Here is a 144,179-nt window from a genome sequence, read left to right as displayed (position 1 = left end):
CTTAATGCCAGTCTTTGAAAATTCGCTATTTTACCCTGTTGTGTACAATTGACAATATACATACATACATACAAATAATAACATGCATAGTAATTTGAAATGGGACTTAACATCCCACTTTCAAATCAAATATGAAATATTAGTACAACATAATAAAAAAAAATTAAAACTTACATTAAAGTATCACAATATTATATGTTTTAAACATAAGTAAATAAAAATATTAAAAGATAAAAATCACCAACGGGAACTATATCAATCTGGATAGGGGTTCCAGTTCATGTCGTCGGGCGGGTTCCACGGTTGGTTATAGGTGTACTGATAGGCCTGGTTGGGGTCATAGAGAGTAAATGGTGGTCGCATATCGGGCTGGTGTGGAGGATAGTAAGCAGGTCGGGTCGGTATGTAGTTATTTGGTACCTGAGGTGATAGCTGGCTCATGATCTGATGCTGATGATAGTGCCATCTATCATGCTGTCGTTGCCTGGAATGCTAGTACACATTCTCGGCGTGCCACTGCTCGAAATGACTATGTCTAGCCTTGTTTGTCATTTCTACCTCATCTATATGCTGGTAAACGTCAGTAATAGCCTCCCTAATGACATCCCTAATGTAATCCGGTTCCTCCATTTCCTCATCTGAACCTCTCTCTACGTGTGGATGACGACCCTCATATGGTACTGCCTGATTGCGTCTGCTCTTTAATACCTTTACACCCTGATAGACCCGCAATCCTAAAGTCTCAACCTATTCCCTACATACCATCAGTGGACCCCCTTGATCCCTATCTATACCCAAATACTCTCCAATGAGAGTAACAAAAATACCCCCTCCTATTATTCCCCCGTCCTGTATTCCTGTCACCATGTTGGACAGATAAAAACCAACACAGTAGGGGAAATTAACAAAGCTTCTAGTGTTTCGAATACACTTAAGGTAAAATAAATCGTGTAGAGTCCTTTTTTCCTTGTTGTTACCTCTTTGTGTAATCGAATTAGCTAAAAATCTATGTATAATACGTAGCTCTGCTTTGTTAATATCTAAATAAGAGTGTCTTCTTCCTAGCGTAAAAACATTATAATTTGACATACGCCTCCAGACGGCGTCAGCGTTAAAATTCCTATCTACCCTTTCACCATGATAAATCAAATTTGTACAATCAGGTAGTAGTAATTCACCAGGAGTGTAAATCTGTAAAGCCCTGGCCATGTCCAGCATGGACATCCTATACATCCTACGGCCAAGTAAAAATCTAAGAAAATTTCTATCGTCTAACCTAACTACATCTGCATTAAGTGATATAGTACTCATAAGCTCAACACACCACTCTTTATATATAGGCCTACGAATGGTGAATAAACGTTCCCAATCGGGAAAAGAAGAGTTCCCATACCTTTGGATCAGATGCTGCCTAACTGAGTTAGCTAGTTGGACCCTTTCCAAAGGCTCCCAATCGATTCCCCTTGGTACTTCTACATTTTTCGTTACCAGTTTAAATTTTTTACTTTGATACGTCGGGTAATCTCTACAACTTCGATCAAATCTCAAATTGGGATGCAACTGTTCTTCATGAATCGTTGGGTGTTCTATTATTGGATGAATCGGAAATTGTACGTAGGCATTAACATATTCTTGTTGTGGAACATAATATGGTACGAGTTGATCAGGTTGTTGTTGTTCCTGTTGGTGCTCCGGTTGGTGATATTGCATCTCTGGCTTTGGTTCCAGAGCAGGTTGCCTAGATGATGATGATACACCATCAGTATCGGTATATCTCTGCAAAACAAATTAAACACAAAATTTGTGCATCCAAATATACATTAGTGTTAGCAAAATAACAACTTGAAACAATTACAATAACATGTTCAATCAAAATTAAACTTATACACATTTTCACAATTTTAACAATTCTACACTTTTTCAAGTAAGCATATATGAAAATGTTTACAAAGTTCATAAGCATTTAACTCAAATAACATGTTAAAATAACCATTACTAGAAATTAAACAAGTTTCAAATGACATTTACATCAATTTAATCAAGTTCATGAATTTTAGACTTAAAAAGTCCACTTTAATTCTCAAAAATCATGTTTAGGATCAAAGTTTGGATCATTTAGCTACCTAAACATGTTACACTACTTAATTTAGCAGTAATTCATGACAAAAATCGGCCATAACCTGTTTATATCAAAAAGCTCCAAATTGCTCAAGAACACAAACCCTAGATTTCTAAAAATTTGAAGTTTTTGGCTTCAAATTGAAATATCCCGTTCTTATTGATTAAAAACGTTCCATATTAATTGATTTCATTGCGAGGTTTTGACCTCTATATGAGGCGTTTTTTCAAAGACTGCATTCATTTTTAAAACAAACCATAACCTTTATTTCATAAATAAAGGTTTAAAAAGCTTTACGTAGATTATCAAATAATGATAATCTAAAATATCCTGTTTACACACGACCATTACATAATGGTTTACAATACAAATATGTTACATCGAAATCAGTTTCTTGAATGTAGTTTTTACACAATATCATACAAACATGGACTCTAAATCTTGTCCTTATTTTAGTATGCAACAGCGGAAGCTCTTAGTATTCACCTGAGAATAAACATGCTTTAAACGTCAACAAAAATGTTGGTGAGTTATAGGTTTAACCTATATATATCAAATCGTAACAATAGACCACAAGATTTCATATTTCAATACACATCCCATACATAGAGATAAAAATCATTCATTTGGTGAATACCTGGTAACCAACATTAAAAAGATGCATATATAAGAATATCCCCATCATTCCGGGACACCCTTCGGATATGATATAAATTTCGAAGTACTAAAGCATCCGGTACTTTGGATGGGGTTTGTTAGGCCCAATAGATCTATCTTTAGGATTCGCGTCAATTAGGGTGTCTGTTCCCTAATAAAAAGGGGCATATTCGATTTCGATAATTCAACCATAGAATGTAGTTTCACGAACTTGTGTCTATTTTGTAAATCATTTATAAAACCTGCATGTATTCTCATCCCAAAAATATTAGATTTTAAAAGTGGGACTATAACTCACTTTCACATATTTTTACTTCGTCGGGAAGTAAGACTTGGCCACTGGTTGATTCACGAACCTATAACAATATATACATATATATCAAAGTATGTTCAAAATATATTTACAATACTTTTAATAAATTTTGATGTTTTAGGTTTATTAAGTCATCTGTCCTCGTTAGTAACCTACAACTAGTTGTCCACAGGTAGATGTACAGAAATAAATCGATAAATATTATCTTGAATCAATCCACGACCCAGTGTATACGTATCTCAGTATTGATCACAACTCAAACTATATATATATTTTGGAATCAACCTCAACCCTGTATAGCTAACTCCAAGATTCACATATAGAGTGTCTATGGTTGTTCCGCAATATATATATATATATATATATATATATATATATATATATATATATATATATATATATATATATATATATATATATATATATATATATATATATATATATATATATATATAGATGGGTCGACATGATAGGTCGAAACATTGTATACGTGTCTATGGTATCTGGAGATTACATAATATACAATATAAGTTGATTAGGTTATGGTTGGAATAGATTTATTACTAACTTTCACACAGGTAAAATGAGTAGTTTTTATCAATCTTGTTTTACTCGCAATTTCTTCGTTTCTAATCCGTTTTGAGTGATTCCAGTGGCCACGGTTTCGTATTGAACTTAACTTTATGAATCTAAATAGAAAAATTATAAGTTTATAGTCGTAAATACAAGTTACAAGTCGTTTTTGAAAGAGGTAGTCATTTTCGTCGAAAGAACGACATCTTGATGACCATTTTGAAAAACATACTTTCACTTTGAGTTTAACCATGATTTTTCGATATAGTTTCATGATCATAAGAAAAATCATTTTTCCAGAAGTATAGCTTTTAAATCAAATTTCTTCTTAGCTTTTAATTATCCCAACCAAAACAGCCCCCGGTTTTACTACGACGGCGTATATCCAGTTTTATGGTGTTTATAGTATTTCTGGGTTTTAAATCATTAATTTAGCATATCATATAGATATAGAACATGTGTTTAGTTGATTTTAAAAGTCTAGTTAGAAGGATTAACTTTATTTGCGAACAAGTTTAGAATTAACTAAACTATGTTCTAGTGATTAGAAGTTTATAACGTTGAATAAGACAGCTTTTTATGTATGAATCGAATGATGTTATGAACATCATTACTACCTCAAGTTCCTTGGATAAACCTACTGGAAATGAAAAAAATGGATCTAGCTTCAAAGGACCCTTGGATGGCTTGAAAGTTCTTGAAGCAGAATCATTACACGAAAACAATTTCAAGTAAGATTTCCACTCGAAATAAGATTGTTATAGTTATAGAAATTGAACTAAAGTTTGAATATGATTATTACCTTGTATTAGATAGATAATCTACTATAAGTAACAAAGGTTTCTTGATCTTGGATGATTACTTGGAATGGATTTAGAAAACTTGGAAGTAAACTTGCAATCTTGGAAGTATTCTTGATTTTATGAAACTAGAACTTTTGGAATTTATGAAGAACACTTAGAACTTGAAGATAGAACTTGAGAGAGATCAATTAGATGAAGAAAATTGAAGAATGAAAGTGTTTGTAGGTGTTTTTGGTCATTGGTGTATGGATTAGATATAAAGGATATGTAATTTTGTTTTCATGTAAATAAGTCATGAATGATTACTTATATTTTTGTAATTTTATGAGATATTTCATGTTGGTTGCCAAATGATGGTTCCAACATGTGTTAGGCGACTCACATGGGCTGCTAAGAGCTGATCATTGGAGTATATATACTAATAGTACATACATCTAAAAGCTGTGTATTGTACGAGTACGAATACGGGTGCATATGAGTAGATTTGTTGATGAAACTGAACAAGGATGTAATTGTAAGCATTTTTGTTAAGTAGAAGTATTTTGATAAGTGTCTTGAAGTCTTTCAAAAGTGTATGAATACATATTAAGACACTACATGTATATACATTTTAACTGAGTCGTTAGGTCATCGTTAGTCGTTACATGTAAATGTTGTTTTGAAACCTTTAGGTTAACGATCTTGTTAAATGTTGTTAACCCAATGTTTATAATATAAAATGAGATTTTAAATTATTATATTATCATGATATTATGATGTACAAATATCTCTTAATATGATCTATATACATTAAATGTCGTTACAACGATAATCGTTACATATATGTCTCGTTTCAAAATCATTAAGTTAGTAGTCTTATTTTTACATATGTAGTCCATTTTTAATACACTTAATGATATATTTACTTATATTTTAACATAATTAACCAAGTGTATCAATATCTTAATATGATTCATATGTACCTAGTAAGACGTTATAACGATAATCGTTATATATATCGTTTTCGAGTTTCTTACTTTAATAGTCTCATTTTTATGTATATAACTCATTGTTAAAATACCTAATGAGATACATACTTATAATAAAATCATGTTAACTATATATATAACCATATATATGTTATCGTATAGTTTTTACAAGTTTTAACGTTCGTGAATCACCGGTCAACTTGGGTGGTCATTTGTCTATATGAAACCTATTCCAATTAATAAAGTCTTAATAAGTTTGATTGCTTAACATGTTGGAAACACTTAATCATGTAAATATCAATTTCATTTAATATATATAAACATTAAAAAGTTCGGGTCACTACAGTACCTACCCGTTAAATAAATTTCGTCCCGAAATTTTAAGTTGTTGAAAGTGTTGACGAATCTTCTAGAAATAGATGCGGGTATTTCTTCTTCATCTGATCTTCACGCTCCCAGGTGAACTCGGGTCCTCTACAAGCATTCCATCGAACCTTAATAATCAGTATCTTGTTTTGTTTAAGTCTCTTAACCTCACGATCCATTATTTCGACGGGTTCTTCAATGAATTGAAGTTTTTCATTGATTTGGATTTCGTCCAACGGAATAGTGAGATCTTCTTTAGCAAAAAATTTCTTCAAATTTGAGACGTGGAAAGTGTTATGTACAGCCGCGAGTTGTTGAGGTAGCTCCAGTTGGTAAGCTACTGGTCTGACACGATCTATAATCTTGAATGGTCCAATGTACCTTGGATTTAGTTTCCCCCGTTTACCAAATCGAACAACGCCTTTCCAAGGTGAAACCTTAAGCATGACCATTTCTCCAATTTCAAACTCTATATCTTTTCTTTTACTGTCCGCGCAGCTCTTTTGTCGACTCTGGGCGGTTTTCAATCTTTGTTGAATTTGGATGATTTTCTCGGTAGTTTCTTGTATTATCTCCGGACCCGTAATCTGTCTATCCCCCACTTCATTCCAACAAATCAGAGACCTGCACTTTCTACCATAAAGTGCCTCAAATGGCGCCATCTCAATACTAGAATGATAACTGTTGTTGTAGGAAAATTCTGCTAACGGTAGGTGTCGATCCCAACTGTTTCCGAAATCAATAACACATGCTCGTAGCATGTCTTCAAGCGTTTGTATCGTCTTTTCGCTCTGCCCATCAGTTTGTGGATGATTGGCAGTACTCATGTATAGACGAGTTCCTAATGCTTGCTGTAATGTCTGCCAGAATCTTGAAATAAATCTGCCATCCCTATCAGAGATAATAGAGATTGGTATTCCATGTCTGGAGACGACTTCCTTCAAATACAGTCGTGCTAACTTCTCCATCTTGTCATCTTCTCTTATTGGCAGGAAGTGTGCTGATTTGGTGAGACGATCAACTATTACCCAAATAGTATCAAAACCACTTGCAGTCCTTGGCAATTTAGTGATGAAATCCATGGTAATGTTTTCCCATTTCCATTCCGAGATTTCGGGTTGTTGAAGTAGACCTGATGGTTACTGATGCTCAGCTTTGACCTTAGAACACGTCAAACATTCTCCTACGTATTTAGCAACATCGGCTTTCATACCCGGCCACCAAAAATGTTTCTTAAGATCCTTGTACATCTTCCCCGTTCTAGGATGTATTGAGTATCTGGTTTTATGAGCTTCTCTAAGTACCATTTCTCTCATATCTCCAAATTTTGGTACCCAAATCCTTTCAGCCCTATACTGGGTTCCGTCTTCTCAAATATTAAGATGCTTCTCCGATCCTTTGGGTATTTCATCCTTTAAATTTCCCTCTTTTAAAACTCCTTGTTGCGCCTCCTTTATTTGAGTAGTAAGGTTATTGTGAATCATTATATTCATAGATTTTACTCGAATGGGTTCTCTGTCCTTCCTGCTCAAGGCGTCGGCTACCACATTTGCCTTCCCCGGGTGGTAACGAATCTCAAAGTCGTAATCATTCAATAATTCAATCCACCTACGATGCCTCATATTCAGTTGTTTCTGATTAAATATGTGTTGAAGACTTTTGTGGTCGGTATATATAATACTTTTGACCCCATATAAGTAGTGCCTCCAAGTCTTTAATGCAAAAACAACCGCGCCTAATTCCAAATCATGTGTCATATAATTTTGTTCGTGAATCTTCAATTGTCTAGACGCATAAGCAATCACCTTCGTTCGTTGCATTAATACACAACCGAGACCTTGCTTTGATGCGTCACAATAAATCACAAAATCATCATTCCCTTCAGGCAATGACAATATAGGTGCCGTAGTTAGCTTTTTCTTCAATAACTGAAACGCTTTCTCTTGTTCATCCTTCCATTCAAATTTCTTCCCTTTATGCGTTAATGCAGTCAAGGGTTTTGCTATTCTGGAAAAGTCTTGGATGAACCTTCTGTAGTAACCAGCTAGTCCTAAAAACTGGCGTATGTGTTTCGGAGTTTTCGGGGTTTCCCACTTTTCAACAGTTTCTATCTTTGCCGGATCCACCTTAATACCTTCTTTGTTCACTATGTGACCGAGGAATTGAACTTCTTCCAACCAAAATGCACACTTTGAAAATTTAGCGTACAATTCTTCTTCCTCAATACTTCTAACACCTTTCTCAAATGTTCACCGTGTTCTTGGTCATTCTTTGAGTAAATAAGTATGTCATCAATGAAAACAATGACAAACTTGTCAAGGTATGGTCCACACACTCGGTTCATAAGGTCCATGAACACAGCTGGTACATTAGTTAAACTAAACGGCATGACCATAAACTCGTAATGACCATAACGTGTTCTGAAAGCAGTCTTTGGAATATCATCTTCTTTCACCAGCATTTGATGATACCCGAAACGTAAGTCAATCTTTGAATAAACAGACGAGCCTTGTAGTCGATCAAATAAGTCGTCGATTCTCGATAGTGGGTAGCGGTTCTTGATGGTAAGTTTGTTCAACTCTCGGTAGTCGATACACAACCTGAATGTACCATCTTTCTTCTTGACAAACAAAACAGGAGCTCCCCACGGTGATGTGCTTGGTCGAATGAAACCACGTTCTAAAAGTTCTTGTAATTGACTTTGCATTTCTTTCATCTCGCTGGGTGCGAGTCTGTTAGGAGCACGAGCTATTGGTGCAGCTCCTGGTACAAGATCTATTTAAAATGCAACGGATCGATGTGGGGGTAATCCCGGTAATTCTTTCGGAAATATATCGGGAAATTCTTTTGCGACGGGAACATCATTGATGCTCTTTTTTCAGTTTGTACTTTCTCGACGTGTGCTAGAACAGCATAGCAACCTTTTCTTATTAGTTTTTGTTCCTTCAAATTACTAATAAGATGTTGCTTCGTGTTGCCCTTTTCTTCGTACACCATTAAGGGTTTTTCTTTTTCTCGTATAATGCGAATTGCATTTTTGTAACAAACGATCTCTGCTTTCACTTCTTTCAACCAGTCCATACCGATTATCACATCAAAACTCCCTAACTCTACTGGTATCAAGTCAATCTTAAATGTTTCGCTAACCAGTTTAATTTCTCGATTCCGACATATATTATCTGCTGAAATTAATTTACCATTTGCTAATTCGAGTAAAAATTTACTATCCAACAACGTCAATGGACAACTTAATTTAGCACAAAAATCTCTACTCATATAGCTTCTATCCGCACCCGAATCAAATAAAACGTAAGCAGATTTATTGTCTATAAGAAACGTACCCGTAACAAGCTCCGGGTCTTCCTGTGCCTCTGCCGCATTAATATTGAAAACTCTTCCGCGGCCTTGTCCATTCTTGTTCTCCTGGTTCGGGCAATTTCTAATAATGTGGCCCGGTTTTCCACATTTATAACAAACTACATTGGCATAACTTGCTCCGACACTACTTGCTCCGCCATTTCTCGTTCCAACACCATTTGTTCCTTTCGTTTTATTAACCCCTGGTCCGTAGACCTCACACTTCGCCGTGCTATGACCATTTCTTTTACACTTGTTGCAAAATTTGGTGCAGAACCCCGAGTGATGCTTTTCACACCTTTGGCATAGCTGCTTCTGATTGTTGTTGTTGTTGAGGTTATTATTGTTGTTAAGATGATTGTTGTAGTTGCTGTTGTTGTTGTTGTTGTTGTTGTTGGGCCGTTTGTTGTAGTTGCGATTGATGTTGCGATTGTTAGGATAGTTGTTGCGATTATTGTTGTAATTGCTGTTGTTGTTGTATTGGTGATTCTTATCACCGTTTTCCTCCCACTTTCTTTTGACTTGCTTCATATTGGCCTCTTCAGCAGTCTGTTCTTTAATTCTTTCTTCAATCTGGTTCACTAGTTTGTGATCCATTCTACATGCCTGTTGTATGGAGGCGGGCTCGTGTGAACTTATATCTTCTTGGATTCTTTCCGGTAATCCTTTCACAAACGCGTCGATCTTCTCTTCCTCATCTTCGAACGCTCCAGGACACAATAGGCATAATTCTGTGAATCGTCTTTCGTACGTGGTAATATAAAATCCTTGGGTTCGTAACCCTCTAAGTTCTGTCTTGAGCTTATTGACCTTGGTTCTGGGACGGTACTTCTCGTTCATCAAGTGCTTGAATGCTGACCACGATAGTGCGTAAGCATCATCTTATCCCACTTGCTCTAGATAGGTATTCCACCATGTTAACGCAGAACCTGTGAAGGTATGCGTAGCGTACTTCACTTTGTCCTCTTCAGTACACTTACTTATGGCAAACACCGATTCGACCTTCTCGGTCCACCATTTCAATCCGATCGGTCCTTCGGTTCCATCAAATTCTAAAGGTTTGCAGGCAGTGAATTCTTTGTAGGTGCATCCTACACGATTTCCTGTACTGCTAGATCCAAGGTTATTGTTGGTATGTAGCGCGACCTGTACTGCGGCTATGTTTGAAGCAAGAAAGCCACGAAATTCCTCTTCACTCATATTCAAGGTGTGTCGAGTAGTCGGTACCATTTCCTTCAAAATAGTCAAATGAAACGAGTTAATCATATAGAATATCAAGAGTAGTCAATAGTATTTCGTAGCATAATATGAAATTATTTATAAAAGCTCTTTCTTCATATTTGCGTTTTATACTCTTTAATTCGGGTAGTCCCTACCCGTTAAGTTCATACTTAGTAGCTAACACACCATTTCAACTACTACAATTCTATATGAAAAACTAATCACAAAAATATATATATCATATTCAAACCTTTATACAATAACTTGCAAACTTACAATACCGCAATTTTACATATAGCATGAAATATAGCACATAAAACTTTGATACAAAGTAGTTGCGAAGATAATTCTAGTTAATAAATAAGGCGTTCAGCAAAGGCAACAAAGACACATAATTCATACGTCCAGAAACAAGTCATGCATTATGGTTTTACTAATACCACTTCCCATCCTTGGTCTTGTGGAACGTAACCATTGTGACCGATAGTATGACAACGTGTTGTAACGTCGTCAAAAGGATGAAGGTTACGTAATGACCAACAGTCTCGTAATAACCTAAAAACCTCATTTCTTACCCCAATTACCGACTCCGTCACTTGTGGGAACGTTTTGTTTAATAGTTGTAGCCCGATGTTCTTTTTCTCACTTTGGTGAGAAGCGAACATTACTAACCCGTAAGCATAACATGCTTCTTTATGTTGCATGTTAGCCGCTTTTTCTAAATCATGAAGTCCTATATTCGGATACATCGAGTCAAAATAATTTCTTAACCCGTTGCGTAAAATAGCATTTGGGTTCCCCGCAATATATGCGCCAAAGTAAACACATCGTAACTTATGGGTTTCCCAATGTGATATCCCCCATCTTTCAAACGAAAGCCTTTTATAAACCAAGGCATTCTTGGAACGTTCTTCGAATGTCTTACAAACTGATTTTGCCATAAATAGTTGTGCCGAGGAATTCTGACCGACTCTAGACAAGATTTCATCAATCATGTCTCCGGGTAAGTCTTCTAAAATATTGGGTTGTCTATCCATTTTGGTTTTTTATACTGTAAAATAGACAAGAGTTAGATTCATAAAAGATACTTATTAATACAAGCAATTTTTACATATATCGTAAAGCATAAGCACACTATATTACATATATTACACCGCACAAATACAACTATCTTATTCCAACTCACTCGTTTCTTCTTTTTCGAACTTGGTTCTTTTTGCTAAGTTTTTAGGGATATATGATGTTCACCTAATACGAGCCGTCGTTTTCCACATTGGTCTAGAAAAACCTGGTGGTTTAGAGGTTCCCGGGTTATTGTTACAACTTAAGAAATACGGGTGTTGACTATACATATAAAGTTCATCGGGGTTGGAATCAGATTTCTCTATTTTTATGCCCTTTCCCTTATTGTTCTCTTTTGCCTTTTTAAATTCAGTTGGGGTAATTTCTATAACATCATCGGAATCCTCGTCGGGATCCGATTCATCGGAGAATTGGTAATCCTCCCAATATTTTGCTTCTTTGGCGGAAACACCGTTGACCATAATTAACCTTGGTCGGTTGGTTGAGGATTTTCTTTTACTTAACCGTTTTATTATTTCCCCCACCGGTTCTATTTCTTCTTCCGGTTCCTCCTCCTCCGGTTCCGATTCTTCTTCCGGTTCCGATTCTTATTCCGGTTCCTCTTCGGGAACTTGTGAATCAGTCCACGAATCATTCCAAATTACATTTGACTCTTCATTATTATTAGGTGAGTCAATGGGACTTGTATTAGAGGTAGACATCTATCATGTAACGACCCGGAATTTTCCGATCGTTCTATACTTATGAGATTAATATTTACACAAATTAAACCTTACCAACATGATAAGCAATTCAAACTGTTGAGACTTATATTTTTTGAAAAGAGTTTTACACAACGTTTGACCGTCCAATTTGACCGATGATATCACGAACTATATAACACACGATAATTATACGATTATGTATATGTACATATCTATACATATTTAACATGATTTAAGGATGGTTTAACATTTCATTGTGAACTAACAACAATGAGTTATAAGTATACTTTGAGACCACTAACTTAAGTTTTCAAAACGATAACTATATGTAACGTTCTTTGACATATATACTTACAATCTATAATGTGTTGTGATTTATGTCACCAATATGATTTTAAGTGTAATGGGATTAATTTGTAACCAAAATAATCTTGATAAATATCGAACAAGTTTGGGGAAGTGTGGAGTGCACACTTGTTTGAACTTATCTTGATTATGACGGGGGTTCGGGGGCAGCGCCCCCGATAAGCGGGGTCCAAAGGGTGGCAACCCCTGGCGGGGTCCAAGGGGCAGAGCCCCTGGCTGGGGTCGAGCTGCCCTAGATAAGAGGGAATCTTATTTGTAAGCTAGCATACATTATTACTCAAAAATTCAACACAATAATTTGTCCTTATTCCCTCAACAACCAGACTGTCCTATAAGTATCACCATCACCTTGGTTTTTCATTTCATTCTTACAACCATCTTTCTATAACCAAAAACACACTCTTAGGAACTCTAAGTGTTCTACACAATCTCAGCAAATGCTCATGAAGAACTAGCTTCATGAACAACCTATAATCATCATAAGAAAGTTTGATCAAGATTATTTTCTATCTTTTCCAGTAGCTTTATCCAAGTAACTTGAGGTAGTAACCTTATTCATAATCTTATTCAATTCATATTTATATAGCTATCTTATTTTGTGTTATAAAATTTTTAACAACAAGAACATAGTTTGAATGATTTCAAACCTGTTCGCAAACTAAATAGATCCTTCTAATTTGATTTTTAAAACACTTCAAAACCTGTAATATATCATATTATGACAAGAGTGAGCAAGAGCATGAGCAGCATTTAAGATTGGTATTAGAATTGTTAAGAAAAGAATAATTATACGCCAAATTTTCTAAGTGTGCATTTTGGTTGAAAGAAGTGCAATTTCTTGGCCATGTTGTTAGTAGCAAAGGAATTCAGGTTGACCCAGCTAAAATTAAGGCCATTGAAAAATGGGAGACTCCTAAGACACCAACGCAGATACGCCAATTTTTGGGTTTAGCTGGTTTTTATAGAAGGTTTATTCAAGATTTTTCTCGAATAGCTAAACCATTAACAGCGTTAACACAAAAAGGGAAGAAGTACGAATGGACTTCTGAGCAGGAGAGTGCATTTCAATTACTGAAGAAGAAGTTGACTACAGCACCTATTTTATCGTTACCTGAAGGGAACGATGATTTTGAGATATATTGTGACGCTTCGCGACAAGGTTTTGGTTGCGCCCTTATGCAACGGAAGAAAGTTATAGCATACGCATCCCGACAATTGAAGATTCATGAGCGGAATTATACGACGCATGATTTAGAATTGGGAGCAGTAGTGTTTGCATTGAAGATATGGAGACACTACTTATATGGGGTTAAATGCACTGTGTTTACCGATCATAAAAGCCTTCAACATATCTTCGATCAAAAACAGCTGAACATGAGGCAACGTAGGTGGGTCGAGCTGATAAACGACTATGATTGTGAGATTCGCTATCATCCTGGGAAAGCGAATGTAGTGGCCGACGCTCTAAGCAGAAAGGAACGGGAACCAATTCGAGTACGAGCAATGAACATAAAAATTCGCATGAATCTCGACTCACAAATCAAAGAGGCTCAACGAGAAGCTCTTACTAAAGAAAACATAGGAAATGAAATAATGAAGAAGTATGGGAAACAACTCGTTATACGGGAAGACGGAATTCGATATTTTGCAAACCGAATTTGGGCACCAAAGTTGGGTGGATTAAGGAAGTTGATATTGAATGAGGCACATAAGACAAGATACTCGATACATCCTGGAGTTGGAAAGATGTATCAAGATCTTAAGACGCATTATTGGTGGCCTAATTTGAAGACAGACGTTGCAACATATGTTGGGGAATGTTTAACTTGTTCCAAAGTCAAAGCAGAACACCAGAAGCCGTCAGGGTTACTTCAACAACCAGAAATCCCAGAATGGAAATGGGACGGTATTACCATGGATTTCATCACAAAGTTACCTAAGACTGCTTGGGGTTATGACACCATTTGGGTAATAGTTGATCATCTCACCAAATCTGCACATTTCTTGCCTATAAAGGAAATGGATAGAATGGAGAAACTATTACGATTATACATAAAGGAAATTGTTTCAAGGCATGGAATACCTATTTCCATTATATCCGATCGTGATAGTAGATTTACATCAAAGTTTTGGCAATCACTACAGGAGGCCCTGGGAACTCGTTTGGATATGAGCACTGCATATCATCCACAAACTGATGGGCAGAGTGAAAGAACAATTCAGACTCTTGAAGACATGCTCAGGGCATGTGTGATCGATTTTGGAAACGGATGGGATAAATATCTACCATTAGCAGAATTCTCGTATAATAACAGTTATCATGCGAGCATTAAAGCTGCACCATTCGAAGCACTGTATGGAAGGAAGTGTAGATCCCCTATCTGTTGGAATGAAGTAGGGGATCGACATTTAACTGGTCCCGAGATCATACACGAAACAACTGAGAAGATAGTACAAATCAAGGAGAGATTGAAAACAGCCCGTAGTCGCCAAAAGAGCTACGCCGATGTCCGAAGGAAACCATTAGAGTTTCAGATCGGTGACATGGTTATGTTAAAGGTGTCACCTTGGAAAGGTGTAATACGTTTTGGAAAAAGAGGTAAACTGAACGCAAGGTATGTAGGCCCGTTCAAGATCATCGAACGCATTGGATCGGTAGCTTATCGACTCGAATTACCACAACAACTCGCCGGAGTACATAATACATTTCACGTTTCAAACCTAAGAAGTGTCTTGCAAAAGAAGACCTCACCATTCCTCTTGAAGAAATCCAAGTCGACGAGAAACTACAATTCATAGAAGAACCAGTCGAAATCATGGACCGTGAAGTTAAACAACTCAAGCAGAGCAACATACCAATCGTTAAGGTTCGTTGGAATGCTCGAAGGGGTCCCGAGTTTACTTGGGAACGAGAGGATCAGATGAAACAAAAGTACCCACATTTGTTTCCCGAGAACGCAAAATAGGTACAATTTTAAAATTTCGGGACGAAATTTATTTAACGGGTAGGTACTGTAACGACCCGGAATTTTCCGATCGTTCTATACTTATGAGATTAATATTTACACAAATTAAACCTTACCAACATGATAAGCAATTCAAACTATTGAGACTTATATTTTTTGAAAAGAGTTTTACACAACGTTTGACCGTCCAATTTGACCGATGATATCACGAACTATATAACACACGATAATTATACGATTATGTATATCTATACATATTTAACATGATTTAAGGATGGTTTAACATTTCATTGTGAACTAACAATAATGAGTTATAAGTATACTTTGAGACCACTAACTTAAGTTTTCAAAACGATAACTATATGTAACGTTCTTTGACATATATACTTACAATCTATAATGTGTTGTGATTTATGTCACCAATATGATTTTAAGTGTAATGGGATTAATTTGTAACCAAAATAATCTTGATAAATATCGAACAAGTTTGGGGAAGTGTGGAGTGCACACTTGTTTGAACTTATCTTGATTATGACGGGGGTTCGGGGGCAGCACCCCCGATAAGCGGGGTCCAAGGGGTGGCAACCCCTGGCGGGGTCCAAGGGGCAGAGCCCCTGGCTGGGGTCGAGCTGCCCTAGATAAGAGGGAATCTTATTTGTAAGCTAGCATACATTATTACTCAAAAATTCAACACAATAATTTGTCCTTGTTCCCTCAACAACCAGACTGTCCTATAAGTATCACCATCACCTTGGTTTTTCATTTCATTCTTACAACCATCTTTCTATAACCAAAAACACACTCTTAGGAACTCTAAGTGTTCTTCACAATCTCAGCAAATGCTCATGAAGAACTAGCTTCATGAACAACCTATAATCATCATAAGAAAGTTTGATCAAGATTATTTTCTATCTTTTCCAGTAGCTTTATCCAAGTAACTTGAGGTAGTAACCTTATTCATAATCTTATTCAATTCATATTTATATAGCTATCTTATTTTGTGTTATAAAATTTTTAACAACAAGAACATAGTTTGAATGATTTCAAACCTGTTCACAAACTAAATAGATCCTTCTAATTTGATTTTTAAAACACTTCAAAACCTGTAATATATCATATTATGACAAAATCGGATTAATCATATCTTGGCTAATTAACATAATATTTAATATATATTTACTTATGATTTTATTTTATATATTCCAGGACCACCCGTAAACAACACGAGAAAATTAATCATAAGACCTCATGATTGTACGCAACACGTCATCTGACAACACGGTACTTTATGTACGCAACACGTCATTTGACAACATGGTACCATGGGTCGAGATTAATTCTGATCAATACGAATACGATGGGGTCTTTATTTATTTTATTGAGCAACTAATTGTGGACCATTAACAACAGACTGCTAACTACGGACTAAGAAAATATTAAAAGTATTATAAGTATATATATATATATGTAACGATTACTTGAAAAGAAAATATGTTGACATATTATATATATGGTTAGGTTCGTGATATCTATCGGAGACCAAGTCGAGTTAAATACCTTCAAGGAAAAGGTGAGTATATAGTCCCACTTTTAAACTCTAAATATTTCGGGATGAGAATACATGCATTTTATGATTTACGTTATGGACACAAGTGATTAAAAATATATATTCTACGTTGAGTTGTACCACTGGCATACTTCCCTGTAACTTGGTAACTATTATTTACATGAGGTATTGTAAACGCGAATCCTGTTGATAGATCTATCGGGCCTGACAACCCCAACCGGACTGGACGACCAGTATTCAACGGTTGCACAGTACTTCGTTTCGGTGACTACACTTGGTACGGTGTAGTAAGATTTCATAATAAAGGGAATATGCGACGTTTATTAAATGTTAAGTATGGTTATCAAGTGCTCAACAACTTAGAATATTTTTATTAAAACGTTTATATATGAAATCTTGTGGTCTATATTTATAACGCTGCTGGCATTAAACCTATATCTCACCAACTTTATGTTGACGTTTTAAGCATGTTTATTCTCAGGTGATAACTAAAAGCTTCTGCTGCAACATGTTGAATTTAAGCAAGATCTTGAGTATGCATATTTGTGTCAAAAATAAAACTGCATATCGGAGGATTTGTAATGTAAAATATGTTGGAGGTCGTATTGTTATTATCACATGTAAAGTTTGTAAGTCTAAGATTATCGCTAAACGATAATCATTATTAAGTTGTTTAAACCTTGTATTTGTAATAAAAGCTATGGTTTGTATTGTAAAAACGAATGCAGTTTTTGAAAAATGTCGCATATAGAGGTCAATACCTCGCGATGAAATCATATGTTATTGTATCCGTCCTTATGGTTAAGGTCGGGTTATGACATGTGGTATCAGAGCGTTGGTCTTAGAGAACCAGAGAATTCGCATTAGTGTGTCTTATCGAGTTTGTTAGGATGCATTAGTGAGTCTGGACTTTGACCGTGTTTGATTTCGAAAACTATTGCTTATCCTTGTTGGTTAAAAATTAATATGTAAATATTATGTGGTATTAACGTGCTAGTTGTTATGTGATAGATGTCTGGCTTAGAACTTATTATCACATTCAGCGACTCCGAACCAGACTCTTCAGATGGTGTTCCAGTCATTAATCTATCCGATGATGAAAACGACACCTTTGGGGAAGACTCACAAGTTCCGGATGAATCAATTGAAGAGGAACCGGAAAGTGATCCTGAGGAGGAAGAAATACAGGAAATTACGAAAGACAAGTTCGAACGAGGAAAGAAACGAAAGGCTACTGAAATGGAAAATCTAAATCCCGAGTCTAGAGAGGATGTTGTGGCACCAACTCCACCAGATACTTCCACACCTATTCCCGCTATTCCTATTAGTTCTATCCTGACATCCAGTTCTTCGATTCCTCAGCCAAAACGCAGGGAGACAACCAGGATAACCTTTAAGCGATTTCTTTGAACACAAACGCTTTGGGTTAAATGATGCGCTGTTGTTTAAAACCATGGGATCATATAATGTTTTGTATAATATTACTAGTGTGGGTTGCTTAATGTTTGATGTAAGATAAGCATATGTAAAATAGTGAAGTGTGAAATGCAATAATTTTCCATGGTTAAGTATTATTTGGGTGGTAGTAATTGATTTTCGTACTAAGCTATTAAGTATGAACTTTAACGGGTAGGTACTACCCTAGATATAATTATAAAACGCTAATAAGAAGAAAAGGCTTTTATAATAATAACTGGTTCATATTATTAATAAGCTACGATGTACTGTAAATACATACTACATCTATAATATTCCATGTGAATAATTATTTTTTCATTCTTATTGAAGATTATGGCGCGATTGAACCGAATGACGGAACAAGAAATCCAGGAACTCATCAATCAGCGAGTGAACGACAAAATGTTATGGGTTGAGGCTGCAATAGGTGCTGCAGTTAACCCAAATCCTCGTGTGGGGTGCACTTACAAAACTTTTCAAGGTTGCAAGCCCTCATCATTCAGTGGAACAGAAGGACCGGTCGGTTTAACCCGGTGGATCGAAAAGATTGAGTCTGTGTTTAAAATCAGTGGTTGTATTGAGAAGGACATGACCAAGTATGCATCGTGCACCCTACAAGATAGTGCACTCACGTGGTGGAAAAACTATGTGAAGGCCGTAGGAGGAGATGTAGCTTATGATACTCCTTGGGAAGAATTCAAAACAATGCTAATCAACGAATATTGTCCAAGGAACGAGGTTAGGAAGTTGGAAGCTGAATTACGAAGCCTGAAAGCTGTTGGTACTGAACTCACCAACTACAATCAGCGATTCTTGGAATTAGCTTTGCTATGTCCCGAATTGGTACCAACCGAAGAACGGAAGATTGAACTGTACAAAGACGGTTTGCCTAAAAAGGTCAAGGCAAATGTTACAGCATCCAAACCCAAGACTATTCATGAAGCTATCACCATGGCGAACGAATTGATGGACCAGATTATTCTGGATAAGAACACCGATGTCAAGACATTGGGAAACAAAAGAAAGTGGGAAGGTAATCATCAACAATCCAACAAGAAACAAGAAACCACGCAAGGTGCGGGTAGCGGTTCAAACTCAGGTTACAAAGGACGAAATCCTTTATGTAACAGATGCCACAAACATCACTCTTGTTATTGTAATGTGGTGTGCAACAATTGTAATCGAAAAGGTCATCTTGCTGAAGATTGTAGGGTTCCTGCTACAAATACAAACGGTACCAAGACTCCTGCCACCAATGCAAATAGAACTGCCTTGGCCACTGTTACTTGTTATGGGTGTGGGAAACTGGGTCATTATAAGAGCCAGTGTCCGAATCCAGAGAAGAATAATGGATCTGCACGTGGAAGAGCATTTGTTATTAATGCTAGAGAGGCGTGTGAAGACCCGGAGCTTGTTACGGGTACGTTTACCATTAATAACTTATCCGCATCTATTATATTTGATACTGGTGCCGATAGAAGTTACGTGAGTAGAGACTTTTACGCTAAATTGAATTGTTCATCATTACCTCTAGATGCTAAGTACATGATTGAGTTAGCTAATGATAAACTAATTAAAGACGATAAAATTTGCCGTGATTGTAAAATAAATTTAGCCGGAGAAACATTTAAGATTGATTTGATACCCGTAGAATTAGGAAGTTTTGATGTAATAGTCGGCATGGACTGGATGTCCAAAATAGGAACTGAAGTTGTGTGCGCCAAGAAGGCAATTCGCATTCCTCGTAAGGATAAAACGCCAGTAATGATTTATGGAGAGAAGGGTAACTCAAAGCTAAAACTCATTAGTTATTTAAAAGCTCAAAAGTGCTTGAAGAAAGGGTGCTATGATATCTTAGCATATGTTAATAAAGTCGAAACGAAGGAAAAAGTGAAGATCATCAACGACGTGCCTGTGGCAAGAGATTTTCCTGAAGTATTTCCGGAAGAGTTACCAGGATTACCTCTATTTAGATCTGTAGAATTTCAAATAGATCTAGTACCGGGAGCTGCACCAGTGGCTCGTGCTCCATATAGACTTGCACCATCTGAGATGAAAGAGTTACAAAGCCAGTTACAAGAATTACTGGACCGTGGTTTCATTCGATCGAGCACTTCACCGTGGGGAGCTCCGATTTTATTCGTCAAGAAGAAAGACGGATCTTTCCGAATGTGTATAGATTATCGTGAATTAAATAAGTTAACTATCAAGAATCGGTATCTACTACCGAGAATTGATGACTTATTTGATCAATTGCAAGGATCATGTGTTTACTCGAAAATCGACCTAAGGTCGGGCTATCATCAACTACGCGTCAAAGAAGAAGATATTCTGAAAACTGCTTTTCGGACACGCTACGGTCATTATGAATTTTTGGTCATGCCGTTTGGGTTAACGAATGCGCCAGCTGTATTCATGGACCTCATGAATCGAGTTTGTAGTCCGTATTTAGATAAGTTTGTTATCGTTTTCATTGACGATATTCTTATCTATTCCAAGAGTGAGCAAGAGCATGAGCAGCATTTAAGATTGGTATTAGAATTGTTAAGAAAAGAACAATTATACGCCAAATTTTCTAAGTGTGCATTTTGGTTGAAAGAAGTGCAATTTCTTGGCCATGTTGTTAGTAGCAAAGGAATTCAGGTTGACCCAGCTAAAATTAAGGCCATTGAAAAATGGGAGACTCCTAAGACACCAACGCAGATACGCCAATTTTTGGGTTTAGCTGGTTATTATAGAAGGTTTATTCAAGATTTTTCTCGAATAGCTAAACCATTAACAGCGTTAACACAAAAAGGGAAGAAGTACGAATGGACTTCTGAGCAGGAGAGTGCATTTCAATTACTGAAGAAGAAGTTGACTACAGCACCTATTTTATCGTTACCTGAAGGGAACGATGATTTTGAGATATATTGTGACGCTTCGCGACAAGGTTTTGGTTGCGCCCTTATGCAACGGAAGAAAGTTATAGCATACGCATCCCGACAATTGAAGATTCATGAGCGGAATTATACGACGCATGATTTAGAATTGGGAGCAGTAGTGTTTGCATTGAAGATATGGAGACACTACTTATATGGGGTTAAATGCACTGTGTTTACCGATCATAAAAGCCTTCAACATATCTTCGATCAAAAACAGCTGAACATGAGGCAACGTAGGTGGGTCGAGCTGATAAACGACTATGATTGTGAGATTTGCTATCATCCTGGGAAAGCGAATGTAGTGGCCGACGCTCTAAGCAGAAAGGAACGGGAACCAATTCGAGTACGAGCAATGAACATAAAAATTCGCATGAATCTCGACTCACAAATCAAAGAGGCTCAACGAGAAGCTCTTACTAAAGAAAACATAGGAAATGAAATAATGAAGAAGTATGGGAAACAACTCGTTATACGGGAAGACGGAATTCGATATTTTGCAAACCGTATTTGGGCACCAAAGTTGGGTGGATTAAGGAAGTTGATATTGAATGAGGCACATAAGACAAGATACTCGATACATCCTGGAGTTGGAAAGATGTATCAAGATCTTAAGACGCATTATTGGTGGCCTAATTTGAAGACAGATGTTGCAACATATGTTGGGGAATGTTTAACTTGTTCCAAAGTCAAAGCAGAACACCAGAAGCCGTCAGGGTTACTTCAACAACCAGAAATCCCAGAATGGAAATGGGACGGTATTACCATGGATTTCATCACAAAGTTACCTAAGACTGCCTGGGGTTATGACACCATTTGGGTAATAGTTGATCATCTCACCAAATCTGCACATTTCTTGCCTATAAAGGAAATGGATAGAATGGAGAAACTATTACGATTATACATAAAGGAAATTGTTTCAAGGCATGGAATACCTATTTCCATTATATCCGATCGTGATAGTAGATTTACATCAAAGTTTTGGCAATCGCTACAGGAGGCCCTGGGAACTCGTTTGGATATGAGCACCGCATATCATCCACAAATTGACGGGCAGAGTGAAAGAACAATTTAGACTCTTGAAGACATGCTCAGGGCATGTGTGATCGATTTTGGAAACGGATGGGATAAATATCTACCATTAGCAGAATTCTCGTATAATAACAGTTATCATGCGAGCATTAAAGCTGCACCATTCGAAGCACTGTATGGAAGGAAGTGTAGATCCCCTATCTGTTGGAATGAAGTAGGGGATCGACATTTAACTGGTCCCGAGATCATACACGAAACGACTGAGAAGATAGTACAAATCAAGGAGAGATTGAAAACAGCCCGTAGTCGCCAAAAGAGCTACGCCGATGTCCGAAGGAAACCATTAGAGTTTCAGATCGGTGACATGGTTATGTTAAAGGTGTCACCTTGGAAAGGTGTAATACGTTTTGGAAAAAGAGGTAAACTGAACGCAAGGTATGTAGGCCCGTTCAAGATCATCGAACGCATTGGATCGGTAGCTTATCGACTCGAATTACCACAACAACTCGCCGAAGTACATAATACATTTCACGTTTCAAACCTTAAGAAGTGTCTTGCAAAGGAAGACCTCACCATTCCTCTTGAAGAAATCCAAGTCGACGAGAAACTACAATTCATAGAAGAACCAGTCGAAATCATGGACCGTGAAGTTAAACAACTCAAGCAGAGCAACATACCAATCGTTAAGGTTCGTTGGAATGCTCGAAGGGGTCCCGAGTTTACTTGGGAACGAGAGGATCAGATGAAACAAAAGTACCCACATTTGTTTCCCGAGAACGCAAAATAGGTACAATTTTAAAATTTCGGGACGAAATTTATTTAACGGGTAGGTACTGTAACGACCCGGAATTTTCCGATCGTTCTATACTTATGAGATTAATATTTACACAAATTAAACCTTACCAACATGATAAGCAATTCAAACTGTTGAGACTTATATTTTTTGAAAAGAGTTTTACACAACGTTTGACCGTCCAATTTGACCGATGATATCACGAACTATATAACACACGATAATTATACGATTATGTATATGTACATATCTATACATATTTAACATGATTTAAGGATGGTTTAACATTTCATTGTGAACTAACAACAATGAGTTATAAGTATACTTTGAGACCACTAACTTAAGTTTTCAAAACGATAACTATATGTAACGTTCTTTGACATATATACTTACAATCTATAATGTGTTGTGATTTATGTCACCAATATGATTTTAAGTGTAATGGGATTAATTTGTAATCAAAATAATCTTGATAAATATCGAACAAGTTTGGGGAAGTGTGGAGTGCACACTTGTTTGAACTTATCTTGATTATGACGGGGGTTCGAGGGTAGCGCCCCCGATAAGCGGGGTCCAAGGGGTGGCAACCCCTGGCGGGGTCCAAGGGGCAGAGCCCCTGGCTGGGGTCGAGCTGCCCTAGATAAGAGGGAATCTTATTTGTAAGCTAGCATACATTATTACTCAAAAATTCAACACAATAATTTGTCCTTGTTCCCTCAACAACCAGACTGTCCTATAAGTATCACCATCACCTTGGTTTTTCATTTCATTCTTACAACCATCTTTCTATAACCAAAAACACACTCTTAGGAACTCTAAGTGTTCTTCACAATCTCAGCAAATGCTCATGAAGAACTAGCTTCATGAACAACCTATAATCATCATAAGAAAGTTTGATCAAGATTATTTTCTATCTTTTCCAGTAGCTTTATCCAAGTAACTTGAGGTAGTAACCTTATTCATAATCTTATTCAATTCATATTTATATAGCTATCTTATTTTGTGTTATAAAATTTTTAACAACAAGAACATAGTTTGAATGATTTCAAACCTGTTCGCAAACTAAATAGATCCTTCTAATTTGATTTTTAAAACACTTCAAAACCTGTAATATATCATATTATGACAAAATTGGATTAATCATATCTTGGCTAATTAACATAATATTTAATATATATTTACTTATGATTTTATTTTATATATTCCAGGACCACCCGTAAACAACACGAGAAAATTAATCATAAGACCTCATGATTGTACGCAACACGTCATCTGACAACACGGTACTTTATGTACGCAACACGTCATTTGACAACATGGTACCATGGGTCGAGATTAATTCTGATCAATACGAATACGATGGGGTCTTTATTTATTTTATTGAGCAACTAATTGTGGACCATTAACAACAGACTGCTAACTACGGACTAAGAAAATATTAAAAGTATTATAAGTATATATATATATATGTAACGATTACTTGAAAAGAAAATATGTTGACATATTATATATATGGTTAGGTTCGTGATATCTATCGGAGACCAAGTCGAGTTAAATACCTTCAAGGAAAAGGTGAGTATATAGTCCCACTTTTAAACTCTAAATATTTCGGGATGAGAATACATGCATTTTATGATTTACGTTATGGACACAAGTGATTAAAAATATATATTCTACGTTGAGTTGTACCACTGGCATACTTCCCTGTAACTTGGTAACTATAATTTACATGAGGTATTGTAAACGCGAATCCTGTTGATAGATCTATCGGGCCTGACAACCCCAACCGGACTGGACGACCAGTATTCAACGGTTGCACAGTACTTCGATTCGGTGACTACACTTGGTACGGTGTAGTAAGATTTCATAATAAAGGGAATATGCGACGTTGATTAAATGTTAAGTATGGTTATCAAGTGCTCAACAACTTAGAATATTTTTATTAAAACGTTTATATATGAAATCTTGTGGTCTATATTTATAACGCTGCTGGCATTAAACCTATATCTCACCAACTTTATGTTGACATTTTAAGCATGTTTATTCTCAGGTGATAACTAAAAGCTTCCGCTGCAACATGTTGAATTTAAGCAAGATCTTGAGTATGCATATTTGTGTCAAAAATAAAACTGCATATCGGAGGATTTGTAATGTAAAATATGTTGGAGGTCGTATTGTTATTATCACATGTAAAGTTTGTAAGTCTAAGATTATCGCTAAAAGATAATCATTATTAAGTTGTTTAAACCTTGTATTTGTAATAAAAGCTATGGTTTGTATTGTAAAAATGAATGCAGTTTTTGAAAAATGTCGCATATAGAGGTCAATACCTCGCGATGAAATCATATGTTATTGTATTCGTCCTTATGGTTAAGGTCGGGTTATGACATATCACATAATATCAAACACGTTAAGAGATTAATATATCACATAATATTCACATGTTAAAAATATATATTTTCCAACAAAATTTGTTAAGCAATCATTTTTCAAATAAACACGGTCGAAGTCCAGACTCACTAATGCATCCTAACAAACTCGATAAAACACACTAATGAAAAATTCTGGTTCTCTAAGACCAACGCTCGGATACCAACTGAAATGTCCCGTTCTTATTGATTAAAAACGTTCCATATTAATTGATTTCGTTGCGAGGTTTTGACCTCTATATGAGACGTTTTTTCAAAGACTGCATTCATTTTTAAAACAAACCATAACCTTTATTTTATAAATAAAGGTTTAAAAAGCTTTACGTAGATTATCAAATAATGATAATCTAAAATATCTTGTTTACACACGACCATTACATAATGATTTACAATACAAATATGTTACATCGAAATCAGTTTCTTGAATGCAGTTTTTACATAATATCATATAAACATGGACTCCAAATCTTGTCCTTATTTTAGTATGCAGCAGCGGAAGCTCTTAGTATTCACCTGAGAATAAACATGCTTTAAACGTCAACAAAAATGTTGGTGAGTTATAGGTTTAAACTATATATATCAAATCGTAACAATAGACCACAAGATTTCATATTTCAATACACATCCCATACATAGAGATAAAAATCATTCATATGGTGAACACATGGTAACCGACATTAACAAGATGCATATATAAGAATATCCCCATCATTCCGGGACACCCTTCGGATATGATATAAATTTCGAAGTACTAAAGCATTCGGTACTTTGGATGGGGTTTGTTAGGCCCAATAGATCTATCTTTAGGATTCGCGTCAATTAGGGTGTCTGTTCCCTAATTCTTAGATTACCAGACTTAATAAAAAGGGGCATATTCGATTTCAATAATTCAACCATAGAATGTAGTTTCACGTACTTGTGTCTATTTTGTAAATCATTTATAAAACCTGCATGTATTCTCATCCCAAAAATATTAGATTTTAAAAGTGGGACTATAACTCACTTTCACAGATTTTTACTTCGTCGGGAAGTAAGACTTGGCCACTGGTTGATTCACGAACCTATAATAATATATACATATATATCAAAGTATGTTCAAAATATATTTACAATACTTTTAATACATTTTGATGTTTTAAGTTTATTAAGTCAGCTGTCCTCGTTAGTAACCTACAACTAGTTGTCCACAGTTAGATGTACATAAATAAATCGATAAATATTATCTTGAATCAATCCACGACCCAGTGTATACGTATCTCAGTATTGATCACAACTCAAACTATATATATATTTTGGAATCAACCTCAACCCTGTATAGCTAACTCCAACATTCACATATAGAGTGTCTATGGTTGTTCCGCAATATATATATGGATGGGTCGACATGATAGGTCGAAACATTGTATACGTGTCTATGGTATCTGAAGATTACATAATATACAATATAAGTTGATTAGGTTATGGTTGGAATAGATTTATTACTAACTTTCACGTAGGTAAAATGAGTAGTTTTTATCAATCTTGTTTTACTTGCCATTTCTTCGTTTCTAATCCGTTTTGAGTGATTCCAGTGGCCACGGTTTCGTATTGAACTTAAATTTATGAATCTAAATAGAAAAAGTATAAGTTTATAGTCAGAAATACAAGTTACAAGTGATTTTTGAAAGAGGTAGTCATTTCCGTCGAAAGAACGACATCTTGATGACCATTTTGAAAAACATACTTTCACTTTGAATTTAACCATGATTTTTGGATATAGTTTCATGTTCATAAGAAAAATAATTTTTCCAGAATTATAGCTTTTAAATCAAAGTTCTTCTTAGCTTTTAATTATCCCAACCAAAACAGCCCCCGGTTTTACTACGACGGCGTATATCCAGTTTTATGGTGTTTAACGTGTTTCCGGATTTTAAATCATTAAGTTAGCATATCATATAGATATAGAACATATTTTTAGTTGATTTTAAAAGTCTAGTTAGAAGGATTAACTTTATTTGCGAACAAGTGTAGAATTAACTAAACTATGTTCTAGTGATTATAAGTTTATAACGTTGAATAAGACAGCTTTTTATGTATGAATCGAATGATGTTATGAACATCATTACTACCTCAAGTTCCTTGGATAAACCTACTAGAAATGAAAAAAATGGATCTAGCTTCAAAGGATCCTTGGATGGCTTGAAAGTTCTTGAAGCAGAATCATGACACGAAAACAATTTCAAGTAAGATTTCCACTCGAAATAAGATTGTTATAGTTATAGAAATTGAATTAAAGTTTGAATATGATTATTAACTTGTATTAGAAAGATAACCTACTGTATGTAACAAAAGTTTCTTGATCTTGGATGATTACTTGGAATGGATTTAGAAAACTTGGAAGTAAACTTGCAATCTTGGAAGTATTCTTGATTTTATGAAACTAGAACTTTTGGAATTTATGAAGAACACTTAGAACTTGAAGATAGAACTTGAGAGAGATAAATTAGATGAAGAAAATTGAAGAATGAAAGTGTTTGTAGGTGTTTTTGGTCGTTGGTGTATGGATTAGATATAAAGGATATGTAATTTTGTTTTCATGTAAATAAGTCATGAATGATTACTCATATTTTTGTAATTTTATGAGATATTTCATGCTAGTTGCCAAATGATGGTTCCCACATGTGTTAGGTGACTCACATGGGCTGCTAAGAGCTGATCATTGGAGTGTATATACCAATAGTACATACATCTAAAAGCTGTGTATTGTACGAGTACGAATACGGGTGCATACGAGTAGATTTGTTGATGAAACTGAACAAGGATGTAATTGTAAGCATTTTTGTTAAGTAGAAGTATTTTGATAAGTGTCTTGAAGTCTTTCAAAAGTGTATGAATACATATTAAAACACTACATGTATTTACATTTTAACTGAGTCGTTAGGTCATCGTTAGTCGTTACATGTAAATGTTGTTTTGAAACCTTTAGGTTAACGATCTTGTTAAATGTTGTTAACCCAATGTTTATAATATCAAATGAGATTTTAAATTATTATATTATCATGATATTATGATGTACGAATATCTCTTAATATGATCTATATACATTAAATGTCGTTACAACGATAATCGTTACATATATGTCTCGTTTCAAAATCATTAAGTTAGTAGTCTTATTTTTACATATGTAGTTCATTGTTAATACACTTAATGATATATTTAATTATCTTTTAACATAATTAACCAAGTGTATCAATATCTTAATATGATTCATATGTACCTAGTAAGACGTTATAACGATAATCGTTATATATATCGTTTTCGAGTTTCTTACTTTAATAGTCTCATTTTTATGTATATAACTCATTGTTAAAATACCTAATGAGATACATACTTATAATAAAATCATGTTAACTATATATATATAACAATATATATGTCATCGTATAGTTTTTACAAGTTTTAACGTTCGTGAATCACCGGTCAACTTGGGTGGTCATTTGTCTATATGAAACCTATTCTAATTAATCAAGTCTTAATAAGTTTGATTGCTTAACATGTTGGAAACACTTAATCATGTAAATATCAATTTCATTTAATATATATAAACATGGAAAAGTTTGGGTCACTACACAAATCATGTTAAATAGTATCAATCTAGGTTATACATGCATAATATACTAACAATTTAACTCTAATTACACTAGAAATTAACAAAATTAAATTAGGTAAAATTTAGCTCAAGAACACTAAAATTCAATTTTAAAGAGTTTTAGGGGTGAAATATTTACCTTCTTTGAAAAACTTCTGAACAATTTCATGATTGTAGCGGATTATTGTGAGAAATTTGGTTGATTTTGATGAAAATTTGGTGATTTTAGGGTTTAATGTGTGTGTATGCTCGTGTATGTGTGTGTTGAGGTTATGAGACAGAAGCAACTCGTGGAGCTTTTTTTCCTGACCAGTTTTCCGGCCTCATGCGATCGCATGAGGATACAGGGTAAATCCCATGCGATCGCATGAGGTCCCTGCCTTTTTTTTTTTTTTATATAAAAACCTTATACTTTTAAAACAAATAATTAATTAAAAATTAAAATTTTGTTTCTTTTTAGGATGAGGGCGTTTCGGATCGTTGTCCTAGTCCGTCGCTCGACAAAATTTTAAAATTTGTCACTTTTAAGCGTTGTTTTAAAAACAAAGATTTTTGGGTTTTTTTAATGTTTTTGGCATACTTTAATTTAATAAGATTAAAAATAATGATAATAAAATTTCTCGTCCCTCCCTTGGGTAAAGCAATTTTGGTTCAACGACCTAGTCTTCAACTCACGACGAATTTTAGAAATCATATTTTTAACTTAATGAAATAAAGTAATTTTTTTTTAAAATTCACACTAAACTTAAATTTAAAATGCATAATATTAAAAATTCATATTAATATTATTAATATTTTTATACATTAATTTTACAAACTTATATTAAAAATATTAATTTTTAAAATATTTAAAAAAACTTAAATATATTGGTTCTAAAAATTTACAATATTAATTTTAAAAACATTTTAAAAATTAAAATTAAAAATCTTTTTGGTCTTTTATCCCACTTTAATCAATCAAATATTATCAAAAATATACGCCCCTCTTTTCAGTAAAGTAATTTCTGTTACATAACCTAGTTTTACTCCTGACGAATTTTTAAAATATTTTGGGTTGATTGATTAAAGATATTTATACCTTAAGAATAAATGGTAAATTTCGCAGTGATGTAATAAATTTTTGTATGATATCAATAATTTCGATTTCGCATACCTAATTTATTGAATACCAATTTAATACTTTATAGCCAACGATTCAGCGTTTATTATCAAAAGGTTAAAAGCAATAAAAAAAAATAAAAACTGTACATACTTACCTGTGAGATAGAATTCTCAAAGACCTGCTTTAGCCGACTCATAGGAGAGTCGTGTGATTTGGTTTTCCATAGCTACATAAGCGTAACCTCGATTCTTCAATATCTTTTCTTCTAAACATATGAACGGTCCTTCTCTGCATAGAGTAACAAATTCGGTATTTGAATATGTTTGATTGTTTGAACATTTACCTTCGTGTGACCATTTTCCGCATTTATGGCATCTTTCAAGGTGTCGTGATCTTTTTTTTGTTGCGGATTTTGATTTTCCTTTACCAAAATGTGTCTTATGATGGTCTTTCCTGAGTTCTTTCCTTACTTCGTCACATATGCCTCTTATTACTGACACCAGGTCACTCAGGAGTGTGTCATTATTACTTTTAGTAATCAAAGCGTGTAGCATTAGACCATGGTTCAGATCAAAGGAATTCTTCATCTCGTAAAACCTAAAAAAATAAAAATTCAGAATGGAGGGAGAAGACTAGTTCTTTAGGGTCTGCTAGGGAAAGACCATTCGGATTCCATTCTCGGAAACTACATGAAAACAGAATATCTATCTCTAACAGAAATATATATTTTCTTTAAAAAGACTTGATTCTCCCCACACTTAGTTAGCTGTGGTGTCAAAATTGTGATTAACTTCATTGTCAACTTCCATTAGACCATGTATGTAATGTTTAACTCTGTGACCATTAACTTTAAATTCAATCCTATTTGAATTTATTAACTCTATTGTTCCATATGGGAAAACTCTTTTGACTATGAATGGTCCAGACCATCTTGATTTCAATTTTCCAGGAAATAGCTTGAATCGTGAATTGAAAAGAAGAACTCTGTCTCCTTCTTTAAATTCTTTTGAACTTCTGATTCTTTAATCATGCCATTTCTTCGTTCTTTCTTTATAGATTAACTAATTTTCATATGCTTCATGTCTTAATTCTTCTAATTCATTTAACTGACTTAACCGTAGATGTCCGGCTTCATGTAAATCAAGATTACATGTCTTCAAAGCCCAAAATGCTTTGTGCTCAATTTCTACTGGAAGATGACATGCTTTTCCGTAAACGAGTTTAAAAAGTGTGGTGCCAATTGGAGTTTTGTAGGCTGTTCTAAAAGCCCAGAGTGCATCCTCCAATTTCATGGACCATTCCTTTGGATTTGATCCTACGGTTTTCTCTAGAATACGTTTTAAAGCTCGGTTGGTATTTTCAACTTGTCCACTTGTTTGTGTATGATAAGTGGTTGAGATTTTATGAGTCACTCCATATCTTTTGAGAACTTTCTCAAGTTGATTGTTACAAAAATGAGTACCCCGATCACTTATTAAAGCTTTCGGTGTTCCGAACCTTGCAAAAAGACGTTTTAAGAAGTTGACTACAACTCGTGCATCGTTAGTCGGGAGAGCTTGTGCTTCCGCCCATTTAGATACATAATCAATGGCAATGAGAATGTAGAGATTATTATGAGATTTTGGAAATGGACCCATAAAGTCAATACCCCAAACGTCAAATACTTCACATACTTGAATGACATTTTGTGGCATTTCATCACTTTGACTTATTTTTTCGGCCCTTTGACAAGCATCACAGGATTTACAAAGAAGGTGCGCGTCTTTGAAAATTGTTGGCCAATAGAATCCAGCGTCATAGACTTTTCTTGCTGTAAGTTGAGGCCCATAATGCCCTCCTGTTGGTCCTGTGTGACAATGGTTTAAGATTTGACTAGCTTCATCTCCGAATACACATCGGCGTATTATTCCATCGGGACAACTTTAAACAAATGTGGATCTTCCCAGAAATAGTGTCTTATATCACTAAAGAATTTCTTTCATTTTTGGTACGACAACCCTTTTTCAAGGAATCCACATACTAAGTAGTTTGCATAGTCTTCAAACTATGGAATTTCATTATAATCTATCTTCAATAGATATTCATCAGGAAAGTTATCTTGTATGGCCGATTCATTTAGAACTTCTAATTCAGGATTTTCAAGATGAGAAAGATGATCAGCGGCGAGATTTCTGCTCCCTTTTTGCCTCGGATTTCAATATCGAACTATTGTAAGAGTAAGATCCAACGGATTAATCTTGGTTTGGAATCTAGTTTCGAAAATAGGTATCTAAGAGCAGAATGGTCAGTATAGACCACCGTTTTAGCTAGAACGAGATATGAATGAAATTTGTCAAAAGCAAAGACAATAGCAAGGAGTTCTTTTTCAGTAGTTGTGTAATTCTTTTGTGCTCCTTGTAATGTCTTTCTAGCGTAATAAATAGGTTGAAATCATTTTTCAATTTTTTGACCTAAAACGGCTCCCATTGCAAAATCACTTGCATCGCACATGAGTTCAAATGGTAGATTCCAATTTGGAGTTATCATGATCGGTGCATTAGTGAGTTTTTCTTTAAGAATATTAAAAGATTTGATGCATTCATCCGAAAAGATGAATGGAGCATCCTTTTCTAGGAGTTTATTCATAGGAGTGGCAATTTTAGAAAAATCTTTTATGAAACGTCGGTAAAAACCGGCATGCCCTAGAAAACTCCTAACTCCTCTAACATTAGTGGGATGTGGAAGTTTAGCAATTACATCTACTTTAGCTCTATCCACTTCAATTCCTTCCTTTAAAATTTTATGACCAAGAACGATGCCTTCTTTAACCATGAAATGGCATTTCTCCCAATTAAGTACTAGATTTGATTGCTCGCATCTAATAAGCATTCGTTCAAGATTAACTAGACATGATTCAAATGTATCACCAAAGACAGAAAAGTCATCCATGAAAACTTCCATGCATTCTTCTATCATGTCATGAAAAATTGCCATCATGCACCTTTGAAAGGTTGCAGGGGCGTTGCAAAGTCCAAATGGCATGCATTTATAAGCAAAAGTACCATAAGGGCACGTGAACGTGGTTTTTTCTTGGTCCTCGGGTGCGATTTGAATTTGAAAATATCCGGAAAAACCGTCAAGAAAACAATAGTAACTATTTCCGGCTAATCTTTCCAACATTTGATCAATGAAAGGTAAGGGAAAGTGATCTTTTCTGGTGGCGTCATTTAATTTTCTATAATCTATACAAACACGCCATCCTGTTACAGTTGAGATTTTTCATTTTCAGTAACAGAAGACAATATTATTACAGGTAACTCAGATTCACCATGTAAATAAGCATATTCCAAATGGTTTGGAAGTGGCTTTAACTCTAATGTCGGTGGTTCTTCTATCGATGATTTATATCGATATCTGTCTTCTTCTTTTAGCATTTGAATTTCTTCTGTTGTTGGTTCATATCCATTAGCCATGAGTGTAGCTAACATTTCAGCTTCATCAATTGGTCCAGTTCCTTCTCCTAAAGAACATTCTCCTGTTCCTTGTAATTCTGGAAATTCTTCTAACAATTCTGCATGTGAATCTATAGTTTGAATATAATAAAATGTATCATCTGCAGATTGCGGTTGTTGCATGGCTCTATCAACAGAAAATGTAACACTCTCGTCCTCTATACTTAGGGTCAGTTTCTTACCAAACACGTCTATTATTGCTTTAGCCGTGTTTAAGAATGGTCTTCCTAATATGAGAGGAACTCCAGAATCTTCTTCCATGTCCAGAATAACAAAATCTACTGGAAATACTAAAGTACCAACTTTAACTATCACGTTCTCCATTATCCCTCTAGGATATTTTACTGATCGATCGGCTAGTTGTATGATTATTCATGTTGGTTTCAATTCTCCGAGGTCTAGTTTAGCGTATAGTGAATACGGCATTAAATTTATACTAGCACCTAAGTCTGCCAATACTTCTATTGAACTAAAACTACCCAGAAAACATGGAATTGTGAAACTTCCTGGTTCTGATAATTTTTCTGGTATCTTATTCAATAGCACTGCAGAACAATTAGCATTCATTGTAACAGCCGAGAGTTCTTCCATTTTCTTTCTATTTGTAATTAGATCTTTCAAGAATTTAGCATATCTAGGCATTCCTGAAATCACATCAATGAAAGGAAGATTGACATTTATTTGTTTAAACATATCCAAGAATTTGGATTGCTCGGCTTCAAGTCTTTCTTTTCTCATTTTACTCGGGTAAGGAAGTGGTGGTTGGTATGGTTAAACATAAGGTTTAGCCTTAACTGTGTTATCTTCATTAACCTTTTCAACTACCGGTTCTGTTTCCTTATCTTGCTCAGGTTGTGGTGCCTGTGGAGTGGGAATAGCTTCATCAGAAATTACAGGTATTTCAGGTGGTTTAAGTGTAATACCACTTCTCGTGGTAATAGCTTTAGCTGTTTCATTCCGGGGGTTAGCATTTGTATCACTAGGTAGACTTCCCGGTTTTCTTTCACCTATAAACCTTGCTAGGTTACTTACTTCTTGTTCCAAATTTTGGATAGAAGCTTGTTGATTTATAAATGCTTGAGCATTTTGTTCATTGGTTTGTTTCTGAGATGTGAAAAACTGCGTTTGTGATTCAACTAGCTTTGACATCATATCTTCTAAATTTGGCTTTTTATCATCGGTTTGTGGTGGTTTGTTTTGAAAAATAGGTCTTTGCTGATTGTAAGTGTTATTAGATACTTGTTGATTGCTAGGACCTTGTTGGTTGTTGTATGGAAAATTTCGGTTGTAATTCTGATTTTGATTGTAGATAGGTCTTGGCGGTTGATAATTATTTCCAGGCCTTTGGTTTATATATGAAACATTCTCTCTTTGTTCCATTGTTTGTTCAATACTGAGACAATCTTTTGTCAAATGTGGTCCTCCACACTGCTCACAACTAATTCGTATTGAGTGAATATCTTTAGTCATTTTTTCCATTCGTCTCTCAACAACATCTATCTTTGCAGAAATGGAATCAAAGTCATGGCTAGAATCGGCTCTAGCCGCTTTAGATGATCTAACGATATCTTTTTCTTGGTGCCACTCATGTGAGTGGGAAGCAGTGTTATCAATAATTTTGTAAGCTTCAGTTGCGGTTTTCTTCATAATAGAACCACCAGCTGGTATATCGATGTCTCTTTGTGTAGTGATGTCGCATCCTTGGTAGAATATTTGTGCTATTTGATAAGTGTCTAAACCATGTTGCAGACATCCTCTCAATAACTTTCCAAATCTTGTCCACGCTCCATATAGAGTTTCATTTGGCTTTTGTGTAAACGTAACTATTTCTCCTTGTAGTCTTACGGCTTTAGATGCCGAAAAGAATTGTTTAAGAAATTTTTCAACTAAAACATCCCATGTATCAATCTTTGGCTTCTCCCTTTAAAGTCAAGGGAAATAACATGAGATATATCTGTTCATCCTCCACTTCTCGGATTTTGAATAGAGTACAGATCCTATTAAAGGTTCGAAGATGTTCGTTTGGATCTTCTTTTGGCGCACCACTAAATTGGCATTGATTAGTTACCATATGTAGGATTTGTCCTTTGGTTTCATAATCTGGCGCATTAATGTCTGGTTGAGTAATTGCATGACCTTGGCCAGTGCGTTTAGCTCTCATTCGGTCTTCCATACTTAGAGATTCCAGATTTTTCATGATTGAATTTGTTGAATCTGAATCGCTAAAGGATTCTGACTTAATGGTTTCTTCCTCGACAATCTCTGGATGAGTGATTTGTGGTTCAGGAGGAATAATTAGTGGTTCAGGATCTCTGAATTGTCCCTGAATATCCTCCGGATTCTCAATTGTGAGGTCGGGTTCAAAAAATGGATTATCGAAAATTTGAATTAGAGTACTTGGTCGACTAGATGACGATTCTAAAAATAATCAACGGCGACAATATTGGCTAGATGTCTTGATCGAGTTACAGGTGGTGAACGTATAAAAGGTGGTGAACGTTTTGCTCGGTGCATTCACTGAATATCCTATTAGTTATAAAAGATAAAAATTATATAAGTTATCAAATTAATAGACTTTTCTGATTTTGCCCACGTTTCGAATAGCCAATAGATGCAGCAGGTAGCCAGGACCCTTTAAATCGGAAGCCCACAACTCGCCACTAACAAATCCAACTATTACTACGAACCAGAAAATTTTGGATGTCTATCAATTTAACCACTTAAAATAATTTTTCGTTTTGAAATTTTAGAGAAGAAATAGAAAAAAATTCTAAGTCCTAAAAACTAGAGCGTCGAGAAATAAGAAAGAAAAAGAGTGCGTCGAAAAATAAACAGTCGAAAAAATAAAAATAAGAAAATAAGCGTCGAAACTTAGTATTCTAAAAAAAACTAAATATTAAAAGTTGTGTCTAAAGGTATTAAAGCTTAAAGGAATTCTATATCCAAAACGGTAATAACTTAAAAAGGTACTAAAGCCTATTAAATATTAAAGCGATAAGCGACGTCGTAAAATTCTAAAGCACCTAAATCTTAATCTAAAGAAAAAGTACTTAAGGGATTTTACGGCAAAGTCTAAAAATCTAGAAATAAAAATAACTACGGCAAAATACTAGATTAAAAACTAATTACGAACGATAAAAATACAAATATTACGAATAAAAAGATATAAAATATAAAAATAAAACTTAAAGTTGTAAAAAATACAATTTTTATAAAAATATTATTTTTATATTATTTATTTTATAAAAGTATTAATTTATTATATTAATAAAACTAATTAAAACTAAAAATACAAAATAAATAAAACTAAACTAAATATTATTATACTTAACCCTAATTAGAATTAATTAATAATAATAATTATAATAACCGTAACCCTAATTTTGTACGTACTAGGATCAGGCCAGTCAAATCACTCCATGCGATCACATGGAGTGCTAGTTAAATATCCATGCGGTCGCATGAATTAGGAAACCAGGCCAGAAGTTGTGGGCTGCTAGAGTATCGGGCCGTATACTTTTTATATTTATATTTTTGATTTTTAATTTTCCGTTTTATATTTATATAAAGTATTTATATAAAATAAATAAAAACTTATATTTTTACAAACATAAATTAAAACTTAATAAATTTTTTTTTATAGCTTTTCGCTTTCGGCGTTTATGAAGTCCCCGGCAGCGGCGCCAAAAATACTTGATGTGTGCAGCGGTGTATACTAAATAGTTATATTTTTATTGCGAAATACTATTAAATATGATACAATTTTACACAAGTTATTTATTTATTTATAGAGTGGATATACCTAAACCTTGCTACAACACTTATAGGCAGTGTACCTAATCGTACAGTAGTGTAGTTTTTAGTAAGTCCGGTTCATCCACAGGGAACTAGCCAAGTTTAACGCTATATTTTTAAAAACTATATTTGAATATATATATATATATATATATATATATATATATATATATATATATATATATATATATATATATAAGTAGTAGTATTATTATTATAAAAGGGGTTTTTACCGTTTAATGACCGGTTTGTCGATTTTAAAACTTTAGTCAAAATTAAAACCTAATGTAAAATATTAAATATACAAATAACTTAATTTAAAGCGTAAAGTAAATAACGATAATTAAAATGCGATAAATTAAATGACAGTAAATAAAAGTTGCGATAATTAAAAAAGTACAATAATTAAAATGACAGTAAATAAAAGTGCGATGAGATATAAAATAAAGGAATTATGCTTATTTAAACTTCCGTAATCATGATGTTTGACGTGTTGATTTTAATTTATTACCATGGGTTAATTGTCCTTTGTCCTGGATTATTTGATATGTCCATACGGTTTTGTCCATAATAGTCCATCAGTCATAAATATAAAATGCGAGAGTCTTCGTCAAATTATCCTTATACTCGAAGTCAAATATTCCAACTAATTGGGGATTCGAACTGTAACAAGGTCTTAATACTTTGTTTAGTGAATACACCAGGTTATCGACTGCGTGTAATCTAAGGTTTTATTACTTTGTTAACAATTACACCAATTACCCTTGTATGTAATTCACCCCTGTTTCAACAAGTCTATTAATTATTAATCCATCCCCATGTCCGGTCAAATGAATAATTATTGGTATTTATAGATATCCCGCCCACCGTACCCAGTCAAGCATATGTGGTTATATATAAATACGTCAAATTATAAGTCTATATATTAAATTAACGAGGTATCATTTAGTTAATATAAAGCCCATTAATAGCCCATAGTCTAATTTCCACAAGTGTCGTTCTTTTATCCAAACCCCAATTATGGTCCAAAGCCCAATTACCCCGTCTTTAATATTTAGCCCAACATCACGATTACTTTATTTTAAATAAGCATAATAATAACTTAGCTATGAGACATTAATTTAAAAAGGTTGAACATAACTTACAATGATTAATAATAGCGTAGCGTTACACGGACAGAATTTCGACTTACACACTTACAATATTCGCTAACATAACCTTATTATTATTAATCTTAAATTAAAATTAAAATTAAAATTAAAATTAAAATTATATATATATATATATATATATATATATATATATATATATATATATATATATATATATATATATATATATATATCGTGAGAGAGAGAGAGATTGAATTAGGTGTATGAAATTTGGCCAAAACACGCAAAATTTATAGATGTGGCCAGACTTTTGGGGCCATGCAATCGCATGGGTTTTGTTCTTCCAGGCCATGCGATCGCATGGCCATCTGGATCCAGCCCAAATGCTTTGTTTTCTTGTTTGCCGACGGTTTTAATTATATAATATAATATATATATATATATATAATTTTAAGAATTAATTATATATTATATTATATTCATGTGCATAGTTGACCTGTAATTTTTAGTCCATTGCGTCGCGCGTTGAGAGTTGACTCTGGTCCCGGTTCTGGATTTTCGAACGTCCTTGCGTACAATTTAATATATTGTACTTTGCGTTTTGCGGCTCGTACTCTTGTAACTTTTAGACGTTTCTCATCAATAATTTGAACCACTTTGATTGTACTTTGTACTTTTTAGCTTTTTGGTCGTTTGCATCTTTAAATCGTCGAATCTGTCTTTTGTCTTCACCTTTTATTATTTAAACGAATATCACTTGTAAATAGAACAATTGCAACTAAAAGCTTGTCTTTCTTAAGGGATAATGCTATGAAATATATGTTCGTTTTTAGCATTATCATTCACACAAAAGCCAAATGAAACTCTATATGAGGCGTGGACAAGATTCGAAAAGTTGTTAAGAGGATGTCCGCAGCATTGTTTAGACACTTATCAAATAGTACAAATATTCTACCAAGGATGCAACATCACTACACGAAAAGATATCGATATAGCAGCTGGTGGTTCTATTATGAAGAAAACCGCAACTGAAGCTTACAAAATTATTGATAACACTGCTTCCCACTCACATGAGTGGCATCAAGAAAAAGATATCGTTAGATCATCTAAAGCGGCTATAGCCGATTCTAGCCATGACTTTGATTCCATGTCCGCAAAGATAGATGCTTTCGAAAGACGAATGGAAAAGATGACTAAAGATATTCATGCTATACGAATTAGTTGTGAGCAGTGTGGAGGACCACATTTGATAAAAGATTGTCTCAGTATTGAACAAACAATGGAACAGAGAGAGAATGTTTCATACATGAACCAAAGGCCTGGAAATAATTATTAGAATAATTATCAACCGCCAAGACCAAACTACAATCAAAATTAGAATTATAACCGAAATATTCCATACAACAATCAACAAGGTCCTAGCAATCAACGAGTATCTAATAATACTTACAATCAGCAAAGACCTATTTTTCCAAGTAAACCACCACAATCCGATGATAAAAAGCCAAATTTAGAAGACATTATGTCGAAGCTAGTTGAATCTCAAACTCAATTTTTCACATCTCAGAAACAAACTAATGAACAAAATGCTCAAGCATTTAGAAATCAACAAGCTTCTATTCAAAATCTAAAACAAGAAGTAAGTAACCTAGCAAGGTTGATAGGTGAAAGAAAACTGGGAAGTCTACCTAGTGATATAAATGCTAACCCCCGAAATGAAACAGCAAAAGTAATTACCACAAGAAGTGGTATTACACTTAAACCACCTGAAATGCCTATAATTTCTAATGACGCTATTCCTAATACACAGGCACCACAGCCTGAGCAAGATAAGGAATCAGAACCGGTAGTTGAAAAGGTTAATGAAGATAACACAGTTAAGGCTAAACCTTATATTAAACCATACCAACCACCACTTCCTTACCTGAGTAAAATGAGAAAAGAAAGACTTGAAGCCGAGCAATCCTAATTCTTGGATATGTTTAAACAAATAAATGTCAATCTTCCTTTCATTGATGTGATTTCAAGAATGCCTAGGTATGCCAAATTCCTGAAAGATCTAATCACAAATAGAAAGAAAATGGAAGAACTCTCGGCTGTTACAATGAATGCTAATTGTTCTGCAGTGCTGTTGAATAAGCTACCAGAAAAATTATCAGATCCAGGAAGTTTCACAATTCCATGTTTTCTGGGTAGTCTTAGTTCAATAGAAGCATTGGCAGATTTAGGTGCTAGCATAAATTTAATGCCGTATTCATTATACGCTAAACTAGGTCTTGGAGAATTGAAACCAACTAGAATAAGCATACAACTAGCCGATCGATCAGTAAAATATCCTAGAGGGATAATGGAGAACATGCTAGTTAAAGTTGGTACTTTAGTATTTCCAGTAGATTTTGTTATCCTGGACATGGAAGAAGATTCTCGAGTTCCTCTCATATTAGGAAGACCATTCTTAAACACGGCTAAAGCAATAATAGACGTGTTCGGTAAGAAACTGACCCTAAGTATAGAGGACGAGAGTGTTACCTTTTCTGTTGATAGAGCCAAGCAACAACCACAATCTGCAGATGATACATGTTATTATATTCAAACTATAGATTCACATGCAGAATTGTTAGAAGAATTTCCAGAATTACAAGGAATAGGAGAATGTTCTTTAGGAGAAGGAACTGAACCAATTGATGAAGCTGAAATGTTAGCTACACTTATGGCTAATGATTATTAACCAACAAGAGAAGAACTTCAAATGCTAAAAGAGGAAGACAGATATCGATGTAAATCATCGATAGAAGAACCACCGACATTAGAGTTAAAGCCACTTTCAAACCATTTAGAATATGCTTATTTACATGGTGAATCTGAATTACCTGTAATAATATCGTCTTCTCTTACAGAAAATGAAAAATCTCAACTCATTTCTGTGCTAAAAGCTCATAAACCAGCTATTGCATGCAAGATTCATGATATTAAAGGAATAAGACCTTCGTATTGCACACATAAAATCCTTATAGAAGAAGGTCATAAAACGTATGTGCAACGCCAACGAAGACTAAATCCTAATATGCAAGATGTTGTTAAGAAAGAAATTATTAAATTGTAGATGCAGGTTTAATTTATCCAATTTCTGTTAGTCCATGGGTAAGCCCAGTTCAATGTGTACCTAAGAAGGGTGGCATGACTGTCATCACAAATGAAAAAAATGAGCTTATTCCTACTAGGACTGTAACAGGATGGCATGTTTGTATTGATTATAGAAAATTAAAAGACACCACCAGAAAAGATCACTTTCCCTTACCTTTCATTGATCAAATGTTGGAAAGATTAGCCGGGAATAGTTACTATTGTTTTCTTGACAGTTTCTCCGGATACTTTCAAATTCCAATCACACCCGAGGACCAAGATAAAACCACATTCACGTGCCCTTATGGTACTTTTGCTTACAAACGCATGCCATTTGGACTTTGCAACGTCCCTGCAATCTTTCAAAGGTGCATGATGGCGATTTTTCACGACATGATAGAAGAATGCATGGAAGTTTTCATGGATGACTTTTCAGTCTTCGGTGATACTTTTGAATCATGTTTAGTTAATCTTGAACGAATGCTTATTAGATGCGAACAATCAAATTTAGTACTTAATTGGGAGAAATACCATTTCATGGTTAGAGAAGGCATCGTTCTTGGTCATAAAATTTCAAAGGAAGGAATTGAAGTGGATAGAGCTAAAGTAGATGTAATTGCTAAACTTCCACATCCCACCAATGTTAGAGGAGTTAGGAGTTTTCTAGGGCATGCCGATTTTTACCGATGTTTCATAAAAGATTTTTCTAAAATTGCAACTCCTATGAATAAACTCCTAGAAAAGGATGCTCCATTCATCTTATCAGATGAATGCATCAAATCTTTTAAAATTCTTAAAGAAAAACTCACTAATGCGCCGATCATGATAACTCCAAATTGGAATCTACCATTTGAACTCGTGTGCGATGCAAGTGATTTTGCAATGGGAGCCGTTTTAGGACAAAGGATTGAAAAATGATTTCAACATATTTATTATGCTAGTAAGACGTTACAAGGAGCACAAACGAACTACACAACTACTGAAAAAGAACTCCTTGCCATTGTCTTTGCTTTTGACAAATTTCGTTCATATCTCGTTCTAGCTAAAACGGTGGTCTATACTGACCATTCTGCTTTTAGATACTGATAGTGCTCCAAATGAACATATATTTAGTATCAATATCCTTCCAATATGTAAAGTTTTCAGTTGCAATTGTTCTATTTACAAGTGATATTCGTTTAAATAATAAAAGGTGAAGACAAAAGGCAGATTCGACGAATTGAAGACGCAAACGGCCAAGAAGCTCAAAAGTACAAAGTACAATCCAAGAGGTTCAATTTATTGATGAGAAACGTCTAAAAATTACAAGAGTACAAGTTACAAAACGCAAAGTACATGATATAAAATAATACGCAAGGATGTTCGAAAATCCGGAACTGGGACATGAGTCTACTCTCAACGCGCGACGCAACGGTACAAAAATTACAAGTCAACTATGCACATAAATAAAATATAATATTTAAATAATTCTTAAAATTATTTATATATTATATTATTATTTAATAACGTCGACAAGCAAAGATCCAAAATCATGTGAGCTGGAAATTCAAACTCCGCGACTCGCGGAGTTTGAAGGGTAAAAGTGCCGCAACTCGCGGAGTTTGAAATTTCAGAAATGTCCTATAAATATCAACGTTTTCTGCCGAGTTTTAAAGACACCAAAATAATAATAATAATACTCCCTATGTAATAATAATATATTTATATATATATATATATATATATATATATATATATATATATATATATATATATATATATATATATATATATATATATATATATATATATATATATATATAGGTTAGTTTTATATTAGATTAGTTTGGGTTAATGTAAAAGTTATTTTACGGGTTTTAAAGTTGGAGCTCTGTCCGTGTAACACTACGCGATAAATAATCAATGTAAGTTATGTTCTCCTTTTTAAATTAATGTGTCGTACTTAAATTATTATTATGATTATTTAAGATGAAGTAATCATGATGTTGGGCTAAAAATATTAAAATTGGGTAATTGGGCTTTGTACTATAATTGGGGTTTGGACAAAAGAACGACAGTTGTGGAAATTAGACTATGGGCTATTAATGGGCTTTATATTTGTTTAACTAAATGATAGTTTGTTAATTTTAATATAAAGATTTACAATTGGACGTCCCTATAAATAACCACATACACTCGATCGGACACGATGGGCGGGAAATTTATATGTACGAATAATCGTTCATTTAACCGGACACGGGAATGGATTAATAGTCATTAGAATTATTAAAACAGGGGTGAAATTATGTACAAGGACACTTGGCGTAATTGTTAACAAAGTATTAAACCTTGGATTACACTCAGTCGATATCCTGGTGTAATTATTAAACAAAGTATTAAAACCTAGTTATAGTTTAAGTCCCCAATTAGTTGGAATATTTGACTTCGGGTATAAGGATAATTTGACGAGGACACTCGCACTTTATATTTATGACTGATGGACTGTTATGGACAAAAACCAGACGGACATATTAAATAATCCAAGACAAACGACAATTAACCCATGGGTATAAAACTAAAATCAACACGTCAAACATCATGATTACAGAAGTTTAAATAAGTATAATTATTTTATTTTATATTTCATCGCACCTTTAATTATTCGTCATTTATATTTTTTGTTATTTATTTTATTTTGTTAATTAAATTTACTTTACGCTTCGCTTAAAATATAAAATCGACAAACCGGTCATTAAACGGTAAACCCCCCTTTTATATATTATTATATATATATATGTTTATATATTTTTGTACAAATGTAATTATATAAAAATATAGTGTAACCGTCTCCCTGTGGAACGAACCGGACTTACTAAAAACTATACTACTCTACGATTAGGTACACTGCCTATAGTGTTGTAGCAAGGTTTAGGTATATCCATTTTGTAAATAAATAATTAAAACTTGTGTAATATTTCGTCGTATTTCGTATTTAAATTAATACTATTTCATATACACCTCGCATAACATCAAGTATTTTTGGCGCCGCTGCCGGGGAATCGATTTCTTGCTTAAAAGCCAGAAGCGCAATGCTAATAAATATATATATATATATATATATATATATATATATATATATATATATATATATATATATATATATATATATATATATATAAATCTATTTTTAAGATTTTTATAAAATTATAAAGTATTTCTATTTTCATTTTAGTTTTTAAAACATAAGTTTTTATTTAATTTATATAAATATTTTAGTTAATTATTAAAACAGAAAATTTAAAAAACAGAAAAATATAAAAAAAATATAATAAAAACTGAACCTGTCGAAACTTGACCTGTCTCTTTTGAACCTGCAACCTCCGTGACTTGCGGGGCTTTTGAACTGGGTTCACCGCGACTCGCGGAGCCCCCCAGACAGGTCAGACAGGAAACCCTAACCAGCATCGTTACGGAGTAATTATTATTATTATTATTATTTTATTTAAAACCCTAATTAGGTTTTTAGTTTTTAATTAGTTAATTTAAGTTATTATTTTGTTTAATTAGTTTAATTAGTTTAATTAAATTATAAAATTAATAGTTTTAATAAATAAATAATATAAAAATAATATTTTTATAAAAATAGTACTTTTTACAATTTTTAGTAAATTTTTATATTTTGTCCCTTTTTAATTGTTTTAGCGTAATTTTTTGTATTTTTCGCTCATATTTAGTTTTAATCCATAGTTTTTGCCATAGTTATTTTTACTTCTAGATTTTTAGGATTTGCCGTAAAATCCCTTAAGTGCTTTCTCTTTAGACTAAGATTTAGGCGCTCTAGAATTTTGCGACGCCTTTTTAAGTTTTAGTACCTTTATAAGTTATTGCCATTTGGGATATAGTTTTACTTGTAAGCTTTAATATTTTTAGACGCAACTTTTATTTTTTTAGTTTTTAGTTCCTTTTTAAGTTTTGACGTGCTACTTTCTTATTTTTATTTTTCGACGCCTTTTACCTATGTATCAATTATCACTCCAATTAGTAATCTCAATTTGCAATTTTAATTTTAAGTTAGTGATAATAATAAGGTTCGGTTAGTCGAGTGTTTTAAAGTTTTATAAGTCATTCTTTTTCTTTCTTATTTTTCGACGCCTTTTATTTTTCAACCCTTTTCTTTTTCGACCTTTTTCGACGCGCTCTTTTTCTTTCTTATTTCTCGACATTCTAGTTTTTAGGACATCAAAATTTTCTGGTTCGTAGTAATAGTTAGATTTTTACGTGAACCGGGTTATTGGAGCCAAACAGTACTCAATTATATTGAGACCAAACGAATCCTGCCCCTCTGCTGCATCTTTTGGCTATTCGAAACGTGGGCAAAATCATAAAAGTCTATTAATTGGATAACTTATATAATTTTTCTTTCCTTTTAAAAACTAATAGGATATTCAGTGAATGCAACGAGCAAGACGTTCACCAGCTTTTGTACGTTCACCACCTGTAACTAGATCAAGACATCTAGCAAATATTGTCGCCGTTGATTTTTCTTTAGAATCGTCATCCAGTCGACCAAGTACTCCAATTCAAATTTCCGATAATCCATTTTTTGAACCCGACCTCACAATTGAGAATCCGGAGAATATTCAGGGACGATTCATAGATCCTGAACCATTAATTTTTCCTCCGGAACCACCAATCATTCAAACAGAGATTGTTGAGAAACGAACCATTAAATCAGAATCCTCTAGTGATTCAGATTCAACAAATTCAATTATGGAGAATCTGGAACCTTTAAGTATGGAAGACCGAATGCGAGCTAAACGCACTGGCCAAGGTCACGCAATTACTCATCCAGACATTAATGCGCCAAATTATGAAATCAAAGGACAAATTCTACACATGGTGACTAATCAATGCCAATTTAGTGGTGCGCCGAAGGAAGATCCAAATGAACATCTTCGTACCTTTAATAGGATCTGCACACTATTTAAAATAATAGAAGTTGAAGATGAACAGATATATCTCATGTTATTTCCCTGGACTTTAAAGGGAGAAGCCAAAGATTGGTTGGAATCGTTACCTGAAGGGGCGATTGATACATGGGACGTTTTAGTTGAAAAATTTCTTAAACAATTCTTTCCGGCATCTAAAGCCGTAAGACTTCAAGGAGAAATTGTTACGTTCACACAGAAACCAAATGAAACTCTATATGAGGCGTGGACAAGATTTGGAAAGTTATTAAGAGGATGTCCGCAACATGGTTTAGACACGTGTCAAATAGTACAAATATTCTACCAAAGATGCGACATCACTACAAGGAAGGACATCGACATAGCAGCTGGTGGTTCCATTATGAAGAAAACCGAAACTGATGCTTATAAAATTATTGATAACACTGCTTCCCACTCGCATGAGTGGCTCCAAGAAAAAGATATCGTTAGATCATCTAAAGCAGCTAGAGCCGATTCTAGCCATGACTTAGATTCCATTTCAGCAAAGATAGATGCTGTCGAGAGACGAATGGAAAAGATGACTAAGGATATTCACTCAATACGAATTAGTTGTGAGCAGTGTGGAGGACCACATTTGACAAAAGATTGTCTCAGTATTGAACTAACAATGGAACAAAGAGAGAATATTTCATACATAAACCAAAGGCCTGGAAATAATTATTAGAATAATTATCAACCGCCAAGACCAATTTACAATCAAAACCAGAATTATAACCGAAATATTCCATACAACAATCAACAAGGTCCTAGCAATCAACAAGTATCCAATAATACTTACAATCAGCAAAGACCTAATTTTCAAAACAAACCACAAACCGATGATAAAAAGCCGAATTTAGAAGATATGATGACGAAGCTAGTTGAAACTCAAACGCAGTTTTTCACATCTCAGAAACAAACTAATGAACAAAATGCTCAAGCATTTAGAAATCAACAAGCTTCTATTCAAAATTTGGAACAAGAAGTAAGTAACCTAGCAAGGTTAATAGGTGAAAGAAAACCGGGAAGTTTACCTAGTGATACAAATGCTAACCCCTGGAATGAAACAGCTAAAGCCATTACCACAAGAAGTGGTACAACACTTAAACCACCCGAAATACCTGTAATTTCTGATGAAGCTATTCCTACTCCACAAGAACCACAACCTGAACAAGATAAGGAAAAAGAACCGGTAGTTGAAAAGGTTAATGAAGATAACACAGTTAAAGCTAAACCTTATGTTAAACCATACCAACCACCACTTCCTTACCCGAGTAAAATGAAAAAAGAGAAACTTGAAGCCGAGCAATCCAAATTCTTGGATATGTTAAAATAGATAAATGTAAATCTTCCTTTCATTGATGTGATTTCAGGAATGCCTAGATATGCTAAATTCCTAAAAGATCTAATCTCAAATAGAAAGAAAATGGAAGAACTCTCGGCCGTTACTATGAATGTTAATTGTTCAGCAGTACTGTTGAATAAGATACCAGAAAAACTATCAGATCCAGGAAGTTTCACAATTCCATATTTTCTGGGTAGTCTTTGTTCAATAGAAGCATTGGCAGACTTAGGTGCTAGTATAAATTTAATGCCGTATTCACTATACGCTAAACTAGACCTTGGAGAATTGAAACCAACAAGAATAAGCATACAACTAGCCGATAGATCAATAAAATATCCTAGAGGGATAATGGAGAACATGCTAGTTAAAGTTGGTACTTTAGTATTTCCAGTAGATTTTGTTGTTCTGGACATGGAAGAAGATCCTCAAGTTCCTCTAATATTAGGAAGACCATTCTTAAACACGGCTAAAGCAATGATAGACGTGTTCGGTAAGAAACTGACCCTAAGTATAGAGGATGAGAGTGTTACCTTTTCAGTTGATAGAGCAATGCAACAACCGCAACCTGCAGATGATACATGTTATTATATTCAAACTATAGATTCACATGCAGAATTGTTAGAAGAATTTCTAGAATTACAAGGAACAGGAGAATGTTCTTTAGGAGAAGGTAATGACCCAATTGATGAAACTGAAATGTTAGCTACACTAATAGCTAATGGATATGAACCAACAATAGAAGAAATTTAAATGCTAAAAGAAGAAGACAGATATCGATATAAATCATCGATAGAAGAACCTCCGACATTAGAGTTAAAGCCACTTCCAAACCATTTGGAATACGATTATTTACATGGTGAATCTGAATTACCTGTAATAATATCGTCTTCTCTTACTGAAAATGAAAAATCACAACTCATTTCTGTGTTAAAAGCTCATAAACCAGCCATTGCATGGAAAATTCATGATATAAAAGGAATAAGTCCTTCGTATTGCACACATAAAATCCTTATGGAAGAAGGTCATAAAACGTATGTGCAACGCCAAAGAAGACTAAATCCTAATATGCAAGATGTTGTTAAGAAAGAAATTATTAAACTGCTAGATGCATGTTTAATTTATCCAATTTCTGATAGCCCATGGGTAAGCCCAGTTCAATGCGTGCCTAAGAAGGGTGGCATGACTGTCATTATAAATGAAAAAAATGAGCTTATTCCTACTAGGACTGTAACAGGATGGCATGTTTGTATTGATTATAGAAAATTAAATGACGCCACCAGAAAAGATCACTTTCCCTTACCTTTCATTGATCAAATGTTGGAAAGGTTAGCCGGAAACAGTTACTATTGTTTTCTAGATGGTTTTTCCGAATATTTTCAAATTCCAATAGCACCCGAGGACCAAGAGAAAACCACGTTCACGTGCCCTTATGGTACTTTTTCTTACAAACGCATGCCATTTGGACTTTGTAACGCCCCTGCAACCTTTCAAAGGTGCATGATGGCGATTTTTCACGACATGATAAAAGAATGCATGGAAGTTTTCATGGATAACTTTTCAGTCTTCGGTGATACATTTGAATCATGTTTAGTTAATCTTGAACGAATGCTTATTAGATGCGAACAATTAAATCTAGTTCTTAATTGGGAGAAATGCCATTTCATGGTTAAAGAAGGCATCGTTCTTGGACATAAAATTTCAAAGGAAGGAATTGAAGTGGATAGAGCTAAAGTAGATGTAATTGCTAAACTTCCACATCCCACCAATGTTAGAGGAGTTAGGAGTTTTCTAGGGCATGCCGGTTTTTACCGACGTTTTATTAAAGATTTTTCTAAAATTGCCACTCCTATGAATAAACTCCTAGAAAAGGATGCTCCATTCATCTTTTCAGAGGAATGTATCAAATCTTTTAATATTCTTAAAGAGAAACTCACTAATGCGCCGATCATGATAACACCAAATTGGAATTTACCGTTTGAACTAATGTGCGATGCAAGTGATTTTGCAATGGGAGCCGTTTTAGGACAAAAGATTGAAAAACAATTTCAACCTATATATTATACTAGTAAGACGTTACAAGTAGCACAAACGAATTACACAACTACTGAAAAAGAACTCCTTGCTATTGTCTTTGCTTTTGACAAATTTCGTTCATATCTCGTTCTAGCTAAAACGGTAGTCTATACCGACCATTCTGCTCTTATATACCTATTTTCGAAACAAGATGCTAAACCAAGATTAATCCGTTGGATCTTACTCTTACAAGAGTTTGATATTGAAATCCGAGATAAAAGAGGAGCAGAAAATCTCGCCGCTGATCATCTTTCTCGTCTTGAAAATCCCGAATTAGAAGTTCTAAATGAATCGGCCATACAAGAAAACTTTCCTGATGAATATCTACTGAAGATAGATTATAATGAAATACCATGGTTTGCAGACTATGCAAACTACTTAGTATGTGGATTCCTTGAAAAAGGATTATCGTACCAAAAACGAAAGAAATTCTTTAGTGATATAAAACACTATTTCTGGGAAGATCCACATCTGTTTAAAAGTTGTCCAGATGGAATAATACGCCGATGTGTATTCGGAGATGAAGCTAGTAAAATCTTAAACCATTGTCATACAGGACCAACAGGAGGGCATTATGGGCCTCAACTTACAGCAAGAAAAGTTTATGATGCTGGATTTTATTGGCCTACAATTTTCAAAGACGCACACCTTCTTTGCAAATCCTGTGATGCTTGTCAAAGGGCCGAAAAAATAAGTCAACGTGATAAAATGCCACAAAATATCATTCAAGTATGTGAAGTATTTGACATTTGGGGTATTGACTTTATGGGTCCATTTCCAAAATCTCATAATAATCTCTATATTCTCGCTGCCATTGATTATGTATCTAAATGGGCAGAAGCACAAGCTCTCCCAACTAACGATGCACGAGTTGTAGTCAAAATTTTAAAACGTCTTTTTGCAAGGTTTGAAACACCGAAAGCTTTAATAAGTGATCGGGGAACTCATTTCTGTAATAATCAACTTGAGAAAGTTCTCAAAAGATATGGAGTAACTCATAAAATCTCCACCGCATATCATCCACAAACAAGTGGACAAGTTGAAAATACCAACCGAGCTTTAAAACGTATTATAGAGAAAACCGTAGGATCGAATCCGAAGGAATGGTCCATAAAATTGGAGGATGCACTCTGGCTTTTAGAACAGCCTACAAAACTCCAATTGGAACCACACCTTTTAAACTCGTTTACAGAAAAGCATGTCATCTTCCAGTAGAAATTGAACACAAAGCATTTTGGGCTTTGAAGACATGTAATCTTGATTTACATGAAGCCGGACATCTACGGTTAAGTCAATTAAATGAATTAGAAGAATTAAGACATGAAGCATATGAAAATTCCTTAATCTATAAGGAAAGAACGAAGAAATGACATGATAAAAGAATCAGAAGTTCAAAAGAATTTAAAGAAGGAGACAGAGTTCTTCTTTTCAATTCACGATTCAAGCTATTTTCTGGAAAATTGAAATCAAGATGGTCTGGACCATTCATAGTCAAAAGAATTTTCCCATACGGAACAGTAGAATTAATAAATTCAAATGGGATTGAATTTAAAGTTAATGGTCACAGAGTTAAACATTACATACATGGTCCGATGGAAGTTGACAATGAAGTTAATCATAATTTCACCACCCAAGAAAACCTTCAAAATGAAAACATAAATATGTTATCAACAACATATGAAAAATCAAAATTGGAATATAGGGAGGAGTCAAATTTGAGTGATGAAGAAGAATTCTTATACAAACCTCCCATTCCAAGAAACGAAAAAAAATGTGAACAAGAAGTTCAAATAGAAGTGAAAGAACCAAGAAAAGAACACCCGAAAAAGGTTTACAAACCAACTCGACTTACTAAAGCAGGAGACCCGGGTGAATTTATCATTTCTTGTTTGCTTAATGATGGTGCTGTATATAATGGACTCGCAGATTTAGGAGCAAGTGCAAATATTATGCCTCTTTCCTTATACAAAAGATTAGGCATGGGTAAATTAAAACCAACCAAAATAGGTGTTCAATCATTTGACCAAACCATTAAACACCCGGTTGGAATAGCAAATAATTTACTTGTTAACGTGGGAAGTTTGACCTTTGTTGCAAACTTCATAGTGATTAATATGGAGGAAAACCTTGATATTCCTCTAATTCTAGGTCGCCCATTTTTAGCAACCACCGAGGCATTCATCGATCACCTTTGTGAACCGAAAGTTTAGATCTCCACCAACCAAAACTGTTAGACCAATAAAAATGCATAAGTGTGGGGAAGATGAAGAAACACTTAATGATGATCCAATCACAAAGAATGTCGTTGATGATACGAAATTAGATGAACCCATTTTTAATAGTTCAACGAAGAAACTTTATAAACGGATTCACGATGCTAAGATTAAGGGAAACTTTAAGTTATGTAACCGATTAGTATCCAATTTATCGCCAAAAGAAAAGGCGATGTTAGTTGAATTTGTGAAAGTTACGGAGGAAATCAACAAATGGATTGAAGTAAAAGTCAAAGATATACAAGTTGTTGATGATTCAATTGAAAATAATGATAATCACAATTTCAACTAAGTGTAGGGAGGTTTATGTATTTCTGTTAGAGTTAGATTTTCTGTTTTCGTGTAGTTCTCGAAATTGGAACCCGAATGGTCTTTCCCTAGCAGACCCTAAAGAACTAGTCTTCTCCCCCCATTCTGAATTTTTAATTTTTTTTAGGTTTTTTTTTTTTTCGAAATGAAGACTTCCTGTGAATTAAACTATGGTCTAATGCTACACGCTTTGATCACTAAACGTAATAATGACACACTTCCAAGTGAAATAGTATCATTAATCAGAGGTAAATTGGACGGAGTAAGAAAAGAATCCAGATGCGAAGATAATAAGTTACAATTTGGTAAAGGAAAATCAAAATCCACAGCGAAAAGAAGAGCACGACACCTTGAAAAATGTCACAAATGCGGAAAATGGTCACACGAAGGTAAATGTTCAAATAATCAAACCTATTCAAACACCGAATTTGTTACTTTATGCAGAGATGGACCGTTCATATGTTTAGAAGAAAAAACATTAAATGCTCGAGGTTACGCCTATGTAGCCATGGAAAATCAATTAGTCCGACTATCTTATGAGTGGGCTAGAGCATATCACTAAGAAATCTATTTCACAGGTAAGTTTGTACAGTTTTTATTTTTTAGTTTTAACCTTTTGATAATAAACGCTAATTTGTTCGCTATAAAGTATTAAATTGGTATTCGATGAAATTAGGTCTTGCGACCGAAATTATTGATATCATACAAAAATTTATTACATCACTGCGAAATTTAATGTTTATTCTTAAGGTATAAATATCTTTAATCAATCAACTCAAAATATTTCAAAAATTCGTCATGAGTTAAATTAGGTCATGGAACCGAAATTACTTTACCGAAAAGAGGGGCGCATATTTTTGATAATATTTGATTGATTAAAGTGTGATAAAAGCCAAAATGATTTTTAATTTTATTTTTACCATGTTTTTAAAAAATTAATAAATTAATATTAAATAAATATTGAAAACTTTTAAAATTGTAAATATTTGGAAAATTAATATTTTTAATATAAGTTTGTATGTATAAAAACAAAAATATAATTTAAGTTTGGTGTGAATTTAAAAACAAAAATTTACTTTATTTCGTAAGTTAATATTTTTAAAATTCGTCGTGAGTTGAAGATTAGGTCATTGAACCGAAATTGCTTTACCCGAGGGAGGGACGAGAACTTTTATTATCATTATTTTTAATCTTATTGAATTAAAGTATGCCAAAAACATTAAAAAACCCAAAAATCTTTGCTTTTAAAACCGCGCTTTAAATTGACAAATTTTAAAATTTTGTCGAGGGACGGACTAGGACATCGTTCCGAAACGACCTCATCCTAAATAACAAGGGAAACAAAATTTTAAAATTTATTAATTAATTGTTTTATAAGTTAAGTTTTTTATATAAAAAAAAAAATCAAACTCCGCGACTCGCGAAGTTTGAAAAGGAAAGTACCGCGACTCGCGGAGTTTGTAAATTCCAGAAAATAATAAAACGTAAAAACAGATCAGTCCCCAACACAACCACACCACAAAACTGCGAAAACACAGCGAAAAACACGCAAAAATCGAATTTTTTCACCATTTTTCATCAAATCTTTCACAAAATCATGTTGAGAAGGATGCTATCAAGGAATTACTCAAGGAAAACGGTAAATTTCTACACCAAAACACCCTTTAATCCGAAAATTTAGTGTTCTTGAGCAATTTTATACCCAATTCGATTTTGATGCTTTTTAGTGTAATTATGCTTAAATTACTTGTGTATTATGCTTGTATAACCTAGATTGATGCTATTTAACATGATTAGAAGCCTTAAACTTCAAATTTTAAGTAATCTAGGGTTTGTGTTCTTGAGCAAAATTGGGGCTTTTTGATATAAATAGGTTATGGTCGATTTTTGTCATGAATTATTGCTAAATTAAGTAGTGTAACATGTTTAGGTAGTTAAATGATCCAAACTTTGAGTCTAAACATGATTTTTGAGAATTAAAGTGGAATTTTTCAAGTCTAAAATTCATGAACTTGATTTTTGAGAGATAATGCCATTTGAAACTTGTTTAATTGCTAATAATGATTATTTTGACATGATATTTGAGTTGAATGCTTATGAACTTGGAAAACATTTTCGTGTATGCTTATTTGAAAAAGTGTAGATTTGATAAAAATATGAAAATGAGCATAAGTTTGATATAAATTGAACATGTCATTGTAATTATTTTGATTGATGATTTTGCTGACACTAATGCATATTTGGATGCACAAAAATTGTGTTTGATGTGTTTTGCAGACTGAAAGGGGTGAATCTTCATTCCAAGCTCGCATTGCTCCTCCTGAGAATGCAGAACAACAGGATGTTGATAGCTATTACAAACAAGATATACCTCATCCAGTTATGACATTTTCCGATATGCACGTGGAAGATTTGCACCCGAACTTGAGATTAGACAGACGTTGGATAGATTATCCAAAATACCAAAGGAGCTTGCACACTCTTCATTCTAAAGCTGTTGAAGTACCTAGGGTAATAGAATGGGAACCGTTAGAAGCAGTAGGATTGGCCGAACGGATTAGAGAATTACTTACACAGAGGTATGGTAATTCTACTTTTAACGATTGGGTACGATTATTCAACATGCGTAGACCTGTATATAAAGTATGGTGTGAAGAATTATTGTGTAGTATAGAAATAAATGATCGGGTAGCTAGTTTAACCGATCGAACTTTTATTAGATTTTTGTTAGGAGGTTCGATGCGCCACATGTCTCTACTAGACATGGCTCAGGCCTTACGTATATATACGCCTGAGGAGCTAGCATCTGCCGATTGTCGAGGGTTGATATTAAATGGTAGGAAGATTGATGAAAATTTTGATACACATGGTGTATGGAGTCAAATGACTAGCCATCACCGATTTAAAGGGGGAAATTACTCTTATCTTGATATTGATAGAGCTGAATTAAGAGTAATTCACAGGTTTCTAGCGAACTCGATTACACAGCGAGGTAAAAATAAGGAAAAGGTAAATGAGCAAGATTTATTTTACCACATGTATATTCGAGACCCACAAAGCGCTGTAAGTATACCTTATTGTGTGGGTTATTATTTATCAGCTATGGTTAGGGGGATGAGACCGCACAGTACAATAGGAGGTGGTATATTTATTACATTAATTGCTGAGTATCTCGATGTGGATATAAGTCGGGGGGGGGGGGGGGGATTATTAATCGAAGAACCAGAACCCCACGATACAATTGGTTTAAATGTATATCATGGTGCTAAGGTATTGAAGAGGCGAAATAACGCCGCAGTACAATATAATGGAAGACATCCACATGTTGAAAGAAATCAACAGCCAGGTAATGTGGGAGGGGGAAATGAAATGACAGAAATGCAAAGGTTTATAGCTTCACAAGAGTATGAAAATGCTAGACATCGAGCATTTGAAGATTGGCAAGTTCATCAAAACCACATCATACTCATTGCCAACATATAGGTAGAAACTATATTCCTACTCCAAAGCCCGTATTTCCTCCCTGGTCTATAGAGATCCAACCACCGTATCCTACTTATAACCCAGCTGAAGCATTCTATAACACATACGGTTATGCATGGAACCCCTACTGGTATCAGTATCAACTCTAGTTTATTTAGTTTTATTTATTTTTGTAATGTTACTACATTTAACACTTATGTTGATATTGTAATAGTTTTTATAATTTTCTAACTTTTATTATTAGATTTTAATAATTTTTGAATGTGGGGTAATATATCAAACTTCAAAAATATGTATATATGTTTGCAGTTTATTTTATGTACACAACAGGGTAAAACAACGCATTTTCAAAGACTGGCATTAAGTTCAGCAAAAGCAACTAATTTTGACGACAAGATGCAAAATATATGTGAAATAACAACAAGATGGAATGAACAAATGATATGCACCATTTATTATTCAGCAAACAAAGAACAATATGTTTGGAAACTTTAGTAAAATTTAATCATTTTTCTACGCTAATCACCCTCAATAATTTAAATTGTTACTGATTTCTTGCAAATGAGGGCATTGCAAGATCTTAAGTGTGGGAAGGGGTTAAATTCTTTCGGAATTTAAAATTTTTAATTTAAACACTTGGTTACCATTAAAAATACTAGTAACGCAGTAGTTGTATTAGAATCTAGTGCTCTCTGATAATAAAGAACAACCCTAGTCTTATATACTGACTACCCAATTCTAGTAAAATTTTTCAAAATTTTCAATTAAATGAACTCAAAATCATGTTTATACATATTTATGAACGATGAAAACTAGGTGTTAACACCGAAATTATTGTTACCTTGGAAAGGACATAAATTGAGAAACAACCCAAAATGTTAGAATTCATTTAAGAATGGAATAGAGGAAAATAAAAAGGCAAAGAAAGGAAAATAAAAGCCAAGTGTGGGAAATATTTACCAAGTTACTCAAATTATATATCACATATTTTTGTACAAATAACTGAAAATACTTTTGCTTTGGACTAAACTAAAAAGTTTTACCCAATTTACTGTAATATATTTGAAAGAAAAGATGGATCTACACGATGAATCAATTCCATCATTAAAAGGAAGTAAAGTCTTTCGAAAAATAAACGCGCTTCTTGATTTAGGTCATGAAGTTGTCGTCCAGACCAGCTGTAGGTTGACGAAAAACCTAGAAAAGTCATCTCTAAAATCAGCAGGAGATCCACGGACCTCAGCATCAAACAGGGTCGTCAAGTGGTCAGACTTATCCTAACCATGAGAGGATCTGTCTTGTAAAATGGGGAGGACGCCGTGTAAATTAGCTGGATAAGACTAATGAATCTGATCTCCAGAAAGGATAATCTCCTTAAAGATTAAAAATCAGCTTTTAAGACTGATATTACTCAATTCTAGAGATTGACCTTAAAGATTGAGAATTACAAACTCATGAAATTCAATGACATCTAAACTCGAGCTTGAATGAGAAAATATTTTGATCAAAAATTACAAACCGATTTGTTTTCTAAAAACCTATTTTCAATGCGTTCATTACCATTGAACGTAAAATCCTAGGAATTCACCTGGAATTCATTAGGTCACCTGAACCAAATCGGGTGTCAACCGTAAGAACGGTGGTTGCATAGCATGGTCGAAGACAGGACCTTGTGCCAGACCGAAAAAATTATAGGATGATCTTTACTATTGCTCCTACAAAGGATAATACTAGCATCCGACACATTTGTGGACCATAATCAAATGCATGCCATTAGACATTGCCTTAACAGTTTCTTGTTCATCGCTTTCCTTTACAACCGGACGGTAGTTTACCGAAAGGTAATATACGGAGCAAGTATACTGGATGTGTTGCTTTCCTAATACAAGGTTAGCAAGTGGGTGACACAAAACCATAAGTTTTGAGCTAAAATTTTCAAATCTGAAACCCACAAAACCCACAAAAATATTTTGGAACACCGGTGAAGGGTTATTCTGGAAAACTTATTTAGGGTAAAAGCTAGATTGAATTTTCAAAAGATCAAATGTTTTCATAAAGATCCAATTTCCTTAAGGATCTACATTTTCATAGTCATGTGGGACTGTAAACCGCCTTTCAAATGTGCACTTTGCTTTGGAAACCGAAAGTAAATCGGCTATTTGATTGCAAGTGTCGTTGACCTAAACCCGAGGCAACTGTGGATGGCACACCCACCTTTAACCATGGTTCTATCGTTACTATCATTGTTTATACCGCCTTATCAAAATCACTGATGTATAAAGTGTGAAGAATAAAGAAGTGATTCGTATGTTTATATTTCAAGACTGTATTGCTTGAGGACAAGCAACGTTCAAGTGTGGGGATATTTGATAGTGCTCCAAATGAACATACATTTAGTATCAATATCCTTCCAATATGTAAAGTTTTCAGTTGCAATTGTTCTATTTACAAGTGATATTCCTTTAAATAATAAAAGGTGAAGACAAAAGGCAGATTCGACGAATTGAAGACGCAAACGGCCAAGAAAATCAAAAGTACAAAGTACAATCCAAGAGGTTCAATTTATTGATGAGAAACGTCTAAAAATTACAAGATTACAAGTTACAAAATGCAAAGTACACGATATAAAATAATACGCAAGGATGTTCGAAAATCCGAAACCGGGACATGAGTCTACTCTTAACGCGCGACGCAACGGTACAAAAATTACAAGTCAACTATGCACATAAATAAAATATAATATTTAAATAATTCTTAAAATTATTTATATATTATATTATTATTTAATAACGTCGACAAGCAAAGATCCAAAATCATGTGAGCTGAAAATTCAAACTCCGCGACTCGCGGAGTTTGAAGGGTAAAAGTGCTGCAACTCGCGGAGTTTGAAATTTCAGAAATGTCCTATAAATATCAACGTTTTCTGCCGAGTTTTAAAGACACCAAAATAATAATAATAATACTCCCTATGTAATAATATATATATATATATATATATATATATATATATATATATATATATATATATATAGTATAGGTTAGTTTTATATTAGATTAGTTTGGGTTAATGTAAAGGTTATTTTACGGGTTTTAAAGTTGGAGCTCTGTCCGTGTAACACTACGCGATAAATAATCAATGTAAGTTATGTTCTCCTTTTTAAATTAATGTCTCGTACTTAAGTTATTATTATGCTTATTTAAGACGAAGTAATCATGATGTTGGGCTAAAAATATTAAAATTGGGTAATTGGGCTTTGTACCATAATTGGGGTTTGGACAAAAGAACGACACTTGTGGAAATTAGACTATGGGCTATTAATGGGCTTTATATTTGTTTAACTAAATGATAGTTTGTTAATTTTAATATAAAGATTTACAATTGAACGTCCCTATAAATAACCATATACACTCGATCGGACACGATGGGCGGGGAATTTATATGTACGAATAATCGTTCATTTAACCGGACACGGGAATGGATTAATAGTCACTAGAATTATTAAAACAGGGGTGAAATTATGTACAAGGACACTTGGCGTAATTGTTAACAAAGTATTAAACCTTGGATTACACGCAGTCGATATCCTGGTGTAATTATTAAACAAAGTATTAAAACCTCATTACAGTTTAAGTCCCCAATTAGTTGGAATATTTGACTTCGGGTATAAGGATAATTTGACGAGGACACTCGCACTTTATATTTATGACTGATGGACTGTTATGGACAAAAACCAGACGGACATATTAAATAATCCAGGACAAAGGACAATTAACCCATGGGGATAAAACTAAAATCAACACGTCAAACATCATGATTACGGAAGTTTAAATAAGCATAATTATTTTATTTTATATTTCATCGCACCTTTAATTATTCGTCATTTATATTTTTTGTTATTTATTTTATTTTGTTAATTAAATTTACTTTACGCTTCGTTTAAAATATAAAATCGACAAACCGGTCATTAAACGGTAAACCCCCCTTTTATATATTATTATTATATATATGTGTATATATTTTTGTACAAATGTAATTATATAAAAATATAGTGTAACCGTCTCCCTGTGGAACGAACCGGACTTACTAAAAACTATACTACTCTACGATTAGGTACACTGCCTATAGTGTTGTAGCAAGGTTTAGGTATATCCATTTTGTAAAAAAATAATTAAAACTTGTGTAATATTTCGTCGTATTTCGTATTTAAATTAATACTATTTCATATACACCTCGCATAACATCAATACCTATTTTCAAAACAATATGCCAAACCAAGATTAATCCGTTGGATCTTACTCTTATAAGAGTTCGATATTGAAATTTGAGACAAAAAGGGAGCAGAAAATCTCGCCGCTGATCATCTTTCTCGTCTTGAAAATCCCGAATTAGAAGTTCTAAATGAATCGGCCATACAAGATAACTTTCCTGATGAATATCTATTGAAGATAGATTATAATGAAATTCCATGGTTTGCAGACTATGCAAACTACTTAGTATGTGGATTCCTTGAAAAAGGGTTGTCGTACCAAAAACGAAAGAAATTCTTTAGTGATATAAAACACTATTTTTGGGAAGATCCACATTTGTTTAAAAGTTATCCCGATGGAATAATACGCCGATGTATATTCGGGGATGAAGCCAGTCAAATCTTAAACCATTATCACACAGGACCAATAGGAGGGCATTATGGGCCTCAGCTTACAGCAAGAAAAGTTTACGATGCCGGATTTTATTGGCCTACAATTTTCAAAGACGCGCACCTTCTTTGTAAATCCGGTGATGTTTGTCAAAGGGCCGGTAAATAAGTCAACGTGATGAAATGCCACAAAATGTCATTCAAGTATGTGAAGTATTTGACGTTTGGGGTATTGACTTTATGGGTCCATTTCCAAAATCTCATAATAATCTCTACATTCTCGTAGCCATTGATTATGTATCTAAATGGGTGGAAGCACAAGCTCTCCCAACTAACGATGCACGAGTTGTAGTCAACTTCTTAAAACGTCTTTTTGCAAGGTTCGGAACACCGAAAGCTTTAATAAGTGATCGGGGTACTCATTTTTGTAACAATCAACTTGAGAAAGTTCTCAAAAGATATGGAGTGACTCATAAAATCTCAACCGCTTATCATCCACAAACAAGTGGACAAGTTGAAAATACCAACCTAGCTTTAAAACGTATTCTAGAGAAAACCGTAGGATCGAATCCGAAGGAATGGTCCATGAAATTGAAGGATGCACTCTGGGATTTTAGAACAACCTACAAAACTCCAATTGGCACCACACCTTTTAAACTTGTTTACGAAAAAGCATGTCACCTTCCAGTAGAAATAGAGCATAAAGCATTTTGGGCTTTGAAGACATGTAATCTTGATTTACATGAAGCTGGACGTCTACGGTTAAGTCAACTAAACGAATTAGAAGAATTAAGACATGAAGCATACGAAAATTCGTTAATCTATAAGGAAAGAACGAAGAAATGCCATGATAAAAGAATTAGAAGTTCAAAAGAATTTAAAGAAGGAGACAGAGTTCTTCTTTTCAATTCACGATTCAAGCTATTTCCTGGAAAATTTAAATCAAGATGTTCTGGACCATTCATAGTCAAAAGTGTTTTCCCATATGGAACAGTAGAATTAATTAATTCAAATGGGATTGAATTTAAGGTTAATGGTCACAGAGTTAAACTTACATAGATAATCCAATGGAAGTTGAAGATAAAGTTAATCACAATTTCGACACCACAGCTAACTAAGTGTGGGAAGATTCGAATGTTCTAAGAAATAATATGAATATCTGTTAGAGTTAGATTTTCTATTTTTGTGTAGTTCTCGAAAATGGAATCCAAATGGTCTTTCCCTAGCAGACCCTAAAGAACTAGTCTTCTCCCTCCATTCTGAATTTTTATTTTTTTTAGGTTTTATGAGATGAAGAATTCCTTTGATCTGAACCATGGTCTACTACTACATGCTATGATTACTAAACGTAATAATAACATCTTCCCGAGTGAACTGGTATCATTCATAAGAGGGAAAATGAATGAAGTAAGGAAAGAACTCAGGAAAGATCATCAAAAGACACATTTTGGTAAAGGAAAATCAAAATCCGCAACAAAAAGAAGAGCACGACACCTTGAAAGATGTCATAAATGCGGAAAATGGTCACACGAAGGTAAATGTTCAAACAATCAAACATATTCAAATACCGAATTTGTTACTCTATGCAGAGAAGGACCGTTCTTATGTTTAGAAGAAAAGTTATTAAAGAATCGAGGTTACGCTTATGTAGCTATGGAAAACCAAATCACACGACTCTCCTATGAGTCGGCAAAAGCAGGTCTCTGAGAATTCTATCTCACAGGTAAGTATGTACAGTTTTTATTTGTTTTTATTTATTGTTTTTAATCTTTTGATAATAAACGCTGAATCGTTCGCTATAAAGTATTAAATTGATATTCAATAAAATTAGGTATACGAAACCGAAATTATTGATATCATACAAAAATTTATTACATCACTGCGAAATTTACCGTTTATTCTTAAGGTATAAATATCTTTAATCAATCAATCCAAAAATATTTCAAAAATTCGTCAGGAGTAAAACTAGGTAAAATAGCCAAAATTACTTTACCCAAAAGAGGGACGTATACTTTTGATAATATTTGATTGATTAAAGTGGGATAAAAGACCAAAAAGATTTTTAATTTTAATTTTTACCTTGTTTTTAAATTAATATTAAATTATTATTTTAAATTTTTAAAACCAATATATTTAAGTTTTTAAATATTTTAAAAATTAATATTTTCAATATAAGTTTGTAAAATTAATGTATAAAAATATTAATAATATTAATATGAATTTTTAATTTTATGCATTTTAAATTTACGTTTGGTGTGGATTTAAAAATAAAAATTTACTTTATTTCATTAAGTTAAAAATTTAATATTTAAAATTCGTCGTGAGTTGAAGACTAGGTCGTTGAAACAAAATTGCTTTACCCAAGGGAGGGATGAGAAATTTTATTATCATTATTTTTAATCTTATTGAATTAAAGTATGCCAAAATCATTAAAAAAAACCCAAAAATCTTTGCTTTTAAAACAAACGCTTTTAAATGATAAAATTTAAAATTTTGTTGAGAGACGAACTAGAACAACGATCCGAAACGCCCTCACTCTTAAAAGAAACAAATTTTTAAAATTAATATTATTATTTGTTTTAATAAGTATAAGGTATTTTGAAAAAAAAAAGAATCAGACCCCATGCGATCGCATGGGGTTTCCTCTTCAAAACCATGCGGTCGCTGGGGACCAAAATATGGCCAGGATCAAAAAGAGCAGCTCGCTGCCTCTGTCTCCCACATTTAACACACATACATACGAACATACTCACAAAACATCACCTAAAATCATCATTTTTCATCCAAAATCAACGAAATTTGTCACCATAATTAGCTATAATCATGCCTTTCTTCAGATGAGGAAGCAAAAAAGTAAAAATTTCACCCCTAAACTCTTAAATTTTTCAGTTTTAGTGTTCTTGAGCTAATTTTTACCTAATTTAATTTTGTTAATTTCTAGTGTAATTAGAGTTAAATTGTTAGTATATTATGCATGTATAACCTAGATTGATGCTATTTGTCAGGATTTGAAGCAAAAAACTTCAAAATTTTTAGAAATCTAGGGTTTGTGTTCTTGAGCAATTTGAGGCTTTTTGATATAAACAGGTTATGGCCAATTTTTGTCATCAATTATTGCTAAATTAAGTAGTGTAACATGTTTAGGTTGCTAAATGATCCAAACTTTGATCCTAAACATGATTTTTGAGAATTAAAGTGGACTTTTCAAGTCTAAAATTCATGAACTTGATTAATTTGATATAAATGCCATTTGAAACTTGATTAATGGCTAGAAATGATTATTTTGACATGTTATTTGAGTTGAATGCTTATGAACTTTGTAAACATTTTCATATATGCTTATTTGAAAAAGTGTAGAATTGATAAAAATATGAAAATGAGCATGAGTTTAATATGGATTAAACATGTCATTGTAATTGTTTCAAGTTGTTATTTTGCTAACACTAATGCATATTTGGATGCACAAATTTTGTGTTTAATGTGTTTTGCAGAAATATACCGAATCTGGCGGTGCATCATCATCTAGACAACCTAAAAACGAACCACAACCAGAAATGCAATATGAGCCACAATATGAACCAGAACCTGAACAAGAACAACAACAAGAACAACAATATCATAATGATCAACACATACCATATTATGATCCGGAACAAGAATATGTTAATGCCTACGTACAATTTCCGATTTATCCAATAATAGAACACCCAATGATTCATGAAGAGTTGTTGCATCCCAATTTGAGATTTGATAGAAGCTGGAAAGCTTACCCGACGTACCAAAGTAACAAATATAAACTGGTAACGAAAAATGTGGAAGTACCGAGGGTAATCGTTTGGGAGCCTTTGGAAAGGGTCCAACTAGGTAACCCAGTTAGACTGCTACTGATCCAAAGGTATGGGAACTCTTCTTTTCCCGATTGGGAACGTTTATTCACCATTTGTAGGCCTGTATATAAGGAATGGTGTGTTAAGCTTATGAGTACTATATCACTTGATACAGATGTAGTTAGGTTAGACGATAGGAATTTTCTTAGATTTTTACTTGGCCGTAGGATGTATAGGATGTCCATGCTGGACATGGCCAGAGCTTTACAGATTTACACTCCCGCTGAATTACTACTACGTGATAGTACAAATTTGATTTATCATGGTGAGAGGGTATATAGGAATTTTGACGCTGACGCCGTCTGGAGGCGTATGTCAAATTATAATGTTTTTACGCGGGGAGGAATACACTCCTATTTAGATATTAAAAAAGCAGAGCTTCGTATTTGAAATGTCCCATTCTTATTGATTAAAAACGTTCCATATTAATTGATTTCGTTGCGAGGTTTTGACCTCTATATGAGACGTTTTTCAAAGACTGCATTCATTTTAAAACAAACCATAACCTTTATTTCATCAATAAAGGTTTAAAAAGCTTTACGTAGATTATCAAATAATGATAATCTAAAATATCCTGTTTACACACGACCATTACATAATGGTTTACAATACAAATATGTTACAACAAAATAAGTTTCTTGAATGCAGTTTTTACACAATATCATACAAGCATGGACTCCAAATCTCGTCCTTATTTAAGTATGCGACAGCGGAAGCTCTTAATAATCACCTGAGAATAAACATGCTTAAAACGTCAACAAAAATGTTGGTGAGTTATAGGTTTAACCTATATATATCAAATCATAATAATAGACCACAAGATTTCATATTTCAATACACATCCCATACATAGAGATAAAAATCATTCATATGGTGAACACCTGGTAACCGACATTAACAAGATGCATATATAAGAATATCCCCATCATTCCGGGACACCCTTCGGATATGATATAAATTTCGAAGTACTAAAGCATCCGGTACTTTTGGATGGGGTTTGTTAGGCCCAATAGATCTATCTTTAGGATTCGCGTCAATTAGGGTGTCTGTTCCCTAATTCTTAGATTACCAGACTTAATAAAAAGGGGCATATTCGATTTCGATAATTCAACCATATAATGTAGTTTCGATTACTTGTGTCTATTTCGTAAAACATTTATAAAAATTGCGCATGTATTCTCAGCCCAAAAATATAAAGGGTAAAAAGGCAAATGAAACTCACTTTCACAGATTTTTACTTCGTCGGGAATTAAGACTTGGCCACTGGTTGATTCACGAACCTATAACAATATATACATATATATCAAAGTATGTTCAAAATATATTTACAACACTTTTAATATATTTTGATGTTTTAAGTTTATTAAGTCAGCTGTCCTCGTTAGTAAACTACAACTAGTTGTCCACAGTTAGATGTACAGAAATAAATCGATAAATATTATCTTGAATCAATCCACGACCCAGTGTATACGTATCTCAGTATTGATCACAACTCAAACTATATATATTTTGGAATCAACCTCAACCCTGTATAGCTAACTCCAACATTCACATATAGAGTGTCTATGGTTGTTCCGAAATATATATAGATGTGTCGACATGAAAGGTCAAAACATTGTATACGTGTCTATGGTATCTCAAGATTACATAATATACAATACAAGTTGATTAAGTTATGGTTGGAATAGATTTGTTACCAATTTTCACGTAGCTAAAATGAGAAAAATTATCCAATCTTGTTTTACCCATAACTTCTTCATTTTAAATCCGTTTTGAGTGAATCAAATTGCTATGGTTTCATATTGAACTCTATTTTATGAATCTAAACAGAAAAGTATAGGTTTATAGTCGGAAAAATAAGTTACAAGTCATTTTTGTAAAGGTAGTCATTTCAGTCGAAAGAACGACGTCTAGATGACCATTTTAGAAAACATACTTCCACTTTGAGTTTAACCATAATTTTTGGATATAGTTTCATGTTCATAAAAAAAAATCATTTTCTCAGAATATAAACTTTTAAATCTAAGTTTATCATAGTTTTTAATTAACTAACCCAAAACAGCCCGCGGTGTTATTACGACGGCGTAAATCCGGTTTTACGGTGTTTTTCGTGTTTCCAGGTTTTAAATCATTAAGTTAGCATATCATATAGATATAGAACATGTGTTTAGTTGATTTTAAAAGTCAAGTTAGAAGGATTAACTTTTGTTTGCGAACAAGTTTAGAATTAACTAAACTATGTTCTAGTGATTACAAGTTTAAACCTTCGAATAAGATAGCTTTATATGTATGAATCGAATGATGTTATGAACATCATTACTACCTTAATTTCCTTGGATAAACCTACTGAAAAAGAGAAAAATGGATCTAGCTTCAACGGATCCTTGGATGGCTCGAAGTTCTTGAAGCAGAATCATGACACGAAAACAAGTTCAAGTAAGATCATCACATGAAATAAGATTGTTATAGTTATAGAAGTTGAACAAAAGTTTGAATATGATTATTACCTTGTATTAGAATGATAACCTACTGTAAGAAACAAATATTTCTTGAGGTTGGATGATCACCTTACAAGATTGGAAGTGAGCTAGCAAACTTGAAAGTATTCTTGATTTTATGTAACTAGAACTTGTAGAATATATGAAGAACACTTAGAACTTGAAGATAGAACTTGAGAGAGATCAATTAGATGAAGAAAATTGAAGAATTAAAGTGTTTTTAGGTGTTTTTGGTCGTTGTTGTATGGATTAGATATAAAGGATATGTAATTTTGTTTTCATGTAAATAAGTCATGAATGATTACTCATATTTTTGTAATTTTATGAGATATTTCATGCTAGTTGCCAAATGATGGTTCCCACATGTGTTAGGTGACTCACATGGGCTGCTAAGAGCTGATCATTGGAGTGTATATACCAATAGTACATACATCTAAAAGCTGTGTATTGTACGAGTACGAATACGGGTGCATACGAGTAGAATTATTGATGAAACTGAACGAGGATGTAATTGTAAGCATTTTTGTTAAGTAGAAGTATTTTGATAAGTGTATTGAAGTCTTTCAAAAGTGTATAAATACATATTAAAACACTACATGTATATACATTTTAACTGAGTCGTTAAGTCATCGTTAGTCGTTACATGTAAGTGTTGTTTTGAAACCTTTAGGTTAATGATCTTGTTAAATGTTGTTAACCCAATGTTTATAATATCAAATGAGATTTTAAATTATTATATTATCATGATATTATCATGTATGAATATCTCTTAATATGATATATATACATTAATGTCTTTACAACGATAATCGTTACATATATGTCTCGTTTAAAAATCATTAAGTTAGTAGTCTTGTTTTTACATATGTAGTTCATTGTTAATATACTTAATGATATGTTTACTTATCATAGTATCATGTTAACTATATATATATCCATATATATGTCATCATATTATTTTTACAAGTTTTAACGTTCGTGAATCACCGGTCAACTTGGGTGGTCAATTGTCTATATGAAACATATTTCAATTAATCAAGTCTTAACAAGTTTGATTGCTTAACATGTTGGAAACATTTAATCATGTAAATATCAATCTCAATTAATATATATAAACATGGAAAAGTTCGGGTCACTACAGTACCTACCCGTTAAATAAATTTCGTCCCGAAATTTTAAGCTGTTGAAGTTGTTGACGAATCTTCTGGAAATAGATGCGGGTATTTCTTCTTCATCTGATCTTCACGCTCCCAGGTGAACTCGGGTCCTCTACGAGCATTCCATCGAACCTTAACAATTGGTATCTTGGTTTGCTTAAGTCTTTTAACCTCACGATCCATTATTTCGACGGGTTCTTCGATGAATTGAAGTTTTTTGTTGATTTGGATTTCATCTAACGGAATAGTGAGATCTTCTTTAGCAAAACATTTTTTCAAATTCGAGACGTGGAAAGTGTTATGTACAGCCGTGAGTTGTTGAGGTAACTCAAGTCGGTAAGCTACTGGTCTGACACGATCAATAATCTTGAATGGTCCAATATACCTTGGATTTAATTTCCCTCGTTTACCAAATCGAACAACGCCTTTCCAAGGTGCAACTTTAAGCATGACCGTCTCTCTAATTTCAAATTCTATATCTTTTCTTTTAATGTCAGCATAGCTCTTTTGTCGACTTTGGGCGGTTTTCAACCGTTGTTGAATATGGATGATCTTCTCGGTAGTTTCTTGTATAATCTCAGGACCCGTAATCTGTCTATCCCCCACTTCACTCCAACAAATCGGAGACCTGCACTTTCTACCATAAAGTGCTTCAAACGGCGCCATCTCAATGCTTGAATGGTAGCTGTTGTTGTAGGAAAATTCTGCTAACGGTAAATGTCGATCTCAACTGTTTCCGAAATCAATAACACATACTCGTAGCATGTCTTCAAGCATTTGTATTGTCCTTTTGCTCTGCCCATCAGTTTGTGGATGATAGGCAGTACTCATGTCTAGACGAGTTCCTAATGCTTGCTGTAATGTCTGCCAGAATCTTGAAATAAATCTGCCATCCCTATCAGAGATAATAGAGATTGGTATTCCATGTCTGGAGACGACTTCCTTCAAATACAGTCGTGCTAACTTCTCCATCTTATCATCTTCTCTTATTGACAGGAAGTGTGCTGATTTGGTGAGACGATCAACTATTACCCAAATAGTATCAAAACCACTTGCAGTCCTTGGAAATTTAGTGATGAAATCCATGGTAATGTTTTCCCATTTCCATTCCAGGATTTCGGGTTGTTGAAGTATACCTGATGGTTTCTGATGCTCAGCTTTGACCTTAGAACACGTCAAACATTCTCCTACGTATTTAGCAACATCGGCTTTAATACCCGACCACCAAAAATGTTTCTTGAGATCCTTGTACGTCTTCCCCGTTCCAGGATGTATTGAGTATCTGGTTTTATGAGCTTCTCTAAGTACCATTTCTCTCATATCTCCAAATTTTGGTACCCAAATCCTTTTAGCCCTATACCGGGTTCCGTCTTCCCGAATATTACGATGCTTCTCCGATCCTTTGGGTATTTCATCCTTTAAATTTCCTTCTTTTAAAACTCCTTGTTGCGCCTCCTTTATTTGAGTAGTAAGGTTATTATGAATCATTATATTCATAGATTTTACTCGAATGGGTTCTCTGTCCTTCCTGCTCAAGGCATCGGCTACCACATTTGCCTTCCCCTAGTGGTAATGAATCTCAAAGTCGTAATCATTCAATAATTCAATCCACCTACGCTGCCTCATATTCAGTTGTTTCTGATTAAATATGTGTTGAAGACTTTTGTGGTCGGTATATATAATACTTTTGACCCCATATAAGTAGTGCCTCCAAGTCTTTAATGCAAAAACAACCTCGCCTAATTCCAAATCATGCGTCGTATAATTTTGCTCGTAAATCTTCAATTGTCTAGATGAATAAGCAATCACCTTCGTCCGTTACATTAATACACAACCGAGACCTTGTTTTGATGCGTCACAATAAATCACAAAATCATCATTCCCTTCAGGCAATGACAATATAGGTGCCGTAGTTAGCTTTTTCTTCAATAATTGAAATGCCTTCTCTTGTTCATCCTTCCATTCAAATTTCTTCCCTTTATGCGTTAATGCAGTCAAGGGTTTTGCTATTTTGGAGAAATCTTGGATGAATCTTCTGTAGTAACCAGCCAATCCTAAAAATTGGCGTATGTGTTTCGGAGTTTTCGGGGTTTCCCACTTTTCAACAGTTTCTATCTTTGCCGGATCCACCTTAATACCTTCTTTGTTCACTATGTGACCGAGGAATTGAACTTCTTCCAACCAAAATGCACACTTTGAAAACTTAGCGTACAATTCTTCCTTCCTCAATACTTCTAAAACCTTTCTCAAATGTTCACCGTGTTCTTGGTCATTCTTTGAGTAAATAAGTATGTCATCAATGAAAACAATGACAAACTTGTCAAGGTATGGTCCACACACTCGGTTCATAAGGTCCATGAACACAGCTGGTGCATTAGTTAAACCAAACGGCATGACCATAAACTCGTAATGACCGTAACGTGTTCTGAAAGCAGTCTTTGGAATATCATCTTCTTTCACCCCCATTTGATGATACCCGGAACGTAATTCAATCTTTGAATAAACAGACGAGCCTTGTAGTTGATCAAATAAGTCGTCGATTCTCGGTAGTGGGTAGCGGTTCTTGATGGTAAGTTTGTTCAACTCTCGGTAGTCGATACACAACCTGAATGTACCATCTTTCTTCTTGACAAACAAAACAGGAGCTCCCCACGGTGATGCGCTTGGTCGAATGAAACCACGCTCTAAAAGTTCTTGTAATTGGCTTTGCAGTTCTTTCATCTCGCTGGGTGCGAGTCTGTAAGGAGCACGAGCTATTAGTGCAGCTCCTGGTACAAGATCTATTTGAAATTCAACGGATCGATGTGGGGGTAATCCCGGTAATTCTTTCGGAAATACATCGGGAAATTCTTTTGCAATGGGAACATCATTGATGCTCTTTTCTTCAGTTTGTACTTTCTCGACGTGTGCTAGAACAGCATAGCAACCTTTTCTTATTAGTTTTTGTGCCTTCAAATTACTAATAAGATGTAGCTTCGTGTTTCCCTTTTCTCCGTACACCATTAAGGGTTTTCCTTTTTCTCGTATAATGCGAATTGCATTTTTGTAACAAACGATCTATGCTTTCACTTCTTTCAACCAGTCCATACCGATTATCACATCAAAACTCCCTAACTCTACTGGTATCAAATCAATCTTAAATGTTTCGCTAACCAGTTTAATTTCTCGATTCCGACATATATTATCTGCTGAAATTAATTTACCATTTGCTAATTAGAGTAAAAATTTACTATCCAAAGGCGTCAATGGACAACTTAATTTAGCACAAAAATCTCTACTCATATAGCTTCTATCCGCACCCGAATCAAATAAAACGTAAGCAGATTTATTGTCAATAAGAAACGTACCCGTAACAAGCTCCGGGTCATCCTGTGCCTCTGCCGCATTAATATTGAAAGCTCTTTCGCAGCCTTGTCCATTCGTGTTCTCCTGGTTTGGGCAATTTCTAATAATGTGGCCCGGTTTTCCACATTTATAACAAACTACATTGGCATAACTTGCTCCGACACTACTTGCTCCGCCATTACTCATTCCGACACCATTTGTTCCTTTCGTTCTATTAACCCCTGGTCCGTAGACCTCACACTTCGCCGCGCTATGACCATTTCTTTTACACTTGTTGCAAAATTTGGTGCAGAACCCCGAGTGATACTTTTCACACCTTTGACATAGCTGCTTCTAATTGTTGTTGTTGTTGCGGTTATTATTGTTGTTGGGATGATTGTTGTAGTTGCTGTTGTTGTTGTTGTTGTTGTTGTTGTTGTTGTTGTTGTTGTTGTTGTTGTTGTTGTTGTTGTTGTTGTTGGGCCGGTTGTTGTAGTTGCGATTGATGTTGCGATTGTTGGGATAATTGTTGCGATTATTGTTGTAATTGCTGTTGTTGTTGTATTGGTGATTCTTATCACCATTTTCCTCCCACTTTCTTTTGACTTGCTTCACATTGGCCTCTTCAGCAGTCTGTTCTTTAATTCTTTCTTCAATCTGGTTCACTAGTTTGTGAGCCATTCTACATGCCTGTTGTATGGAGGCGGGCTCGTGTGAACTTATATCTTCTTGGATTCTTTCCGGTAATCCTTTCACAAACGCGTCGATCTTCTCTTCCCCATCTTCGAATGCTCCCGGACACAATAGGCACAATTCTGTGAATCGTCTTTCGTACGTGGTAATATCAAATCCTTGGGTTCGTAACCCTTTAAGTTCTGTCTTGAGATTATTGACCTCAGTTCTGGGACGGTACTTCTCGTTCATCAAGTGCTTGAATGCTGACCACGGTAGTGCGTATGCATCGTCTTGTCCCACTTGCTCTAGATAGGTATTCCACCATGTTAACGCAGAACCTGTGAAGGTATGCGTAGCGTACTTCACTTTGTCCTCTTTAGTACACTTACTTATGGCAAACACCGATTCGACCTTCTCGGTCCACCGTTTCAATCCGATCGGTCCTTCGGTTCCATCAAATTCCAAATGTTTGCAGGCAGTGAATTGTTTGTAGGTGCATCCTAAACGATTTCCTGTACTGCTAGATCCAAGGTTATTGTTGGTATGTAGCGCAGCCTGTACTGCGGCTATGTTTGAAGCTAGAAAAGTACGGAATTCCTCTTCATTCATATTCACGGTGTGTCGAGTAGTCGGTGCCATTTCCTTCAAAATAGTCAAATGGAACAAGTTAATCATACAGAATATTAAGAGTAGTTAATAGTATTTTGTAGCATAATATGAACTCATTTATAAAAGCTTTTTCTTCATATTAGCGTTTTATAAGTTTAAATTCGGGTAGTACCTACCCGTTAAGTTCATACTTAGTAGCTAATATACAATTCAACTACTACAATTCTATATGAAAAACTGATTATAATAATATTTCGCGCTCAAACTTTTACACAATATTTTACAAACTTATAATACCGCTTATTTTACATATAGCATGAAATATAGCACACAATAAATTTGATACAAGATGGTTGTGAAGATAATTCTAGCTAGTACACAAGTCGTTCAGCAAAGGCAATAAAGACACGTAATTCATACGTCCAGAAACAAGTCATGCATTCTGGTTTTACTAGGATTACTTCCCATCCTTGGTCTTGTGGAACATAACCGTTATGGCCGTTGATAAGATAGCGTGTTGTAACGTCGTCAAAGGGATGAGGGTTACGTAATGTCCAACAGTCCCATAACAATCTAAAAACCTCATTTCTTACCCCAATTACTGACTCCGTCACTTGTGGGAACGTTTTGTTTAATAGTTGTAGCCCGATGTTCTTGTTCTCACTTTGGTGAGAAGCGAACATTGCTAATCCGTAAGCATAACATGCTTCTTTATGTTGCATGTTAGCCGCTTTTTCTAAATCACGAAGTCCAATATTCGGATATATTGAGTCAAAATAATTTCTTAACCCATTGCGTAAAATAGCATTTGGGTTCCCCGCAATATATGCGTCAAAGTAAACACATCGTAACTTATGGATTTCCCAATGTGATATCCCCCATCTTTCGAACGAAATCCTTTTATAAACCAAGGCATTCTTGGAACGTTCTTCGAATGTCTTACAAACTGATCTCGCCTTAAATAGTTGTGCCGAAGAATTCTGACCGACTCTAGACAAGATTTCATCAATCATGTCTCTGGGTAGGTCTCTTAAAATATTGGGTTGTCTATCCATTTTGTGTTTTTATAATGTAAAATAGACAAGAGTTAGATTCATAAAAAAAATACTTATTAATACAAGCAATTTTTACATATATCATAAAGCATAAGCACACTATATTACATATATTACACCACACGAATACAACTATCTTATTCCGACTCGCTTGTTTCTTCTTCTTCGGTTTTGGTTCGTTTTGCCAAGTTTCTAGGGATATATGATGTTCCCCTAATACGGAATCCGATTCATCGGAGAATTGGTAATCCTCCCAATATTTTACTTCCTTGGCGGAAACACCATTGACCATAATTAACATTGGTCGGTTGGTTGAGGATTTTCTTTTACTTGACCGTTTTATTATTTCCCCCACCGGTTCTATTTCTTCATCCGGTTTCGATTCTTCTTCCGGTTCCGACTCTTCTTCCGGTTCCTCTTCGAGAACTTGTGAATCAGTCCACGAATCATTCCAATTTACATTTGACTCTTCATTATTATTAGGTGAGTCAATGGGACTTGTTCTAGAGGTAGACATCTATCACATAATATCAAACGCGTTAAGAGATTAATATATCACATAATATTCACATGTTAAAAATATATAGTTTCCAACAAAATTTGTTAAGCAATCATTTTTCAAGTAAACACGGTCGAAGTCCAGACTCACTAATGCATCCTAACAAACTCGATAAGACACACTAATGCAAAATTCTGGTTCTCTAAGACCAACGCTCAGATACCAACTGAAATGTCCCGTTCTTATTGATTAAAAACGTTCCATATTAATTGATTTCGTTGCGAGGTTTTGACCTCTAAATGAGACATTTTTCAAAGACTGCATTCATTTTAAAACAAACCATAACCTTTATTTCATCAATAAAGGTTTAAAAAGCTTTACGTAGATTATCAAATAATGATAATCTAAAATATCCTGTTTACACACGACCATTACATAATGGTTTACAATACAAATATGTTACAACAAAATAAGTTTCTTGAATGCAGTTTTTACACAATATCATACAAGCATGGACTCCAAATCTCGTCCTTATTTAAGTATGCGACATCGGAAGCTCTTAATAATCACCTGAGAATAAACATGCTTAAAACGTCAACAAAAATGTTGGTGAGTTATAGGTTTAACCTATATATATCAAATCATAATAATAGACCACAAGATTTCATATTTCAATACACATCCCATACATAGAGAAAAATATCATTCATATGGTGAACACCTGGTAACCGACATTAACAAGATGCATATATAAGAATATCCCCATCATTCCGGGACACCCTTCGGATATGATATAAATTTTGAAGTACTAAAGCATCCGGTACTTTGGATGGGGTTTGTTAGGCCCAATAGATCTATCTTTAGGATTCGCGTCAATTAGGGTGTATGTTCCCTAATTCTTAGATTACCAGACTTAATAAAAAGGGGCATATTCGATTTCGAAAATTCAACCATAGAATGTAGTTTCACGTACTTGTGTCTAATTTGTAAATCATTTATAAAACCTGCATTTATTCTCATCCCAAAAATATTAGATTTTAAAAGTGGGACTATAACTCACTTTCACATATTTTTACTTCGTCGGGAAGTAAGACTTGGCCACTGGTTGATTCACGAACCTATAACAATATATACATATATATCAAAGTATGTTCAAAATATATTTACAACACTTTTAATATATTTTGATGTTTTAAGTTTATTAAGTCAGTTGTCCTCGTTAGTAACCTACAACTAGTTGTCTACAGTTAGATGTACAGAAATAAATCGATAAATATTATCTTGAATCAATCCACGACCCAGTGTATACGTATCTCAGTATTGATCACAACTCAAACTATATATATTTTGGAATCAACCTCAACCCTGTATAGCTAACTCCAACATTCACATATAGAGTGTCTATGGTTGTTCCGAAATATATATAGATGTGTCGACATGATAGGTCGAAACATTGTATACGTGTCTATGGTATCTCAAGATTACATAATATACAATACAAGTTGATTAAGTTATGGTTGGAATAGATTTGTTACCAATTTTCACGTAGCTAAAATGAGAAAAATTATCCAATCTTGTTTTACCCATAACTTCTTCATTTTAAATCCGTTTTGAGTGAGTCAAATTGCTATGGTTTCATATTGAACTCTATTTTATGAATCTAAACAGAAAATGTATAGGTTTATAGTCGGAAAAATAAGTTACAAGTCGTTTTTGTAAAGGTAGTCATTTCAGTCGAAAGAACGACGTCTAGATGACCATTTTAGAAAACATACTTCCACTTTGAGTTTAACCATAATTTTTGGATATAGTTTCATGTTCATAATAAAAATCATTTTCTCAGAATAACAACTTTTAAATCAAATTTTATCATAGTTTTTAATTAACTATCCCAAAACAGCCCGCGGTGTTACTACGACTGCGTAAATCCGGTTTTACGGTGTTTTTCGTGTTTCCAAGTTTTAAATCATTAAGTTAGCATATCATATAGATATAGAACATGTGTTTAGTTGATTTTAAAAGTCAAGTTAGAAGGATTAACTTTTGTTTGCGAACAAGTTTAGAATTAACTAAACTATGTTCTAGTGATTACAAGTTTAAACCTTCGAATAAGATAGCTTTATATGTATGAATCGAATGATGTTGTGAACATCATTACTACCTTAAGTTCCTTGGATAAACCTACTGGAAAAGAGAAAAATGGATCTAGCTTCAACGGATCCTTGGATGGCTCGAAGTTCTTGAAGCAGAATCATGACACGAAAACAAGTTCAAGTAAGATCATCACTTGAAATAAGATTGTTATAGTTATAGAAGTTGAACCAAAGTTTGAATATGATTATTACCTTGTATTAGAATGATAACCTACTGTAAGAAACAAAGATTTCTTGAGGTTGGATGATCACCTTACAAGATTGGAAGTGAGATAGCAAACTTGAAAGTATTCTTGATTTTATGTAACTAGAACTTGTAGAATATATGAAGAACACTTAGAATTTGAAGATAGAACTTGAGAGAGATCAATTAGATGAAGAAAATTGAAGAATGAAAGTGTTTGTAGGTTTTTTTGGTCGTTGGTGTATGGATTAGATATAAAGGATATGTAATTTTGTTTTCATGTAAATAAGTCATGAATGATTACTCATATTTTTGTAATTTTATGAGATATTTCATGCTTGTTGCCAAATGATGGTTCCCAAATGTGTTAGGTGTCATACCCCGTCCTAATCCATTCGGACGAAGTCCACATCGATTATAAATGATTCACAACAGTTGATTACATCGCGAGGTACTTGACCTCTATATGATACATTTTACCAACATTGTATTCGTTTTTGAAAAGACAATCCTTCATTACATTGAAATTTGATGGCATGCATACCATATCATAATATATCTAACTATAATTGACTTAATAATAATCTTGATGAACTCGACGACTCGAATGCAACGTTTTTTGAAATATGTCATGAATGACTCCAAGTAATGTCTCTAATATGAGCAAATGCACAGCGGAAGATTTCTTTCATACCTGAGAATAAACATGCTTTAAAGTGTCAACCAAAAGGTTGGTGAGTTCATTAGTTTAACACAAATAATCATTTCCATTATTTTAATAGACCACAAGATTTCATATTTCAATCCACATCCCATACATAGAGATAAAAATCATTCAGATGGGTTGAACACCTGGTAACCGACATTAACAAGATGCATATATATAAGAATATCCCCATCATTCCGGGATCCTCCATCGGACATGATATAAATTTCGAAGTACTAAAGCATCTGGTACTTTGGATGGGGCTTTTTGGGCCCGATAGATCTATCTTTAGAGTTCGCGTCAATTAGGGTGTCTATTCCCTAATTCTTAGATTACCAGACTTAATAAAAAGGGGCATATTCAGTTTCGATCATTCAACCATAGAACGTAATTTCGATTACTTGTGTCTATTTCGTAAAACAGTTATAAAAGTTGCGCATGTATTCTCAGCCCAAAAATGTAATGAGTAAAAAGGGAGCAAATGAAACTTACCATATGTATTTTGTAGTAAAAATACATATAACGACAATGGACAAAAGTAGGGTTGGCTTCGGATTCACGAACCTATATCATTTGTATATTTATTAATATACATAATTGTAATTGTACAAATTTGTATATATAATCAGTTTTGTATTGAGATTAATATTTATATATAATTTCATTAATATGTATAATGTATTATAATACTTATTTGATATATATATTTTCGTTAACGTTATAACAATATCATTTGTATTATATTAGTTAAACATAATATTATGTAATTTTAATATACTTATGTAGTAAATATATATAAATATCTTTTGTTTACAAAAATTAATAATTGTAATAATACCGGGTTAAGAATAATAATAATAATAATAATAATAATAATAATAATAATAATAATAATAATAATAATAATAATAATAATAATAATGAATTACTACCTTTAAATGAGTTAATAAACCTTCATAAAAATAAAGTGCCACAGCCCGGGTTCGAACTCGAGACCTCTCGCTTATCCCACAACACTCCTAAACCATCCAAGCAAATATGTTGTTCTTAAATTATGCACGAGTTATAAATAGTTAACCCGTATTAATTTTTCTGCCCTTCACCTTCTTTCAGCCCAAAAGCCTGTCCTCAAGCCCAATACTACTTCGACCCATCAATAACTTTTCGGCCCAACTAGGATTATCAGACTTAATGGATCTATAGGCCCATTGTGTCATGTATTTGTGTTTAAGCTAAAACTTGTAAATGAACTCCTGGAGTAATAATAATTCACCAGTCGCCATCATCATATTCACGGGTTCAATATCATCAAGTGGTCATCTTCTCCAATCATGTTGTCATCATCATTTATCTTAACATCCTCCATCATCAATACCTTCATGTCGTTACTGTAGCAACAACATAAACAGGGAGCAGAGGTGTTTTGTCATAAAATGGAGCACAACAGTAGCAGTAACAACGACTTACATCAGTGATTGAGGCCGTGGTTTGTTCTCGGCCAGTATTAGAAAAGCAGTGGGGCAGTTAAATCGTGAAACAGGAAAAAAAAAACGGTAGCGACTGCAGTAGTACTTTCGGAATGAAATCTTAACCAAAATGGCGGTTTATGATGGTATTTTTGGGTAGTGTATCACGGCAGTAAACAGCAACGCAAGCGACAGAAACATAAATGAAAACGTAATGGGTTTCGGTTACAAGCATTAAGAGAGCGAGAGGGAAAGGATGAGAGATAAAGAGATAAGGGTTTACGGTTTGGTTGATCATGGGTGACAGTTATTCATGGTGGCGATTTGGTGGTTGTAGTAGGGTGGTGGTGACGGGTTAATGGTTGTGATAAAACCGATGGTGTTTGATCATGGTTAAGAGAGAGAAGGATGGACGAAAGAGAGGGAAAAGATAAAGAAAAGTGGCGATGGTTTCATGGTGATTATCATAGGACGAAGGTGATGATGGTTGTGAACAAACAACACAAAGGTGGTGATGATGAAAATGAGCCGTAGGTTGTGGGTGTTGGTGGGTATCGTTTGAAAAAGAAAAACAGTAGCAGTTACCATGGTGGTTCATAATGGTTAGCGGTCCTAAGTGGTGATGATGAAGAAGTATGAAGTAATATATATGAGTTTGTGTGTGTGGTTGTATTACTTTCGATAGTTTTTACGTACAATTCCATATGCAGAACCATATGTACGTATGCATATATATCAACTACATATATAATTATATCTATCAATTTTAACTTTATCATAATATAATAATAGTAATGTAACACTTGAATTCAAAAGGGAAACGTACAGGAAATGTGAAATGAAACTTAAAAACAGTAGAGAAATAGTAAAGCAGCCTTTTCATTTAACTTATACTACCGACAATTTTAATAGGAATATTTTATTGTACCCCGTTGATAATTAGTGGCGGATAAAAGTCTTTCAGAAAAATCCCAAATTTTTAAATTAAATTCCTTTATTTATTTCAGTCATTATGGTATAAAATTTGATCATTAATTTATTAAATAAAAAATACATCATTTGTCCCTCTCAATTCTGGGTAAAATATAAAAAGTCTTAAAATTTAATAACTAGATCCTAAATACATTTTTAGTAAGCCTAAAATTTATAGAACTCATTTACGAATCACCGTTTATTTTTAAATCATACAAGTTGGAAATTTAACTTGTCTAAATAATCAATGAATGTTAACGAGTGCTTCTATCGTTCACTTAACTAATTTAATATACATAAACACGTTTTAAATACACGATGCAAGTTATGTGTATATATATATATTATATATATATATATATATATATATATATATATATATATATATATATATATATATATATATATATATATATATATATATATATATATATATATATATATATATATATATATATATATATATAAACATTTGTATATATTCAAATTCATTCTTTAAAAGGTTTTACCTATAACATAAACGTTTTCAATAATATGAAACTAAATAATTATCTTATCAAAGACATGTGGCAATCATTGCATTGAAAGTTAAGCAGGAAACTCTACTAACATTTGTCTGGTTCTTGTTAATTAACACTTTCGTTCTTTCATGTAAATCACTTTACCATTTTCCGAATATTGTTAAAAAGAACAGATTTCTTAAATCATAATGGACCTCATAACAGAGACTCGTAACCATACAATGTATCTGATAAATCAATCATTTGATATTATCTTTTAATCTCGTCGATAACTATAATAAACTTATATTGAAACAAAAATCTGTTTATGTAAAGTATTATATATTTAATACTTTGTTAATGTTTTCAATTAATAAGTATATATTATATATACATATTTATATACACATAAATGTTCGTGAATCGTCAGGCATGGTCAAAGGGTAATTGATTACATGAATATAGATTTCAAAACTTTCGAGACTCAACATTACAGATTTTGCTTATCGTGTCGGAAATATATAAAGATTAAAGTTTAAATTTGATCGGAAATTTCCGGGTCATCACAGTACCTACCCGTTAAAGAAATTTTGTACCGAAATTTGAGTGAGGTCGTCATGGCTAACAATAAATATGTTTTCCTGACGAATATTAGCTGATAATTAGAGGTTTATAAGTATTGAATAATACAGATAAAATAATTTGATTATTCGAAGAGCACGAATGAAGCTATCATAAAAGAGTGAAATGAAATAATGAAATTTCGTTTTAACATTTGACGTTATCGTGGTTGAATTTTGAAAGTAAGGTGCATCTTAACTTTTGACGTAGTCACGATTGAATTTAGAGAACAGGATGCGTCTTAACTTTTGACGTTGTCTTGGTTGAATTCCGGAATTCAAGGGATTTGAAGAAAATCTTCGAAATCTATAAGATTTGATTCTTCGGTGAATAATGAAATTAGGATCTCTATAATTAAATACGGTGATCTACCTCGATTACTCTGTCTGATATTTCCATTATAAATTAAGCTCTTATGTTCTATTATTCTCACAATTCCTATACTTTCTTTCTTAGTTCATACATCTAAAAGATTGTGAAAATGCTTAATCCCGTTCTAATCCTTGATATTTTCCTAATTATCATTTCTGTCATCCTTATTTTCAATCTCCCTCCAGAAGAATCTATTTATTTCTATTATGCTCTTGGGATTATTGTATTTATAATCCTCCCGTGTCTTTATATTGCCATACATACTAATATCCACGGTTTGTAATATCGGTGTTGTCATTGGGCTTTATATTCTCCATTATATTTCGGAGCTTCATGCTTTCATCTTCTCTTCCCGTTCGCAAGTTAAGCGAATAATGGTCCGGAATTTGTAGATATGGATTTTGAAATTAACACAGTTAATGTTCTAAGAAGGGAATAGTAATGGTACGATCTTGCTTTGTCAAAGTACCAGAATATCTCGGAAAAGATAGAACTATCAATAAGATATATTCTTATTATGTTTAGAGATTGGGTAGAATGTAAGAGTCGTGTAAATGGCACATGATGAAGGTATGTTCTGTGAATCATCACGTTCCATTAAAAACTCAGCATGAATTACCATAATATAATCACGTTGATCAAGTGTCATTATATTATACTAACTCATGCATTAGTTCCCAACATTACTTCAATAACATTCATATTTTAAGCTTGAAAGTTTACAGAATATAGAAACTAACAGTTTCTATATGATGTAACACTGATAGCACGAAGAGATTAATGATTTCAGATAAGAACAGTTATGAAAATATCTTCAGAAATATGGAGGATATTTATAATGAAAGATACGATAATATCTCGGAATATCTAAGATCAGAGGATGATAGAAACTATTGTCTATAGGGGTTTAGAGTAAGGAGCAAGATATTCTCTAAAGACTTTAGTAGACATTGAATCATTTGGATTCTTTGAAGTCAAACTTATTCTTTGTGATTTGTCCACTGCTTTCTTCATAGTTTCATATAATCTGCTTTTTGGTACTAAATTTTCTATTGAGTGTTTCCAATACTCCATTCTTTATCATTAAACTTTCGACGGTTAAGGTAGTGTACAGTTTTGCTGCTGTATTCAGCTTTTCAAAATTAATTCACAGACTGGGTGCTTTTCAGAATTTCAGAATGGAAGACCATAGTTCTAAGAGATAAATATTATATGGATACATATGACTGTTGATGTGGAAACGTTGCGAGACTCACAATACAGATTTGCTGATTCCCGATAATTGGTATGACAATTCTTGTTATAAGATACGGATAGGGTTTCGATAGGGATAATGATTTTTCGGAAAATCAAAGATCAACGAAGTTGTTGGTAAGCTTACTGCTAATATGGTGAGATATAAACAGTTCCTCGGTAACGATGACGAAAAGACAACGTATATATCAAGGTTTCGAACGAGAAGTCGAAGTTGACTTGCTGGAGCTGTGACAAATTTGGCTAATTTGGAAAGGGATTGCAAAGTTATTTTTGCTAATAAATGCCAAAGGATCTGACGCGGTTACGTGTTAAACTTTTACACAGTTGTCGAGAGTTTCTCAGGTGCATAACTATATACATAAATCTTTCCTTCCGTAGATGAAGTGCGGTTGATTCATCCTCTCGATTGAGGTGTTTTCAAGAATCATGAAAGGTTTGAACGCTGTTGGTAATCGTCAAGATACAAATAAAATTTAAGATGAAATCAAGTGGCAAACTTGAAAAATTGTTTAGTTTCATATGTTATAGTCAATATTTTACTTCATTTTAATTGTCCAATGTTGGTAGTCCGCAGTTGGTAGTCCACAGTTAGCAATTCAATAATTCATACATAGTTTAATATATAATATTCGAATTAATTAATACGTATCGTGACCCGTATTCGTCTCAGACTCGATCACAACTCAAAGTATATATATTATTATAGAATCAACCTCAACCCTGTATAGAGAACTCGATCATTACTGCATATAGAGTGTCTATGGTGGTTCCAAATAATATATATAGATGCGTCGATATGATATGTCAAAACCTTGTATACGTGTCCCGATATTTAAAGTGCGTAAAATAAATAACAGAAATTAAATAACGATAAATAAAGTACGTAAAGTAAATAACAGAAATTAAATGATGATAAATAAAATTGCGAGAATGTAAATTGCGATAATTAAATTACGATAAATAAACTGCTATAAATAAAAATGTAATCAGTTAGCTAGGAACAGTTAGCTAGGATCTTGTTAGCGTGGTTTCTTAACAAAATTTCATGTTGTTAATTAGTCTGTTTCTAATCAATTTTTATTGTGTTTATTATTTCTTCATTATGCCACTTGTTGGATTCTGGTAAGTCAAAATCCAAATATGAAATTGAATTTGAATGAAAATGGTTATTCTGTGGTGAACGGATTCGTATATCGGTAGATGTAAATAGGATAGTAAATGACTGTTGAATCAGATTCGAAGAATTTACAGTGTAACTTATTAATGCCAAATCTAAATATTCCTCGGGTATTACCTACCCGTTAAAATATTTTCACCATTAACAGTTTGTACGATAAAAATTTTAATTACAATCTTTATAAAAACATATATACATATATATTTTCTTCAGACGTAATTATGAATTTATTGAGTCAATGAGATATTAAACTCATTTAGTTTACCATTCGAACTAGGATACATAATCTCTAAAACATTTAGAGATTACTTAATCGTCATGAAGAACGAAGATAATCGATGTAGAACGATACATAGAATGATGATTATACTTGAGGTACATAATGAGATGTTGAGGCATGGATTGTTGATTGTACTGGTGCTGTTACTGATGGTACTGTTGGTGCCGATGATGTTGCTGAAGCTGGTACATTTTGCACCATATTCTCCGAATTGATTATTCGAGCGTGAAGTTCGTTGACTTATTACTCCAGGATGATTGTCGATCGGAACGAGCGGATGAATAAGGTTCAGAATTGTGGATAGAATATAATCTTGTCGAGTTACCCTGGAAATGAGACTGAAAATGGTGTCTCGAACAGGTTTGCCGGTAAACGCTTCAGGTTCATTGTGAGGTGAATTCGATTGGTGGAAGGGATTGCCTTCTGTGCGTTTCCATTAATTAAATCGTCTACGACCCCATCAAATGAATTGATAATGGCTGATTGGTTGATTCATGACGATGATGCTGTTTTCGAAGTTTAGGTGGACATCTATGTCGGAATAGCTGTCGGAATAGCTATCAGAATCTGAGGGACTCGAACTGGTTACTGGATTCATCTTGTACTATCAGATGAAGGATTTTCGGTAAGAAATAGATTATAGTATGTAGATTAGTACCCTGCAATACATAATTTACATATGCATATATAATACTAAAATCCCATAAGTTACGGAGGAATCTACGGGAGTTGTCAGACAAAGTTACAGTAACAGATACGCTAAGATATGAAGTAGAAGATACGCTAAGATATGAATTTTTGTCTTTACACTATTCATGCAGTCTATGCAGTAAAATGTGTCTAGACTAAAAATGATAAGCAAGTGATTCTCTAAGAATGATAAGCAGGTAATTTTCGACACGAAATGATAAGCAAAACTTTTGACATGTAGACACGGTCGAAGTCCAGACACACTAATGCATCCTAACGACTTATCAGTTAGACACACTAATGCAGACTTGGTTCGCTAAGACCACCGCTCTGATACCAACTGTCATACCCCGTCCTAATCCATCCGGACGAAGTCCACATCGATTATAAACGATTCACAACAGTTGATTACATCGCGAGGTACTTGACCTCTATATGATACATTTTACAAACATTGTATTCGTTTTTGAAAAGACAATCCTTCATTACATCAAAATTTGATGGCATGCATACCATATCATAATATATCTAACTATAATTGACTTAATAATAATCTTGATGAACTCGACGACTCGAATGCAACGTTTTTTGAAATATGTCATGAATGACTCCAAGTAATGTCTCTAATATGAGCAAATGTACAGCGGAAGATTTCTTTCATACCTGAGAATAAACATGCTTTAAAGTGTCAACCAAAAGGTTGGTGAGTTCATTAGTTTAACACAAATAATCATTTCCATTATTTTAATAGACCACAAGATTTCATATTTCAATCCACATCCCATACATAGAGATAAAAATCATTCATATGGGTTGAACACCTGGTAACCGACATTAACAAGATGCATATATAAGAATATCCCCATCATTCCGGGATCCTCCATCGGACATGATATAAATTTCGAAGTACTAAAGCATCCGGTACTTTGGATAGGGCTTGTTGGGCCTGATAGATCTATCTTTAGAGTTCGCGTCAATTAGGGTGTCTGTTCCCTAATTCTTAGATTACCAGACTTAATAAAAAGGGGCATATTCAGTTTCGATCATTCAACCATAGAACGTAATTTCGATTACTTGTGTCTATTTCGTAAAACAGTTATAAAAGTTGCGCATGTATTCTCAGCCCAAAAATGTAATGAGTAAAAAGGGAGCAAATGAAACTCACCATATGTATTTTGTAGTAAAAATACATATAATGACAATGGACAAAAGTAGGGTTGGCTTCGGATTCACGAACCTATATCATTTGTATATTTATTAATATACATAATTGTAATTGTACAAATTTGTATATATAATCAGTTTTGTATTGAGATTAATATTTATATATAATTTCATTAATATGTATAATGTATTATAATACTTATTTGATATATATATTTTCGTTAACGTTATAACAATATCATTTGTATTATATTAGTTAAACATAATATTATGTAATTTTAATATACTTATGTAGTAAATATATATAAATATCTTTTGTTTACAAAAATTAATAATTGTAATAATACCGGGTTAAGAATAATAATAATAATAATAATAATAATAATAATAATAATAATAATAATAATAATAATAATAATAATAATAATAATAATAATAATAATGAATTACTACCTTTAAATGAGTTAATAAACCTTCATAAAAATAAAGTGCCACAGCCCGGGTTCGAACTCGAGACCTCTCGCTTATCCCACAACACTCCTAAACCATCCAAGCAAATATGTTGTTCTTAAATTATGCACGAGTTATAAATAGTTAACCCGTATTAATTTTTCTGCCCTTCACCTTCTTTCAGCCCAAAAGCCTGTCCCCAAGCCCAATACTACTTCGACCCATCAATAACTTTTTGGCCCAACTAGGATTATCAGACTTAATGGATCTATAGGCCCATTGTGTCATGTATTTGTGTTTAAGCTAAAACTTGTAAATGAACTCCTGGAGTAATAATAATTCACCAGTCGCCATCATCATATTCACGGGTTCAATATCATCAAGTGGTCATCTTCTCCAATCATGTTGTCATCATCATTTATCTTAACATCCTCCATCATCAATACCTTCATGTCGTTACTGTAGCAACAACATAAACAGGGAGCAGAGGTGTTTTGTCATAAAATGGAGCACAACAGTAGCAGTAACAATGACTTACATCAGTGATTGAGGCCGTGGTTTGTTCTAGGCCAGTATTAGAAAAGCAGTGGGGCAGTTAAATCGTGAAACAGGGAAAAAAACGGTAGCGACTGCAGTAGTACTTCCGGAATGAAATCTTAACCAAAATGGCGGTTTATGATGGTATTTTTGGGTAGTCTATCACGGCAGTAAACAGCAACACAAGCGACAGAAACATAAATGAAAACGTAATGGGTTTCGGTTACAATCATTAAGAGAGCGAGAGAGAAAGGATGAGAGATAAATAGATAAGGGTTTACGGTTTGGTTGATCATGGGTGACAGTTATTCATGGTGGTGATTTGGTGGTTGTAGTAGGGTGGTGGTGACGGGTTAATGGTTGTGATAAAACCGATGGTGTTTGATCATGGTTAAGAGAGAGAAGGATGGACGAAAGAGAGGGAAAAGAGAAAGAAAAGTGACGATGGTTTCATGGTGATTATCATAGGACGAAAGTGATGATGGTTGTGAACAAACAACACAAAGATGGTGATGATGAAAATGAGCCGTAGGTTGTGGGTGTTGGTGGGTATCGTTCGAAAAAGAAAAACTGTAGCAGTTACCATGGTGGTTCATAGTGGTTAGCGGTCCTAAGTGGTGATGATGAAGAAGTATGAAGTAATATATATGAGTTTGTGTGTGTGGTTGTATGACTTTCGATAGTTTTTACGTACAATTCCATATGCAGAACCATATGTACGTATGCATATATATCAACTACATATATAATTATATCTATCAATTTTAACTTTATCATAATATAATAATAGTAATGTAACACTTGAATTCAAAAGGGAAACGTACAGGAAATGTGAAATGAAACTTAAAAACAGTAGAGAAATAGTAAAGCAGCCTTTTCATTTAACTTATACTACCGACAATTTTAATAGGAATATTTTATTGTACCCCGTTGATAATTAGTGGCGGATAAAAGTCTTTCAGAAAAATCCCAAATTTTTAAATTAAATTCCTTTATTTATTTCAGTCATTATGGTATAAAATTTGATCATTAATTTATTAAATAAAAAATACATCATTTGTCCCTCTCAATTCTGGGTAAAATATAAAAAGTCTTAAAATTTAATAACTAGATCCTAAATACATTTTTAGTAAGCCTAAAATTTATAGAACTCATTTTCGAATCACCGTTTATTTTTAAATCATATAAGTTGGAAATTTAACTTGTCTAAATAATCAATGAATGTTAACGAGTGCTTCTATCATTTACTTAACTAATTTAATATACATAAACACGTTTTAAATACACGATGCAAGTTATGTGTATATATATATATATATATATATATACATATATATATATATACATATATATATATACATATATATATATATATATATATATATATATATATATATATATATATATATATATATATATATATATATATATATATATATATAGTTCTAACAATTAACATTTGTATATATTCAAATTCATTCTTTAAAAGGTTTTACCTATAACATAAACGTTTTCAATAATATGAAACTAAATAATTATCTTATCAAAGACATGTGGCAATCATTGCATTGAAAGTTAAGCAGGAAACTCTACTAACATTTGTCTGGTTCTTGTTAATTAACACTTTCGTTCTTTCATGTAAATCACTTTACCATTTTCCGAATATTGTTAAAAAGAACAGATTTCTTAAATCATAGTGGACCTCATAACAGAGACTCGTAACCATACAATGTATCTGATAAATCAATCATTTGATATTATCTTTTAATCTCGTCGATAACTATAATAAACTTATATTGAAACAAAAATCTGTTTATGTAAAGTATTATATATTTAATACTTTGTTAATGTTTTCAATTAATAAGTATATATTATATATACATATTTATATACACATAAATGTTCGTGAATCGTCAGGCATGGTCAAAGGTTAATTGATTACATGAATATAGATTTCAAAACTTTCGAGACTCAACATTACAGATTTTGCTTATCGTGTCGGAAACATATAAAGATTAAAGTTTAAATTTGATCGGAAATTTCCGGGTCATCACATTAGGCGACTCACATGGGCTGCTAAGAGCAGATCATTGGAGTGTATATACCAATAGTACATACATCTAAACGCTGTGTATTGTACGAGTACGAATACGGGTGCATACGAGTAGAATTGTTGATGAAACTGAACGAGGATGTAATTGTAAGCATTTTTGTTAAGTAGAAGTATTTTGATAAGTGTATTGAAGTCTTTCAAAAGTGTATAAATACATATTAAAACACTACATGCATATACATTTTAACTGAGTCGTTAAGTCATCGTTAGTCGTTACATGTAAGTGTTGTTTTGAAACCTTTAGGTTAACGATCTTGTTAAATGTTGTTAACCCAATGTTTATAATATCAAATGAGATTTTAAATTATTATATTATCATGATATTATCATGTATGAATATCTCTTAATATGATATATATACATTAATGTCTTTACAACGATAATCGTTACATATATGTCTCGTTTAAAAATCATTAAGTTAGTAGTCTTGTTTTTACATATGTAGTTCATTGTTAATATAATTAATGATATGTTTACTTATCATAGTATCATGTTAACTATATATATATCTATATATATGTCACCATATTGTTTTTACAAGTTTTAACGTTCGTGAATCACCGGTCAACTTGGATGGTCAATTGTCTATATGAAACATATTTCAATTAATCAAGTCTTAACAAGTTTGATTGCTTAACATGTTGGAAACATTTAATCATGTAAATATCAATCTCAATTAATATATATAAACATGGAAAAGTTCGGGTCACTACAGTATTATACATAGATTTTTAGCTAATTCGATTACACAAAGAGGTAACAACAAGGAGAAAATGACCTTACACGATTTATTTTACCTTAAGTGCATTCAAAACACTAGAAGCTTTGTTAATATCCCCTACTGTGTTAATTTTTATTTGTCTAAGATGGTGGAAGGAATACAGGACGGTGGAATAATAGGAGGAGGTATTTTTGTTACTCTCATTGGAGAGTATTTACGTGTAGATAGGGAACAAGGGGGTCCACTGATGGTGTGTAGGGAACAGGATGAGACTTTAGGATTGCGGGTCTATCAAGGTGCAAAGGTATTAAAGAGCAGACGCAATCAGGCAGTACCATATCAGGGCCCTCATCCACAGGTAGAGAGATGTTCAGATGAGGAAATGGAGGAAGCGGATGACATTAGGGATGTCATTAGGGAGGCTGTTACTGACGTTTACCAGCGTATAGATGAGGTAGAAATGACAAACGAGGCTAGACATAGTCAGTACGAGCAGTGGCACGCCGAGAATGTGTACGAGCATTCCAGGCAATGACAGCATGATAGATGGCACTATCATCAGCATCAGATCATGAGCCAGCTATCATCTCAGGTACCAAATAACTACGTACCGACCCGACCTGCTTACTATCTGCCACACCAGCCCGATATGCGACCACCATTTACTCTCTACGACCCTAACCAAGCCTATCAGTACACCTATAACCAACCGTGGAACCCGACCGACGACATGAACTGGAACCCCTATCCATATTGATACAGTTCCCGTTGGTGATTTTTATCTTTTATTATTTTTATTTACTTATGTTTAAAACATATAATATTGTGATACTTTTATGTAATTTTTAACATTTTTTTATTTTTTTACTAATATTTCGTATTTATAATTTGAAAGTGGGATGTTAAGTCCCATTTCAAATTACCATGCATGTTATTATTTGTACGTATGTATATTATCAATTGTACACAACAGGGTAAAACAGTGCATTTTCAAAGACTGGCATTAAGTTCAGCAAAAGCAACTAATTTTGACGATAAGATGCAAAATATATGTGAAATAACAACTGCAGGAATGAACAAATGATGTGCACCATTTATCATTCAACATAAACAACAATATGTTTGGAAATTTGGTAAAATTTAATCATTTTTCTACGCTAATCACCCTCAATAATTTAAATTGTTACTGATTTCTTGCAAATGAGGACATTGCAAGATCTTAAGTGTGGGAAGGAGTTAAATTCTTTCGTATTTTTAAAATTTTTTGACTTATACACTTGGTTACCATTAAAAATACTAGTAACGCAGTAGTTGTATTAGAATCTAGTGCTCTCTGATAATAAAGAACAACCCTAGTCTTATATACTGACTACCCAATTCTAGTAAAATTTTTCAAAATTTTCAACTTAATGAACTCAAAATCATGTTTATACATATTTATGAACGATAAAACTAGGTGTTAACCCCGAAATTATTGTTACCTCGGAAAGGACATAAATTGAGAAACAACCCAAAATGCTTAAATTCATTTAAAATGGAATAGAGGAAAATAAAAAGGCAAAGAAAGAAAAATAAAAGCCAAGTGTGGAAAAAATTTACCAAGTTATTTAGAACATATGTCACATATTTTTGTACAAATAATTGAAGATACTTTTGTTTTGGACAATTTTATCAGTTTTACCCGATTTCTTATAATGTATTTGAAAGAAATGTGTCACTTGATTTAAAAGGAAGTAAAGTCTTCCGAGAAAAAAGACACGCGCTTCTTGATTTAGGTCAGGAAGTTGTCGTCCAGACCAGCTGTAGAGTCTACGAAAAACCTTGAAAAGTTTTCTCGAAAATCATGCTGGAAATCCACGGACCTCAGCATCAAACAGGGTCATCAAGTGGTCAGACTTATCCTAACCTTGAGAGGATCTGTCTCGTACAATGGGGAGACACCGTGCAAATTAGCTTATAAGACTAATGAATCAGATCCCCAGAAAGGATAATCTCCTTAAAGATCAAAAATCAGCTTTTAAGACTGATATTACTCAATCCTTGAGATTGACCTTAAAGATTGAGAATTACAAACTCATGGAATTCAATGATATCTAAACTCGAGCTTGAACGATAAAATATTTTGATAAAAATTACAAACCGATTTGTTTTCTGAAAACCCATTTTTAATGCGTTCTTTACCATTGAAGGTAAAATCCTAGGAATTCACCTAGAATTCATTAGGTCACCTGAACCAAATCGGGTGTCAACCGTAAGAACGGTGGTTGTATAGCATGGTCAAAGACAGGACCTTGTGCCAGACCGAAAAACTATAGGGTGATCTTTACTATTGCTCCTACAAAGGATAGTAATTGCATCTGACACGATATAGACCATAATCAAAATCATGTCATGGGACATTGCCTTAACAGTTGCTTGTTCAACACTTTCCTTTACAACCGAAAGGTAGTTTACCGAAAGGTAATATACGGAGCAAGTAAACTGGACGTGTTGCTTTCCTAATACAAGGTTAGCAAGTGGGTGACACAAAACCATAAGTTTTGAGCTAAAATTTTCAAATCTGAAACCCACAAAACCCACAAAAACAATTTTGCAAACACCGGTGTAGGGTCATTCCAGAAAACTTATCTAGGGTAAAAGCTAGATTGAATTTTCAAAAGATCAAATGTTTTCATAAAGATCCAATTTCCTAAAGGATCTAAATTTTTATAGTCATGTGTGACTGTAAACCACATCGTTACTATCATTGTTCATACCGCCGTATTAAAATCACTGATGTACAAAGTGTGAAGAATAAAGAAGTGATTCAAGTATGTTTTTATTTCAAGTTCTATATTGCTTGAGGACAAGCAACACTCAAGTGTGGGAATATTTGATAATGCTAAAAACAAACATATATTTCATAGCATTATCCCTCAAGAAAGACAAACTTTTAGTTGCAATTGTTCTATTTACAAGTGATATTTGTTTAAATATTAATGGGTGAATACAAAAGACAGATTCGACGATTTGAAGATGCAAACGACTAAAAAGCTAAAAAGTACAAAGTACAATCAAAATGGTTCAAATTATTGATGAGAAACGTCTAAAAGTTACAAGAGTACGAGCTGCGAAACGCAAAGTACAAGATATTAAATAGTACGAAAGGACGTTCGAAAATCCAGAACCGGGACATGAACCAACTATCAACGCGCAACGCAACGGACCTAAAATTACATGTCAATGATGCACAAGAATATAATATAATATATATATAATTATATAAAATTATATATATTATATTATATATTAAATTAATCATAGCAGCCCACGTTTTGGAAGCTTTGTGACTAGGAAAAGGTGGCCATGCGATCGCATGACCTGGCAATGTTAAATCCATGCGTTCGCATGGCACACTGTAGCGTGTCAGGTCCTATAAATTTCGCAGTTTCTGGCCGATTTATTGACTCCTTTATCTATCTCTCACTCTTCTCAATTTATATTTATATTTATATTTTAATTATAATTTTAATTTTAAGTTAATAATAATAAGTTTATAGTGGCGAATGTTGTAAGTGTGTAAGTCGAAATTCTGTCCGTGTAACGCTACACTATTAATACTCATTGTAAGTTATGTTCATCCTTTTTAAATTAATGTCTCGTAGCTAAGTTATTATTATATTTATTTAAATCGAAGTAATCATGATGTTTGATTAAATATTAAAGACGGGGTTATTGGGCTTTGTACCATAATTGGGGTTTGGACAAAAGACCGAGATTTGTGGAAATTGGACTATGGACTATTAATGGGCTTTATATTTGTTTAACTGAATGATAGTTCGTTAATTTAATATAGAGATTTAAAATTTAGCGTATCTATAAATAACCATATACACTCGATCGGACACGATGGGCGGGATATTTATAAATACTAATAATCGTTCATTTAACCGGACACGGGAATGGATTAATAGTCAATGGACTCATTAAAACAGGGGTGAATTATGTACAAGGACACTTGGCATAATTGTTAACAAAGTATTAAAACCTTGGGTTACATGCAGTCGATATCCTAGTGTAATTATTAAACAAAGTATTATGACCTTGTTACAGTTTAAGTCCCCAATTAGTTGGAATATTTGACTTCGGGTATAAGGATAATTTGATGAGGACACTCGCACTTTATATTTATGACTGATGGACTGTTATGGACAAAAACCATATGGACATATCAAATAATCCAGGACAAAGGACAATTAACCCATGGTAATAAATTAAAATCAACAAGTCAAACATCATGATTACGGAAGTTTAAATAAGCATAATTCCTTTATTTTATATCTCATCGTCATTATATTTATCGTCATTTTAATTATTGTACTTTTTAATTATCGCAATTTTATTTATTGTCATTTTATTTATCGCACTTTAATTATCGTCATTTACTTTACGCTTTAAATTAAGTTATATATTTTTTAATATTTTACATTAGGTTTTAATTGTGACTTAAGACATAAAACCGACAAACCGGTCATTAAACAGTAAAAACCCCCCTTTTATAATAATAATAATACTACTTATATATATATATATATATATATATATATATATATATATATATATATATATATATATATATATATATATATATATATATATATATATATATATATATATATATATATATATATATACAAATATAGTTTAAAAATATAGCGTTAAACTTGGCTAGTTCCCTGTGGACGAACCGGACTTACTAAAAATTACACTACTCTATGATCAGGTACACTGCCTATAGTGTTGTAGCAAGGTTTAGGTATATCCACTCTATAAATAAATAAATAACTTGTGTAAAATTGTATCTGAAATGTCCCGTTCTTATTGATTAAAAACGTTCCATATTAATTGATTTTGTTGCGAGGTTTTGACCTCTATATGAGACGTTTTTCAAAGACAGCATTCATTTTAAAACAAACCATAACCTTTATTTCATCAATAAAGGTTTAAAAAGCTTTACGTAGATTATCAAATAATGATAATCTAAAATATCCTGTTTACACACGACCATTACATAATGGTTTACAATACAAATATGTTACAACAAAATAAGTTTCTTGAATGCAGTTTTTACACAATATCATACAAGCATGGACTCCAAATCTCGTCCTTATTTAAGTATGCGACAGCGGAAGCTCTTAATAATCACTTGAGAATAAACATGCTTAAAACGTCAACAAAAATGTTGGTGAGTTATAGGTTTAACCTATATATATCAAATCATAATAATAGACCACAAGATTTTATATTTCAATACACATTCCATACATAGAGATAAAAATCATTCATATGGTAAACACCTGGTAACCGACATTAATAAGATGCATATATAAGAATATCCCCATCATTCCGGGACACCCTTCGGATATGATATAAATTTCGAAGTACTAAAGCATCCGGTACTTTGGATGGGGTTTGTTAGGCCCAATAGATCTATCTTTAGGATTCGCGTCAATTAGGGTGTCTGTTCCCTAATTCTTAGATTACCAGACTTAATAAAAAGGGGCATATTCGATTTCGATAATTCAACCATATAATGTAGTTTCGATTACTTGTGTCTATTTCGTAAAACATTTATAAAAATTGCGCATGTATTCTCAGCCCAAAAATATAAAGGGTAAAAAGGCAAATGAAACTCACTTTCACAGATTTTTACTTCGTCGGGAAGTAAGACTTGGCCACTAGTTGATTCACGAACCTATAACAATATATACATATATATCAAAGTATGTTCAAAATATATTTACAACACTTTTAATATATTTTGATGTTTTAAGTTTATTAAGTCAGCTGTCCTCGTTAGTAACCTACAACTAGTTGTCCACAGTTAGATGTATAGAAATAAATCGATAAATATTATCTTGAATCAATCCACGACCCAGTGTATACGTATCTCAGTATTGATCACAACTCAAACTATATATATTTTGGAATCAACCTCAACCCTGTATAGCTAACTCCAACATTCACATATAGAGTGTCTATGGTTGTTCCGAAATATATATAGATGTGTCGACATGATAGGTCGAAACATTGTATACGTGTCTATGGTATCTCAAGATTAGATAATATATAATACAAGTTGATTAAGTTATGGTTGGAATAGATTTGTTACCAATTTTCACGTAGCTAAAATGAGAAAAATTATCCAATCTTGTTTTACCCATAACTTCTTCATTTTAAATCCGTTTTGAGTGAATCAAATTGCTATGATTTCATATTGAACTCTATTTTATGAATCTAAACAGAAAAAGTATAGGTTTATATCGGAAAAATAAGTTACAAGTCGATTTTGTAAAGGTAGTCATTTCAGTCGAAAGAACGACGTCTAGATGACCATTTTAGAAAACATACTTCCACTTTGAGTTTAACCATAATTATTGGATATGGTTTCATGTTCATAATAAAAATCATTTTCTCAGAATAACAACTTTTAAATCAAAGTTTATCATAGTTTTTAATTAACTAACCCAAAACAGCCTGCGGTGTTACTACGACGGCGTAAATCCGATTTTACGGTGTTTTTCGTGTTTCCAGGTTTTAAATCATTAAGTTAGCATATCATATAGATATAGAACATGTGTTTAGTTGATTTTAAAAGTCAAGTTAGAAGGATTAACTTTTGTTTGCGAACAAGTTTAGAATTAACTACACTATGTTCTAGTGATTACAAGTTTAAACCTTCGAATAAGATAGCTTTATATGTATGAATCGAATGATGTTATGAACATCATTACTACCTTTGGATAAACCTACTGGAAAAGAGAAAAATGGATCTAGCTTCAACGGATCCTTGGATGGCTCGAAGTTCTTGAAGCAGAATCATGACACGAAAACAAGTTCAAGTAAGATCATCACTTGAAATAAGATTGTTATAGTTATAGAAATTGAACAAAAGTTTGAATATGATTGTTACCTTGTATTAGAATGATAACCTACTGTAAGAAACAAAGATTTCTTGAGGTTGGATGATCACCTTACAAGATTGGAAGTGAGCTAGCAAACTTGAAAGTATTCTTGATTTTATGTAACTAGAACTTGTAGAATTTATGAAGAAACACTTAGAACTTGAAGATAGAACTTGAGAGAGATCAATTAGATGAAGAAAATTGAAGAATGAAAGTGTTTGTAGGTGTTTTTGGTCGTTGGTGTATGGATTAGATATAAAGGATATGTAATTTTGTTTTCATGTAAATAAGTCATGAATGATTACTCATATTTTTGTAATTTTATGAGATATTTCATGCTAGTTGCCAAATGATGGTTCTCACATGTGTTAGGTGACTCATATGGGCTGCTAAGAGCTAATCATTGAGTGTATATACCAATAGTACATACATCTAAAAGCTGTGTATTGTACAAGTACGAATACGGGTGCATACGAGTAGAATTGTTGATGAAACTGAACGAGGATGTAATTGTAAGAATTTTTATTAAGTAGAAGTATTTTGATAAGTGTATTGAAGTCTTTCAAAAGTGTATAAATACATATTAAAACACTACATGTATATACATTTTAACTGAGTCGTTAAGTCATCGTTAGTCTTTACATGTAAGTGTTGTTTTGAAACCTTTAGGTTAACGATCTTGTTAAATGTTGTTAACCCAATGTTTATAATATCAAATGAGATTTTAAATTATTATATTATCATGATATTATCATGTATTAATATCTCTTAATATGATATATATACATTAAATGTCTTTACAACGATAATCGTTACATATATGTCTCGTTTACAAATCATTAAGTTAGTAGTCTTGTTTTTACATATGTAGTTCATTGTTAATATACTTAATGATATGTTTACTTATCATAGTATCATGTTAACTATATATATATATCCATATATATGTCATCATATAGTTTTTACAAGTTTTAACGTTCGTGAATCACCGGTCAACTTGGGTGGTCAATTGTCTATATGAAACATATTTCAATTAATCAAGTCTTAACAAGTTTGATTGCTTAACATGTTGGAAACATTTAATCATGTAAATATCAATCTCAATTAATATATATAAACATGGAAAAGTTAGGGTCACTACAGTACCTACCCGTTAAATAAATTTTGCCCCGAAATTTTAAGCTGTTGAAGGTGTTGACGAATCTTCTGGAAATAGATGCGGGTATTTCTTCTTCATCTGATCTTCACACTCCCAGGTGAACTCGGGTCCTCTACCAGCATTCCATCGAACCTTAACAATTGGTATCTTGTTTTGCTTAAGTCTTTTAACCTCACGATCCATTATTTCGATGGGTTCTTCGATGAATTGAAGTTTTTCGTTGATTTGGATTTCATCTAATGGAATAGTGAGATCTTTTTTAGCAAAACATTTCTTTAAATTCGAGATGTGGAAAGTGTTATATACAGCCGCGAGTTGTTGAGGTAACTCAAGTCGGTAAGCTACTGGCCGACACGATCAATAATATTGAATGGTCCAATATACCTTGAATTTAATTTCCCTCGTTTACCAAATCGAACAACGCCTTTCCAAGGTGCAACTTTAAGCATGACCATCTCTCCAACTTCAAATTCTATATCTTTTCTTTTAATGTCAGCGTAGCTCTTTTGTCGACTTTGGGCGGTTTTCAACCGTTGTTGAATTTGGATGATCTTCTCGGTAGTTTCTTGTATAATCTCCGGAACCGTAATCTGTCTATCCCCCACTTCACTCCAACAAATCGGAGACCTGCACTTTCAACCATAAAGTGCTTCAAACGGCGCCATCTCAATGCTTGAATGGTAGCTGTTGTTGTAGGAAAATTCTGCTAACGGTAGATGTCGATCCCAACTGTTTCCGAAATCAATAACACATGCTTGTAGCATGTCTTCAAGCGTTTGTATCGTCTTTTCGCTCTGCCCATCAGTTTGTGGATGATAGGCAGTACTCATGTCTAGACGAGGTCTTAATGCTTGCTGTAATGTCTGCCAGAATCTTGAAATAAATCTGCCATCCCTATCAGAGATAATAGAGATTGGTATTCCATGTCTTGAGACGACTTCCTTAAAATACAGTCGTGCTAACTTCTCCATCTTGTCATCTTCTCTTATTGGCAGGAAGTGTGCTGATTTGGTGAGACGATCAACTATTACCCAAATAGTATCAAAACCACTTGCAGTCCTTGGCAATTTAGTGATGAAATCCATGGTAATGTTTTCCCATTTCCATTCCGAGATTTCGGGTTGTTGAAGTAGACCTGATGGTTTCTGATGCTCAGCTTTGACCTTAGAACACGTCAAACATTCTCCTACGTATTTAGCAACATCGGCTTTCATATCCGGCCACCAAAAATGTTTCTTAAGATCCTTGTACATCTTCCCCGTTCCAGGATGTATTGAGTATCTGGTTTTATGAGCTTCTCTAAGTACCATTTCTCTCATATCTCCAAATTTTGGTACCCAAATTCTTTCAGCCCTATACCGGGTTCCGTCTTCCCGAATATTAAGATGCTTCTCCGATCCTTTGGGTATTTCATCCTTTAAATTTCCCTCTTTTAAAACTCCTTATTGCGCCTCCTTTATTTGAGTAGTAAGGTTAGTGTGAATCATTATATTCATAGATTTTACTCGAATGGGTTCTCTATCCTTTCTGCTCAAGGCGTCAGCTACCACATTTTCCTTCCCCGGGTGGTAACGAATCTCAAAGTCATAATCATTCAACAATTCAATCCACCTACGCTGCCTCATATTCAGTTGTTTCTGATTAAATATGTGTTGAAGACTTTTGTGGTCGGTATATATAATACTTTTGACCCCATATAAGTAGTGCCTCCAAGTCTTTAATGCAAAAACAACCGCGCCTAATTCCAAATCATGCATTGTATAATTTTGTTCGTGAATCTTCAATTGTCTAGACGCATAAGCAATCACCTTCGTTCGTTGCATTACTACACAACCTAGACCTTGCTTTGATGCGTCACAATAAATCACAAAATCATCATTCCCTTAAGGCAATGACAATATAGGTGCCGTAGTTAGCTTTTTCTTCAATAACTGAAACGCTTTCTCTTGTTCATCATTCCATTCAAATTTCTTCCCTTTATGCGTTAATGCAGTCAAGGGTTTTGCTATTCTGGAAAAGTCTTGGATGACCTTCTGTAGTAACCAGCTAGTCCTAAAAACTGGCGTATGTGTTTCGGAGTTTTCGGGGTTTCCCACTTTTCAACAGTTTCTATCTTTGCCGGATCCACCTTAATACCTTCTTTGTTCACTATGTGACCGAGGAATTGAACTTCTTCCAACCAAAATGCACACTTTGAAAACTTAGCGTACAATTCTTCCTTCCTCAATACTTCTAACACCTTTCTTAAATGTTCACCGTGTTCTTGGTCATTCTTTGAGTAAATAAGTATGTCATCAATGAAAACAATGACAAACTTGTCAAGCTATGGTCCACACACTCGGTTCATAAGGTCCATAAACATAGCTGGTGCATTAGTTAAACCAAATGGAATGACCATAAACTCGTAATGACCGTAACGTGTTCTGAAAGCAGTCTTTGGAATATCATCTTCTTTCACCCGCATTTGATGATACCCGGAACGTAAGTCAATCTTTGAATAAACATAAAAGTCTTGTAGTTTATCAAATAAGTCGTCGATTCTCGGTAGTGGGTAGTGGTTCTTGATGGTAAGTTTGTAAAACTCTCGGTAGTCGATACACAACCTGAATGTACCATCTTTCTTCTTGACAAACAAAACAGGAGCTCCCCACGGTGATGTGCTTGGTCGAATGAAACCATGCTCTAAAAGTTCTTGTAATTGGCTTTGCAGTTCTTTCATCTCGCTGGGTGCTAGTCTGTAAGGAGCACGAGCTATTGGTGCAGCTCCTGGTACAAGATCTTTTTGAAATTCAACGGATCGATGTGGGGGTAATCCCGATAATTCTTTCGGAAATACATCGGGAAATTCTTTTGCAATGGGAACATCATTGATGCTCTTTTCTTCAGTTTGTACTTTCTCGACGTGTGCTAGAACAGCATAGCAACCTTTTCTTATTAGTTTTTGTGCCTTCAAATTACTAATAAGATGTAGCTTCGTGTTGCCCTTTTCTCCGTACACCATTAAGGGTTTTCCTTTTTCTCGTATAATGTGAATTGCATTTTTGTAACAAACGATCTCTGCTTTCACTTCTTTCAACCAGTCCATACCGATTATCACATCAAAACTCCCTAACTCTACTGGTATCAAATTAATCTTAAATGTTTCGCTAACCAGTTTAATTTCTCGATTCCGACATATATTATCTGCTGAAATTAATTTACCATTTGCTAATTCGAGTATAAATTTACTATCCAAAGGTGTCAATGGACAACTTAATTTAGCACAAAAATCTCTACTCATATAGCTTCTATCCGCACGCGAATCAAATAAAACGTAAGCAGATTTATTGTCAATAAGAAACGTACCCGTAACAAGCTCCGGGTCTTCCTGTGCCTCTGCCGCATTAATATTGAAAACTCTTCCGCGGCCTTGTCCATTCGTGTTCTCCTGGTTCGGGCAATTTCTAATAATGTGGCCCGGTTTTCCACATTTATAACAAACTACATTGGCATAACTTGCTCCGACACTACTTGCTCCACCATTACTCGTTCCGACACCATTTGTTCCTTTCGTTCTATTAACCCCTGGTCCGTAGACCTCACACTTCGCCGCGCTATGACCATTTCTTTTACACTTGTTGCAAAATTTGGTGCAGAACCCCGAGTGATACTTTTCACACCTTTTTCATAGCTGCTTCTGATTGTTGTTGTTGTTGCGGTTATTATTGTTGTTGGGATGATTGTTGTAGTTATTGTTGTTGTTGTTGTTGTTGTTGTTGTTGTTGTTGTTGTTGGGCCATTTGTTGTAGTTGCGATTGATGTTGCGATTGTTGGGATAATTGTTGCGATTATTGTTGTAATTGCTGTTGTTGTTGCATTGGTGATTCTTATCACCGTTTTCCTCCCACTTTCTTTTGACTTGCTTCACATTGGCCTCTTCAGCAGTCTGTTCTTTAATTCTTTCTTCAATCTAGTTCACTAGTTTGTGAGCCATTCTACATTCCTGTTGTATGGAGGCGGGCTCGTGTGAACTTATATCTTCTTGGATTCTTTCCAGTAATCCTTTCACAAACGCGTCGATCTTCTCTTCCTCATCTTCGAATGCTCCCGGACACAATAGGCACAATTCTTTGAATCGCCTTTCGTACGTGGTAATATCAAATCCTTGGGTTCGTAACCCTGTAAGTTCTGTCTTGAGCTTATTGACCTCGGTTCTGGGACGGTACTTCTCGTTCATCAAGTGCTTGAATGCTGACCACGGTAATGCGTACGCATCGTCTTGTCCCACTTGCTCTAGATAGGTATTCCACCATGTTAACGCAGAACCTGTGAAGGTATGCGTAGCGTACTTCACTTTGTCCTCTTCAGTACACTTACTTATGACAAACACCGATTCGACCTTCTCGGTCCACCGTTTCAATCCGATCGGTCCTTCGGTTCCATTAAATTCCAAAGGTTTGCAGGCAGTGAATTCTTTGTAGGTACATCCTACACAATTTCCTGTACTGCTAGATCCAAGGTTATTGTTGGTATGTAGCGCAGCCTATACTGCGGCTATGTTTGAAGCTAGAAAAGTACGGAATTCCTCTTCATTCATATTCACGGTGTGTCGAGTAGTCGGTGCCATTTCCTTCAAAATAGTTAAATGGAACAAGTTAATCATACATAATATGAAGAGTAGTTAATAGTATTTCGTAGCATAATATGAACTCATTTATAAAAGCTTTTTCTTCATATTAGCGTTTTATAAGTTTAAATTCGGGTAGTACCTACCCGTTAAGTTCATACTTAGTAGCTAATATACAATTCAACTACTACAATTCTATATGAAAAACTGATTATAATAATATTTCGTGTTCAAACTTTTACACAATATTTTACAAACTTACAATACCGCTTATTTTACATATAGCATTAAATATAGCACACAATAAATTTGATACAAGATGGTTGTGAAGATAATTCTAGCTAGTAGACAAGTCGTTCAGCAAAGGCAATAAAGACACGTAATTCATACGTCCAGAAACAAGTCATGCATTCTGGTTTTACTAGGATTACTTCCCATCCTTGGTCTTGTGGAACATAACCGTTATGGCCGTTGATAAGACAGCGTGTTGTAACGTCGTCAAAGGGATGAGGGTTACGTAATGTCCAACAGTCCCGTAACAATCTAAAAACCTCATTTCTTACCCCAATTACCGACTCCGTCACTTGTGGTAACGTTTTGTTTAATAGTTGTAGCCCGATGTTCTTGTTCTCACTTTGGTGAGAAGCGAACATTACTAATCCGTAAGCATAACATGCTTCTTTATGTTGCATGTTAGCCGCTTTTTCTAAATCACGAAGTCCAATATTCAGATATATTGAGTCAAAATAATTTCTTAACCCATTGCGTAAAATAGCATTTGGGTTCCCCGCAATATATGCATCAAAGTAAACACATCGTAACTTATGGATTTCCCAATGTGATATCCCCCATCTTTCGAACGAAAGCCTTTTATAAACCAAGGCATTCTTGGAACGTTCTTCGAATGTCTTACAAACTGATCTCGCCTTAAATAGTTGTGCCGAAAAATTCTGACCGACTCTAGACAAGATTTCATCAATCATGTGTTCGGGTAGGTCTCTTAAAATATTGGATTGTCTATCCATTTTGTGTTTTTATACTGTAAAATAGACAAGAGTTAGATTCATAAAAAAAATACTTATTAATACAAGCAATTTTTACATATATCATAAAGCATAAGCACACTATATTACATATATTACACCACACGAATACAACTATCTTATTCCGACTCGCTTGTTTCTTCTTCTTCGGTTTTGGTTCGTTTTGCCAAGTTTCTAGGGATATATGATGTTCCCCTAATACGAGCCGTCGTTTTCCATATTGGTTTAGAAAAACCTGGTGGTTTAGAGGTTCCCGGGTCATTGTTACAACTTAAGGAATTCGGGGGTTGACGATACATATAAAGTTCATCGGGGTTGGAATTAGATTTCTCTATTTTTATGCCCTTTCCCTTATTATTTTCTTTTGCCTTTTTAAATTCAGTTGGGGTAATTTCTTTAACATCATCGGAATTCTCGTCGGAATCCGATTCATCGGAGAATTGGTAATCCTCCCAATATTTTGCTTCCTTGGCGGAAACACCATTGACCATAATTAACCTTGGTCGGTTGGTTGAGGATTTTATTTTACTTAACCGTTTTATTATTTCCCCCACCGGTTCTATTTCTTCATCCGGTTCCGTTTCTTCTTCCGGTTCCGATTCTTCTTCCGGTTCCGACTCTTCTTCCGGTTCCTCTTCGGAAACTTGTGAATCAGTCCACGAATCATTCCAATTTACATTTGACTCTTCATTATTATTAGGTGAGTCAATGGGACTTATTCTAGAGGTAGACATCTATCACATAATATCAAACACGTTAAGAGATTAATATATCATATAATATTCACATGTTAAAAATATATAGTTTCCAACAAAATTTGTTAAGCAATCATTTTTCAAGTAAACACAGTCGAAGTCCAGACTCACTAATGCATCCTAACAAACTCGATAAGACACACTAATGCAAAATTCTAGTTCTCTAAGACCAACGCTCGGATACCAACTGAAATGTCCCATTCTTATTGATTAAAAACGTTCCATATTAATTGATTTCGTTGCGAGGTTTTGACCTCTATATGAGACGTTTTTCAAAGACTGCATTCATTTTAAAACAAACCATAACCTTTATTTCATCAATAAAGGTTTAAAAAGCTTTACGTAGATTATCAAATAATGATAATCTAAAATATCCTGTTTACACACGACCATTACATAATGGTTTACAATACAAATATGTTACAACAAAATAAGTTTCTTGAATGCAGTTTTTACACAATATCATACAAGCATGGACTCCAAATCTCGTCCTTATTTAAGTATGCGACAGCGGAAGCTCTTAATAATCACCTGAGAATAAACATGCTTAAAACGTCAACAAAAATGTTGGTGAGTTATAGGTTTAACCTATATATATCAAATCATAATAATAGACCACAAGATTTCATATTTCAATACACATCCCATACATAGAGATAAAAATCATTCATATGGTGAACACCTGGTAACCGACATTAACAAGATGCATATATAAGAATATCCCCATCATTCCGGGACACCCTTCGGATATGATATAAATTTCGAAGTACTAAAGCATCCGGTACTTTGGATGGGGTTTGTTAGGCCCAATAGATCTATCTTTAGGATTCGCGTCAATTAGGGTGTCTGTTCCCTAATTCTTAGATTACCAGACTTAATAAAAAGGGGCATATTCGATTTCGATAATTCAACCATATAATGTAGTTTCGATTACTTGTGTCTATTTCGTAAAACATTTATAAAAATTGCGCATGTATTCTCAGCCCAAAAATATAAAGGGTAAAAAGGCAAATGAAACTCACTTTCACAGATTTTTACTTCGTCGGGAAGTAAGACTTGGCCACTAGTTGATTCACGAACCTATAACAATATATACATATATATCAAAGTATGTTCAAAATATATTTACAACACTTTTAATATATTTTGATGTTTTAAGTTTATTAAGTCAGCTGTCCTCGTTAGTAACCTACAACTAGTTGTCCACAGTTAGATGTACAGAAATAAATCTATAAATATTATCTTGAATCAATCCACGACCCAGTGTATACGTATCTCAGTATTGATCACAACTCAAACTATATATATTTTGGAATCAACCTCAACCCTGTATAGCTAACTTCAACATTCACATATAGAGTGTATATGGTTGTTCCGAAATATATATAGATGTGTCGACATGATAGGTCAAAACATTGTATACGTGTCTATGGTATCTCAAGATTACATAATATACAATACAAGTTGATTAAGTTATGGTTGGAATAGATTTGGTACCAATTTTCACGTAGCTAAAATGAGAAAAATTATCCAATCTTGTTTTACCCATAACTTCTTCATTTTAAATCCGTTTTGAGTGAATCAAATTGCTATGGTTTCATATTGAACTCTATTTTATGAATCTAAACAGAAAAAGTATAGGTTTATAGTCGGAAAATAAGTTACAAGTCGTTTTTGTAAAGGTAGTCATTTCAGTCGAAAGAACGACGTCTAGATGACGATTTTAGAAAACATACTTCCACTTTGAGTTTAACCATAATTTTTGGATATAGTTTGATGTTCATAATAAAAATCATTTTCTCAGAATAACAACTTTTAAATCAAATTTTATCATAGTTTTTAATTAACTAACCCAAAACAGCCCGCGGTGTTACTACTACGGCGTAAATCCGGTTTTACGGTGTTTTTCGTGTTTCCAGGTTTTAAATCATTAAGTTAGCATATCATATAGATATAGAACATGTGTTTAGTTGATTTTAAGAGTCAAGTTAGAAGGATTAACTTTTGTTTGCGAACAAGTTTAGAATTAACTAAACTATGTTCTAGTGATTACAAGTTTAAACCTTCGAATAAGATAGCTTTATATGTATGAATCGAATGATGTTATGAACATCATTACTACCTTTGGATAAACCTACTGGAAAAGAGAAAAATGGATCTAGCTTCAACGGATCCTTGAATGGCTCGAAGTTCTTGAAGCAGAATCATGACACGAAAACAAGTTCAAGTAAGATCATCACTTGAAATAAGATTATTATAGTTATAGAAATTGAACCAAAGTTTGAATATGATTATTACCTTGTATTAGAATGATAACCTACTGTAAGAAACAAAGATTTCTTGAGGTTGGATGATCACCTTACAAGATTGGAAGTGAGCTAGCAAACTTGAAAGTATTCTTGATTTTATGTAACTAGAACTTGTAGAATTTATGAAGAACACTTAGAACTTGAAGATAGAACTTGAGAGAGATTAATTAGATGAAGAAAATTGAAGAATGAAAGTGTTTGTAGGTGTTTTTGGTCATTGGTGTATGGATTAGATATAAAGGATATGTAATTTTGTTTTCATGTAAATAAGTCATGAATGATTACACATATTTTTGTAATTTTATGAGATATTTCATGCTAGTTGCCAAATGATGGTTCCCACATATGTTAGGTGACTCACATGGGCTGCTAAGAGCTGATCATTGGAGTGTATATACCAATAGTACATACATCTAAAAGCTGTGTATTGTACGAGTACGAATACGGGTGCATACGAGTAGAATTGTTGATGAAACTGAACGAGGATGTAATTGTAAGCATTTTTGTTAAGTAGAAGTATTTTGATAAGTGTATTGAAGTCTTTCAAAAGTGTATAAATACATATTAAAACACTACATGTATATACATTTTAACTGAGTCGTTAAGTCATCGTTAGTCGTTACATGTAAGTGTTGTTTTGAAACCTTTAGGTTAACGATCTTGTTAAATGTTGTTAACCCAATGTTTATAATATCAAATGAGATTTTAAATTATTATATTATCATGATATTATCATGCATGAATATCTCTTAATATGATATATATACATTAAAGGTCTTTACAACGATAATCGTTACATATATGTCTCGTTTACAAATCATTAAGTTAGTAGTTTTGTTTTTACATATGTAGTTCATTGTTAATATACTTAATGATATATTTACTTATCATAGTATCATGTTAACTATATATATATCCATATATATGTCATCATATAGTTTTTACAAGTTTTAACGTTCGTGAATCACCGGTCAACTTGGGTGGTCAATTGTCTATATGAAACATATTTCAATTAATCAAGTCTTAACAAGTTTGATTGCTTAACATGTTGGAAACATTTAATCATGTAAATATCAATCTCAATATATATATATATATAAACATGGAAAAGTTCGGGTCACTACAGTATCGTATTTAATAGTATTTCGTAACAAAAATATAACTATTTCATATACACCTCGCATAACATCACATACCCGATTGGCTCGTGTTGTGCATCACACTTGCACCATGCGCATACCCTCCATGCTATTGCGCTCTTGGCGCAAGTAAATGTGCGCTATGGGCGCCAGTTGGATGATGGCGCGCTGGAAGAAGATGACGTGTCTTGTACTTATCCCCGGCCTCTGTACGAAAGGCTGACAGGCAGGAAAAAGGTAGTAGTACGAAAGAATAATGGAACAGAAGAGTTTACTTTATAATGGAAATATCAGACAGAGTAATCGAGGCAGATCACCGTATTTAATTATAGAGATCTTAATTTCCTTACTCGCCGAAGAATTAAATCTTTTAGATTTCGAAGATTTTCTTTTAAATCCATTGAATTCCGGAATTCAATCAAGTCGGCGTCAAAAGTTAAGACAAACCTTATTTTCTAAAATTCAACCAAGACAACGTCAAAAGTTAAGACACACCTTATTTTCTAAATTCAAACGTGACTACGTCAAAAGCTAAGGCGAATCTTTATTTTCTCATTTCACTCTTTTGTGACAGCTTCACTCGTACGCTTCACATAATCGAATTGTTTTATCTATATTACTCAAAAATGATAAGACTTTATTTATCAACTCATATTGGTCATGAAAACATATTTATTGTTAACCATGAACACCTCACTCAAATTTCGGGACGAAATTTCTTTAACGGGTAGGTACTGTGACGAACCGGAAATTTCCAACTAAATTTAAACTTAATCTTTATATGTTTCTGACACGATAAGCAAAGTCTATTAAACCGAGTCCCAAAATGTTTGAATTATTTTTTTTTCTTCATAAATGTATTTGACCTTGTCATTTCGCGATGATTCACGAACCTCTAATTGTAAATAGAGATGTTTATATTATAAATAACTATACATGTAAATAAGTATATTGTAAATTAAATAGATTAACAAACTATTAGGTGATTTTAGGTGATTAGATATTATGAAAGAAAAACTTAAACTTAATAATTAAAACTTAATTAAAAATAAAGTCATTACAGTAATATTATTATTACTTTCATTATTACTATTAATATAAATATCAATATCAGTATTATTAAAATTAAAGTTATTATTATTGTTGTAATTCTAATTAAAAAGTTATGATAATTAAATTAAGGATGTTAAATAGAAAATTATTATAAGGATGATTAAAGATACAATTTTAATTATTGTTTTGTTTATTTATAAAAATTATCATTTTTATTAGTATTAATATTATCATATTATTATTTATCATTTATTATTACTATTTTCTTTATCAATAATATCATTATTACTAGTAATATTATTAATTGTATTATTGATATTATTAATATATTTTTGATTGTTGATTTCCAAAAATTAAGAATTATAAACAGATATAAAAACAGTTATATATATATAAATATATATATACAAATATATATATAAATATAAATATAATTATATGAACATAAATTATATAGATATGTATAATCTGTACAAATACGTAATATATACAGAATATATACATACAACTATATAATTACAGATACAGATTAAATATATATATATATATATATATATATATATATATATATATATATATATATATATATATATATATATATATATATATATGGCATGTTTGTATTAATAATATAAATCAGTAAATTTAGAGTAATTACTAAATAAAATCAGGATCACAATGACAAATAATTACGCGTATAGTTTGTTACACTTCACTATCACCCTCATCCCTTTACAGAACGATTAAGAAGATAAAACAGACCATAATATATTCGTTTACCAGCTCTATCTGTGTAATTAATTTATTAATTCTCTGATTGAACATTATTGTACTTCTTGTCTCTTAAAATTCATATTATATCACGATCATAGTACAAATCAGATGATAACAGATTCTATTGTTTTTGTTTTATTTAATTGTTCTATTCATGTAATTGTCTGATTGGGAAATTGATACCACGTCCACTATTAAATCACTATATCTTATCCACCATCTAACTTTCATATATACATATACGTAATCTTACATATACATATAACAAAATATGTAGCTTGATCACACACACACCCATATATGATCATCTTTTCTTCTTCACTGTCCACCACTCCATCGTGCAACCCATCAACACCTCAAACCTCCATCATCGTGAGCACCCTAGTTCACGGCTACTACCATCAAGAGAAAACCACCACCTTTGTCTTTCCTTTTTTTCTTCAATCAACCATCAAACCCACTTAATGTTTTCGAGTGACCTGCGTTATCCTTCTGTTTTCCATCTGTTCGAGGGACAAACCAATTGCAGCATACGTGTCTTTTTGTCTTCAAACAAGTTCAACAACAAGGTGTATGAAAAAAAGAATGGTATGAATTTATTTAATGATTGAATGGTAGTTGGACTAATACCCACTAAGCCATCAACATTTTGTTTCCTTCTACTGATGGCGGACATATAATTGAACAACCCTCACATGGACGTGGACCCCTATTATTTCTATAACCATAAATCAATCAATAAATAGACTGCAATATATATTCAGTTTAGCATGTTGGGCCTTAAGTATTGAGCTAGACTAAGTGGGTTCGTTAAATTATTATAGGGCTGACACACATTTTCATTTTGAACTATAAATGATAACGATGATGTAACGTGAGATTTTTGGGAAGGATAGTAATGTTCGCTGTTAAGTCGATTAAGATATTGATTATGATATTAGGTTACATAAAATGCTACATGATATTGATAATGGTACGATAAGATGATGATGATGTTAGGAAGATGAAAGATGATGTGAACGATGTGATTATGGTGGTGATGTTATAATCACGTCACAATGATGAAGATGTTCGATTAAATGATGATGATGCATTAAAACGATTATGATAGTGATAAGATGTTAAATGGGTTATGATTTTAGTTGCGGTATGATACATAAAATGATAGGAATTTTGATGATGATACAAGGATATTGGTGATGATAATGATAATGGTGATATCATGAAGAAGATGAAGTCAGGTTTATACGGGTTAAAAGTATTTAGTGTAATAATAAATATAGAAAGCGTCAAACAGCTCAATGGTTGGTGGATGGTTGTTAACGAAAGGACCTGGGTTCGATCCCAGACTACTACACATTTTTTTTGTGATTATTCTGCTGCAGTCCATTAAGCTTAATGGACTTTGAGTTAGGCTAGTAAATGAGTTTAGAAAATTTAACTGTTGGGCTTATGAAACTACCGTGGGCCGAAATCCATTTTCCTAGGATCTGTTGGGCCGAATGATAAAAGAGTAATGGTTATATAGATATAGGTTCATATTATTTCAGAAAAATATAAACAGCTCGATGGTTAAGATAGGTTGCGGTTGAGCAAGAGGTCGTGGGTTCGAGTCCCGGCTCGGGCACTCTATTTTTTTTAAACCTCTTAAGGTAGTCTTAACATTATTATTATTATCATTAATTTTATCATGTTATTATTAATATTATTATTATTTTCATTATGATTATGATTATTAATTATTAATGAAAGTATTATTATTATCATAATTATTATTATTAGAATTATCATTCTTTTTTTATCATTATTATTTTTATTATCAATTTTATTATTTCTAACACTAATATTATTATTATTTTTTTATTCATTAATATTATTAGTAGTATTATTATCATTGTAGTTATTAAGATAAGAATTAGTATTATTATTATTATTATTTATAAAATCATTATTTTTATAGTTGTTATTATTAATAGTATATTATCATTATAATTAAAAACAACTTTTATTACTATTATTGATATTATGTTACCAAATAAATATTTTGTATATAAAATATACTTTTAGTAATATTACATATAAGTATTTAATAATCATATTAACATTTTATATATAAATATTCATATATAACAACTTAAGTATTTTAATATAATACTAACCAAATATATATTAATACAACTATATAGATGTTAATCATTTTAAATATATACACAAATTAAATATATAATATGTAAATTAAGATATAATAAATAAATTTGTTTGATTACGATTATGTGTATTAATAAATATACAAATGATATAGGTTCGTGAATCCAAGGCCAACCCTACACTTGTTCAATATCGTTATATGTATTTTTACTACAAAATACATTAGGTGAGTTTCATTTGCTCCCCTTTTACTCTTTACATTTTTGGGGCTGAGAATACATGTATATGTTTTATTACCCGTTTTACAATAATTATATGCGTGAGTTTCATTACTCCCTTTTTAATTGCTTTTGCATTATATATTTTTGGGCTGAGAATACATGCGCTGTTTTTATAAATGTTTTACGAAATAGACACAAGTAATCGAAACCACATTCTATGGTTGAATTATCGAAATCGAATATGCCCTTTTTTACAAAGTATGGTAATCTAAGAATTAGGGAACAGACACCCTAATTGACGCGAACTCTAAAGATAGATCTATCGGGCCCAACAAGCCCCATCCAAAGTACCGGATGCTTTAGTACTTCGAAATTTATATCATGTCCGAAGGAGGATCCCGGAATGATGGGGATATTCTTATATGCATATTGTGAATGTCGGTTACCAGGTGTTCAATCCATATGAATGATATTTTTGTCTCTATGCACGGGACGTATGTTTATGAGGAATGGAAATATGAAATCTTGTGGTCTATTAAAATTATGAAATGATTATTTATGTTAAATTAATGAACTCACCAACCTTTTGGTTGACACTTGAAAGCATGTTTATTCTCAGGTATGAAAGAAATCTTCCGCTGTGCATTTGCTTATTTTAGAGATGTTACTTGGAGTCATTCATGACATATTTCAAAAAACGTTGCATTCGAGTCATCGCGTTCATCAAGATTATTATTAAGTCAATTATAGTTAGATATATTATGAAATGGTATGCCTGCCGTCAACTTTTGATGTAATGAAAGATTGTCTTTTCAAAAACGAATGCAATGTTTGTAAAATGTATCATATAGAGGTTAAGTACCTCGCGGTGTAATCAACTGTTGTGAATCATTTATAATCGATATGGGCTTCGTCCAGATGAATTAGGACGGGTCGCTTCAGTTGGTATCAGAGCGGTGGTCGTAGCGAACCAGGTCATGCATTAGTGTGTCTAACTAGTAGTCGTTAGGATACATTAGTGAGTCTGGACTTCGACCTGGTCTGCATGTCAAAAAGTTTTGTTTATCATTTTGTGTCGAAAATTATCTGCTTATCATTCTTAGTCTAGACACGTCTTGCTGCATTGATTGCATGAATAGTGTATAGACAAAATTCATATCTTAGCGTATCTGTTATTGTAAACCTTACCCGGCGTATCCCGTAAATTCCTCCGTAATCTACGAAACCTTTTGTTCTATATATATGGATATTCTATGTAATTAGAATACCATCCATTAGCCAGAAAATCATTTCATATCTAAAAATTCTTTATTCAATCGTACGAAATGGAATTCGTCATTAGTGAAATGGAATCCCACTCAAGCTCCGAAAGCAGTGTGACCGGAATAGATCAACCAATCAGTCATCATCTATTCTGGATGAATTGGGGATGGGTTCGTAGCCTCCTCAATCATTGGAGACAAGAAGAAGGTGATCCTTTCCATCCGCCACATTGCCCTATTGGCGAAGAACCTGAAACACTTACCAGTGAACCTGTTCGAAACACCATCTTTTCTCTCATTTCCAGAGTATCTCATCACGACTATATACTATACCAAATTCTAGATTATATTTAACGCTAGTCCCAACCGAAAATCACCCCAGTGTAATAGAAGAAGTCAACGAGCTTCGCGCTCGGGTACTGGCTTTAGAGAATATGGTGCGAAGGTTACAAACACCAGCAGCAGCACCAGCAGCATAACCACCACCACCACCAACGCCAACAGTACCATTACCACCACTAAAAATAACCGCATCGCAAACCTCAACTTCACAATCTGTCACGCAAACATCAACGTCATACGCACCATGGATACCAAGGAGTACCAACAACAATGAACGATGAAGTATTAATTCATAACTTCATTGAAGAAATATTCTGCGAAGAATATGTGGTTTCTAAAAGTTTTAGAGATTATTTATCTTAGCTCAAGCTGAAAATTAAATAAGTTTAATATCATATTGACTCATTAAATCCATAATTACATCTGAAGAAAATATATATGTATATATATTTTCATAAAGATTGTAATTAAAAATTCTTTCGTACAAACTGTTAATGGTGAAAATATTTTAACGGGTAGGTAATACCCGAGGAATATTTAGATTTCACATTAATGAGTTATACTGTACATTCCTCAAATCTGATTCAACAGTCATTTACTATCTTACTTACAACCACCGATATACGTATCCGTTCACCGCAGAATAACCATTTTTATTCAATTTCATATTCGGATTTTTACCTATCAGAATCCAACAAGTGGCATAATGAAGAGAACATATAACAAAATAAAATTTGTTAGAAACAGACTAATTAACTATGAGAAATTGTGTTAAGAATCCACGCTAACTGTTCCTAGCTAATTGTTCCTAGCTAACTGATTACATTTTATTTATCGTAATTTAATTATCGCAATTTACTTTCTCGCAATTTATATTCTCGCAATTTTTATTTATTGTCATTTAATTTCTGTATTTATTTTACGCACTTTAAATATCGGGACACGTATACAAGGTTTTGACATATCATATCGACGCATACATATATATATATATATATATATATATATATATATATATATATATATATATATATATATATATATATATATATATATATATATATATATATATATATATATATATATTATTTAGAATAACCATAGACACTCTATATGCAGTAATGATCGAGTTCTCTATGCAGGGTTGAGGTTGATTCTATAATAATATATATACTTTGAGTTGTGATCGAGTCTGAGACATGTACACGAGTCACCTTACGTATTAATTAATTCGAATATTATATATTAAACTATATATTAATTATTGAATTGCTAACTGTGGACTACCAACATTGGACAATTAAAATGAATTAAAATATTGACTGTAACATATGAAACTAAACATTTCTTCAAGTTTGCCACTTGATTTCATCTTAAACCTCATTTGTATCTTGACGATTACAATATGCGTTCAAACCTTTCATGATTCTTGAAAACACCTCAATCGAGAGGATGAACCAACCGCATTTAATCTACGAAAGAAAAGATTGATGCATATAGTTACGCACCTGAAAACACTCGGAACTGAGTAAACATTTAACACATAGCTGTGCTAATTCCTTTAGTGTTATTATTACCCAAAATAACTTTGCAGTTCTTCTTCAAAATAGCAAATTTTGTCACAGCTCCAGCAAGACAACTTCAACTTTTCATAGGAAACAACCTTATTATACCGTTGATTTATATGTGTGCTCTTTTATTGTTACCGGGAAACCTTTTATATTCCATCATATTACCAGCAGACGTACCAGCAACCTCGTTGCTCCTTGGCTTAAATCTCTCCGACAAATCACTATATTTATCTATTGAAGTCTCATCATGTACTCATCCGTATCTTGTAACAAGAATTGCCATATCAATTACCGGAAATCAGCAAATCTGTGTTGTGAATCTCGCAACGTTTCCACACCAACAGTTATATGTATCCATATAACATTTATCTCTTAGAACTATGATCTTCCATTCTGAAGTTCTGAAAAGCACCCAGTCTGCGAATTAATACTCTGAATCTTGAAAAGTTGAATGAAGCAACCAAAAACTGTAAACGACCTCAACAGCCAAAAGTTGATGATAAAGAATGGAGTATTGGAAACACTCAATAGAAAATTAAGTACCGAAAAGCGGATTATGCAAAACTATGAAAGAAGCCGTGGATAAATCACAAAGAATAAGTTTGACTTCAAAGAATCTAAATGATTCAATGTCTGCTGAAGTCTTTAGCAAATATCTTGCTCCTTACTCTAAACCCATGCGGACAATAGCCTACATCATCCTCTGATCTTAGAATTTCCAAGATATCATCGTATCTTTCATTATAAATATCCTCCATATTTCTGAAGATATTTTTATAACCGTTCTTATCTAAAATCATTAATCTCTTCGTGCTATCAGTGTTACATCATATAGAAACTGTTAGTTTCTATATTCTGTAAACTTTTGAGCTTAAATATGAATGTTATTGAAGTAATGTTGGGAACTGATGCATGAGTTAGTATAATATAATGACACTTGATCAACGTGATTATATTACAGTAAGTCATGCTGAGTTTCTAATGGAACGTGATGATTCACAGATCATAACGTCATCATGTGCCATGTTACATAACTCTTTCATTCTGCTTAACTTCTAAACATATCAAGAAAGTATATTCTTGATAGTTCTATTCTCAGTGATCCTGGTAAACCAATTAAATCGTGCTATTACAATTCTTCTGCTTAGTATAGTGTGATCATTCAAAATTTCATACATATGAATTCTGGACCATTATTCGCTTGACTTAAGGTTAGAAAGAGAAAACAAAAGTATGGAGCTTCGAAATATAAGGAGGATATAAAGCTCGATAACAAAATGTAAATTACAAGCCGTGTATGTCAATGTTTATTGCAACATAAAGACACGGGAGAACTAAAAATACTATAACCCCAAGGGCGAAGTAGAAGAAAACAGATTCCTCCGGTGAAAGTTGGAAAAGGAGAATGATTATGGCGATAGTCAGGATAAGGACCAGGATTAGAACTGGACTAAGCATTTTCATAATATTTTGGATGTATGAACTAAGAAAGAAAGTATATGAATGATAAGAATAATGGAACAGAAGAGTTTACTTTATAGTGGAAATATCAGACAGAGTAATCGAGGCAGATCACCGTATTTAATTATAGAGATCTTAATTTCCTTACTCGCTGAAGAATTAAATCTTTTAGATTTCGAAGATTTTCTTTTAAATCCATTGAATTCCGGAATTCAATCAAGTCGGCGTCAAAAGTTAAGACAAACCTTATTTTCTAAAATTCAACCAAGACAACGTCAAAAGTTAAGACACACCTTATTTTCTAAATTCAAACGTGACTACGTCAAAAGCTAAGGCGAATCTTTATTTTCTCATTTCACTCTTTTGTGACAGCTTCACTCGTACGCTTCACATAATCGAATTGTTTTATCTATATTACTCAAAAATGATAAGACTTTACTTATCAACTCATATTCGTCATGAAAACATATTTATTATTAACCATGAACACCTCACTCAAATTTCGGGACGAAATTTCTTTAACGGGTAGGTACTGTGACGACCCGGAAATTTCCAACCAAATTTAAACTTAATCTTTATATGTTTCTGACACGATAAGCAAAGTCTATTAAACCGAGTCCCAAAATGTTTGAATTATTTTTTTTTCTTCATAAATGTATTTGACCTTGTCATTTCGCGACGATTCACGAACCTCTAATTGTAAATAGAGATGTTTATATTATAAATAACTATACATGTAAATAAGTATATTGTAAATTAAATAGATTAACAAACTATTAGGTGATTTTAGGTGATTAGATATTATGAAAGAAAATCTTAAACTTAATAATTAAAACTTAATTAAAAATAAAGTCATTACAGTAATATTATTATTACTTTCATTATTACTATTAATATAAATATCAATATCAGTATTATTAAAATTAAATTTATTATTATTGTTGTAATACTAATTAAAAAGTTATGATAATTAAATTAAGGATGTTAAATAGAAAATTATTATAAGGATGATTAAAGATACAATTTTAATTATTGTTTTGTTTATTTATAAAAACTATCATTTTTATTAGTATTAATATTATCATATTATTATTTATCATTTATTATTACTAATTTCTTTATCAATAATATTATTATTACTAGTAATATTATTAATTGTATTATTGATATTATTAATATATTTTTGATTGTTGATTTCCAAAAATTAAGAATTATAAACAGATATAAAAACAGTTATATATATATAATTATATATATATACAAATATTTATATAAATATAAATACAATTATATGAACATAAATTATATAAATATGTATAATCTATACAAACACGTAATATATACAGAATATATACATACAACTATATAATTACAGATACATTCTAATTTACATACACATATACATATTACATACAGATACAGATTCAATATATATATATATATATATATATATATATATATATATATAAATATATATATATATATATATATATATATATATATATATATATATATATATATGGCATGTTTGTATTAATAATATAAATCAGCAAATTTAGAGTAATTACTAAATAAAATTAGGATCACAATGACAAATAATTACGCGTATAGTTTGTTACACTTCACTATCACCCTCATCCCTTTACAGAACGATTAAGAAGATAAAACAGACCATAATATATTCGTTTACCAGCTCTATCTGTTTAATTAATTTATTAATTCTCTGATTGAACATTATTGTACTTACTGTCTCTTAAAATTCATATTATATCACGATTATAGTACAAATCAGATGATAATAGATTCTATTGTTTTTGTTTTATTTAATTGTTCTATTCAGGTAATTGTCTGATTGGGAAATTGATACCACGTCCACTATTAAATCACTATATCTTATCCACCATCTAACTTTCGTATATACATATACGTAATCTTACATATACATATAACAAAATATGTAGCTTGATCACACACACACCCATATATGATCATCTTTTCTTCTTCACTGTCCACCACTCCATCGTGCAACCCATCACCACCTCAAACCTCCATCATCGTGAGCACCCTAGTTCACGGCTACTACCATCAAGAGAAAACCACCACCTTTGTCTTTCCTTTTTTTCTTCGATCAACCATCAAACCCACTTAATGTTTTCGAGTGACCTGCGTTATCCTTCTATTTTCCATCTGTTCGAGGGACAAACCAATTGCAGCATACGTGTCTTTTTATCTTCAAACAAGTTCAACGACAAGGTGTATGAAAAAAAGAATGGTATGAATTTATTTAATGATTGAATGGTAGTTGGACTAATACCCACTAAGCCATCATCATTTTGTTTCCTTCTACGGATGGCCGACATATAATTGAACAACCCTCACATGGACGTGGACCCCTATTATTTCTATAACCATAAATCAATCAATAAATAGACTGTAATATATATTCAGTTTAGCATGTTGGGCCTTAAGTATTGAGCTAGACTAAGTGGGTTCGTTAAATTATTATAGGGCCGACACACATTTTTGTTTTGAACTATAAATGATAACGATGATGTAACGTGAGATTTTTGGGAAGGATAGTAATGTTCGCATGAAAGTCGATTAAGATATTGATTATGATATTAGGTTACATAAAATGATACATGATATTGATAATGGTACGATAAGATGATGATGATGTTAGGAAGATGAAAGATGATGTGAACGATGTGATTATGGTGGTGATGTTATAATCACGTCACAATGATGAAGATGTTCGATTAAATGATGATGATGCATTAAAACGATTATGATAGTGATAAGATGTTAAATGGGTTATGATTTTAGTTGCGGTATGATACATAAAATGATAGGAATTTTGATGATGATACAAGGATATTGGTGATGATAATGATAATGGTGATATCATGAAGAAGATGAAGTCAGGTTTATACGGGTTAAAAGTATTTAGTGTAATAATAAATACAGAAAGCGTCAAACAGCTCAATGGTTGGTGGATGGTTGTTAACGAAAAGACCTGGGTTCGATCCCAGACTACTACACATTTTTTTTGTGATTATTCTGCTGCAGTCCATTAAGCTTAATGGACTTTGAGTTAGGCTAGTAAATGAGTTTAGAAAATTTAACTGTTGGGCTTATGAAACTACCGTGGGCCGAAATCCATTTTCCTAGGATCTGATGGGCCGAATGATAAAAGAGTAATGGTTATATAGATATAGGTTCATATTATTTCAGAAAAATATAAACAGCTCGATGGTTAAGATAGGTTGCGGTTGAGCAAGAGGTCGTGGGTTCGAGTCCCGGCTCGGGCACTCTATTTTTTTTAAACCTCTTAAGGTAGTCTTAACATTATTATTATTATCATTAATTTTATCATGTTATTATTAATATTATTATTATTTTCATTATGATTATGATTATTAATTATTAATGAAGGTATTATTATTATTATCATAATTATTATTATTAGAATTATCATTATTTTTTTATCATTATTATTTTTATTATCAATTTTATTATTTCTAACACTAATATTATTATTATTTTTTTATTCATTAATATTATTAGTAGTATTATTATCATTGTAGTTATTAAGATAAGAATTAGTATTATTATTATTATTATTATTTATAGAATCATTATTTTTATAGTTGTTATTATTAATAGTATATTATCATTATAATTAAAAACAACTTTTATTACTATTATTGATATTATGTTACCAAATAAATATTTTGTATATAAAATATACTTTTAGTAATATTACATATAAGTATTTAATAATCATATTAACATTTTATATATAAATATTCATATATAACAACTTAAGTATTTTAATATAATATTAACCAAATATATATTAATACAACTATATAGATGTTAATCATTTTGAATATATACACAAATTAAATATATAATATGTAAATTAAGATATAATAAATAAATTTGTTTGATTACGATTATGTGTATTAATAAATATACAAATGATATAGGTTCGTGAATCCAAGGCCAACCCTACACTTGTTCAATATCATTATATGTATTTTTACTACAAAATATATTAGGTGAGTTTCATTTGCTCCCCTTTTACTCTTTATATTTTTGGGGCTGAGAATACATGCAAATGTTTTATTACCCGTTTTACAATAATTATATGCGTGAGTTTCATTACTCCCTTTTTAATTGCTTTTGCATTATATATTTTTGGGCTGAGAATACATGCGCTGTTTTTATAAATGTTTTACGAAATAGACACAAGTAATCGAAACCACATTCTATGGTTGAATTATCGAAATCGAATATGCCCCTTTTTATAAAGTCTGGTAATCTAAGAATTAGGGAACAGACACCCTAATTGATGTGAACTCTAAAGATAGATCTATCGGGCCCAACAAGCCCCATCCAAAGTACCGGATGCTTTAGTACTTCGAAATTTATATCATGTCCGAAGGAGGATCCCGGAATGATGGGGATATTCTTATATGCATATTGTGAATGTCGGTTACCAGGTGTTCAATCCATATGAATGATATTTTTGTCTCTATGCACGGGACGTATGTTTATGAGTAATGGAAATATGAAATCTTGTGGTCTATTAAAATTATGAAATGATTATTTATGTTAAATTAATGAACTCACCAACCTTTTGGTTGACACTTGAAAGCATGTTTATTCTCAGGTATGAAAGAAATCTTCCGCTGTGCATTTGCTCATTTTAGAGATGTTACTTGGAGTCATTCATGACATATTTCAAAAAACGTTGCATTCGAGTCGTCGCGTTCATCAAGATTATTATTAAGTCAATTATAGTTAGATATATTATGAAATGGTATGCCTGCCGTCAACTTTTTATGTAATGAAAGATTATCTTTTCAAAAACGAATGCAATGTTTGTAAAATGTATCATATAGAGGTCAAGTACCTCACGGTGTAATCAACTGTTGTGAATCGTTTATAATTGATATGGGCTTCGTCCGGATGAATTAGGACGGGTCGCTTCAATAAACGTGGCCAGAGCATTACCACAAATTCTTAATGACCATACATATTACGAAAAGCCATCTTAGGAATATCTTCTTCCTTTACTTTCAATTGGTGGTAACCTAACCTCAAATTTATCTTTGAAAAGAAATATGCCCCTTGTAATTGATCAAATAAGTCATCGATTCTCGGCAATGGGTATTTATTTTTGATGGTGACCTTGGTTAATTCATGATAATCAATACACATTCTCATCATACCGTCTTTCATTTTCACAATTAGAACCGGAGCTCCCCAATGTGAGCTACTAGGAGGGATTAAACCCTTATCAAGTAAATCTTGTAATTAAGTCATCATTTCCCTCATTTCTGATGGAGCTAGTCGGTATGGTGCCTTAGCAATTAGCGTAGATTCGGGAAATAACTCTAATCGAATTCTACTTCTCGTTCAGGAGGAACACATGGAAATTCATCTGGGAACACATCTAAATATTCATTAACTACCGAAACATCACTTACCTCAACAACTTTCTTTGAGTCATCGATCACATATGCCAAGAAAGCACAACACCCAAGGGATAATAACAATTTAGCTTTAGCATATGTACCTATTAAGATAGTACGTCTAGCCCGTTCTCCATAAATCCAAATAACCCTTCCATTTGGTGCTTGAACCAGTACAATTTTTTCAGCATAAAATTATTCCTTCATTGTTATCAAGCCAATCCATACCTAAAAACACTTGAAATTCTCCCATTTGCATGGGTATTAAATCTATAAGAAACTTTTCATCATCTATAACAATTTCACACCCTTTATACACACTATAGACCATAATAGTTTTATTGACCACTAGCTCCACTTCTAATGGGTGTTCTAACATACTTGAGGTCATGTTAAAGTACTTACAAAAAGAATGTGAAACAAACAACCTTGTAGCACCAGAAAAAAAAAACATGTGCAGGTATAGAATTCACAATAAAGGTATCTGACCCAACGTTTTGCGATTACTTGGCTTCGAGAGCGATAATTTGATGGGCTCGGGCTCTTGGTCGATTTTTATTTGTCTTTGGTTCCATCTTAACCTCTTTCTTTTCACCACCACTTGCCATGTCCTTCTTATACTCAGGATAATCAACTTGCATGTGCCCCTTTTGGAAACAATAATAACATGTCTTTCCCTTGCTAGGACAATCCTCAGCCCTATGACCCGGATGCCCACATGAATAACAATCGGTCAACCCCGATCTACATTCACCCGTATGATTTTTACCACATTTGTTACACGTTTTTATTTCCTTTCCACCACCTTTTCCCGACATGAAACCCCCTTTTGACTTTTGTGGAGACCCGGAACTCAAATTTTCCTTTCTTCGGGCTCATACCTTGAGATAACTTAGAATCTTGGTCAAGTTTTCGTTTAAAGGCAACCTTCTTCTTAATTTCATTTTCCCTTATTAAGGCCCTATTCATCATTTCAGGTAAGGTCTTGTATGTGCCAATATCAATGAACATCCATTAACAATTTGGGACTAGAAACAAAATCAGGACAAAAACGAGACTTATCACTAAATTCTTCATTAAACTTAGTCACGGATTTATTTCCATGCTCTATATTCATAAACTTGGACTTCAACCTACAAACTTCGGGGGGTGGAGCAAATTGATCCACAAACATCTCACGGAACTTTTTTCAAGGGAAACTTGTAGCTATCTCTCGCCCACGGGATTTAACTATAAAATTCCACCATTCATAACCACTCCCTTTCAATTGATGAGCCGCATAGATCACTTTTAAATGTTTAGGACAAGAGCACAACAAAAAAGTTTCTTCGATTTCATCGATCCACCTTTGACTTACAATCGGATCAACTCTACCATGAAATTCTGGCGGATGATGACTTACAATCGGATCAACTCTACCATGAAATTCCGCAGATGATAATTTACAAAGTTCTTAAACTCGAAACATTCATCATTCATCTTTGGAACCTCGCATTCATTCTCTTTAAGTCCACTCCCCCCTTTACCATTCTTTGTGGGGTTATTTGTCATAAAAGTTTGGAATTTGATATCCAATTGCTCATCAATTAATTTCTTTATCTTATCCAAAAGAGTTGGTGTATAACAGACTAGGGCTTGCCCTATCTGTCCGGAAAAATCATTATCATTGGGGGCTATAACGGGCTCCGCTCGTGAGCTTTTAATGGATTCACTTCACGGAGTGTGAACGAACGTCGTCCTCTTCATTACTTCAGTCTGGTGATACAATAGCCATTCTGAAATAATACATTCCAACTTATTAGTCCATAAGCATTCAACATTGAGGTGCATAAATATCGACTATTTCATTCCTAACTCTCACCATCATGACCACAGTAGACTTCTATATGTATTACAATGATGTAATAACGGTGGCCAGTCGTCATTACATCACCCTAGTACACACTTGATCAAACCATGACACATGATTTATGAGCTTAATCTTCTATTTATTGCATTCAAAAATCCCTTTACAATTCTACAGGTCCCGACATCATATTCTTTCCTATGGAGCATGGCACAATCTTTAACTTATCTATCATGCAAGTCATAAACCGCTTATCTTTCAACATCGATAGTTTAAGCCTAGATAACCCTATAATGGATTATCCAAGTCCCTTAAACCATAGCTCTGATACCAACTTATAACACCCTTAAACTCATTCAAGAAAATGACAAAAAAAAATTATATAATTATCGCGTCACGGTCCAAACTGGTCGCGACGCGATCCCCTGCCTATTTCTAATGTCAAACATATAGACAACCCAGACAATCCTTTCCATTACAAGTCGTGTCGCAACCCATGCTGGTTGCGTCGCGACCTTACACTATGCCAGATGATCTTTCCCTTAAAATAAGCTCGGCATTCAAAATTAACTGATAGTCACGTCACGATGGAAGTGGGTCGCGGCGCGACCTCTTGCTGGGTCAGATTCATGCTTTAGTATTTTAGTATACACAACAAAACTCCAAGGTAAAAGCATTCATAATCAGTTCTTATGCATAATCTTCATACATCAAAACTACATTGTGAAATTCTTAATCACATACAACCCATTCACATTTCCAAATATTCTTTTAGTTCGAAAACGTGGATTATACATAATTCCCAAACTACAAGTTTGACCATGACATTAATAAGCGTTTATCATTGAGCTAGTTTCAAATGGGACTTGCATTACCCCTTACTACATGCCGATATGCTCCGCTAACCTCAAATGGTTTCTTTACCTTCTCGATGTCCTTTTAATCCTATTAAAACTTAATCATAACAAAAAGGGTAAGCTTACATGCTTAGTGAGATATAGGCGAATAAAAGGGAAATACCATTCATAACATAACATAAACATAAACCTTAAATTAACCTTTCAACCCTAAGGTTGCATATACTTATCGGATCCGATTTAAAACATATCATAGACGCAACTTACTAGAGGTGACCTAGTAATTGTGCCTATGCTAACACTACCATATGCATACGCATATGCCTAAGCTCACATTAATCAGAAAACATATATACATACACGCACAAGGTGTCTAAGCTACATTCATACAATAGACACAATCATTAGGTGAACCTAGCGATTATGTATAAGCTATTCAATAACCATAGACTCCACTACTAGGCAAGCCTAGTAGTAGCATCTAAGCTAACAAACTAATGACCTTAGTCATTACCCTCTTGCATGGATGCAATCCGGGAGCACTAAGTCACTCTTGACCCGCCAAAATAACCCCCTATAAACTTACCTTGTTCTAGTGCACTTCCTTGACCACTTCTAATTTCCTTTACTTGATTAGCACCTAACAAAGATAAATGCTAAACTCATTATTTTCATATTCTACTTCATGACATAACATCATAACTAGGTTGATTCCCATTATTCAACCTCATTCACCCATTCACTTACAACATTTAAAATTCTTAACTTTCACTTTAAGCCTAACTTTTCACTTCCATATCAACAATTACTAACTACTTACATGATTTTCTCAAGATAAAAACCTTTCTATTACATTACAAAAAAATATAAAAATTTCTTTCTTTCAAACATTACATAAACCATTTGGTGTGCATAAACTAATTTAAACCTTCAATCCTAGTTATAAATCACCATTTTCATACAAGACTTATTCTTGCTAAAGTTTATGTATAGTCTATATCATACAAATCATATAACAAGAAATTAACTAAAGCATGAACTTCATGATAAATCATGATCTAAACACATTTAAGCATACACTTAACCAAATTTTAAGCATAAAATTCATACCTTAAGCTTTGAGAGTTGGGAACCCTAAATGCACACAAGAGAAAGAAATTGGAGATTTCACAGCTTCTATGAGAGTCTACACTCTCTTAATATTTGACTTTGTGTTTGCATGAGGTTTAATCTTTCAATTCTCGAAGGTTTTCTCTCATTGCCTTGTTCTTAGTCGACACCCAACACATACACAAACACTTTATGGCATTTGAAAACTGATACATGTTTCCATTATTTTATTTTTCTAATTAAATTTATAAAAACTTTGGCTTTTTAGCACTTTCTACTCTCCCCACCAAAACTATGTTATAGGAGATCCTTATTTAACTTTGCATACATAGTCCTTGGTAATATTTAACTAACGAATTTAAACATTTCTGTTTCTTTCACTAGGAAATTACTAAAATATAACAAATTAAATTTTTAAATACTTATAAAATATTACCTTAAAATTTCAGGATGTCACAATTGAAAGAAAGTTCAATTTTATTGATTGAGAACTTATATCGGCTAAAAAGTCACGTTTTCACCACGGTATTAAGGCCCAAAAACAAGAAGATTCGAACTTTATCAGCAAAATACCCACTTCATCAGTTAGAATTGAAGAACAAGTAATTACGAAGACAGTTCAAAAAGAACCAAGAGAATCGGAGCTAAAATAAAGATTCTAGAGCGAAAATGGTGAAAGATAAGAAATCAAGTTATGATCCAGGGAATCAGCAAGCCAAACGGAATGCCTGGCTCACAAACGGCTTGATCTGGCAAACTGCCCCTGCAAACGGCCTGCCAGCCATTTGCAGGCAAATTTCTTGCTTATTTAAACGGTCTTTGTCATTCATTCCAACACACACTTCAATTCACTTCTTTCTCTCTATTTTACAATATTAGTCATACTTTCAAGGTCTTCGACTCCGTGCGGGAAACCTAGTACCCGGAGAAGAATGCCGAAGATTGTATTAGGAGCGGTCTGGAGTTTGAAGTTGTCACTTTTGTATTCGGAACTCATTTAATCTACTGTGAAACGACCCATCCATATTACTATAAACGCAGTACGTTCTCATTAGTCCCATAGCGAGGTATTTGACCTCTATATGATACGTTTTAGAAAATATTGCATTCGTTTCATAAAAAGCACATCATTATTATACATAATGCATGTTTTAAACAAGTGGGTGATTATTTAAGAAATAATCCCCAAAAAACATCGGTTTCCAAATACTACATACGTGACGTAACAGTCGAATATAATACATGACAAAGGTTTTATTGAATGTAACACTTTATTTAAATAAAAGTATGAGACTCCATGCACAGCTTGCTCAGATAATGCAATAGCGAAAGACTTTCTTAAAGACCTGAGAATAAACATGCGTAAACAGTCAACACAAAGGTTGGTGAGATATATAGGTTTATCATCGATATAAATATAGACCACAAGATTTCATAGTTATAAATATATGTACACTCGCAATTGTATAAAAGTATTCTATAAGTTGTTGAGTGCTTCGGTAACCATACTTAACAATTAATGTAGCATATTCCCTTTATTATGAAATCTCCCTACACTGTACTAAGTGTAGTAAAAATGAAGTACTATGCAACCGTTTATGATACTAGAGTGACTAGCCCGGTTGGGGTTATCAAACCCTATAGATCTATCAATAGGATTCGCGTATACATGTTCTTACAACATGTAAATATTAGTTACCAAGCTATTAGGAAAGATATGCAAAGTGGTACAACTTAACGTAGAATATATTTTAAGTACTTGTGTCCATGGCGTAAAACATAAAATGCATGTATTCTCATCCCAAAATATTTTTAGAGTTTAAAAAATGGGACTATATACTCACAGTAGTAAAAGTATATTAATAATAAGTTTTCAACTTATTAAAAATATGACCGTCGTCCTTGGATTCACGAACCTATAACAATAATAACGATTCAGATAATAATACGACATTTGAATAAAATAAAGTAAGTTTATAGAATACTTATATAATAATTTTTAACATTTTATGTTAGTAGTCCATTGTTAGAAGTCCATTGTTAGTAGTCCAAAATAGTTCGAAAAGTCCAACAGTCCAATAATCGGTATATATATATATATATATATATATATATATATATATATATATAATCTTAGAATTACCCCACGATGTATTGTATACGTATTGTCTTTGCATCAACCCATAGTCGTATTGTATACGTATTATCTTAGAATTAACTAAGACGTATTGTGTACGTATTGTCTTAGGATTTATCAAAACGTATTGTATACTTATTTTGTTAGGACGTACCAAGAATATTATTATACATATATACAATCACAGAATTAACCAAGATTATAATATTTTGTTATACTACTGATAACATGTCCAAATAAATATATATAGGATATAGGAAAAGTTAACAAGGATATGGTTAATATAGTTTTTATAATATAAATTTCGTCCATACAACGTTAATTTTAGCAGATTTTGTTTTGCTCGCCAATTATTCATTACAACTCCGTTTAAAGTGAATCAGATTGCTATGGATTCCTTAAGAAGTAATTCTACAAAACTAATTCGAAAAGTTCATCCCAAGTAGTAATTTTTAGAGCTTTACCCTCTTTTTGTGTCGGTGGACAGATTTGGAAAAATCTCGGCATCCACCCAATATATGATTTTTGATAAAATACTTCCAATTTGTCTAAAATCATGAAAAAAATACTGGAAGTCTTAATTACATATATTAACATATTTCCAAAGTCTTAGCCTCGAACTCAAAGTCTAAGATAAGTTTTTAATTCCCAACCCAAAACAGCCCGCTTTTTACTGAATGGAGATTAAAGGATATATGTTAAGTTTCAAGGTGTTCTTCATATGTACAAGTTATAAGTTCTTATATTAACTTAATATAACATCATAATACATATAAATAAGTGTTATTAGAGTTAAGTTAGAAATATTAGATTAGTTCTTCAAACAAGTTTAGAATCAACTAAACTATGTTCTAGTTTATAAACTCTTATATAGATAGCTATAAACATATGAATTGAACAAGAGTTGAAGTAGGGTTTTTACCTCAAGTTTAGAATGTAAAGTTGCTGGAAAGAAGTAGTAGAATAAAACTTGAGAGAGTTCTTGCAAGTGTGTGTGAAAATTGGAAGTAAAATTTGGAAAATGAATGTGTAAAAATGAGTTAGAAATGGTGCTTATTTATAGGCCTGAAAATTTGGTTTTTAGTGAAAATATCTAAGATAAGTTAAAATGTAATATGTCATGGATGACATATTAAATTGATTAGGTCATGGATGACATATTAGAAAAATAATTGCAGATTTCTATTGGTATATACCAACAGTAAATACTTCTAGAAGCTGTGTATAATATGGGTAAAAATACCGTATGAATGCGAGTAGAATTCTTGAGGAAATTGAACGAAAATATGAGTATAGCTATTCTTTATATGTATTGGTATATTATAAAGTGTATTCAATACTTGTAAGGATGTATTTACACTCGTAATACATTATATGTAAATACATTTTAACATAAGTTAATTACGTCATTTAAATAGTAATATATATATTGTTTGAAAACTCTTTAAATTGGTAGTATGAAAATATATATATAATACTTTGTTAATATACTTAATGAGATATTTAATTATCATATTTTCAAGTTATATATATATATATATAAATCCATATATATACACAATAATTAAACAATTAAACAATTAAATCAAGTTATGACGTTCGTGAATCGTCGGAATAAAAGGGTGACCAAAAGCTTGTGTAAAACGCTTTTCGGAGGTTCAAGATTTATTAAAATTCATTGCTTATCAAGTCAGAATTGTATAAAGATTAAGTTTAAATTTGGTCGGAAATTTTCGGGTCGTCACAGTACCTACCCGTTAAAGAAATTTCGTCCCGAAATTTGATCGAGGTTGTCATGGCTAAAAATAAGAATGTTATTATGAGGAATATTAGTTGATTCATAGGGTTTTATCATGATTGAGAAATATGGATAAAATAATTCAATTACTCAAAACGTATGAGTGAAGCTATCGTAAAAGAGTGAAATGAGAAAATAGGGATTCGTCTTATCTTTTGACATCATCACGGTTGATCTCCGGATTAATGAAAATCTTTGTAATCTATATAAGATTTGATTCTTCGGCAATTAAGGAAATTATGATCCTCTTCGATTTAATGCAATAATCTGTCTCGATTTCTGTGTCAGATATTTTACTATAAATCAACCTCCTACGTTTCCTTATTTCCACATCTCCCATCTTTTATACTTTCTTCCTTTCTTCGTACTTCCAAAACATTCGTCAATATGCTCCATCTAGTTTTAATTCTTGATATATTCTTGACTATCACATCTGTCATTCTTCTTTTTCATCTTCCACCAGAGGAAACCGTTAATTTCTACTATGCTCTTGGGTTTATAGTGTTCTTAGTTTTCCCGTGTCTTTATATTGCTATACGCATCGATATACACGGTTTATAATTTCTGCGTTGTCTTCGTGCTTATATTTTTCCTTATATTTTGGAGTTTCATGCTTCCGTCTTCTTTTTTCGACTTCAAGTCAACCGAATAATGGTCTAGAATTCATAGATATGAAATTCGGAATGAATAAAGCTAATGCTCTAAGAGAGAAATTGTAATAGCACAATTTGACTTGTGAAATTACCAAAATCCAAAGGAAAAGATAGAACTATCAATAGAATATGTTCTTGATATGTTTAGAGATTAGATTGAATGTAAGAGTCATGTAACATGGCACATGATGACGTTATGGTCTGTAAATCATTACGTTCCATTTAGAAACTCAGCATGACTTACTATAATATAATCACGTTGATCAAGTGTCATTATATTATACTAACTCATGCTTCAGTTCCCAACATTACTTCAAAAACATTCATACTTTACACTCAAAGGTTTTAGATATTTAGAAACTAAAACAGTTTTCTTTATGATGTGATACAGATAACGCGAAAGAATAAATGATTTCTAGATAAGAATGGTTATGAAAATATCTTCATAAATATGAAGGATATTTATAATAGAAGATACGATGATATCTTAGAATATTTAAGATAAGAGGATGATGAAGAATATTGTCCGCAAGGGTTTTAGAGTAAGGAGCAAGGTATTTGCTAAGGATTTTAGCAGATACCGAATCATTTGGATTCTTTGAAGGTAGATTTCGTCCTTGTGATTTTTCCACAGCCTCCTTCAGGGTTTCCTCAATCCGTTTTCCAGTTCTAAACCTTCTCTTTTTCTGTGTTTTGCTAACACAATATTCTTTATCATCGACTTTTGACTGTTATGGTTGTCTACAGTTTCTGCTGCTTCATTCAGCTTTTTCAAAACTTCATAGTAGTGATTCATAGGCTGAAGTGCTATTCCGGATTTCTGAATTATAATTCCAGGAAATAACATTATATGTATATGCAGAAATGATGTGAGATTCAAGAATAATTATTGATGCTTCATGGGGTTTGGTATGACAATTATTGTTACAAGATGTAGATGGGTATATGACAAGGTTTTATAGTGATCTTTCAGAGAGATTTAAGTCAAAGAGCAATAAAGTTGCTGGTAAGCTTACTACTAATGTGGCGGAATATAAAAGGTTCCCCAGTAACGATGGCGAATAGACAACGTATATATAAAGGTTATAATAAGGCTACTCCGGATGAAAAGTCGAAGTTGTCTTTTTGGAGCTGTGATAAAATTTGCTATTTTAAAATGGGATTGTAAAGTTATTTTGGGTAATAATAATGCTAAAGGATCTGACACGGATACGTGTTGAACCTTTGCTTAGGTTCAAGTGTCCTCCGAATGCATATCTATATGCATATATTCTTCTTATGTATCGTGTGATTGGTTCATTCTCTCGATTGTTCCTTAGTTGAGATGTTTTCAAGAATTTTGAAGGGTTTAGACGCAGGTTGTCATCGTCAATATCCGTATAATGAATTCGTCATGAATCTTGAATGATACGAATATCTTTATGAGTTCTGTGAATGAAAGTGATGTTCTAGAATAGTTTGAATTTAAAGTATGATTTTGAAGGATGTAGGAATTTAAGATTGATGGCACTTCTTAAATATTGACTTAGATTTTGATCTGTCAAAATCAGAATATGTAATTGAATTTGTATGGAAAATGGTTGTCTTGAATTTTGTGAAATGATGTATATTGCTATGAAAGGAGAGAGTATAATTAACGATTGTCGAAACATCATTGAAAATGTACAGTGTAACATATTAATGTGAACTTAAGTATTTCTCGGGTATTACCTACCCGTTAAAATAAAATTTCACAAGTAATATTTTGTACAAAAGAATTTTTATTACAGTCTTTATGAAAATATATGTATGTATATTTTCTTCAGATGTAATATGGATTTAATGAGTTAATATTATATTAATCTCATTTGGTTTACGGTTGGAACTAGAAATGAATAATCCCTAAAACTTTAGAGATTACATAATCGCCGCGGAATATTTCTTCAACGTAAATGAAATAATGAATTAATACTTCATCACTCATTATTGTTGGTATCCCTCAGTGCCTGCGGTGCGTATGATGTTGATGCTTGTAATGCGGCTTGTGATGTTGAGGCTTGTAATGTTGTTGGTACTGCTAGTGCTGGTGCTGGTAGTGGTTTGATGTGAGTATAGATGATGAGAATTTGTTTTGTTTTGTATTGTGAAAGAAGATGTTTAAAGTATCTTGAATAAAAAGAGAGGTCAAGAGCTTTATAAAGGGAATGAAATGATGTAGGATGCACTTGCTAATGAAGTTTTGCTTTTCATGAGAGTAAAATTTTTTATTTTTTTTAAATAATTCACCATGCAAGATACGGAGTAAAGGTCGGATAGCCTCAATAATATTAGTAATATTATACTCGTTGCGGCATATCCTGGAAAGGAGAGAGAAAAATGGTGTTACAAACGGGTTCGTCGGTAAGTGCCTCATGTTCTTCACCAAGAGGGCAATGTGGTGGATGGAAGGGATCACCTTCTTCTTGTCTATAATGATTAAGTAGACTACGAACCCATCCCTAATTTATCCATAATAGATGATGGCTAATTGGTTGATCCATTCCAGTCACACTAGTTTCGGAGCTCGAGTGAAACTCCATATCGGAATCCGAGCGACTTGAACTAGTGGAGAGTTCCATTTCGTACGATTGAATAAAGGATTTTCGATATGAAATGATTTTCGGCTATCGGATGGTATTCTAATTACATAGAATATCTATATATATATAGAACAAAAGATTTCGTAGAATACGGAGGAATTTACGGAATATTTCAGGCAAAGTTTACAGTAACAGATACGCTAAGATATGATTTAGCAGATATACTAAGATATGAATTTTGTCTATACAATATCTATGCAATAATTGAAGTAAGACACGTCAAGACTTAAGATGATAAACAGGTAATTTTCGACAAGAAATGATAAGCAAAACTTTTGACATGTAGACATGGCCGAAGTCCAGACTCGCTAATGTATTCTAACAACTATCAGTTAGACACACTAATGCAAGACTTGGTTCACTAAGACCACCGCTCTGATACCAACTAAAACGGCCCGTCCATATTACTATAAACACAGTACATTCTCATTGGTCCCATAGCGAGGTATTTGACCTCTATATGATACGTTTTAGAAAATATTGCATTCGTTTCATAAAAAGCACATCATTATTATACATAATGCGTGTTTTAAACAAATGGGTGATTATTTAAGAAATAATCCCCAAAATACTTCGGTTTCTAAATACTACACACGTGACGTAACAGTCGAATATAATACATGACAAAGGTTTTATTGAATGCAACACTTTATTTAAATAAAAGTTTGAGACTCCATGCACAGCTTGCCCAGATAATGCAATAGCGGAAGACTTTCTTAAGGACCTGAGAATAAACATGCTTAAACAGTCAACATAAAGGTTGGTGAGATATATAGGTTTATCATCGATATAAATATAGACCACAAGATTTCATAGTTATAAATATATGTACACTCACAAGTGTATAAAAGTATTCTATAAGTTGTTGAGCACTTCAGTAACCATACTTAACAATTAATGTAGCATATTCCCTTTATTATGAAATCTCCCTACACTGTACCAAGTGTAGTAAAAACGAAGTACTATGCAACCGTTTACGATACTAGAGCGACTAGCCCGATTGGGGTTGTCAAACCCGATAGATCTATCAATAGGATTCGCGTATACATGTTCTTACAACATGTAAATATTAGTTACCAAGCTATTAGGGAAGATATGAAAAGTGGTACAACTCAACGTATAATATATTTTAAGTACTTGTGTCCGTGACGTAAAACATAAAATGCATGTATTCTCATCCCAAAATATTTTTAGAGTTTAAAAAATGGGACTATATAATCACAGTAGTAAAAGTATATTAATAATAAGTTTTCAACTTATTAAAAATATGACCGTCGTCCTTGGATTCACGAACCTATAACAATAATAACGATTCAGATAATAATACGACATATGAATAAAATAAAGTAAGTTCATAGAATACTTATATAATAATTTTTAACATTTTATGTTAGTAGTCCATTGTTAGTAGTCCAAAATAGTCCGAAAAGTCCAACAGTCCAATAATCGGTATATATATATATATATATATATATATATATATATATATATATATATATATATATATATATATATATATATATATATATATATATATATATATATATATATATAATCTTAGAATTACCCCCATGACGTATTGTATACATATTGTCTTAGAATTAACTAAGATGTATTTTGTACGTATTGTCTTAGGATTTATCAAAACGTATTGTATACTTATTGTGTTAGGACGTACCAAGAATATTATTATACATATATAGAATCACAGAATTAACCAAGATTATAATATTTTGTTATACTACTGATAACATGTCCAAATATATATAGGATATAGGAAAAGTTAACAAGGATATGGTTAATATAGTTTTTATAATATAAATTTCATCCATACAACGTTAATTTTAGCAGATTTTGTTTTGCTCGCCAAATATTCATTACAACTCCGTTTAAAGTGAATCAGATTGCTATGGATTCCTTAAGAAGTAAATTTTACAAAACCAATTCGAAAACTTCATCTCAAGTAGTATTTTTAGAGCTTTACCCTCTTTTTGTGTCGGTGGACAGATTTGGAAAAATCTCGGCATCCACCCAATATATGATTTTTGATAAAATACTTCCACTTTGTCTAAAATCATGAAAAAAAATACTTGAAGTCTTATTTACATATATTAAAATATTTCCAAAGTCTTAGTCTCGAACTCAAAGTCTAAGATAAGTTTTTAATTCCCAACCCAAAACCGCCCGCTTTTTACTGAATGGAGATTAAAGGATATATGTTACGTTTCAAGGTGTTCTTCATATGTACAAGTTATAAGTTCTTATATTAACTTAAGATAACATCATAATACATATAAATAAGTGTTATTAGAGTTAAGTTATAAAGATTAGATTAGTTCTTCAAACAAGTGTAGAATCAGCTAAACTATGTTCTAGTTTATAAACTCTTATATAGATAGCTATAAACATATGAATTGAACAAGAGTTGAAGTAGAGTTTTTACCTCAAGTTTAGAATGTAAAGTTGCTGGAAAGAAGTAGAAAAAAACTTGAGAGAGTTCTTGCAAGTGTGTGTGAAAATTGGAAGTAAAATTTAGAAAATGAATGTGTAAAAATGAGTTAGAAATGGTGCTTATTTAGAGGCTTGAAAATTTAGTTTTTAGTGAAAATATCTAAGATATGTTAAAATGTAATATGTCATGGATGAATATTAAATTGATTAGGTCATGGATGACATATTACACAAATAATTATAGATTTCTATTAGTATATACCAATAGTAAATACTTCTAGAAGCTGTGTATAATACGGGTAAAAATACCGTATGAATGCGAGTAGAATTTTTGAGGAAATTGAACGAAAATACGAGTATATCTATCCTTTATATGTATTGGTATATTATAAAGTGTATTCAATACTTGTAAGGATGTATTTACACTCCTAATACATTATATGTAAATACATTTTAACATAAGTTAATTACGTCATTTAAATAGTAATATATATATTGTTTGAAAACTCTTTAAATTGGTAGTATGAAAATATATATATATAATACTTTGTTAATATACTTAATGAGATATTTAATTATCATTTTTTCAAGTTAAATATATATAAATCCATATATATATACAATAATTAAACAATTAAACAATTAAATCAAGTTATGACGTTCGTGAATCGTCAGAATAACAGGGTGACCAAAAGCTTGTGTAAAACTCTTTCCGGAGGTTCAAGATTTATTAAAATTCATTTCTTATCAAGTTGGAATTATATAAAGATTAAGTTTAAAGTTGGTCGGAAATTTTCGGGTCGTCACATACTGGTACTTCTATCCTTTATCTTTATATAATGTCTTCTATCATTATGTTCTGTGATGTTGTTACCATGATTAGCGAGTAGTTATCATTAGTGTATGCTATGATGTAACTAGTTATAATGCCGAAATAATGTTATGGTTGGTGTATGTTGTTAAAATGCTTTTCGATTATGCTCTAAACTCAATCGCTTTTCCAACTAATAGACGTAGTTATTGGCTCTGTTATTGGGAAGTTGCAAACCCCGATTCAGAGTACACTATCCGTGTCACCCCTTGGTAAGAGAAGTCTATCGGATACAACGCAAGATCGACTGAGGCACACCGGTTGTAGTAAGTCTATCGAGCTTTGGATTCCGACTGAGGACTCTTTTGTATTGAAATATCTGACTAGACCCTTAGTACATTGTTGACCCCAGACCATGCTAGTGTAGTCACCAAGCATATTGAAAGGACCCGTTCATATACATTATAAACGATTCACAATAGTTGATTACATCGCGAGGTATTTGACCTCTATATGATACATTTTACAAACATTGCATTCGTTTTTAAAAGACAAACTTTCTTTACAACTTGACGGCATGCACACCATTTCATAATACATCCAACTATAATTGACATAATAATAATCTTGATGAACTCAATGACTCGAATGCAACGTCTTTCAAAATATGCCATGAATGACTTCAAGTAATATCCTTAAAATGAGCTAATGCACAGCGGAAGATTTCTTTAATACCTAAGAATAAACATGCTTTAAAGTGTTAACTAAAAGGTTGGTGAGTTCATAGGTTTATCATAACAATCATTTCAATATATTAATAGACCACAAGATTTTCGTTTATAAATATATGTACACTCGCAAGTGTATAAAAGTATTCTATAAGTTGTAGGCACCCGGTAACAAGCCTTAACGTTCATGTTTTACCCTCTGAAGTACACCAGATCAGGTGTGTTTAAAATAACCTCGAAGTACTAAAGCATCCCATAGTCAGGATGGGGTTTGTCAGGCCCAATAGATCTATCTTTAGGATTCGCGCCTACCGTACATAGACAAGTAGTTTAATGTTACCAAGCTAAGGGTATATTTCTGGTTTAAACCCACGTAGAATTAGTTTTAGTACTTGTGCCTATTTCATAAAACATTTATAAAAACAGCTCATGTATTCTCAGTCCAAAAAATATATATATAAGGGAGCAAATGAAACTCACCATACTGTATTTCGTAGTAAAAATACATATAACGTCATTTAACAAGTGCAAGGTTGGCCTCGGATTCACGAACCTATATTAATTATATATATTTATATGGTGGTCAATATTTGTCTAACAACTTTTGGTCAAGTCATAGTGTACCACAATCCTAATGCTCGAGACTAATATGCAAACATCAACAAAAGTCAACTTGATCCAAAATGACTTCTAATCCGTTCATCGAAACCATTCGATATCTAAATGAAAAGTTCTTAATTTTTCGCTAGCTTTCCAATGACATGCATATCATATACCCTATCTCAGTAGCATATGTATCTAATTCAGGATTCAACAAACCTATCTAAGGACAATATCGAATGTACAAGCATGCATAATCCTATATACTCGAGCACTAGTCAGGGCTACACTATTGATATATAAAAGTTAAGTTATGAATGCTCACGTATCAATATTGAGATTCAATATTGCCAGAAAGTACGTAGACGCAACGGAGATGATAAACAATAGATTGACCTCACGAGCATACCCATGAACCATACCTATCACCTCCATAGCTATAACCCATAATTTCCTTATCTTCGACTCATTCAAAAAACTATTTTGAAATCACTCGGACATCACTCTGTCGTAATATTTTATGTATACTAATAGTATCTTGAAATAATACAGAGCAATATATATATATATATATATATATATATATATATATATATATATATATATATATATATATATATATATATGTAAATCGATTGAGAGAGTTTAGAGAAATATATTTTCGAGTTTCTATGAAATAATGAAACCTATTGAATTCTATTTATAATAGATTTTTAAATTATTAAAGTGAATTATTAAAGTATGAATTATTAAAGTGAATTATTAAAGTATGAATTATTAAAGTGAATTATTAAAGTAAATTATTAAAGTTTGAATTATTAAAGTGAATTATTAAAGTATGAATTATTAAAGTGAATTATTAAAGTTAAAGTAAAGTAAAAGTAAAGTAAAGGTAAAGTTAAAGTATAGTAAAAGTATAAAAACTATGTATGTATAATACGTGTATAAATATATATAATATTAATTTAAATCGTTATATATATTTAATGAAATAAAATATAAATATCGTAATATTTATTATACTGGTTAAGTAATGAGTTGTCAAAAGTGATTCTAGATATTTATAAAAGTTATATAAGTTTTAATAATAAAGTTCTTTTTAAACTGAAAACGTTTTTGTACATTTGAAAATAGATTAATAGAATATTATGGAAACCAATTCTCCACTAGCTTTTGTCTAACTTTCGTAAATGACACTTTTTATTTTTATTTATAAATAGCTTTACAAATTATTCTGAATATCGTTAAGAGGAATAGATTTTCTCAAATCATAGTGGATCTCTCAACAGAGACTTGTAATCATAATTCAATGTTTCTGATAATTCAATCATTTAATATATATATTTTATTTTCATCGATAATCATATTGAAACAAATACGTTCATATAAAACATTATACGTTTAAATACTTTGTTGACATTTTCAATTTATAACATATACACATATACATACATATTCATATATGTTCATTTAATGGTTCGTGAATCATTAGAATTTGGTCGAGGTTTAAATGAATGTATAAACATAGTTTAAAATCCTTGAGATTTAACTTAACAAACATTGCTTATCGTGTTAGAATAATATAAAGATAAAGTTTAAATTTAGTCGGAAATTTCCGGGTCGTCACAGTACCTACCCGTTAAAGAAATTTCGTCCCCGAAATTTGATAGAGGTCGTTATGGCTAACAATAAGAATGTTATTATGACAGTTATGAAGTTTTATCATGTCTAAGAAGTATGGATAAAATAATTCGATTACTCGAAGCGTATGAGGGAAGTTATCGTAAATGAACGAAATAAGATTATAGTGATTCGTCATATCTTTTGACGTCATCACAATTGATCTCCGAATTTAAAGAAAATCTTTGTAATCTATGTTGGATTTGATACTTCGGTGATTAAGGAGATTATGATTCTCTTCGAATTAATACGGTAATCCATCTTGATTTCTCTGTCGGGTATTTCACTATAAATCCACCTCCTTCGTTTCCATACAACTCACACCTTCTATTCTTTCTCCCTCAACTCATATTTTAAAGTATTTGTCAATATGCTTCATCCAGTACTAATTCTCGATATACTCCTCACTTTCATATCTGTCGTTCTTCTTTTTCATCTGCCTCCGGAAGAATCTATTTACTTCTACTATACTCTCGGTTTTATAGTGTTTTTAGTTCTTCCGTGTCTTTATATTGCTATATGCATCGATATATACGGTTTATAATTTTTGGGTGGTTGTTGAGTTTTATATCTTCCCTTATATTTCAAAGCCCCTGCTTTTGTCTTCTATAATCATTGACATCCACAGTTAACGCTCCCTTCTATTTTCTGCGATTTATACTCCAATTTCTATTTTGGAGTTTTGTCCTTTCGTTTCTTCTTCTTGCGATTAAGCAACGTTTGTAATGGTCCAGTATTCGCAGATATGAATTTCAGAATGAACATAGTTAATGTTCTAAGAAGGAAATGGTAATGGCACGATCTTGATTTGTTAATTTTACCAGAATACCCTGAAAATACCGAATCATCAAGAAAATATATTCTTGATATTTTTAGAGATTAAATAGAATACAAGAGTCGTGTAACATGGAACATGATGACGGCATGGTCTGTGAATCGTCATGTCGCATTAGAAACTCGGCATGACTTACTGTAATATAATCACGTTGATCAAGTGTCATTATATTATACTAACTCATGCTTCAGTTCCCAACACTACTTCAAAACATTCATAATTTAAACTCGAAAGTTTATAGAATATAGAAACTAATAGTTTCTTATATGATGTAACACTGATAGCGCAAAGAGATAAATGACTTCAGATAAGATTAGTTGTGAAAATATATTTAGAAATATCGCGGATTTTTGTAATGAAAGATATGATAATATCTTAGAATTTCTAATATTGATGGATGATGATGAAGATTTATCTGTAAAGGTTTAGAATAAAGGGTAAGGTATTCGTTAATGACTTTAGCAGGCACTGAATCATTTGGATTCTTTGAAGGTAGATTTAGTCTTTGTGATTTATCCACAGCCTCCTTCATAGTCTGTTCAATCCGTTTTCCAGTTCCAAAGCTTCTCTTTTTCTCAGCTTTACCACCTTACTATTCTTTGTCATCAAACTTTTTACTGTTAAGATCGTTTACAGTTTTTGATGCTTCGTCAGCATTTCAAGAACTAGTTTGCAGTTTAAAATATTTTTCAGAACTTCACATTCAATGTATGTAACTCCAGGAGATAGACGTTTTACGTACACATATAACTGTTGGCGTAGACATGCTGCGAGATTTCAAAATACTGGTTACTATTTTCCGATGATTCGTATGACAATTCTCGTTACAAGATGCGAATGAGTAAATGATGTGATTTCAATAAATATAATGATTTTTCGAAAAGTCAAAGATAATTGAAGTTGTTGGTAAGTTTATTGCTAAGGTGGCGAGATATGAAAGGTCCCCAGTAACGATGACAAAAGGGCAACGTATCTATCGAGGTTATAATAAGACTAGTTCGACTGAAAAGTCGAAGTTGACTTGCTGGAGCTGTGACAAAACTGTCTACTTTGAAAAGGAATTGAAAAGTCATTTTAGCTAATAAATGCCAAAGGGTCTGACACGGATACGCGTCAAACTATGACTTTGGCTTCGAGAGCTTTTTAGGTACATAAATGTGGGTAATATGTGGTTGGATCATCATCTCGATTGTTCATTGTTTGAAGTGTCTTCGAAAACTTCGGAGAGTTTGAACACAGTTTGTAATCATTAATATACATATGATGTTCTAACACAGTTTTGAAGTCAAAGTATAGCTTTGAAAAATGTAGGAATCTAAGAGTGATGTCTTCTGTTAAATCATGACTTGGATTTTGATTTGTGAAAATCAGAATGCGTAATCAAAATTGGGTGAGAATGGTTGTTTTGATTTCTATACAAGAATGTATATTGTTGTGAGATTTTGGGAGTATAGTTGATGATTTGCTTAATCAGATTCGAAAAATGTAACATATTAATTGTGAATTTATATATCTCTCGGGTATTACCTACCCGTTAAAAAAAATTTCACAATTAATATTTTGTACAACATAATTTTATTACAGTCTTTATGAAAATATATATGTGCATATTTTCTTCAGATGTAACATAGATTTAATGAGTTAATATTAAATTAAACTCATTTGATTTACGGTTGAAACTAGAACTGAATAATCCCTAAAGACTTTAGAAATTACATAACTTTTACAGAGTATTTATTCAATAAAATTGAAATTATGAATTAATACTTCGTTATTTGTTGGTGTTTGTGGAATTCTTGTGAATTTTGTAAGGTACGAATAATGTTATTTGAAAAGTTTCGAGTACATCGACGATGAAAGTGAAAATCAAACTTATATTTGAATAATTCATTTGATTTATTATGAATTGGGATTTATTGAATTGAGGCAGAGATTGTAGTTAATGATGGTTAAGTTGTGGACGAAGGACGTACATTATTGCATATTAGTAACATGAATTAACTGAGTAGTTAAGATTCACATATAATAGCTTAGTACGAAAATATTTATTATGGTCTAAAAATTTATATATATAAGATATACATATAAATCCTTCAGTGGAAATGAGTTAATACTTCATAACTCATTGATATGACATACTTGTTGTTGATTTATAATGATGTCCACGGTGATTCTTGAACTGACGGAGTTTGTGATGCTATAGGTGCTGCTGATTCTGACAACGCTGATGGCACTGACTGTACTGGTGATGTTCATGGTACTGTTGATACTGTTGGTAAATCAAGTCTAGCGTGTAAACCACGCATCATTCTTGTCAGGGTTTCTACTCTTCCTTCTATCATTTGGGTTCACTCATCTAATTTATGGTTAGGGCTAGAATAGATAATCTCTAAGACTTTAGAGACTACATAATCGTCGTAAAATGTTTCTCCAATGAAGTTATGAATCAATACTTCATCGTTTGTTTTTGTTGGTATTCCTTGGTATCTATAGAGTGTATGTCATTGGTACTCGTGGGATATAGGTTGTGATGTTGAAGTGTGGGATGCGGATGTTACTGTTGGTGGTGGTGATGGTACTGTTAGTGTTGCTGATGGTGGTACTGGTTATGCTGCTGGTGCTGCTGTTGGTGTTTGTAACCCTTGCACCATATTCTCTAAAGCCACTACTCGAGCGCGAAGCTCGTTAACTTCTTCTATTACACCGGGGTGATTGTCGATTCGGACGAGCGGATAAATAAAATCTAGAATTTGATGTAGTATATAATCGTGACGAGATACTCTGGAAATGAGAGAGAAAATGGTGTTTCAGACCAGTTCGCCGGTAAGTGCTTCAGGTTCATCACCAAGAGGGCAATGTGGTGGATGGAAGGGATCACCTTCTTCTTGTCTCCAATTATTGAGGAGGCTACGAACCTATCCCCAATTCATCCAGAATAGATGATGGCTAATTGGTTGATCCATTCCGGTCACACTGCTTTCGGAGCTTGAGTGGGATTCCATATCGCAATTCGAGGGACTTGAACTAATGACGAATTCCATTTCGTTCGATTGAATAAAAGATTTTTCGATATGAAATGATTTTTCGGCTATCGGGTGGTATTCTAATTACATAGAATATATATATATATATATATATATATATATATATATATATATATATATATATATATATATATATATATATATATATATATATATATATATATATATATATATATTGTAGATTACGGAGGAATTTACGGGATATGTCAGGCAAAGTTTACAGTAACAGATACGCTAAGATATGGATTAGCAGATACGCTAAGATATGAATTTTGTCTATACACTATTCATTCAATCAATGCAGTAAGACTTGTCTAGACTAAGAATGATAAGCAGGCAATTTCTGACAAAAATGATAAGAAAAACTTTTGACATACAGACGCGGTCAAAGTCCAGGATCTCTAATGCATCCTAACGACTATCAGTTAGACATACTAATGCAGACCTGATTCGCTAAGACCACCGCTCTGATACCAACTGAAAGGACCCGTTCATATACATTATAAACGATTCACAATAGCTGATTACATATCGAGGTATTTGACCTCTATATGATACATTTTACAAACATTGCATTCGTTTTTAAAAGAAAAACTTTCTTTACAACGAAAGTTGACGGCATGGACACCATTTCATAATA

Source organism: Rutidosis leptorrhynchoides, chromosome 8, assembly GCF_046630445.1.
Source record: "Rutidosis leptorrhynchoides isolate AG116_Rl617_1_P2 chromosome 8, CSIRO_AGI_Rlap_v1, whole genome shotgun sequence".
Taxonomy (NCBI): domain Eukaryota; kingdom Viridiplantae; phylum Streptophyta; class Magnoliopsida; order Asterales; family Asteraceae; genus Rutidosis; species Rutidosis leptorrhynchoides.
Note: the sequence above shows the minus strand (reverse complement) of the source record.